Source organism: Squalius cephalus, assembly GCF_949319135.1.
Source record: "Squalius cephalus genome assembly, chromosome: 14".
NCBI lineage: Eukaryota > Metazoa > Chordata > Actinopteri > Cypriniformes > Leuciscidae > Squalius > Squalius cephalus.
Genome location: NC_137135.1, coordinates 25,740,386 through 25,884,564, shown reverse-complemented (window position 1 = coordinate 25,884,564; position 144,179 = coordinate 25,740,386). Strand labels below are relative to the sequence as shown.

Below are 144,179 nucleotides of genomic sequence, written 5' to 3'. Positions count from 1 at the left end.
GAAGATAGACTTCTTATTCTACAATGCACCGTTTCCCATGAGACAGTCGTCCACACATTAAAAAAGGGTGAGACGAAGAGCAAACGAGAGTGAGAGCTTAAATGTTATTAAATGTGTGGGAGAGACCACTAGCGAGCCAGCGTAGGAGGTATGAAGCGGAAAATAAAAATAAAAGAATTCAAATGCTTGATAGAAATGTGTGGACAATTTCTTTTAAATGGAACTGCTGATATTATGGCACGTGTCAAAGGAATAGAGCCATGCATGAGGATGTACGAGATGCATTAGCAAGGCAAAAGAGGAACGCTCGTGCACACGTTAAGCGGAGCCGAGATTAGCAGGCGACCGTTTACCGCTTAATGCAAGGTTTAATTATAAAGCAGCTCTATTTGTTCCGTGTTTCCTGCTTCACGTTCCACTCATTAGCCAGGTAGATGAAGGTAAATTAACGAAACGATAAACAGGCACAAACATGCCAGTAAACATCCCTAGTCTGAGCATATTTTAATGGAGTCCCAAGAAGCGTAAAGCAAGCAGGAGAAGTGCCGTTGGAAGCCCTCCAAACAGAGTTTAGTCACCATGGAGATTCCGTAAAGTGCTCTGATCGAGGAGTGTGAATTTTTAAATGAGACAGCGGATGGTTGCAGTCAAAAGCTGGGTTTTGTGCGACTCATCACCATAGCACCCGGCTAAAATGGGTTTACCTGACACATTTCTTCTAAATAAACCTGGCAGGATTGTCACCCTGAAACAGATGCAATACTGCTACTCACTTCCAGACAGTGGCGTGCACAGGAGGGGGGCCGCGGGGCTCAAGCCCCTGCCCCTGCTCCTTTTGTCTCAAAATGTATTGTGCCCCTCTCTGATAATTGTAAATAATAATTATAAATATTATAATAGATAACAATACACTTATACCCTATTGCCACTAACAATAATACTACAAAAAAATATTATATAAAAGTTTTTTTTTTTTTTTTGGTAGGCGGAGTTTTCTTTGCAGCGCCTCATACGCAGCAGTTCGCCGCGAGTCTTCAAACTACACAAGCATCAGGTTGTGTAAAGCTAATATGGAAAAGTTACATTTATCCTACCATGCTACTGTAAAAGTTGCAGCAGCATGCGAGTTATGCTTAACTATAATAAATGTATAACTCGATTTCAGCCGCATTCTGAGTCTGACAATGTCATTCGTTTTTATCCAAGGCAAGTGTTATTAGCGTGGGGAAATACACTGAAATGAAATCTTAAGTCCATCTACTCTAAATTGTAAGTAATTTATATCTTTGATTTCATAGTATCCTTTACAATAATGTTAATTTGTTTATTATTCATTTATTATTCATATATTAATTAACATGAACTACCATGAGCAACACATTTGTTACTGTATTTGTTAATAATAATACACCTGTTTTTTACTTGTTCATGTTGTCTTAGTCAGTGCATTAACTAATGTTAACAAATACAACTTTTGATTTTAATAATATTTTAGTAAATGCTGAAATGAATAACTAAGATTAATAAATGCTATAGTAGTGCAGTTCATTATTAGTTCATGTTAACAAATTTAACTAATGAAACCTTATTGTAAAGTGTTACTGATTTCATGATAGCTAACACTTTAATGCATATAATAGTCAAGTCACCTTTATTTATAGGCTATAGCGCTTTTTACAATACAGATTGTTTCAAAGCAGCTTCACAGTGATAACATGAAAATAATACAATAAAGTTTGTTTCTAGAAGAAAATTGCGTCATCGTCCACCTGAAGTAAGGCAGATCAATAATATTGTTGAATATTAAATGTCCCCAACTAAGCAAGCCAGAAGCCAAGGCAACAGTGGCAAGGAACCAAAACTCCATCAATGACAGAATGGAGAAAAATTAAATACTACTACATACATAACATTTACAACATCAACAAAACTAAACATGAATTCCTCATAATTATCTTCTTGATTCTCACTGTTTTGTTTGGTAAATGAAATATCATTTAGTAATATTATCATCATTTCCCTATATTTTCGTTTGATGCGTTATGCATTCTAATTGCATCAACGTCTTTTCATAGAATGCCAAGGAAATAAAGGATAAAACAACAACAACAAGGAACTCTTCTCTTTTTTTTTTCTTTTTTTTTTTTGCCCTTTTTGGTCCTTCCACCCCTGCCCCTGAGGAGGTATGTGCACGCCACTGCTTCCAGAGCTAATTGTAGATAAAGAGGTTTGGGTGTAATGAAAACAGAAAAGGATATGAGCATTCTGAGAAAGCTGAGGTTAGGCTGTTAAATACTAATCATTTTATTATAAGAACAGCTTTACTAGCATGATGAGTGTTTTTTTGTGTGTTTTTTTTTTTTTTTTTGCATGCGCAACCTAGGCTCATTGTAAAATGAAAACCTACGTTTTTCAAAACTCCAAAAACGTACCTATACAATTCAATGCAGTTGCCATCTGAAATAAACACTAGTGGAGGTAAAACACACCTTTTATTTCTTTTGACAAATTATGATTAGAGGGCCAGATTGTCGATTAATGAAGAGTTATTTTAGCACGGTTCCTTGCACAATACTGTTATGCAGAAACATTTTGAGTTGTGCATGCACTAGCTGATGTGCCACACTCTGTGCTAGCAGTAATATGGATGTATTGAGAGCATCTAAAATGTATCAGTAGCCTATTTAAATATGAACTATCTATGCTAGAATTATATTATACATACATTTGGATAGTTTTATTTTACTGTTATATACATACAGGTATTTTAACCCCTAAACCCACCTGTATTCCAAACCTAATCATTTCTCAGTAATATAGAAAATATACAGTGACATTACACACTCTAAAAAAATGCTGAGTTGTTTCAACTCAACTTTGGGTCAAATATGGACAAACCCAGCCGTTGGGTTAAATATTTTTATTACGTTAAACGTTTGGGTGTGTCCATATTTGACCCAAAGTTGGGTTAAAACAACCCAGCATTTTTTAGATTGTAGTTACAATACACTATACTATAAATGGACATTAAGCACAAAAACACAACAAAAAACGAATTCCATTAATTCAATATTCTATGAACTTCAAAGGACTTATAAACATTTGTACATCTCTAAAGTTATTATTTCTTAAAAAGTTAGCATTTTAGATTGTCAATTTGTTACATTTTATACACTTGGCATGTGTGCTGAAATAAACTCGGATAAATGATCTGATAAGCGTAAATCTGGTAGGATTTTTAACTGTAATTTGACCATAAAATCAATATTGTCACGGTCACCAGCTCTGTCACAAGTCACCGTATCTGCACTACATTCCCCATAATCCTTCCTGGCACTCACCTGCACGTAATTACTAATCACACACCTGCACTGCATATATATATATATATATATATATATATATATATATATATATATTTTTTTATTATTATTATTATTATTATTATTTATTTTTATATCACTTGAGATCAATTTTTTAATGTGTATTTAAAAAAATAATTATATGATCAATAAATTATGAATGCATGTTTTTACATTGCTTTAACATCAAAATAAGTTGAAAGTTAAGTTTAAGTTTAAACTTAAGTCAGTTTAATGTAATTTAAGTTGAAATGACTTAAACCTCCATGTTGATTGTATTTAATTTAAATCAGTAACTTTTTTTTACAGTGTTTATGTTTTTGTTCCAAATATTCTTTTAGACAAACCAAGTCTCACTCTTCTTCTGAGTCAGTTTCTGGTTCAAACATATAGGCCTATGGCTGAATTAAACCAATATTTCCACTTGCCAATATGTAGCATTTACTGCAATTGAGCGAGTGAATCAGGTAGTCTGAGCTGGTGTGATTGAGTGGAGGCGGGGATAAATTTGCATATTTATGGATCCACGTATAGCCTACTAAATGAAGCAAGGGTGTAGAATAACATTCAAGCTATTTTAGGCATGAAGAAATTATTTTCACAGGCGAAAAATATAAATAAATAAATGTCTTAATTATAGCCATAATTAGCCATAAGCCATAAATATGGCTAAAATTATTGACTACCTTCCTTTCCATTAAGCAGTAAGAAAATCAGAGGATCCCACATAAATAAAGATTTTTTTTTGTTGGCATCGTTGGTTCCGTGAAGAACTTTTAACATCCATTAACCTATCCTTTCAACAAAAGGTTCTTTATAGTGGAAAAGGGTTTTTTAGGTCTTCATGCTAAGAGAAAAAAAAAAAAAAAACTTTTGAGAACTGATAACTGAAAGTTTTTGGGAGACCAAAAATGGTTCTTTATGACATTGCTGTAAAAAAAAAAAAAAAAAAAAAAAAAAAAAAAAATTAAAACCTTTTGGAACCTTTAATTTTAAGAGTGTACAGGATCTTTACACTGCCTCTCCATTGTGTCAATCAGTGTGCACCATGTTTTTGCTCCACTGTGAAAGTAAATCAATAATCAGCATTGAGCATGTGATACATTGTTTCCTGCTTGTGTGATTCCAGTGCAAATTAATTTATCTCAGCAGTAAACACCCTGTATATTTGCTGCTTTGATGCAGCTTCTATGTGTAGTAAAATAGCTCCAAGTTGGCAAACGTAACCATAATTAGATCAAAACACATTAGCCCCAACACACCACAGGGATCCTCTACATCAGTAGAGTGCGAGTTTTGAAGGGACTGGGGCCTGTCTAATTCACCAACTAGTGAAGTCTAGTGGAAGTTGGCAAAATGGCTAATACCTTTAATTGCTACATTATGTTAAAAAATAACTTTTATGTTGTAAAGTAAGCTATGATTTCAGACCTTGAAAATGTATACAGTGAGGGTTCCAATCTATTGTATCTCTCGGTCACTTTCTTTTAGCCCAGCTATCCAAGAGATTTCAAGAGCAGTGTTTTTTGTTGTTTTTTTCTCCACCTGCCTCTAGCTCCTTCATTATTAGCATGAAATAAGTAAAATGAGCATCTGCTCATGCTCGACCAAACACTTAAAAAAAAACCACACACAAAAAAACACAGCACACGTGTGAAGATTGATGTGCTCCTTACAGGTCTCTGTTTTCAAAATGTGGATGCTGACAGCACATTATGCAACTAATACATGCAAAGGAAAAAACATAATTAAAAAACAAACTCATATACTTGAGTGTGACGACTGTGTCCACCACAAAACATGCCATTGTTGAAGAGATGTCCTCTAGATGCATGTATATTACTACAACATATTATCAGTAGAGTGAAAAAAAAAAAAAGGGATTTGATTAAAAAAATTAATTTATATTTAAACGGACATCGGATGAAATTTTCACTTTTTTAGCTTTTTTTTAGGTTCCTGGCTTGTCTGCCAGCTCAGAAAAGCTGAAAATAAAACACGCAACTAGTTTGTTATGGGCTGTCTGAGTCTGAAACTGTAATCCAGCAAGTGGTTTCAATTTGCAGCTGGTTTCTAGGTAGGTAGGTAGCTATTTGAATAAGACTGATGACTGCTGAAGGACTCTGCTATATTAGCATAGACCATAGACTGTAAAACATATATGGACATATTGTCCGTGACGTCACCCGTAGGTTTCTGAAGAACATTTTTTAAGCCTAAAGTGGGCGGAGCCAGCTGCCACCATCTTGGCAGCGCGTCACTCCTGGATAACAGAAAATGGGTAAAGAGGCGGGTCGTGTGTGGAGCTGAGGTGCCTGGTAGCTGAAACCACGCCAGCCTAGCTCGACGTGATCGAGTTAGCTCAGGCTAAGGAGCTAATGCTATATGCTACTGGCAATATCATTGCAAGGGCTGTACCAAGTGTGCGACCGCACAGGTCCTCAAGCTAAAGTGACAGCTGACTTGATGATGTAAAGCCAATAGAGTTCATGTTTTTGCCCTTCGAAATACTATAGTTAAAAGACATAGCTAAAAGTGAGACAGTGTGTGTCGTGATGCTGTATTATTCTGCTAGTTAAAAATGTATTATGCACTAACTTACAATATTGCTCTGAGCGTGTGTGTGTGATGGTGATTCATGTGCATGCAGCACACGCGGTTTTTTTTTTTTTAACACTAAAAAGTTAAATAGCCTAAGCATATCTAGTCTATCTGTTTCGTGAGAGCAACGGTATCACAGAACGAGTGTAGCCTCTATATCTATAAACGTTTTTAAATCTGAAAACTCCATAAAGCAAAGAAATTGTAAAACATCCATTAGTGCATGTTCACAGAGGAAAACAACTAAAAACAGCGCTGGATGAATCCAACGGCGTGGCCGAAGGTATATTGCGTGTATTAAATTGAATGAAATAATCCCGAAAAAAGCACAAACACGGCAGAGATGGCAAGTTCAGTGGCTGGGATTAGCTGAGGTGACATGACGGCTAACAGACAGCAGACAAACGGCTAGTAGTGACAGCAGCGGCAATCCACCTGTCACTCAAGTGGCCACGCCCTTAATTATGCAGAATATTAAGGCTTAATATGATCTAAACGGATGAGTTATAAAAAAATTCACCCCCCTCACAGTTGTCGAGAAGGGCAAAATTAGCCATCTAGACAAAAACAATTTTTGTACACTGTAAAAAATTTACCGTAAAATTTACAGTAACTTACTGGCAACAATTAGCCAGTAAGTTACTGTGAATACTTTTTACAGTAAGGGTACTGTACTTCCATTTACAGTATTTTATGTATACACTGTGAAATCAAAAACAATTAAATACTGTGATTTTAGTTGTATTTACAGTAAGTTACTGGCTAATTGTTGCCAGTAAGTTACTGTGAATATGTTTTACAGTAAGGGTACTGTACTTCCATTTACAGTATTTTGTGTATTCACTGTAAAATAAAAAACAATTAAACACTGTGATTTTAGTTGTATTTACAGTAACTTTACTGGCTAATTGTTGCCAGAAAAAAATAAATACTGTGATTTCAATTGCATTTACATACAAAAAACAATTAAGCACTGTTTTTTATGTATTGTATGCAATACAGTACTATAAACAGTAGATAACAGTTAATCACTGTAAATTCAGTTTCTCACTGTACAATTTAAATACTGTATCACTGATTTAATATTAGCCATCATTAAAAGAATCACCCATATTCTAAAACATTGCAATCAGCTGCAGACAATAAGAAAATTGTTAATAGTTATTTATTTAAAAACATTTGGTGAACAGGAATGACAAAACAGGTACAACATAAAGGGATAATGGACATTGGACAACATGCCATTATACCATCCAAGTTAACGCACATTCTATGTTTATAATGCGGCCACAACGCCCAGCGGAGTGTGTTAACTTTGGATAGTCTAATGGCGTGAAGTCTATTATCCCGCTTATTACACTGTTGCTAAATTTAATTTACGACTGAAGAAGATTTTACAAAACGAGGCTGTTTCATTACAAGTTTTGTAAAGTTACAGAGCAAACTGTTACTAGTTCATTCACTAGTTCCGCATGACTGGTTGCTATGACGGAACAATAATGCAAATTGATACAATACGGTCAAAAAATTTAACTACTTTAAATCCGTGCAAATAACTGATTATTACCACATTCTAAAGAGCAATAAATAACACTATGGCAGTATTGAAATAAAATAAAACATTGAACATTAAAAAATAAAATATTTAACATTTGCATGAACATTTAAAACAGAAAGGAAAATAAACTTCCCCTGCCACTTGACAAAGGTCTATGACCTCTTGCATGCCCTGACCTTGGAGACCTAGAATCCTAGTTGGAGCCCTGAAATTAAAGAAGAAAACACATTAGATCAGCTGAATGGTTTTGAAAAACGGTAAAACTCAACTGTTTAACTCTTGAGGAGTTGTAAAATGAGCCTATTTCCAAAAAAAGTGGAGTGTTCTTTTAACAAATACAACTTTTTATTTAAATAATGTAGGCTACTAGTAAATGGTGAAATTAACATTTAGAAAGATTAATAAATGCTGTAGAAGTGCAGTTTATTAATAGTTAATGTTAACTAATGTAGTTAACTAGAGTTTAATAAATGGAACCATATTGTAAAGTGTTACCAATTTGTTATACACCGATTCAGACGTCTCGTGAGTTCAGTGTTGGACAGGTCAGTTGTTTTAACCATTCATTAAATGTAATCGGTTCAAAGGAGTCATTAGTTCGAGAATCGGATGTGTCATTAGCGGACTATGGCACACGTTTTATTATCCCGGGAGTTTAGGACATTGCACAAGATTTTTGTCAACACAGGAAACATTTCATCACTGGATAGTTTTGTTTGTTTATTGAAAGTGTTTTTATTTCAGCTGATGCGTAACAATTTTCAGAGTACATAAGGCAACGTTTTTTTACAAGGTTTCTGCAGGTTTCAGTAAGTCAAATTTAAGACCTTTTTAAGACATTTTAAGACCATAAAGATTGAAATTTAACACCTACACACGACGCATTATCCAAGTTAGATAGTTACCTCGGGATCATTAGAGTATCTATCTTTCTATCTATCTAGGACTATCTGATTGTGTGTGTGAGAGAGAGGGAGAGGTAGATATTTTTTTAATAGAAAATTGTACTTTTGCATATTAAACTGTAAAAACACAATTATTGTTGATTTTAGTTGATCATAGTTGATCATAACTAGAGAGGAAATGATGAGATGATTAAAGTGACCAAAATTATCACGGTTATCACAGAATCCTTTTCAAAAAGTACTAATACTACAGAATGAAGTCAATTCAACAAGTTGTATGTTGAAAAACAGCAAAGAACAAATTGTTTAGCATCAATTAGGGCTGCACAATATGAGGAAAAGCTGCGATGTGCGATAACATTGTTTAATATTGCGATGACGAGAGTGTGTGTGTGTGTGCGAGTGCGTGCATGTGTGTGTGTGCTAGGGCTGAACGATACATAGAATTTTCATCGTCATCGCGATATGAACTCGCGCGATGAACACATCGCAACAGACAGCCTGACACGATGAATAACACCTGGTACAGATTACAAGATTTTTGTGTCTGTTACGATAGTCACGGTGTCAGATTACACGATTTTGACTCCTAAAATCTTGTCGTGTCCTGGACAAGAAACATGTCAGACTACACGTTGCTTTCCGACCAGTCATCGCGTGCCGTCACACGCACACATTCACTCGCAAACATTCACTCGCACACACACACACACACACACACACACACACTCGCACACACACTATCACTGTCCCTCGCTCACTCACTCACTCGCGCGTGCACGCACACACACACACACACACACACACACACACACACACTCACTCACTGTCCCTCGCTCACTCACTCACGCTAAATCGCGTATCACTCACTCACTCGCGCGCGCACGCACACACACACACACACACACACTGTCCCTCGCTCACTCACTCGTGCTAAATCGCGTAATCTGAACCAGGAGGGTAATAAACGTTTGACCTATCACGCAAATAACCTATTAAAGCACTAAGACTGACATGGGAACAGTATATTCTATTTTACAATGTCTATTAAAAAAAAAAAAAAAAAAAAAAAATCAGGAATTGTTGTTAGCTATAGCTAACATTCACATTTGAATATCGCAAGTCATATCGTCATCGCAATATTAAACAATGTTATCGCACATCGCAGCTTTTCCTCATATCGTGCAGCCCTAGTGTGTGCGCGAGTGAGCATGTGTGCGCGAGTGAGTGAGTGAGTGAGCGAGGACAATGAGTGTGTGTGTGTGTGTGTGTGTGTGTGCGAGTGAGCGTGTGTGTGCGAGCGAGTGAGTGAGTGAGCGCAAGTGAGTGAGTGAGGGTCATATATCTATATATACTCAGTGAGTGTGTGTGTGTGTGTGTGCGCGAGTGAATGTGCGCGTGCGAGTGAATGTGTGCATGTGACGGCACGCGATGACTGGTCGGAAAGCAACGTGTAGTCTGACATGTTTCTTGTCCACGACACGACAAGATTTTAGGAGTCAAAATCGTGTAATCTGACACCGTGACTATCGTAACAGACACAAAAATCTTGTAATCTGAACCAGGTGTTATTCATCGTGTCAGGCTGTCTGTTGCGATGTGTTCATCGCGCGAGTTCATATCGCGATGACGATGAAAATTCGATGTATCGTTCAGCCCTAGCATCAATGTGCACTTTTTGTTTACGTAAACATTAAAATCATTTGCACATGAAACCGAAAATTTGCTCATCTCTTTGCGGTGTGTTTCGGAGCGCGCGCGCCACCTTGGGAACAGCATCTCATGAGCATATTTTTGTGCTATTAATAGCTCTTTTTATTATTAAACGTGTCCCGCAATTTAGCAACAGTAGCTAGCCTGCATTTTACAACAATCACTGAATGCTGAATCTGATTCTGTCGTTACGTTTGAGTTTTAGGGAAAAATGAGAGCGTAGCCTACTGCTGTGAAGGGAATGCAGCTATAGTTTTTAATGGTTTTACCTCAATATATTATTATTATAATCTTATATTATATTATAAAATATATTATTATTATAATCTTTGGAAGCCAAAATCTAAAATAAAATCAGACTAATCACAAATCTGAAGTGTAACCAAGCTACGTTTGAATGTTTAGTTCTTTCTCATCACTCATTTGAATGTTTTTACGAGTACATTTGAATGTTTAGTTCAGTCCTCCGTCATCACTCATTAGGGCTGTCATGTTGTGCGCGCTGTGGAGCTCTCTCTCTCTCTTGGACTGCGAATAGCAAAAATGCATCACAGACAAATGGTTTAATATTATGGTAGCCTATATAGAAATGGCTGGCGAGATAAAACGTCTTTATAGCAATAATAACATTACATGTATTTTTCCAAGTACTGACAGCAGAACCGATTTTCATGATCATTTAATACCGGCTTTCGGTACCCATCCCTACCCAGCCCTATATGTTAATGGAATATTTTTATGAATGAAGGCGTACCACTGATATTAGTAATATAGCTACTGATGTCTCTATGAAAATGTTTAAGAATCGATATCAGTTTTGTAAGAATGAGAATCGATTCAAATCAAAAAATCTATATTTTTTTACCCAGCCCTAATAAGTAACAGTTTATGTTTTACTTGCATATATGATTTAGTCAATCAAGAGCAATCAACAAGTCTCTCTCTCTCTCTCAGTTAACGTTGATAAGCTACATTATGTCTTGTTTGACTTTCTTTGCCAATTACATCTCACTGAACTACAAACTTTCCAATGACGTCTGGTTAAAGGGATGCGCTCGACCAGCTCACGCGTTAAACACAAACACTGTTTACATGCCTGGTATCGGTTGTTGGTATCGGAGTACAAAAATCATTTTTACGAGTACATTGAGCTCAGTATCGGCCCGATATCGATACCGGTATCTGTGCATCCCTATATTATTATTATCAAATTATTATTAATAATATTATACCCACATATACCTATATTATTAATTATATTATAATTATTATTAAAGCTATTATCAGAACCTCACCTGTATCTAGTCAGTTAGCAAATAGAACTCCGTGAAGTCCCTGATGAAGGATATTACATGGGGGTTCATGTATGAAGTCTTCCGCTTCACCACTCTCCCAGTCGTCTTGCTCATCTGCTCCTTGGCAGTGCACTTGTTGGAGTCAGGATTGATCCTGACTAAAAACCTATGAACATGAGTATAGGAGTTAGGGGATGGGACAATATGTACACATTAATGAATAACTGTAAGTGCAGTGAGCAATGTAGAATCATACATAAAGGCCAGCAGACAGAGGCATTTCACGTCCCAACAGGAGTTAGTCAAGGCTGTCTACTTTCTCGATTAACGTTACCATTCCTCTTCGAAGGCCGACTAGATCATGCGGCCGACTAAGTTAACGTTAGATCATGCGGCAAGCCACTGACAACAGACGCAATGGGATCCAATGGACCCCATTTACACAACTGGACGACCTAGACTTTGTAGATTATATACATATATAGTACGTCAGTGATGGTAAATTTACTTACTGATTTTCTGGAAGTCCCGATAAGCAGTTGGTGAAGGATCCGCGATTCCAAGATGGAAACTCCAGCAGAGGCCACGGGTGGGACAAATACATAACGTTAAAGGCTGTGAAAACGTCTCCGTCGGAGCTCTCACGGAAACGTTTTCGTTGAATTCGCAAAAAGTGAAAGATATCAACACAAAGACGAAAACAAAATAAATACAACCACAAGACAAAGCCGTGTATAAAGAAACGTAAATTTGAGTAGTAGTCTGTAACGGCTGTGAAAACGTCTCCGTCGGTCGGGGAGCTCTCACGGAAACGTTTTCGCTGAATTCCTCTCAGGCAAAAAGTGAAAGAAATCAACACAAAGACGAAAACAAAATAAATACAACCACAAGACAAAGCCGTGTGTAAATAAACGTACATTTGAGAATTAACGGAGCTTTTCTGTCACTGACGACGAGTCAGAAATTCAAGTGCTGCTTCTTTCGCGCTTTTTTCCCACAGATTCTAGAACTTTCTAGACTGGGTAAACCCCGCCCACTCTGCCGGCGCCTTATTTCGCCCTGCAGCTCAGAAACAGCTCTGGAAACTTGCATGTTTATCTCTCCTGCTTCCGAAGAAAAAAATATATAACACTGATTTTTGTAAAATAAAAATCCCATGGTACGTATTTATGAGTTAACCAGACAGCCCCCATTTTTGCCTACCCAAAATAAAAGTCATTCTGAGACACATAACCTTAGAAAGCTTGAGAGTTTTGGCTCAAGTTTAAAACTCAAAATTAATCAGATGTTATTAATATTGAGATATATAAGCTCAAAAATAAAAACAACAAATATTAAGAATATATTTATTAAATGTATAAAAAACATGAATATTTTAATATTAATAACATAATTATGTGAATATACTATTGCAACTTATAACCAATGGTCATGCTTCATTTCAAATCTGAGGATGATATCTCCAAAAATTATGCCTTTATGAAGCCTATATTGTTAGACCATGTCAAGGGAGACTTTGGGTATGACTTTGGGGAGACTAAGGCTTATCAAATATTTTATTTCCCTGTTAACACCCATTTACACCCAAACTCCCATTTACAGTCACAAAACAAACAAACAAAAAATATTCTTGGAATCTTATGTGAATTCTTTAAAAAAATATATTGTATGGAATAGAAAGCTCCTGCAGCAGGTGCATCAGAGTACAAGTTACATGACATATTTGAATTTATTAAAACACTTTTACTTAAAGCTCACCATCGAGTATTTATATCATATTCCGGTAATGAATTCTGAACAACAATAATCTGGGGCCGTCCATGTGAAAGGGGTACAAAGAAAGATATGATAAAAAAAGGAAAATACAGTAGCTTACTTTAATATTTACAGTACTATAGTGGCTAAATTGTGTTTTTTTTACAGTAATGATTTGACTACTGTGATTTCAACTGTAATGTTTGGACTACTGTGATTTTTACGGTCTTACTGTAAACTTTACAATATTCTACTGTAAAATAGTATACAGTAATGTTACTGTGAAATCTACAGTAAATAACTGTAGATTTCACAGCCATTTTTTACAGTGTACCAGGCTTTAAACATATTTTTTTCTGCTTTAAAGTTGGGCATTTTAACATGGGGGGCATATGGAATTTACTTCCTTTTGAAGCCTGTCTCTAGCAGTTGTATTTTACAATTAGTAGTTATTTCATCTGTTAACTCTTACTCATTCCTACTCACTCATTACATGGCATTTGTGGTTTTAAGGAATAGGAGTTGGTATACATATTCAAGGGCGTGCAAAGATCGGTTGTTTTATGATCATATGTAGTGGGCCAGTCTGGGCCAAAATGCCAGGGCCGATTTTTTGACTCAAGGATGGATCTGTACCAACTGTTTGTGATCCAGCTTATAGTCTCCGGAGCGATACTGGTCACGGCAGTAATGAAAGAGAGAGCTTGCATTTTATTACAGTTCATCTGAGTTGTTTTACAGATATAAAGTTTAGGCTACCAGTTTATTAAGCACCCCCCGAAAAAGCATAAGGTCTGTATTATATGTATTTGCTGTTAGTTGTAACAAGTGTTTTTGTGTACTTCGCTGTGCATGTTGATGGTTATGAAAGGAAGAGAGAGCTTATGGATACAACTTTAATGCGCACTTCTCATAGGCTATTGTGATTTACGGTGATTTTCTGGAGTGAAAACGGACGCTTCATCTTTTGCGTGATGTAAAATTAACTTCATAAAACTCATCAGTAAAGTTTTGGCCATCATTCTGACGAGGTCCTGTTGTAGAGCTTGTACTAATAATGGATTAAAGCAAGATGACAACATGAATAACCGTAATTAAACTAAACTATACCTGTTCTTTCTCCATGCAGCAAATATTCTCTGGCTCTGTATGCATTATTGTCTGACTCTGGTTCACAATAAACACCGATACTGAGAGTTTCTGACATTTTCAGTGCATCCTCCTGACCACAGAATGTAAAAAAAAAAAAAAAAAAGAAAGTGTCCTGACACAAAGCCTGAGCTCTTGAAGCTCCGCCCTCTTCTTGAAAGGGGGCCAGCTCATTTGCATTTAAAGAGACACACTCACCCCCCAAAAGTGGCCACTTATCATGCTATAAAATCTATGGGGTATTTTGAGCAAACGTAATGTCTGGGAACATCAGAGACTTATTTTACATCTTGTAAAAGGTGCATCCGATGTCCCCTTTAAAGACTGTTTTTTATTTTTTTATTTTTTTTATGTATATATAAAAACAGAATTATTCGACTTGTTTTGCTAGTTTTGGCTCATTTGGCATAAACAACAAAAGTGGCTCACTTGGCACAAACAAAACTTCATTTCTGTTGAAATTAAGCTATTCACAGCTGTGCTCAGACTCCCTGTTGTCACCCTACAGCGCTGCTGGAGGACATGCTAGTCATGCATCAATAAGACGATACTGATCATTTGGCCACAAATTATTCCTATATAAGAACACATATTCTTTTTTATACGTTTATCAAACATGTTTATGGTAATTCAGAGACATAGGCTACACTTTTATTTGAATTCTACAACATCAAAAACTAGACACCATTGATGGGATAGTTCACCCAAAACGAAAACTTCTGTCTGTGGTTCCAAACCCATATGAATCCTGGGGAACACATTTTTGAAGCATCGTTATGCAGATCACACAATGACAACAACACTGTTATACTGAAGCCACATAATAGGTGGAAATATACGTAATGTAATAGTAATCTTCCCCATCCAAAAGATTGCAATACGTTACTTCCAAAGATTCAAACATTTTCAATACATTGACATTTTGACAATGAAGAACTTTTAGAAGATAAAAAAGCTAACATCTATCCCAATATTAACGCACATTTGTCAAAAACATGTCTAATGTAGAACTGTCTTACATAAATATTACATGTAAAACTGAACAAAGAAAAATGTCCTCCTTTTTCCCTTTCAGACTATCGTTCAGTGAGAAAAAAATACCCTTTCTTGATCCGTGTAGGTGATCACTGGTGAGCACAGAGCAAACTTGAGAATTCTGACACACAGCTGCAGAAACAAACACAGGATGTACACAGTTCAGACTCAGAGGTGTTTTTTAAAGGAACACGCCGACTTTTTGGGACTTTAGCTTATTCAACGTATCCCCCAGAGTTAGATAAGTCCATACATGCCCTCCTCATCCCTGTGTGTGCCGTAGCCTAGCTTAGCACAAATACTGGAGGTAAACGGCTCCATCTAGCCTATAAAATAAACTCTGTCTGACGCACCCACTGCTAGCCTAACTTAGCACAAACACTGGAGGTAAACGGCTCCATCTAGCCTATAAATAGGAAAACATTGGAGTTATTTTGTCACTTATTGGGAGCAGTATAGGCTAGATGGAGCCGTTTACCTCCAGTATTTGTGCTTAGCTAGGCTAGTGGTGGGTGCGTCAGACAGAGTTACGGCATGCACAGAGATGAGAAGGGTATGTATGGACTTATCTAATCTCCCAAAAAGTTGGCGTTATCCTTTATGGTTTAGTCTAATGCTTGAATAAGAGAAAATGCAGATTTTTCTTTGAAGTTAGATAGTTGCTCTTACTGACACCTATGATGAGCAATGTGGCGAAAGAAAGAAAGAAAGAAAGAAAGAAAGAAAGAAAGAAAGAAAGAAAGAAAGAAAGAAAGAAAGAAAGAAGCATGTTTCTATAAAAAAAAAAAAGATTAAGAATTGCTGCGTAATTTTTAAATTTCAAATCAGTATCACCATTTCTGATGAAAGCAACAGTGTTTATTTTTAAAGGGAATTGTCACATTTCATGCCCTTAAATGGTTTCTTCCCATATATAACGTGAACTAAAACTAGGCTATTTTTTTATAGCAGCAAAAAAATTATTTATCTCTAAAAAGTTCTCAGCAAAACCATGGTTCAAGACTAACAATGACCTCTGAGTGTGTTTTGCTTGATTGCTCACATGTAATCATTTTTTGCTATTTTGAAATCAGAATCATGTTGAAAGAAAATCTGCTGTGCCACAATTTCTGTCCCTTTAGAGATGTGCAATATATTTCGTATACTCTTGGCAGGTCTACAAAGGCAACAAAGCCTAATCTTAAATATTCCAGCTTGCCGTAGCTCGCGCTTTGCTTAACCGTCAGCCTCCATAACAGTTTCCATACATCAAAAGTGCCCATTGGACATGTTTACTTACGCAGTTTATGCTAATTTAATCTTTCATTCCACAGAAAACCAAAACTATAGGCCTATCTATAACCTTTAAAAAAAAAAGTCACAATTTATGGCTTGAATCAGCTGGAAAAGATGCCCATGCTACAGAAAACAAATCATCAAATGCAACGGTAGTATAATGACCTTGTGTGCTTGTGCATAATTTTGCTTACAATAGCCTATAGCATTTTTAATGCTACATGTATAGGCCTTTTCTGCTTCTGTCATGATGGCGATCTGCTGTTTTAAATCAGACATTTTAATCTAAATTGGGTCAGTTCTTGTATTTCTTAAGTTAGCATTTGGAACAGGGATGTGATTGATCAAAAATAGAAGGTCAAGTGCATATCTGTCAGGGTTACTGTAGACAGATGGTGAGATGCATTGATTCAGATATTATTTATTCATTATTGTAACATGCCGACGGTGGCCTGAGGCGATAAAGTGACTTAGTTTGATGCAGAGTGTGTAGGCGTCAGAGTTAGCCGTGTGTGTTTGTTTGCATGCAGAAGCAGTCGGACGTTTGTTTGCTGTTTGTCTCTCACTTGGGATGTCTGCAATTCATCAGCCTCTCACATCTGCTCACTGTCACCTAGCCATTCATCACAAAAACACATACACGCACAGGCTTACAAAAGCCTTCTATCAAAACGCTCTTACACATGATTGTATTGCATACATACATCCATTGCATAGCCTACAAGTTTTCAGATAAATTCAAGGATGTTTAAATTCTCTAGCACTCCAACATAAAGCATGAGCCACAATAGGCTAGTAACTACAAAGCAAATATGGATGATTAAGTATGCAAGTCATGTAGCCTACTTGAATTGTATGTTAAAGGTACAATATGTAAAATCTTTGTAATAAAATATTCAAAAACCACTTTCACAGTGTAATATTTCATGCAGTTGTGTACTTACATTATCCCAAACATTCCCAAGGATTTGTAAATCCAAAGAAATTCCAGTTTTTAACAATGGCTTGTCCCTGGTCATTGTCACCTATCAATGACGTAATATCCACGCTATCCTCGGTTTCCGCTTGTAGAAACCATAGATTCAGTACATAGATTCCTCATTGCCGTTTCAATGGTCTATACGGTGGTATACGTCAATGGTAATACGTAGCTAAGCCGCTAATGAGACATTTATGTATGCATTCTATGATACAATATCTCGCACACCGCTGTTGTGTCGTTCAGTCATCATGGTTCACGATTATAGATTGGCGAGTACAGAAAAAAACGTAAACATAGATCAACTTAGGCAAGCAGGCTTTGGGAAAAACGGAGAAATAAAACAAGGTGGGTGGACAGGTTTTCAGGGTGGACAGAGCTTCGCGACAAACTTGGACTTAATCTGTCGACGGAGACTTTGCTCTCGCATGTGTTTTAATAGATAGGTAAGCAAATATATATGATGTATTGTACACTACAGTTATATTGCACTTTGTTTGTACTTCAGTAACGTAACATATTGTGATCAAATGTACAGGTAATACAAAAACTAATTTATTAGCTGATATATAATTTATATGATTCGTGAATTCTATACATCTCTGGATGGTGAAATCTCCCATAGTTCCACTCTCCTTCATAGCGTCATCAAGCTTAGTCTTTGTTATTGATTTGAAAATGCGAAAATTGTATATTGTAGCTTTAATGTATTACAATCCAGTAAAAGTGTATTTCACTAAAAACACCTGTCTTCTTCCTTCCTGACTCTTGAACCTCATCACACTTTTATTTCATTAAAATGAATTAACCGCAAGAAAAGTAAGGTTTAATACTATATTGGTTATCATAGATGTTACTGTATGTCGAATTCATTGTTGTGATAACGTGGCGCAGTTTTATGTGTTCTAAACAATTGTTGTAAAAGTACATTCGAACATACCCACATCATTTGCCAAAATACTGATTAATCTTTATGTATAACACATGCTATATTTATTTACATGGCCATAAACACCAGATGTGATAAACAATGTCAATAAACTAAACACAAACCTAAAGCAATAATACTTCCCTTACATAAACATAACTATTACCGAATGCTACATTTGGAAAATATAAAATTAAGCATGCTTTGTCGACAGAACCAACTGCAATTGGTAAAGAATAATTGTGTTCCATAACGACTGCAAGAAACAAGCTAACGTTTGTTGCTTGATAGACGCTACAACTACAACTTCCGCATTTGTCCAGGACTCCACGCAGTATGAGCGGAAACCGAGGGTAACGCGAATATGACGCAATTGACTGGCGACTCTGAGCTCCCCCCTGCTCTAATGCTCTGTTTCCTTGGTTAAAATCGCAATTTTCTCACGATTTAAAAATAGTTGGAAACATTTGGGATATTGTAAGTAATCAACTTAACAAAATATATAACACTGGCCTTGAGATTATGGGATATTTTAATGCAAAATTCTTACATATTGTACCTTTAATGAAAATTGCATTGATGCATATTTTTTTGGCTTTAATATTTGTATTGAGTGGTAACTGTTTTATAAAAGCAATAAGGTACTCAAGGCCAGTGCTGTATTGTGAATAAGTCACGCTGAAGGGGTTGCAGGCAATCCGCTTCGCGTCGGGCCTAACAACGTACAGCCTCGAGACGAGTAGCCTACATTATTGCTTACTTGAAGAATATTACCAAGTAGGCTAAAATAAAACGCCGTAAAAAACGCAGTAACCATCATTAAAGGGATAGTTCACCCACAAATTAAAATTAGCCCATGGTTTACTCACCCTGAAGCCATCCTAGGTGTATTTGACATTCTTCTTTCAGACGAATACAATCGGAGTTATAGCCTATTAAAAATTGTCCTGGCTCTTCCAAGCTTGATAATGGGAGTGAACGGCTGTCTGTCTTTGGAAGTCCATCAAAGCGCATCTATTCATGATTAAAGAGCTCCACGCAGGGCCGTTTCTAGCCTTTTTGGCACCCTAGGCAAGATTCCTATTGACCATGCTGATCACCATGCTGATCGCATGAGCAAAGTGCGCACTTTTCTCTAAATCACGCAGCACAAACAGAATGCCTATATGGGCTACTTAATTAAAGTCTTGTGCTGTTTTATAAAGGCACAAAGCCATATCACGATTTCGATTTTAGTTCGTTGACAAAATATAACATAACGCTAGAGACCTTTATGTTAGGCTATACATTTTACATGTCATGTGTTGGGAAAAGGGAGAAGAGCGAGTTCGGCAAAAGGCGGATTCGAACTCGGGTCGCCTATGCCTAGAAACGGCCCTGGCTCCACGGCTCTGCGGGGGTTATTAAAGGTCTTCTGAAGTGAAGCGATGCATTCGTGTAAGAAAAATATCCATATTTAAAACTTTATCGACTAAAATAGCTTCCGCCAGACGGCCGTATGCATCGATTTATGCCATAAGAGTAACCCTTGAACTTGACACAACGGAATGACGAACGCGGTTGACCAGCCCTGTTTGTTTGAACCGCGAGAGGCATCAATTGCCATCATTACGTTGTGCGTGAATGAGGCCCGAAGAGCGTAAAGCTCATTTACATATAGGCCTACATAAATACGCATTTAGTAAATTGTAGTAAAATTGTAGACCTACTCCGACCGGATTATTGAAGTAAGTTGTTTAACTCGAGTTGCTGATGGATCAGTTCAATTCTCGAATTGCTCAATACAATTTGCAAACCTATTCAACAGGTTCATAGAAGGAAAACAAATCAGTTCAAAAGAATGATTCGCTCATGAATCGGCGACATATTGTTTATAAATTAAAATACCAATCAAGGACAGATTCAGATCAAATATGTTCTGTATAAAATGGATGACCTTTTTTTTATTTTTTTTATGTATCTGTCCACCACAGCAAAGTACAGACACACACAATAGGTGTCGCATTAGGATGGATCATTCCATAGAGCTAACATGATTCAGCATTCAACTGAAGTACTTTTTGTCTACTGTCATTGATTCTTGTTATCTACTACCATGTTTTAATGAGATGGATGTGTTAAGACCCCCCACTCATTAGCCTTCTTTCTTTAATTGAATTAGCTAATAGATATACAGATGAATGACAATTCGGATGGGTCCCAAGCATCATGGGAAACTGGACTGGAAAACAAGTGAGGTCACATAAAGGTTACATGCATGCAGCAGTGCATGCAGTGCAACCCTCTGCCCAATATAAAATATGACTCACTGAATGTTGCTCCTCACACAAAGCAATTTGATGTTTATCTTGCCTGGCCTTCGGATGCAGTTGACATGGGGCACCTGTGCTCCGAATGTACAATGGCGGAATAGTTTGTCAGCTGAATGATAATAGATGGTCATCTTGGACTGCAAAAAAAAAAAGGTAATACTTGTTTTTATTAGTAATAGTTAATTTTTTATTAATAATATAGTTTTTTTTTTTTTTTTTTTTTTGGCAGATTTTTAAAGACACTGAGATTATTATGTTTCAGTGTTATCAGTGCTATTTTTTGTGAACCAAATATAATCCTAATCATAAAATTATTTGATGAAAAACTTATTTTAGTTAAGTTTAAGCTGAAATACTAAAATGAACTAAAACTGAAAACATGAAAATAAGTCAATTCAAATCATTAGTAAAAAAATATAATATTATAAATAATACAAAAATATAACATAATACTGTCTGTGTCTTTAATTCAGTATGCTTCACCTTCACTGAAAATCGATACAATGCTGGCATCAAGGATTGGAGCAAACAGAGATGCCCTTTAAAGCTGAAGTCTGGGAATGAGGAAGATGCTGTATGAGCTGCTAAGTTATTTATAAATGCTTTGAGAGCCTGCCATAATTATTATCAAACCACAGATCACTTTAAATTAAAGTGAGACTAATGATCACAAACCAGTTTTGTCTTTTCTCTCCAAAAGATTACGACCTGACTTGTACTAGACAAAGTTAATCTTTCAACAAATCATTATTGTACTTCAGAGAGAGAGAGAGAGAGAGAGAGATGTGTTGTTTTTTTTCACTTCTTTATCAAAGCCTTGCTCCACTGTACAACCCTATTAAGAGTGTTAAATCATCTATTAAGTTATAATGAGGTGTGAATTGAGCTTATTTTCTAAGGGGGTAACTCCCATTTGGACAACCTTATAGCTCAGCGATTGACAGGTGAGGTGAGTGACAGCTTGACTGTCTTAATTAGTGTGCAGGTGCGGGCAGGCACAGGTGCACCCGTCTCACCCAGAACATATCAAGACTTCAGATCTCAGTTGACATCTTTTAGGTGCTATGAAAATAAACAACTCTAGCATGCTCTGATGTAAAAAAAAGGGTTTTCCTTAGTAGGATTTTTTTTTATAAAGTGAGATAGCATAGGAAAGGGAAAATGATACATTTCTCTAATATCTCAATTTCTGATGAAAAGCAATGAGATAAATTTCCTCCTTAATACTTAAATGAATAGGCCTACTTAACTTTTACTCCATGTATCTAAGTATAGCCTAATATATGAGTTACATTTATACACTGCACATTGTGTTGTGAACTTCAGGCAAATCCACCTTTAAGTTTGTATGCTCAAAAAAATGGTCAAAAAGAGGAACACTTTATGTCAGGACGAACTGCAAAGCATGCTCGGCCATTTGGAAGTATAGATGAAAATGCAAGGCATGAAAAATAATCATGAATGTCATTTTTGCCTTGGAAATGAGTGCTTGTACTCATTGCATGTTCAGCGGTAAGTACACATTCCCTAAAATAAACTTTAGCTTAGTAATGATTAACAACTATTCAAGACTTGACACTCTTGCATTGTAGACTATCAGGACAGATTTCAACAGTGTCTCAAACTGTCCACAGATTTGCCAAGATACTGAAATCTACAATCAAAAATCTGAGATTTAAGATTTTTAAAGACCAAATTAATTTAGCGATGAGACCCACATTCATTAACTACATACATGTCAACAAACGTCTCATCTGAGACAAACATTTATAAGTGGATGAAATGAAACAACCAGACCTACATAAAGTCTCCCAGGCTACAAAATAGAAACAGTGGAACAACAACAATTTACTTGCATATCTGTGAAAAAGATTTAAGTGATGCCAAGAACTGCTTTGTGTATGACACATATTTTGAGATAGTTGCCTTGCTGGGGATGCTTGTTTACTTGAGTGCCTCATTCAAATTTGCTTAGATTTTTTTCCATCTGTATGTGATCATTCCTGCTTGTGTAGTTATGCTCCATATGGGATGCCCAATTGGTGCTCTCTTTGTTCAATCTCACAATTGAACAGCAGTTATCTGACTGCTGGCATCTGCTAAAGCCACCGCGTACTGTCCCTACTCACCTGCTGCTGATGTGTGCGTACAATTCTCTTTGTGCGCATGTGTGTGTCAGATGCATTTACATTTGAAAGAGCTTCGATGTTATCATCCATGCGGAGTCTCAAGGAAATTGGCCATCATCAGTGTCCCTTATTGCTCTCGCACAAGGATGGATCGTGCACGTGTACACAGACGGCCATTTCAGGGTGAGTGCTTCCAAATCAATGGGATATCAGTTCCTTTCATCAGGTGCTATCAATTAACATCTCTCCACAACAGGCCAAACACATCCACACAACTTATCCTGTCTCCAAATAACCATCTATCAACAATACATCTGCTTTTTGGGGGTATGCAAGGCCCCAGAAATAAATGTAGTTTGATTAGCAGTATAAGGATATATTTTGGCTCCTATTACTCTTAGGCAGTACCTTTTCAAATAATATTTTTTTTTATTTTTTTATTAGCGAATATGCTTCACAAGTTATAATTTAATTATTTAAAAAAAAAAGAGACACCAGACGCTCAGAAATATGTTTTAGCCAAGCTGTTACGTAATGTCAAAACAAAGAGCAGAATGTAAGTAAAAGGCTGAAGTTGCCCACTGAGGGGCTGACAATTAGTTTACATAAACATGTCAGCTTTTGATATTGTCATGATAATTTATGCAATTTTATCAAACAGGAATGAGTGAAACCAACTAATGCCACAAAATACAAACTAATATCACAGAAATAATAATTAAAAAAAAAACTATCCGCTAACAGGCTACATACTGATGCTTGTGTTGTTTTCCCTCCAAAATGATTGAGGACCTTTGGCTTTTGTTGGATAGGCCTGGGTTTACTAAATGTTTACAAAGTAGTATATTACTGTATATCACCTTTACTTTAAACCTTTAACATCATCCCAAACACAACTTGTATGTAACTATCTCGGTGACAGAGGATTGCACAGTGTTAGACCCTCATTTACTTCTGCCTCACTTTCAGATCATGGCTGACCACCCCACACCTTGTACTTTTAAAAGAGTGAAAAAAAAGAAGAAAATAAATATGGATGTACTATAGCAACATAGCCTATTTGTTTATGTGCACAATACATATTTTGAAATGTATAAAAAAAAAGTATATTAATTGGTTTTACCTAAAATTATTATTATAGCATTTTTTTATGTTGCATGGTGTAATGACTTATTTGGAAATACCTTTTATTTTCTTTCTTTTTTTTCTTTGTCTTTCGTGTATTTTACTGTTGGAGTTACAATCTAGACATGTCTTTTATTTTGAAGCTTTCTTTTCTCCCCTGTATTATTATATCCACTTTACCCATTACTGTTGTCTTTAGGCCTTGTAATGGTTTATAGTGAACATTTGGTGAGTTGCAAGTGGTGTTAGGGCCCGAGCACCGATGGTGAAAGGACCCTATTGGAATTGCTCTTCTCCTTCTCCTTCTCCTTCTCCTTCTCCTTCTCCTAAGTGAGTCAGTTTTTTGAGGGCCTAAAACTTTGCACACGCGTCAGAAGTGGTGAACATTTACGTGTGGTATGGGTTTCAGAAGTAGGTGTGATAAAATGGCTCGATAGCGCCACATACAATATTTTGACGAAGTGCCCCTGGCGCTACCAGGGCGAAATCTAAAAACCAAACAGGAAGTGAGATATTTTGACTTTTCTCTGCAACATTGGTGCAGTTTTTGCCATTTCCAGACATTGTACCTCAATAAACTTCTCCAAGAAATTTAATCAGATCCACATCATATTTTGTCAGTCTATTCTAAAGGCCTTTGCGACGTTAAATTGCGAAGATCTTGAGTTTTCGCTGAAGGGTGTGTCCGTGGCGGCTGACAAAATTTGATGTTTTGCCATGAAACAGGAAGTTATTGTAACTCGGACATGAAGTGTCCGATCTGCCCCAAACTTCACGTTTTCTTAAAGTCCTGGCCTGAAGACATCTGCATGCCAATATTCAGTTACAGTCATAGCGCCATCTGTGGGCAACAGGAAATGTCACGTTTTACACTATGATTGACTCCTTGCAAAGACTTAACCAGATCAACATCATATATGGTCAGTCTAATCTTAAGGCCTTAGCAGTGGTAAATTGTGAAGATCTTGAGTTTTCGCTGAAGGGTGTGTCCGTGGTGGCCTGACAAATTCGGATGTCTCGCCATGAAAGAGGAAGCTGTTGTTACTCAGGCATGCGATGTCTGACCTGCCCCAAACTTCACATGTTTGATAAGAGTCATACATGCATCTACATGACAATATTCAGTTAGTCATAGCGCCACCTGCTGGCAACAGGAAATGACATGCTTTACACTGTAATTCACTCCCAGAAACATATTAAAATATGCCATGAAGTACCAAACATGTTAGAAACATGTTAAATCATGCAACACTTGGCTAAGTGCTAATGTATGTGATTAACGCCACAAAACGGGAAGTTGTTGTAACTCAGGCATACGATGTCCAATCTGCCCCAAACTTCACATGTTTTATAAGAGTCATGTCCTGAACACATCTACATGACAATATTCAGTTATAGTAATAGCGCCACCTGCTGGTAGCAGGAAGTGTGGCAAATACAAATGACTTTTACATCCTCCTCCTATATTTACCTACTCAAATGCAGATTGCCCATCGTGTTCTGTCTTCCTAAAGCCACCGGGTGGCAGTGGCACGGGTGCGAGGGCCCTTTCATCGCTGCTTGCAGCTTTAATTTTATTTTTGGTTTTGGTTTTAGTTGTAATTCTGGTTTTTGTTTTTAATTTTGGTTGTGATTTGGGTTCTGGTTCAAGGTCCCTTTTCCCCATCAAATTATGTTATTGCAGTTATATTTTTCTAGCTTAATTATTGAATTAAAATTAATTTATTCATTTTTCTTGGTTCTTTTTGTTGTGTAACCTTGATACATTAGGCTTGCTCTTCATACTTCGCTAAATTTGTTGCTCAGGGCATCTTATAAAATAGGCATTCTGAGGAAATTTCACCTTTCCCACTGTTATTGGCCTCGTTTGATTATATAGAGAACATTGTGTGTGTGTGTGTGTGTGTGTGCACGTGTGTCTGTGTGTGTGGGATTTCTGAAGATTCTGAAGATTGTAATTGTTGTTTGTGGCATTACCAAACTGTTTAACACAGAGAAGAAAAAATAAATCACCTTTGATGCTGATCATAAATTTTATAATTTCATACTTGAGTGCGAAGCATATGTACTGTAGACACACAAACAGAGACATTAATTTGAGCCAAGAACCAAAGGAGCAAGACAGGTATTTTTCTGTAACGCTAGATTTTACAATATGTTGGAACATTTTTCACACAGTCAGTTAGACCAGCTAAAGAAAGTATGATGTGAAATAAGGTCAGTAACATTGTGTATAAGATGTTCAGCACACCTTAATGCATGAGGTGCTATTTTTTTCACCTCTCCTTATTCAGAACTGAGAGAGTGAATGCTTTCACTGTGCCTGTGTTTGTTTGTATGAGGCTGAGAATGAATGTGTTTAGAGACACATTTCCTGTAAAGCTGTTAAATTGGTTCACATTTAAGTAGACACATTCAGTATTTCTTAACCATGTCCAAGAGCTGGGAAGAGCATTCATGATGCAGAAAAACATTCACCACCCTCTCTCATTCCCCTTCGAAGTGTATGGCCAGGATGATAAATCACAACCTTTGATGAGAAGCATATTATGGATTAATTTATCCTAGCCATATTGATCAGTTGTAGAATTTCAAGATTTTCTCATAGCCAATATGTGTTGAATTAATTTCAGACTTTAGTTCAAAACAGACATTTTAGGCTAAAATGTTTTGTGACAGAGAAACTGAATATGTCTGAATGTATTAGTTTGCAATAAAAATAATAATTGCAATTATTATTATTATTATACTAATAATAGGTTTCCCCTGAACTTTTCAGTAGTAGCCTAATTCATGCATTGAGAAGGAAAAAAACAAAAAGCAAAATGTGATTACATTCTTTGAAAACCATTGCTTATCCTCACAGCTCTCTGTGTCTCTCCGTCTCTCTCTCTGTCTCTCCCACTCACACAAATTGTATTTATTTGCTCTGCAGCAAATATTAAGGACTAAACCGGGGCTGAACTATAGTAAACCACTCTCGTAATTCAATGACAACTTAAAGTTTGTAGAAAACAATATATGCCTCCCAAACATTTTCAATTTCTTCCTAATTAAAAATAGATTATCTTGGAGTCTGACATTTATTATAATCATCATCACTGACTTAAATAAACTAATGTAAAAATCCATAAACCTTTATGACACAACAGTGATTTGTTTATGGGTAAGAATATGAGCTGGAGGCTGGCTGATCAATAACAGTGAATCAGAGCAAGAAGGTTATTTAATGTGTGTCCCCCCTTTTTCCATCCTATAGTAAACTAGCAAAAATAATAATAATTACTAATCCACAAATCAAAAACAAATTCCTTCTTTGATCACAACTTTGGCTCTACAGTATTTGCTTAATCTTTCCATGTGCAAGTGTGTCTTTCACAACAACAACAAAAAGTCAGTTTGTTTTTCTCTTGCTCTTGTTTTGTGGAGCATTATTAAAGTGTGATTCTCATTTTTAGAGATGTAGCTACACAAATGGACTAAACATGATACATAAATATTATTTAGGAGAGGTGTTATTGATGGGCGTCACTTCAGAGACACATACAGTAATGCTGATTTTGATTTCCATTGTATGTGTGTGTTTGGACTCATGTAAAGCATCTCAGGCTTTGCCCGGAAAACCTCATTAAGCTTTAATTCATCTGCGTATCCTATTTCTAAAATAGAGGATTGATTTTTACTTAGTGCGGCAGACCATAAATAATTCTACTTCAAATTTTATTTTTTTGAGTGAGTGAGTGAGAGAGAGAGAGAAAGACTCTTTGTCTGTGTGTACAACTTTTGCTGAGCATAAAACGTGGAAACACTGTATTTTGAAATATATTTTCAAAGTCTTTGTCATTGTGTGCTGTGTCTCCACAGCAAGAGCCTGTAAGCTTGTCTTCTACTTGTGTGGCTGTGAACAGCTGTCAATCATATGTGCTTGGAAAAACAGGCAGATCTCAGAGATGGGACAGTAGGGTCAAGGTTAACTGTCTTACTGTAATGGTTTTGTTTAAAGCGAGGCTGAAGAGAATTTCCCCCATTTTACCGACATTCTGTAAATCTACCCTGGCTCCTTAGTTCTCTTCTCTTTGCTCTCATTAATTTCTTATGAGTTGAAGTTGGAATAGTGTGTGTGTGTGTGTGTGTGTGTGTGTGTGTGTGCGCGTGCGCATTTCTGCATTTCTGTATGTGTGAAGTGTAAATGAAAAACACGCTGAACACATCATTTCTTTTCATTTTTCAAGGTAGGCTAAATTCATAATTCAGTTGGCATAACTGCAGAAAGAATGTTTCAACAGGAAAACAGATTATCTTTATGAAATCATAGTTCAACAGTAAAATGACCCAGTTGATGTCATTTGCCTTTTCAGGCCAGTGCTAAATTGTCATGACATCTTACATTTGTTGCATTTATATTTGTGTTATTATGTTTTACAAATTTAAACAATTTGTTCTAGAATAAGGAGAGATTTGTGATAGTCTTGGAATTATTATTTAAATTGAGTCAAAAATTATAAACAGATCTACATATTATCGCTGTTTAAATTCTTCATAGCTCAATGCAGTAACCTAGAAAAAAGAAAAAAAGGTTTAAGGAAACATTGCAATGCTGTATAAATCATTAAAACCATTAATAATACTCACTCATTAATTCACTCACTCATTTCTACATTGAGAGTCAGAGCTGAGTAGATTTCTTACAAATTTGTAGTTTTATATTACTCATTTAACTTAATATAATCTCACTACTTTTTGATTAAGTGTTACCTAAGTTATCAATTTTAACCTAATTTATCACATTGATTTGAATAGTATATCTTGTACCATACTGATATAAAAAAATAAAAATAAAAAAAATAATATATATATATATATATATATATATATATATATATATCTCATTCTTTGTATTAACAGTGACGCTGATATCCACAGAAGATGAAGATACAGTAAATCCAAGGTTTATTAAACAAGTACTAACAAAAGAGCCAACAATGCGAGACAGTGTGCTATGCACAAACAATACCGGACAAAGAAGTGAACACAAGGAGGAACTTAAATACACAGTGATGATGACGATCAGGTGATGACTGATTGAGTGCAGGTGGGAATCATTAGGAATGCTGGAAAATGTAGTGCCATTAAGGTGTGTGACAGTACCTCCCCCTCCCGGAAGGCGCGACCTCGCACCGTAGATAGACCAACTACAGGCGGAGGGAGGGAGGGAGGGAGGGAGGGAGCTCTGGAGGAGGACGAAGAGCAGGTGAATGGCAGACAAGAAGGCAGGAGGGACCAGAGCGGAGCAGATGGAGGGAGGAGCCATGGTGGAGGCAGGGCTGGCGACTCCAGGAGACCGACTGATGGAGACGGATCAGGTGGAATACCCAGATGGAGCCGGAGAGCCGACGAGCCAAGGCAATGCTGAGGATCCCGAGGGACATGGCAATGCTGACGGCTCTGGCGACCGAGGTGCAGGCGGGGATCCAGAAGGCCACGGTGGAGCCGGAGCGACAGAGGACCAAGGTGGAGCTGGAGGGAGTGAGGAGCCCAACGGAACCAGAGGGGCGTGGCGAAGCCAGAGGAATGTAGTCCCGAGGCGAGGGCAGGCCGACAAACGACCAAGGAAGGATGAGGGACGAGGGAGCCCGGCGGAGCTGGTGGACTGATGGGTCACGGTGGAGATGAGGGAGGTAGGAGACAAGGTTGAGTTGATGGATCGACGGGCCGAGGTGGAGTCCTGGTCGCGGAGGTTGGAGGTGGAGACCGGGGATCCACCAACCATGCTGGAGCTGAACACTGGTAGAGCTCACCTCACTGAAGGTGGAATGTGAGTGAGCTGTGGGGCTAGCAGGAGGTGGCGACAGCGTGGTTGAGGAATGGATGATGGGAGGAGGTGGGAGAGGGAGGCTGGGTGGGAGTTCAGGAACAGTCTCAGGTTCTGGAACAGATTCAGGCTCGGGTTCTGGAACAGGCTCAGGCTCGGGAACTGGAACAGGCTCAGGAACTGGAACAGGCTCAGGCTTGGGAACAGGCTCGGGAACAGACTCAGGCTCGGGAACATGAACTGGAACAGGCTCAGGAACTGGAACAGGCACGGGAACAGACTCAGGCTCGGGAATAGGAACTGGAACAGGCTCAGGCTCGGGAACAGGCTCAGGCTCGGGAACAGGCTCAAGCTTGGGGACAGGCTCAGGCTCGGGGACAGACTCAGGTCTGGGAACAGGAACAGGCCTGGGAACAGGAACATAAAGAATTTTAAAATAAAAAACAATAAAAATAAAAATAAATAAAGAAATCTTTGTTTACTTGCATGTCATTTGACCATTAACTGACATTAGATAACATTGAACTTAATTTTAACTTAATTAACTGAACTTTATTATTATTATTATTATTATTATTATTATTATTATTATTATTGTCTTAATTTTATGATTAACTTCTTAACTTAAAATCTCAGGGAATACTTCAAATAAATATATTTGGTCAAAGACGTTCAGCTGACAAAAAAAAAAAAAAAAGTTGACCATCACCCTACATCTTTAACTAGCCCTGGTGTTTATTTTAATTATTGTCCATTTAAGCAGATAAACAATCAAAAATGAGCTCCATCTGCAACAAAACTGTGTGCTAAAGACACATGATATCAGACAATCAGTTAGGGGTGGTGTTCGATTGATTTTTACTCGCTCTGTCTGTTATCCAAAGTTCACTCATTTTTTCCATTGCCACTGAGATTCTGCCTTTTCTCTTTTATTAACGGTGAACTGCTCACCTCTTGTCTTACCAACCTCCTCGACCGCAGACCTCTCTGCCTTTATCGGCGCCAAATCCAACACTTCATCCTCGGGTGAACGCCAAGCAATAACGGCAGGGGGAAATAACAGCGTAATCAAATCCTGTGCGCGGAGCGATCTGCCTCCTGTAACCCCGATGATTCCTTAATTTATTAGAATGGAGCTAAAGTGAAGGCAAGCGAGAGCTAGAGAAGTCTCGAGAGACGTGCAAGGCGTTATAGTGTTTTATTGCTTTGAGTTACCTTTGAAAAGAACCTCATCCTTTTGCACTTAAAGTGTAAAAGGCAACTATTTCAAAAGACAACTATTCCTTTTTTTTGCGCTCCATAGTGCCACTATTGTGCTGTGGCTTGATTCATGGGTTTTGTACATTGTGAATCGATGAATAATAGCTCTGTATAGAATGTATAAAAAAGACAGTGACGTTCCAGATAGACACTTCTGTAGACAGACACAGGCCCACGTTTGCACGCTTATGGGATTACACATGTAATATATTATAGGACCCTGGGTATTGCGTTTAAGATATTGAGTTGTGCTTATGGGCAGCAGATTGCACAAAGTACATAAAAAATGCAATGATCTCAGCAATCTCTAATGGTCTTATCATGAACTTTAACATCTTCCCTGAGTCTTCTAGAGTTTGTGTCAATTTTAAGATGAAAGGAGTGACACATCTTCTCAAATTCACATAACGCTGTCTTGAATTCCTATACATGCTCGCAGCATCTCCAAACACACTTTAGTGTGTTCTGTGTTGGTTGCTGATCTTTAGTCGGGTGTAGGCTCTGAATACCCTGCTCCATACATCATGTAGACCCAAGAGGGAGAGTTATTGAGTGGGTGTAATGACCAAACTCTGGATAATATCACTGCTAATTATGTTTACTGTTAGTCTCTGGCCCAGAGCACCTTATGGGTCAGGGTCAGACTGGTCCTGAGAGAGGGGAGACACTTGAGTAATGAATTATTCAGCTGAGTCTGAGTAACTTCAGGTGTGCCATGCATGTGTGTAGCAAAACCACAACAATAAGTCTTAGCTGAGGTGTAAAAAAAAGAGTCTCCATTCGTCCTTACTCATCTGGTCCAGTCTAGTCTCAGTCTCCACGGACAGCCCATATTCACTGCTCTGATGAAGTCAGAAGTCTTACTGAATCTTTATCCATTGATGATCATTCAAAATTAGATATGTATTTATTTATTTGCAAACAACATTTTATTGCGCTAATATTCTTTATACAAAAGTAGATGTTTTACCAGATGTATTCATTTATTTATATGCATATTTTATTGTTTGTTTATTTTATAGTGCTAAAATTGCACTAAACTAGATGTAGATAATATATGTTTTCTTTAGCTATAGTGCTAGTTTGTTTATTATAGTTTATTTATTTACTATTTATTTGCAAACAACATTTTATAGCACTAATATTTCATTACAATAGTAAATGTTTTATCAGATTTATTTATGTATTTATTATTGTACGTGATTTACCAGATTAATTCAGGTTTGTGGCATCATCATGTCTTTTGAAGTTTTATTTAAGAGTCAAGACAAGCAAATTAGTCTACAGTACAGTCTCAGAAAAGAAACCAGAATATGTCGTTAAAATAATCTGTAAATATGTATTACTTTTGTAGTAAAGTCTGCAGCTCTATACTGCTGTCTGTGGCGACTCCTGCAAACATTAATTATATATATATATTTTTTTTTTTTTTTTTCTAATATTGTGGGATCTTCTATTTGAGATTATCAAGCCCCTAAATTGAAACAACATGAACTGTGGTTTGTCACTTGACTTGTCTCTTCCTGTCTAAGAGGGCATTATAAGGTGTATTGTGGACCTCATGCCATGAGTCAAAAGTCTGGTTATACTAGTTCCAGTTTGACCCTTGTCAAGGTTACAGGCAAATGGTTATGCAAACCTGTGTAAAAAATAAATAAATCCCATATATACGTATATACGACCGGTTTGACTGCACACTCCACATGAGATGTATATCAATGACAGTCAAAGGATTTTATATGACTCACAAAGCACAGATGGCATGATGATAGCATTTGTTTATTGGCCATATAAAAGCAGGTACCCAAGTCTGCTAATGTGGATTTAATACAGAGTGAACACTAGTGCATAAACCGTTTCATATATTTTTCCAGTCCAAAGTGTAATATTACCCGCTCTCACACTCTCTGCATTACTAACTGCATTTTACTCAGATTGCTTCCAATTAATTGTTTCAGAAGTTGCAGTAATATAAGCAATTAAAGGAGAGCACTCTCACTGAGACTGGAGGGGAGCTTAATTACTCTGACTCTTTTGATCAGATGCTCATAGAAAACATCTCTCTCGCTCTCTTTCTCTGAATTCCAGTCTTCTTATGCTCCACTGAAAAGCTGTTTTCTTAGTGTTGGAAGCAGCTAAATCGATGTGAAATGTTAATAATCGTCATTCATTTACAAACAAGTAGAAAATACTGTAAAATGAGTTGGTCAGTAAGCACTTCATTCTCTGGCTTCATTTTTCTCTTCAACAAACAAACACACATACAGAAGGCCTCAGATATTCCTCTTTTTTGTTTACCTGCCCATTTTCATTCAGCTGAGGGGTGTGTGTGTGTGTGTGTGTGTTTATGTCTGAATGTGGGTCACGGGTGTTGTCAGGATATCAGCCCTCCCCTTGTTTCACATTAGGTCACTGCATTTTTTCTTTTTACCCTCGATTAGTCTGAATGTGACAGACATTATAGAGCTGGAACAGTTCAATAATGGAGGGAACGGTCTCTGTTTTACTTCCTGACAGGAACAGAATGAATGTCTCAACATTTTGCTACAAGTGACGATATCTTTGTCCATCTTTTTTTCTTTTTTTTTTTTTTTAAAGAACAGGTGAGTCATTTTACAGTTTTTTGTCTAATCGTCAGTGATGATTAGAATACATACATGTTATGTTATGCAATACATACACAATACAAAATACATGCCAATACATACACAACACACTGTTATAATCAAGTAAGACTTACTGCTGTTGTACAAAAGCATACATAAATTGACCGTAGCAGATCTATACAGGTGGAGCTGGGGAAGGTGGAGGGTTTCTGAAAGCACGCTGCAAACTGAAAGTCAAACAGCAAGCTCATAAGCTCATTGGCTTGCAAGCAGATTGAGTTAAGGACCTGCCAGCCAGCAGCCTAGAGTTTCATGACATTATTTTGTATTTAGGTATGCACAGCTTTAGAAATCTATATACCTGTATTTTTTTAAGCAAAGTTTAAACTTTGAATGTTAGCTTGAAAAAAAAAAAGAAGTTTTAAAATCCTGATGAATTGCCACCTATCGAACTTTGTATTTAATTCATATATTTCATCTTATTTATTATGATGGGAGGTAAGGTTTAAGAGAAGAAAAATTAATAACAACTAACAACTATATGTGAAGTATTCCAATTATCTTCATAAAAATGTCATACTCTTGTAAGTCAAGCATTTATAAATGTCCTTCACGTGCCTTGAATAGCAAATTTTGAGGGTCATTTGGCACTAATATTCCCCTATACAGTATTGTGTCTTCTATATGAGTGGTGCTCTTTACCAAGTCTGTGTGTAGTGTGGTTCACTTAAAAAGAACCATTTGAAAACAAAGACGACAGGTTGTTTTGCACTTTGGATTTGCAGCTCACTCAGTTTATTTCTTTCAAAGAGCACTTGATTGTGAAAAGCACATACATAGATATGGTTTCTGTTGCCACTTTTGATTACTTGTTTTAAAATGTTTATAGTTATTTTAGTGTATCTGAAATTGTTTGATTATCTTCCTTGTTTAGTTTTCTATAATGAGTGTTGATATCTGTTTATGCCTAATTGACAATTTAACTTTAAAGTTCATCAGAGTAAACAACTTCTCAGCTCACCACAATAGCTGCAATTGCAAACACCCACATCCCCTGAATTGTTTTAAAAATATGATATTATTCTTGTACTTTAAATACATCATTGCCACATACAGTGTTAGAATCATTGCAGTGTTTTGCAGTGTACACAGCAGGTGCTGAAAAAAAAGCAACGCTAACACAAATGCTACTTTGATCTGATCTAAGAGAGGTGTCGAGAATAGACAATGAGAGATACTGATGCTTGATCACAACATTTAAAGTTTTTTTTTTTTTACAGATGCATAAAGAAACTCTAAAAGGGAGGTGAATACAGCATGTATTTTTTTGTATTTTGAATTATTATTATTATTATTTTCAAAACATGGATTGCCTTTAGTGTTGGCCTTCCAAAACATAGTGCTACTCAACTGAATTGAGAATTCCTGAATTTGAATTAAGGTATCAAATGAATGCAATGTAAACATTTAAGGAGAGATTCAAAGAAATATATGTGTCTGTATTTTTTAACCAGAAAAGCAAAGCTTATGAAACCAAACTTTGAACATCAATTAGCTTAAAAAGTTTTACAATTCTGAACTTTTAAGGTTTATAAGACTGGATAAGGGTGGATGGATGGATGATGGATGGATGGGTCGATGAGTGGATAATAGATGTATGATGGACAGACGGATGGATAGATAGATTGTGATAGAAGATGCATAGAGATGCATTTAGTGTGACCGGGTTGGAAGATGACAATATGACGGGGGGTAGGGTTTGAAAGGAGAAGAAGAAAAAACAACAACATCTATGTTAAGTATTCCAAACATCTTCATAAAAAAGACCTCATAAAAAGGTCATAATCGTCTTGCAAGTCAGGTATTTATAAATGTCTTTCACGTGACTTGAGAAGCAAATGTTGAAGGTCATTTGGCACTAATGACTCCCTTATTAGAGTATGATGATGTTTCATAATTAACCTTTGTACAGCTTTTATCATTTCCTCCCCCCCGCAATGAACCCTGAAAGCTGCCTCCCGGGTACTTTTATCAAGATATTGATATCTGCATAAGTACTTTTATCACAATATCGATTTAGATACAATTGAAGTGCTTATCGACCCTTTTTAAGTGAGACATTTGTATCAAACTAATTTTCCTGGGTTCTCAGAACCCAATATATAAGTGCTGTGACACACAGCTTCAGAATCTTGGGTGCACTTAAACCCACTGTTTTGTGGATCAGGGGCCGTGAAGCACTTTGTCTATGGTAAAGGAATTAGTCTGCAAATTGCCATCTTTGGCAGCATCCACAGGTATGTCATGGACAGTCAGGAATAATGCCTGTCGTTCCTGTTCCCTTCTCCTCTTCTCTGGAAGGTTTAAGAATATTATGGACAGAACAACCACTATAACCTTTTCATTTGAGTCAACTTTGAAATACCAAATCAGTAAGGTTCAAAAAGTGACATTTTTGAAATTCATAAAACTTAGTTTATTTCCAGATTATTTTGAATCCAAGCTGGTGGTCTCAGATGTTATAAGAGTACATGTGAAAATATACATTTTCTCATTTCTGCATTTCAGTTCAAATTTCACTGTTTCAACTCGTTTCCCTCTTTCACAGATAGATAAATGAATGGCCGATATTCGTTATACACTTGATCCGTTTCCTTGCCTTTTGCTTTATTAACGATTTTTTATAATAAAACAATCTCTCTCACGCCCAGAAATAAAATGCACAGATAACTCAATTTAATTAGCACTGTCATGCCGCACCATCCGTCATAGACATCTCTTAACGGGGGTCTAATTTTAAACTTTATCGCCACAGAAACCAACGGGAGTGATGAATATGCGGGTAAAATAATTTTATGTTTCGTCTCTATTACTTTTGTCCCTGTTGAAAGTGAAACATGTATTAATCTGGCAATTATGATTTCATTAAAATCTATAAATGGCCAAGCATTAACAGTAGATAAATTAGCTCATTCGTTTCAGCCCTGGAGCTTAGGGAACATTAGGGCACGCCCTTTCAGTTCCACAGACTTTTCATGTGGGCATATATATGCACGATCATGCACTTTACCAACCCCAAGACCGTACAATAAAGATTTAAATGCTGTTTAGTGTTCGAGAAGGTAGAACTACTGATGGCTGGGGCAAAAGGGCCATTTTTTATAGGGAATTTTATATTTAGATGAATTGTTCTGTCCAGAGTCACTGATCGCATTTGTTATTGCAGCCTAAAGTTATATTTATAATCTATGTGCATATATCTATTAAGTATAATATAAATGATATTAGCTGTGTGTTTATGTCCCCCCCCCCCCCATACACACACACACACACACACACCTGCCCCTAGACGTTATCAGTTTACTCCATCATATTGAACCAAATCCATCTTGGCGCCACTTACTTCTCGGAATCACCAATACATCAGCAAAAAGGAGCATGCATACACCGCAAACAGACACACACGATATACACACAAATAGAAAAGGAACACACACACACAGAAAAGGAACACACACACACACACACACATTCTCTCACCCACACACACACACACACTGGAGACATCCAGCTGCCACCACAGACCACAAAACAAACCTCAGGATTAATATTTAACTATCCTTTCCCTCTTTTCTGACCACTACATACCAGAAATACACACACACACACACACACACACACACACACACACACACACACACACACACACACACACACACACACACACACACACACACACACTTTAGCTTCTGAGATGCATATTTATAGAGATGTACAGAAAAGTACATATCTTGATGCATGAAAGATCAAAGTAGAAGAAAAGACAGCAAATCAGAGAAATACTACTGTGATTTGACATCACTTTGTTGTTTTTTTTTTTTTTGACATTCAAAATGTGCATGGCCAGGACAGACGATGAAGTCTATATTCTAAGTAAGCCTTAAAAAGACAACTTAAATTCATACATGTGCCCATACTTGTACATAAAGAAATGTTGACAGATTATCTGTCCAATAAGCTGTCAGTTTAAGAAAGTAACTATCACCATGTCTCATATAATTGGCTTCTGTGCAACATTTAAATGTGTCAGTGTGTGTTTGCGCGTACATGTGAGTGTAAATACACTGACAAGGCTGAGGGAGTGTGTTTCACATCTTCAGTAGCTCTGTCAGATCCATCTGCTCAAAGAACAGCTTATCATGTTGTTGACATTTACTACGCACACACACACACACACACACACACTGATTTGTAATATCATCTTTCTTAGACCAATTCAGTCCCTCGACCATAAGCCTGTATCTTGTCTCACATTCTGTCAGCATGAGTTCCATTGTGTCGCCTGGACATCGTCTAATTGCATCGTGTTCTGGTAATGCTATGTTTTCTGACTACGCTCTTTAACAACCTACTGTAAATACCACCCAAATGCCATTTTCAGTATTAGTGAAGGTCAAGGGTTTGCTTCTTTGACTTAGAAAATAAACCACAATTATAAAGGAACTTAATGGTTAACCTAAAGATGAAAACTATAATTATTTGCTTACCTTTATGTCATTCCAAGTCTGTATGCTATATTCATTTATATATGGAACACAAAATGGAATAATAGTATTATTATTACAATTATTTAATGTATTGGTAACACTTAACAATAAGGTTCGTTAGTTAACATTAGTTAATGTATTAACTAACACGAACTAACAGTGAGCAATACATTTGTTACAATATTTATTAATCTTTGTTAATATTAGTTTATAAAAATACTCCCTCGCTCTTTCTCCAAGCCTGCTTTTTCACAGTCGATAGTGATGCTACTCAAAATCTCTCTGACAAGTTTCAACCACAACTTCCTTCTTTCCATCAAGCCCCTTCAGGGTCTGAAGTGGACTACATCTTTCTGATTTTGTCTGACAATTGTTACTGTGGCACATCAGCGAAGCCGCTCGGGATCAAAATGAATCACAAGTCAGAACCCGTCTGGATTCCAAAGCTGTGTTAGATCATTCATGGGTGAAGCCTAAAGAACAAAATGACAAAAATTAATCCGAACCTCTTCTAGTAATACATCAAGAGTTAATCAAATGCTTAAATGTCACATAAACATTATCCATTGCTCTCTGCAAGAGCATCAGAATGACTGATATAACAGGGTATTATAGTAAAATATCTTGATATGTGATTGTGATTATATATAAACTGCTCTATGGAGCATCATCTGACTGTGGTGTATGGAAGCTTGTTTCCGCCACAGAATAAAACATTTTAAAAGATAATTGCTTCTTTTTGTCTCAATTGCGAGTTTACATCTTGCAATTCTGACTTTATTTTTCAGAATTGCGAGATCTAAATTCAGAATTGCATGATATAAAGTCGCAATTGCATGTTAGAAAGTCAGAATTGCGAGATATATACTCACAATTGCGAGAAAAAAAAGTCAGAATTTAACCTTTGAGGCCTCTAGGAGAAAATCCAACGCAACTTTGAGGGGACCAAGCTAAACATGATTATGTATTTCTGCTCAGCTAGCAACACTGGACATCAACCACACGGCATACGCTACTAACTTTTCATTACTGTCTACTTTCTATGTATAACAGTTATATCTAATAACATATTAGACAGGACTGTTAGACAGATCGTAAACTAATGAATACGGAGAATGCAAGCATTGTTTGTTTGCTCAGGCTCTGGTGTTTCTCAGCACCGTCAAAATAAAAGTCACAACAACAAGCGCGGTTTATGTCACTTCAGGGTTCCTACAGGTTCCTACAAAACGTTCCTAGGGGAACCATTAGTTCTCAGGCAACCATCCTGGTGGTTAGTTCCTAGAACTATCCGGTGCGAAAGCCCCTTTTGTAACACGCAATTGCGACTTTGTATCATACAATTGCAAGATGTAAACTCACATTTGTGAGAAAAAAAGTCAGAATTGTGAACAGTATTTATTTATATTTATTTTTCATTCTATGGTGGAAACAAGCTTCTGAAGTGGTAAGACTACACACTTTGTTAACTACATTTATTCTAGTGACTCGTGCACACAATTTGACTATACAGAGGCCTTTATTTGAAAGGTAAACTTTGAATCAGGGTAATACCATAATTTGATGTATAGCATTGATATATAGCATGGTGTGAATGATTACACTATTTATAACTGTATGCAGTACCATGTGGCACTCAAAGAAGTACGGTGGAATTATTTTTCGTTAATGACAGTTTAATGCAGTGTTTTTTAAACTGCAAACAAGATTAGATCTTGGGGTGTATCTTGAATTTCAGTAGACACAATGTAACAGGTAATTTTTTTTTTTCACCTACAAATTTAATTAATCCTCAACATTCTTCCAGCTCATTTTTCCTCATTTTGGCTCTTTTGGCAGTGTTTCCTGGCTCTTTTAAGGTCCAGAAATTCTTAAAAATGCCTTCTGCCTGACTTGATGTTTCAACCTCTTTTTAATCAAAACATAAATAAATAAATAAATAATAATAATAATTATTAAATCACTTTACATATTCTTTTTTCTGTTTCTCTATTTAATATTCAGCAAAAATAAAAAAGTTTGGGCTCAGTAAGACAAATGTTTTTGATAGGATACAGTAAAACAGTAATTTTTCTAAATATCATCGCAATAAAAAAAAAATTGTTTGCTATTTTTATATTTTAAAAGATATATTCCTGTGATGGCAAAGCTGAATTTTCAGCATCAATAATTTGCTAATTTGGTGTTCAAGAAACATGCTTATTAATGTTTAACCAAGCATTAATTTGAAATATATATATTTTTGTATTTATATATTATATGTTTTATATATAACAATGTAAAAGTCTTGTCACTTTCAATAATTTTAAGTATTCATTTATTTAAAAAAAGACTGACCCCAGACTTTTGAATGGTACGTTATGAATTTTGTACATTTATAAAAGTATTGTACAAACAATTTCTCATATATTTCTACAAATATTTCAAGTGCATATGAAGTCATCACATTTCACTTCATTGTTTAACATCTTTGCCAATATCAATATAGCCTATATATGTGTGTTTTCCAGTAAACACAAGAATAAGCAATTATCTGCGGCAACTCAATCCAGCTATTCAAATCAAATCTGCATGTGTGATTGAAGAACCAAATTAGCCAGAGAGGAATTAGTACGATTAGTGGAATCTGGCGCATTATCTCGGATGTATTAAACGACGCACAAAGAACAGGGCCCAGGATTCGTAGAGGCAGGGACAGGGTAATAACAGAGAGACGCAGCAGTTTTTACATAATCTGTTGTGTTTAGAGCAGTCTGTCAGATCTGGCACACTCAAAATGTCCAAGTCGGCTTTCTTTGAACAGCTTTCTGTTCGTACAACTTTATCAACACTGAATTAAATGCAAATAGCTCCCTCCCTCCCTCCTTCTTTCTCGCTCTCTCGCTCGTGCGCTTTCTCTCTCTGACTCACAATAACAAACAAACAAAGCAGAATGGAAGAGAACAAAGCTGAGGTATTGTCTCAAAGGACAGAGAGGAATACAACATTTATAAGCATTCTGTGGATGTACGCCCAATCCTCTCAGCAGTCAAGGCTTTTAACTCCGACTGTATGACCGCGCTGATGGACCGCCGATGGGTAGCCTGCGCCCCCGGATGAAAAATGTTTAAAAAAAGAAAAGCGGTTCACGTTTTCATCTCAAACTCACACAATTTTCCTCAAGGTGCATGTATATGACTGCAAAAATGCCACACATTCTCCCTCTCTCTCTCTCTCTCTCTGTGTGTGTGTGTGTATGAATGTACAGCTTTTTGAAGCAGACTGAGATCTGACAGAATGTTTCCAGTTCCGCTGTATCTGATCTCCCTCTGTGTGTGTATTGATTCGGTTCTGTGGTATATTCCGTCAGCCCTTCGAGCTAACTGACCCTTTGATCCTGTCAGACAACGCGGCACAAACATTTTGTTACATCACATTTGAAAGTTTTTGGGTGTATTTGAAGTTGGTCTCACAAACACGGACGCCTCCTTGAAGGTCCGCTTCCATTTCAATCTACTCTCTGATTATATGAAGATAATAAACTGGCTGAAATTGAATTGATGTGCCTGTTAGCTGGCTGATTTCTCTTATCCATCTTTAGGTGGTCAGCTACATCTTATAGACAGACTTGTTATGCGGTGTGAACTCTTATCATGCGATGCCGAGGCAGCCTCAGACCGCGTGCTTCTTTCTCCTTGCCAGTCACTGGAATATTTTAGTTGAAATGCAATTCTGCAAGACAATTCCATTATTTCGAATGAATTATGAATTTGGGACTGTTTACAATGGATCCCTCTAGTGAGATTTGGAATGACAGAGAAAGATAGAAAGAGTTAGAGATAGTTTACCCTGGAGATGTTCTCTTGGTTGAAAGGGCCTCCCACATATTGTAGACAGCCAGTCTGTCTGTTTGATTCATTTCCTATGTGTGTGTGTGTGTGTGTGTGAGAGAGAGAGAGAGAGATATTGGGCGAGAGTGAAAGTAAGGGAATTGGAAAATGAATAAGGGAGAGTGGAAAATATTTCATCTCATACAGCAAATGGGTGCAGTGCCCTCTTGTGGAGTGACAGATCTCTCAAATCAGTTTCTTACCTAAATTATCTGTTCCTGGACCTGTTGACAGATTGTGGTTCAGATAAAATAACAATGTTGGTCATTATTTACTCGCATTCATATTGTTCAAAACCAGTGGGTAACAAAACACAGTAAACACGAAAGGTGAATTTTTGAGGAAAATCCTGGTCTCGCTTTTTAATATGAATGAGGACTTTTCTGAAGTTGTAAAATGTGTTTGATGAAGGATAACTGCTGATCTTCATGAGCTGTTCGGATCATTGAGTCAGTGAAATCGAGAACTGATCAGGCTGATTTGTGATTCAGTCATTCAGACTGGTTTGGTGAACCAGATCAACTGATTGTTCATTGAAAATATTTGATTAAAAAAAATAAAACAATTCAGGAATCTGATGAGATTCGGTTTACAAAGAGATAATGAGGAGATATGACTTACGTTTTGGTCTGTCATCACACAAAACTTACTTGGCTTCATTTGAATAACTTTGGTTATTTTATGGTGTGTTTTGTCATTCTGGAGCTTGACAGCCCTGTATCAATTAAATCTGTCAGTAGGACATCACAAAAGGTGATTTTGTTGTTTGTTTGATCCTAGTCACTTTCAATAGGAAAGTGAATGATGATTTGGGGCTGTCAAGCTTCAAAAAGCACCAAAACCCACCATAAACCTATTTTAAGTCTTCTGAAGCTGGAAAATATAGATTTGTCTGATGAAAAGACCAATAATCACTAATGATTTTCCCTCCAGCGAGCTGTTAACAGTTGTTACTGGATCACTGAGAACCGAATCAGCCTGATTTAATTCCAACTGGTTTGGTCAACTGGATCAACAGATTCATTGAAAAGATTTGACTCAAAAGTATAGCTCGTTCAGTAATCTGACTATACTTCACTCATGAACAAACAAAGAAGAGCTAGAGAAAATAATGACTTACATTTCGGTCTGTTGGATTCAGAAGACGTAATAGTGCACAAGTCATATGAATCACTTTAATGGTGCCATTTTGTCATTAAGGAGCTTTACAGCCCTAGTCCTTGATTACTTTTAAAATATTAAATGGTAACAGCAGCCAGGATAATTTTCCAAAATTCATATTTTGTGGTCCACAGAAGAAATCAAATCAACACATGCAGGTTTGGACCGAAATAAGGGTGAGTAAATGACACCAGCATTTTCATTTTTGGCTGAGCTATTCCTTTCCCGACAGTTTAATGAACCAGTGATCAAAGATCAGCCTCTCTTCACTAAGAAACACCGGTGTGCTTGTACTTGGCACAGTTCTCCCAACGGTGTCATCTGTTCAAATGATGTGAAAGCAGTTTCAGAAAACATGTCTATATGTCACTGATATCACGTTAGGAGGACAAGCACACATTTCACAGTAACTTCAGAGGGGGCTGGGAATGAGTTTTCTTTTGCCAATGTCAGAATGAAAGGGAAAGGGAAAACATAATTCCTCTCATTCATCTGTTATTACTTTTTTATCTACCTCCCGTCTTACCTTTCTGTTCACACAAGATGAGCTGGAAAGGTAACAGAGGATGTCAAGGTTGTGCTAAAACAGTATTCCAGCAAACTTCACCTTTTCTCTCTTTCACACTCACATGCACACTATCTCCTCTGAAAGAGTGTATGTGTAAGAGAGAGCAGTCGTGCCCCCTAGTCTCTAGATGTCGGATCTTTCTGCTGAGAAACTTTGACATGTAAGATAGGCTTATTAAACAACTAAACTGTCCTGCAGTCAGAAGAAATCTACTCATTGTTTTTGGGTCACTGACCGTGTGTAACTGCTTGTTGCTTTTCTTTGTTCCTGTCAGAACCCTGATGTTTTCGACAGCAAAACAACGAGGTGTGTACTGTACAGCTCTTCACTTTACTGGTCTCTCAACATTCAAGGTTCACAGTGTCTGTGCTTTAGTTTAGCAGTGGAAAGCCATTCAGATTATTTTTCCTGTTAACTGTCTCTCTTTCTGTCTGTTAGCAGTGAGGGTCTCACACTATAAGAGAGGATCTCTGATGATGGCTGCTTTGGATGAAATCTAAGTGTGTCATGCACCTTTTTGTATTGGAATTTATTTATCTTAGGAATGCATGCCATGTAACTTTTTTTTTTTTTTTTTTAAATCAGATTTACTATTTACTGTCATCTATCACTCAAAGTTAGTATCTATAATTTGGTACTGTTAAATGTATTAGGAAAATACTTATTTTTATATTTTCAGTTACAATGCTGTGATGTCTTGATTTGTGTAACATTGATGACATTGATAATAATGATAACAAAATAATATTTATTTATGCAAAATCATCCATTTATTGTTTGTCAGTATTGGCTAATTGGTGCATCACTAATTAAATAAATGCACTGATGCCCAAATGTTAAGTTAAAATAAAATAAATACATTGTTTTATTAAAGAACTAAAAAAAAAAAAAAAAATAGTGATGCAGTTTTTATTTAGCATGAAAGGGTTTTTTTTTTTTTTTTTTTTTAATGTATGGATATATGTCTGTTTGTTTGTTTGTTTGTCTGTAGTTTTGATATTTTGTTCCAGTAATTTGAGTTTCAAGAGACATTAGGGGTCGATTGGATGCACCGAATTTAGAAAGTGAATATGTAATGCCTGCTACAGCTTTTTACATTCAATAAACTTGTACAATAATTTTCATTTTGGTTAGGAAGTTTCATGTAAAATCCACTTGGCTCAAAAACAAGGGCATTACTTTTCAGGCTGTGTCGGTAATTGTGTCTATAGCAACATGCTGACTGTAAAAACAATAAAATTCACCAATAACAACACGTCTGTTTGTTTTTACCAAATGTTTAATGTCATTTATTATTTTCTTTGGAGATTAAAGTGGGTCAAACAAATAGGATGCTGAAAACACTTTGCATGCCTTATCTTGATTGAATGAGCCAGCGTCGCCCTCTGCCTCTGACCTTTGGCTGGTTGGATTACCATAATCCATAATCTAGTGCTTGAATTGAGTTGGGCTGTGGGCTGTGAGCCGCGTCCATTCGGGGGGACTATATGAGGTGTGTGTCTCTGAGCGTAGGGGCACTCTGATGATTAAAGGCCCAGATCTGACATGAATCTGTGTGTCTGAAACAGTGTGTCGGGCCTGTGGGCATGGAGATTTGTGCTCAACCGTCACCTGTTTCTCTATAACTCTTTAACAACAAAGCAGATCAGATTGAGGCAAGGGATAGACGACACATTAACGTTATTACTTCAACATTAAGGGAGCCAGAGGCAGGAGGCACTTTGCGGCATTGCATACGTGAGCAGTGTGGGGCTTTTCTTATTTCATTTGTCAGCTTGTAAGCTTCTCTATCACCAAAAGTATCTATGCAGAGAGACTGGAACAACTGCTCCTTGAACAGTCTGGGGTAAGATAGAGGTTATGACACATTGGCATATAGTTCATTAGCTTAACGGTAGGCCATTTATGGTTTCCAAGCAACGTACCAACTTGCCGCATTAATATAGAATTCCAGAGTTTGTGTTTTAACAGTGATTGATTTGAAAATGTCCCTATACTATACAGATGCACTGTGTTTTTGCCTACATTGTGAAATTGCATGTTACTGCTCATGTTTAGAGTGTTTATGTTTTGTTCATCCATTACCTTTTCTACATAGAATAAAAATGACCAAACAATTCAAGGATGATTTTATTAAAAAATCCAGGTTCTTTTACAGCTCTTGCTTATTTTATGCAGTGTAAAATGGAATGTGCATTTAACAGGTGATTTAAATATACGTGATTTTATCAAATTAATTAAAAATCTAAATTTTCAGTATATACAGTACTATCTGTATCAAAATCTGTGGTCTCTTAACATAAAAATATCATGAGAGTTCATGATGAATTTTCTTTTCTTTTTTTTTTTGGTGAACTGTCCCTTTAAGAGTTTCTTAATTCCTTCAATGTCTCTGAAAGGACAACCAGAAAGTATCCAACAATGTTTAGCGAACAATTTAATTATCATGTTGTTATCCCTCCTGCTGAACATGCTACATGTTACATGTTCAGCATTCCGTTCAGAATAATTGAAGTGGTAGCATGTATAAACATTCATTTTACAACAGTTAAAGCTGTTTAATTTAGCCCCAATTCCATGTTACCGGTGTTCCTCATGATGATCAGCATTGGCTACAGTGTAATCTCTACCGTGACCCAACAGCTGACAGATAATCTCATTGTTATATCGATATTCATCTGAGCTGCAGAGACAAAAATATTACAATACTCACAAACATTAAATCCACCCAGATTCTAATCCACCATTACTGAAATGAAATCTAGACTCTAATCATCTTCATCGCAATGCAAATTTAATGCGACAATACAAGGACATTGCTAAAATAGATTTATTCCATTTATTTATTTATTTCAAATAATGTGGGTCACTTGTACATTGAGTGATTACATTTACAGTCAAATGGCGGCTATCTTATTTGGGTGATTGTGTTGTTAAGTGCTTTTACCTTCATTGGTAACAATAAATCCAATGTCTGTCTGTCTGTCTGTCTACCTGTGTATATCTGGCCAGATTCTCAATTACAGTGTTCATTTGTTACAATATGTATTAATCTTTATCAACATTAGTTAAAAAAGTACAATCCGTCCGTCCGTCCATCCATTCATATATATGTCTGTCTGTCTGTCTGTCTGTCTATCTATCTATCTATCTATCTATCTGATTCTCTATTACAGTGTTAATTTGTTATAAGATGTATTAATCTTTATCAACATTAGTTAATAAAAGTGCAATCTCTCTGTCTGATTTTACAATAAAAAAAAAAAAAAAACATGACTATCTGGATGGCCCTTAAAAATGTTGGCATTTGGCAATCCTATGTTTTGGCTGCTACACACAAAATGAGATATTCTTTCAAGAGACAATGGCTTATTATCCCCAGTAATGGCACCGTAAAACCCTTGAATATTATCAAATTAATCCCTAATTATTGGCCTACATGCTGTTTAACATGCAGGCTGCAGTAACACACAGACATGTGCAGTTGTGGAGAGGTGATCTAATTAGCAGAAGTCCAGATGCTGGAGGGATAATCCCGCTACTAGAGTTATGCTGGACCGAACCCTCTGCACGCACACCATCTAATTGCCCTGAATGCACAGAGTCATGTGTTGGAAACATCTGACCATTATTGGTCACGTTGACCTTGCGAAATGCTACTCTGCAGTGACTTTTCCTTGTTTGTTACATTGCTTTGAGCCTCTGGCTGATTAGAGAATGTATAAACAGGTCTTTTTTTCTCTCTCTCTGAAAGTGATGACTTAATTCTGCAGGGGACAGGATAGATAGCAGAGCGCACTGATGTGTCCACGTGCCATTTCTCAGGTGTTGATGCAGTTCTCTCCCAGAGATCTATAGCACCTGCTAGCAGAGGCTATGGTTCAATAACTCCCGTCCGATAACAGCAAAAGACCAGCGTTTGACATTTGAAGAATAAGCTCAATAGTCCAGCCAGTCAAACATGGATAGAGCTTCTATTGATCTCTGTACGCTGGAGTGAAGATGGTCCTTCCTGGGTTTCCCCATTAGAACTGTGTCTTGTAATAACCAACTCTCAGTCTACAGTATGTTGCGTGCTTATTTTTCGCCCTGGCATGGTCCAGATATTCCATGGTACATAAAATATGCAACAAAAGCCTAATCGCTTTGAGTAAATGAGGTTAACACTGGGTATCATGGGATTTTAAGTTAATTATGTTGTCACTAGGTGCATTAGCTCAAAAACAGAACATTCATTCATATAGTAGGGACCTCTAACCTATACCCTTAGTTCAAGCTGGTTTATGCAGATTTTTACTGGTTCAGAAAAGTCTTTTGATTGATATGATTGATTGATTAATTGGTTGAGGGGCATCAGTGACCGTTTTACTTTGGGTAAGGTGATTCATTTTTTTGGTTGCACTTTATTTTACAGTATGTGCACTTATGTGTACTTACAGTGTACTTGCCTAAGAAAGTACTGGGTAATATAAGGTAACTACATGGGTTAAGGTTTAGGTGTAGGTTAAGAGTTATTAAATTATTATTACCCAGTTACCCATTGTAATTGCTAAGCACTTGGTTACTTTTTTACACATCACTTTTAAAAGTGACTTTCCCCAACACTGTTGTTTATCATAAAAGCTTAACCAGACAGCCTACCCTTAGTTAACCAGCATGGTCTGTCTGATTAAGCGGTTGACCAAGGAAGGCTTTCTGTTTGAGAAACCTTGGTAGGGGAACCAGTATCCAGAACACACCGAATGTTGGTCTTTTCAAAGGGATACATGTTTCTAAAACAGGAAAGTGGGAGAAAGAGAGAGGAATAGTAACATATAGTGAAAGAAGGAGAGAGCAAAAGAGAGCTTAACCTTTGAAGAACACAGCTGACCTGAGGGAGAGATGGTGCTAAAGTGGGGTTTCCGCTGCCTCAAGGGAGCCGAGAAAGAAGAAATCAATCACACACACTTGTATGCTCACACGCCTTAGGAGCAAACACAAGCTTACATGCAGACACACACTCACAGGTTGTGCTCCTCTCTCCATCTGAGAAAATATAAGCTCTATAATCCTTTATCTCACCCCCAAAAGAGAAGAAATATACAATAAATGGGAAAAGAAGAAAATGAGAGTGAGAGAAGGAAGGAAAAAGTAAGAGACAAAGAATAATGGCAGGCTGAGAGAAAACAAAAGAGAGAAAAAGAATATAGAGAGTAATATCAGTCTCATATTATTAGAAGTGTCCAGCTTTGCCTCATGGGAACAAGACTTTCCTATTTTCCTGCCATTTCCTTTCAATGCACAGAAATCTGAATACAGCTGAATAACAGAATTGTATAAGATCAGAAAGTTGGTCCTCTTATTACCATTTCTACTAACACAATCAAAATGTTTGAGCCTAGCAGAATAGTCCATCATTGTTTTATTTATTTATTTGATTTCAGCAACTTTTTTCTGTATGTAGAGGTCATCTCTCTCTCTCTCTCTAAAAAACAAAGCGGTAAAAAAACAGTTTAAGCAACCAACTTTACAAATTTTTGGTCACTTGAGATGGACTGACCTGTTTCTATTTTATTAAAGGATTAGTTCACCCAAAAATTTCTGTCATTAATTACTCACCCTCATGTCGTTCCAAACTCGTCAGACCATTCATCTTTGGAACACAAATTAGGATATTTTTGATGAAAACAGAGAGGCCCAGAAAAGTAGTACATACATTGTTAAAATAATGTGACTCCAGTGGTTCAACCTTAATGTTGTGAAGCAATGAGAATAAATTTTGTGTGCAAAAAACAAAAAAAATATGACAATTTCTTCTCCTCTGTGTCAGTCTCCACTGATCACATAGTAAACACAGTGCAGCGTTTCTGGGTTCTACGTCAGAACGCCGGCTCATTATTGGCCGACGCTATTAATGTGAGCACCACGAAGCATGCGTGTGATGCTGACGCAGAAGCTGGACGATAATGAGTCGGTGTTCTGACATTTCTTGGTGTTCGTTCGTCAACTTAGCTTTATTTTTCGTGAAGCATTATTTTGCTTTACTTCAGATATGATCAAGAGACAAGCTCTCTTGCATTGCGTGTTCATGCATTTTGGGGGCAGAACAATAAAGGATGTTAAGTAGGTTTCTGGGCTGTATTGACTAGTTCTGATTTAATTGGGATCATCACGGGGTATCTGTAAGAATGCACAATAAGTCCAATAGTCCAGTCACTGTTGTTTTAATAGAAGGTTCAAGCCATCTGACATACTCAGTGCGGTGCATTAACAGGTGTATGCATATCTGTGATCGTGTGTGTGGTTTCTATAGTAAAAACAGAAATAATTAGTTTACAGTAATAAATGATAAACATTTAAATCAAATGAATAAACATGTGAGGACACGTGACTATATGAAATGTATACGTATAATCAGATATTTAGTCTTTCCCTGCCAGCATTTTTGAAAAATGTTTTTGATCATATTCACAAAATGTTTATGGCCCCCAGAATATTTTGTTGTATGAATATTTGAACTTGCAATGTATCAAAAGAACAGACCCTCTGCTTTTAAACAAAATAAGTTGCTTTATTCTAGCTACATGCATTCTTGTTTTATCAACATTTGAATGTGGGTAAGTTTCATAAAAAAGCAACATTTTGAGCAAAAAAAAACTTTTAAATTCTGTACTCTTTCAGAACGTGTCATAGCGCTCCCTACCATATAACAGTGATAACACGGAAAGCCGGAAAATTCCATCAATAGCGGGGAAGCATTGTCTCATAAATTACGTAAAATTCCATCTATGGCGGTGAAAAAACTTCATTTACATGTGACCATTGTCCTATATCTTCTTCTCAATCCAATGTAATCTTCACAATCCACATAAATATGGCTTAATGGCATTTGTACAGTGTAAATGCTAGAGTAAAAATATAGAAAATATGATTCATTATCATCATTTCACTTATGCAGCGCGTATTGTAATACATGTGCAAAGATAGCGAACACTATTATACCGCTAGCATTAGCTTCGCGGAAATACGGACACATTCAACATCAGAATGTTTAAACACAGAATACAACACATGTCAATATAAACAAGGTTAAAGACTGTATATGTGAAAAATTTAACTTACTTTCAAAAGTTATGCACACTCATCTATGGCTTAAATAGACGTGAGCCCTTCACAGCGTTAACACGGAACATGAGATGTTGCGTCAAACTCCTGATCCTAATTCCCAACCCACCAATAAAAATAAACTTACTGAGCGTGTTTGGGTTGATTTAAAATATCAACAGTGTTTCTCAGAAATCGCTTACTGCACCTTTAAGTGTGTTACTTGGTTAAAGCTAGATAAACATTGTTTTGTTGAGATTTTAGAGGTCACTCATTTTGTTGTAGAACACCTCTGTGTCTGGCTGCTTGAGCCTAATTGCTTGTTTGCAATACACTATGTCTGATTATGGAGTTAAGTAGATGGTAGTTAATGTCAGATGACCCGTGGTTAAGTCGTTAAGGCAATGGGGTAATGTGGTTGAACAGTGGTGGAATCAATATGCCATTAGCGGCAAGGTTTTAATTGTGGTTTGATGTTTTGTGAGGGGTAAACAATCAATAAATAACCAGGGGGTAGTTATGATTAAGAGCATAAAAAGGCATTGTTAGTCAAAAGGGAACACTGATGGAGACGTTGAGTTTAATTAACTTTCCATTGCATTTCATTTGTTGGATCTGTTGTAGGAGAGAGCCATGGCCTGACGCAGACGAGAGAGAGAGGAAGCTAGAGAACAGGCGTTACCCTCGGGGTGAAAGACAGTTCAGTTATAGTGATTGATTGATTGCACAAAGCTTCCAAGAGCAGGAGGGTACCGGACACCAGGAAAGCGAGGAAAAATGGCTAGAGTTGTGAGCGAGGAGAAAAAAGGGACAACTTCTCTTCATTTCAATAGAGAGAACTACTTATGTTGTCTAAGAAAATCGATTTGGAGAGGAATCGGCCCTTGTGAGGAAAACGGCAAGCCTTTTTTCCTCCCATTTTTTTCTCGAGTTGTCAATCTTGATGAAAGGTCTGCACCATCTTTGCTGAAACTCTGAGACAAGTGAGTTATTATACAACAATGGTATTAAAAACCACCCAACACACCCAACACACCAGTTTTTTTTTGCTATTCTTTCTGCCTATGTGTATGTGGGTTATTTTGCCAACACAAAGGTTCACAGATATGTCATTATACTGAATGACAGCTGTCAGAACTCGGCTGTTTGTCGAACTGGTGCCCGAGAGGGACAGAGCACAGCACAGGAGGAGAGAGAGGCTCTCTGAAGCCTTCTGGTCTGATACCAACGTCATCTCTTGATGCCACGTTCTCTCGGCACTTCTCTTCACGTCTCCCCTCTAGAAAATAAAAAAGAGCGGTTCAGATACTCTGGAGATGTCTATAAAAGTCACCTAGCATGAATGTGAGAATTACTGTGCACTTTGTAAGAACCTTGTTGACATTGATTTATTTTTTCACTGAGGCTACCTTGCATATTGTGATGTTTTCTAGTCATCTTAAAGGGTAAGTTCGGTATTTTACACTTAAAGCCCTGTTTACAGATCGTTTCTGATGAAATAGAATGGTTAAGATTAAAATTTGGACACATGCTGCTGTCCCGAGAATTTTAGGTTTCTTTCGCTTTCCCCAAAACCTCTAGAATGGGTGTATAGGTGCACTGGAACACTCCTTCCTAAAACGCATTAAACTTTCGTTTGCAAAGACGTGAAACTCACCAAGTGGTCAGGGGTGTTCACTGATATGCTCACACAAAAATCACTGCAAAAGATGCTTTCCAACAGGTGTTTTACCATTCGTTGTAAAACTGTGGATCTATTTTTCCAAACGTCTCACACCCGTAGATTCTTCTAGATTATTATTCAAGAGAGCTTGAATAATAGACACTCCAGCCCAGTTGGTGGCGATAATGCACCTTTGCCGAAATAAACCTAAAATTCTCGGGACAGCAGCATGTGTCCAAATTTTAATCTTAACCGTTCTATTTCATCAGAAACGATCTGTAAACAGGGCTTTAAGTGTAAAATACCGAACTTGTCCTTTAAAGGGACAGTTGATACATTCTTACATTCTTCAAAATAGGTTTCATACACAACATGAGGGTGAGGAAATGATTATAAAAATATTTACTTATCTGTGAACTGTCCCTTTCAAGCTGAAGTGTATGTATGTATGTATGCATGCATTTTTTTATGCATTGATAGATTTGATTGATTGATTGAGCCACTAGTATCACTAAACATAATTTTGAAAAAGATTAATGTTTCAAACAGGCTTCCCAAGCTAAATGGCCATTAGGCTGACAGGTCCAGTTATGGCATTTTGATTAAACATTAAATGGCCTCTTTTTTAATGAAACATATGCATAGATGAATTGTTCACAATGATATCTATACCATGCATTTCATGCTGACTTCAACTTTTTGTTGTTGCTTGTTCTGAATCTAGATAAAAAGAAAAAAAAAATGGTTCATTAAATTATACACTATACACATGCTCTCTGCGCTCATTCAGCACTCCGGGCTCCACCTATGGCACATCGTTTTCTTCCCTATTTCTGTTTCTGTCAGTGTTTCTCTTTCTCTCGCTCCCTCATTCACTCCCCTGTTAGAGGTAATTCTTACGTAATGGCCTAGGGTCGCCGTCTGAACGGTTATGTCTTTACACCTCATTCACTTTCATTGCCTCTGTTTCCCACTCGCACACTACCTCTTCATTTCTTGCCTGCTAACTCTCCACCACCAAATGAAGCAGTGGAAAGGAATGAATATATATATATATATATATATATATATATATATATATATATATATATATATATATATATATAAACACAACAACTCTGAAATGAAAATGAAAATGCTTTCATTCTATTCATTTGGTCTCAGGAGCCAGTCAATCGGAAAAGTGAACATACACTCATGGTGTATAGAAAGGTGTGATGATATAGTGGCCTGCCACTGAAGAGAAAGGCTCAGTGCACAGAATTATAAAGTGCAGCCTGCTGGAAAGGCTAACCATACAGCTATTTGAAAACCCCTTACAGCAATCTGTTTAAGAGCCATCTCCTTAATTGCCACTGAGCTTCAAGTGGACCAACGACTCAAAAACCCAACAAAATATGTCTGCCATTTTTTTGATTCCTCTGTGGTCTGCTGCAGTGGTGATGAGGGCATTGCTCAATATCACTTGTGATAATCTCATACGTACATCACTCAGACTCTTTGAGAGCAAGTTTGCTGGAAAGCATTGCATTATAATTTAGCACATTTATATACAAATATCTGAAGCACTTATCACAATTGACATTGTACAATATTTTATCAATAATCCCATGACAAAAAAAATCAATGTCTTTAGATTTTTTTGCATGCATTTTTTTCATTCAGATCGTTTTTTTGTGAATGCAAAATATCTCAATATGCCACAGTTCTGAATAACTACACATTAAGTAAAAATGTACAATATTTCATGTTGTGACTACGAAATTGATAGAATATATCACCTCACCCTGATTCCCATTTTTAATGTACATACATCCTATATCAAAATAATCATATAAAAAAACATCCATTTTATGTTGTTCTAGTAGCTAACAGGGACTATTGAGCAAACAATGAGCAAACAAAATGACATTTTCCAGTTTGGATACTGGCTTTTGGCATTTGTTGGATACACCTCTCTGTAAGTGTGGATTATGTAGCTATATATGGCATGTTGATCTTTAAAATGTGTATTGTTACGGCATCTCTAGATTTGAGAATATTGATCGCATTGCCAAAGTTATTTTAACAGCGTTTCTAACATCTAAACATATATTTAATATTTTTCATGCTATTTAAACATATGTATACCTTATAATGAACAGCTTAAACCAGCCTTAGTTGGTTAACTGGACTGCTAGCTTAGCCAAGATGATTATGCTGGGGTGCGTTTCCCGAAAGCATCGTTAGCCATCTACAGTGAGGAAAATAAGTATTTGAACACCCTGCTATTTTCTCCCACTTAGAAATCATGGAGGGATCTGAAATTGTCATCGTAGGTGCATGTCGACTGTGAGAGACATAATCTAAAAAAAAAAAAAATCCAGAAATCACAATGTATGATTTTTTAACTATTTATTTGTATGATACAGCTGCAAATAAGTATTTGAACACCTGAGAAAATCAATGTTAATATTTGGTACAGTAGCCTTTGTTTGCAATTACAGAGGTCAAACGTTTCCTGTAGTTTTTCACCAGGTTTGCACACACTGCAGGAGGGATTTTGGCCCACTCCTCCACACAGATCTTCTCTAGATCAGTCAGGTTTCTGGGCTGTCGCTGAGAAACACTGAGTTTGAGCTCCCTCCAAAGATTCTCTATTGGGTTTAGGTCTGGAGACTGGCTAGGCCACGCCAGAACCTTGATATGCTTCTTACAGAGCCACTCCTTGGTTATCCTGGCTGTGCTTCGGGTCATTGTCATGTTGGAAGACCCAGCCTCGACCCATCTTCAATGCTCTAACTGAGGGAAGGAGGTTGTTCCCCAAAATCTCGCAATACATGGCCCCGGTCATCCTCTCCTGAATACAGTGCAGTCGCCCTGTCCCATGTGCAGAAAAACACCCCCAAAGCATGATGCTACCACCCCCATGCTTCACAGTAGGGATGGTGTTCTTGGGATGGTACTCATCATTCTTCTTCCTCCAAACACATTTAGTGGAATTATGACCAAAAAGTTCTATTTTGGTCTCATCTGACCACATGACTTTCTCCCATGACTCCTCTGGATCATCCAAATGGTCATTGGCAAACTTAAGACAGGCCTTGACATGTGCTGGTTTAAGCAGGGGAACCTTCCGTGCCATGCATGATTTCAAACCATGACGTCTTAGTGTATTACCAACAGTAACCTTGGAAACGGTGGTCCCAGCTCCTCTCGTGTAGTTCTGGGCAGATTTCTCACCTTTCTTAGGATCATTGAGACCCCACGAGGTGAGATCTTGCATGGAGCCCCAGTCCGAGGGAGATTGACAGTCATGTTTAGCTTCTTCCATTTTCTAATGACTGCTCCAAAAGTGGACCTTTTTTCACCAAGCTGCTTGGCAATTTCCCCGTAGCCCTTTCCAGCCTTGTGGAGGTGTACAATTTTGTCTCTAGTGTCTTTGGACAGCTCTTGTCTTGGCCATGTTAGTAGTTGGATTCTTACTGATTGTATGGGGTGGGCAGGTGTCTTTATGCAGCTAACGACCTCAAACAGGTGCATCTAATTTAGGATAATAAATGGAGTGGAGGTGGACATTTTAAAGGCAGACTAACAGGTCTATGAGGGTCAGAATTCTATCTGATAGACAGGTGTTCAAATACTTATTTGCAGCTGTATCATACAAATAAATAGTTAAAAAATCATATATTGTGATTTCTGGATTTTTTTTTTTTAGATTATGTCTCTCACAGTGGACATGCACCTACGATGACAATTTCAGACCCCTCCATGATTTCCAAGTGGGAGAACTTGCAAAATAGCAGGGTGTTCAAATACTTATTTTCCTCACTGTATGTTCACAAGTTCTGTCGTTATCTCCATAGTTCAACGAGTCGGTGTTTCCCGAAACCATCGTTCCAACGCACATTCGCAAACAGCATTGCAAAGTTGTGTAGTTGGAACGACAGCTCTCGACCTGTGGTTAGAAGCATAGTTTCTAGATTGCATGACATGTGGACTTAATACATCCTTATCTTGAGCAAAATAAGCAAGAAGACATTCAGTACAACCTGTGTCTTTTATTTAGAATACATACAAATGTAATTTACGTCTTTGAGTTTGTCAAGAGATTTAAAGCACCGTTTTTGAAGAGTGCGCATGTGCGAACGTGCTCTACTAAGTAAGAACGAGCCAATGATTGAATCTTGAAATAAAGCGAAATAACTGAGAAAAATGAGAAATAGTCCTCAGATGCCATGTCTGTAATTTATAGCAAAACATCTAGTGTTACTTCGATCTCAAACAGATTCATTAAAATAAGTTATTACTCCACCATGTGCGTGACGTCATGAACCAACGTGGTTGAACTACCACTTTGCGACAATACGGTTTCGGGAAACAGTCGTGACTAGCTAGTTGATTTCTTCAACGATGCATCGTACTATGGTAGTTAAGCAGCGAGTTACATCGTTGTTCGGGAAACGCACCCCTGGTTGGTTTTTGAGGGTTTCGGCGTACTTTTCCGCTTGGCCAGGCTGCAAGACCAACTAGAAAAACAAATCACCCTAGACTAATTTAAGCTTTTTAAGCAGGATGTCTTTCTTTACTTCGAAATTAAACCTAGTACGCTACTACGAAGTGCTGAGCATTGGTTCAATCTACTGGAGAGCAATGCCTAACAAGGCTAGTCTTTAAAAATCAAAAGCTAATGAAACCTAAAAATTAAACTTAAAACAAGAGTGTTTCAAAGGAGACAAGCTGGATCTTGGAACAAAATGATTCCTCAACGGGAGTGTGTGTTTTTTTTTTTTCTTTTTTTCTGTGTGTGCAGTAATTTCTGAATATCAGAAGTAATATTTCACTCAGATCACAGATGGAGAAGGGCCATTGAGTCGTCTACATCACCACACAGAGCATTGTTAAGTTTAATCTTTTACAAATGTACACTTGTGATATAGCAAGCACAGCAGCGTTTGTTTTAAGTGGTGTTTCGGTGCGGTCATGCCGGCAACAGGTCATGCGTGGGTGATGCACAAGAGATTCATACTGCTGCTTTTATTCTATATCAGAAGAGCTCACTTATGCAACCTACTTATTGTCTGATAACGCACACACCTTCTACCTTACTGGGAAATGTACAAATGCAATCTGTCATATGAAACGAGCTGAAACCCCTTCACATCATATGCAAGTTTGGCTTTACTTCAAGCTTGAATTAAACCATAGAAATTTAATCTTGAAGGCAGACTAGCTTGTTTCCAATCATTCCCCATGTCTAAATGCTTTTCTTGTTAATCCATCTTTAGGTCATTCTGTGAAACACGTGCCCTTTCCAGTTTGATATAGAGATTTTTTTAAGTCCTTTTTTTGTGAGAGCTGTAATATTTCAACAGAACAATAATGTGCTGTAATGTCACTCAATTGCATTGTCTTGTCTCAAGCTAAATTAATGTTTTCATTATATGCTAGGATATAATTTTCAAGGTTGACTCTTTTATTTTAATTTCACATTTCATGCATTGTGCCCAAACTAGAGAAACAACTTTGCTACCGTGATTTTTAGAAAATGCTGCTTTTTATACAAATATCCGCTTTTAATTTGTCAGTTGTTTGTATCATAGTAGCAAGGTCGACAATTTAAGTAAATACTAGTTAAAGAGTTCTCATCTTGAAATAATGAAATATCACACAATGTCAAAATAAAAAGAAGCAAGCCGATAAAAACATCTTCATACATTTATTTTTCCCCAAAGCATGTGCTAAAATGGTGTCCAGTCAGAGTTTTGGGGGGGTCTAAATTAGTGTGGCATTTAGAACATGGCTAAGATGTGGTTTGCCTATACCTCACCAGTCCGTTCTCGTTGACCGCACCTATCAGAAATGTTTTTTTTTTTTTTTTTTTTGTACTCTGAACTGTAAGACTTCTGCTGTTTTTCTGCTGTTGTTGTTTCTAAATTACAGTTGAGAATTGATAATATAGCTGATTGTTAAGTTGTATATTATAGTAAACAACATTCTCAAGGTGCAGTGTGAAAACAGATGTGCTGGTTTTCTTTCTTTTCCTTATGTTTTCTTCCCCCTCATTTTCAAACAGGAAATTAGGACAAAAATGTACAGTGCAAGATGGACAGTCAATGTTTTTGGTCCACTTTTCCGGAGAAAATATGGTAATGAAATTAAAAAAAGTTAACCTGTTAAGCTTCACCAGTGCGTCGGCGCACTGAAGCGTTTTTTATTTATTTAATTCAAAATTACTATCAGATTTAATGTTATACCTTGACAAACTATACATCATTAAAAAGATATAAGACTCAAGTTTCAGTATTTGACCACTATTGTATTCTGAGAAACTCATAGTGACAGTTATGTCTTAATTTGTGTCAGGAGTTATGAAATGAAAAAATGAGTCGATACCTTTAATATGAATTATGCGCGTCAGCCGCTCCCATTCATAAAAAACTCCCGTGCTGTCGTCATGACAGCGATACACAAAACAACGTCCCTCAGGGCTTTAGCTCAAAAATGTGCAGATTTGGAGAAATATTGATAGATTCTTTTAGATTTACATCATATTTCTATAGACAGGAATAATATTTATTGAATTTATACCCAAATGCGTCAATGTAATCTTTATGAGCGTTTGGTATTCTAATTCACAGTGTTTTCAATTCATACCAATAGCCTGAGGGCGCTATATGCACAGTAATATAGTCCATATATGAAACATGAAGAAGAGCCATGATCATGTGACATTCCAGGAAGCCTCGAACACACACAAAGCTACAGAGTTCGCGCTGTAAAATGCAGATACAGATGTTTTGAAGACAATAAACATGATTGCAATGATATCTGATTTGCCTGTGTTCTTCAAGCCATGCCAGGTATTTTCATAATAAAAGATTATATTTATAATGTAATGCTAATCTATATAGACTTCATCATTGTGCATAATACTATCAAATAATATATTTTCTGTCTGATTTTTTTTATCTGAAGCTAAATTAGATCACAGAAGATTATTTAAAACATTCGGCTTGAGTTATAAAGTACGTTTTGAGCATAAACATGGTTTTAATCTCATATATTGTCGTGTATTGATGGTGTGCTAAGCTAACATGCTAGCTAGCCCTCACATGACATGGTCTTGAAAAACATTTAACTAAATACAGAGTTTTGGGCTTATTATCTTCAGATTTTAAACATAAAATGTTTAGACATGTGGCTTTAGCTGTAGTGCATTTCTAGATTGCTCCAGTGCCAACTTCAATTTTATTTTCATGAGGATGTTTCATAAAAAATAATTTCTAATAACTTTACAAAACTTTGAAGCTATTTATAACAATTTTTGTCATTACGACAATAATTAATTCTACATTTACAATAAACTGCCAGGTGTCAGCTTTCAAACGAGATCATACTTGTGCTTTTAGTACAAAGGGTTCATGAACTGTATCTGTTTAAGTTTGGGTATGTCATTTCTGGGGATTTTTCAAAAGTGGCGTTGCAGCTTAACAGGTTAAACTAATAATCTGCTAAATTATAGTTTTGTCTGCTTTTAGGAGTACACTAGAAGGACACGGACTAAGTCAAAAAGCTCAAATTTTGATGTCCTGGGTTCTTCATGTTTTATTTTTAAATTACTGTTGTTCAGTATGTTTTGGTCCTTGTTTCCTATCATAAGTGCTTAATTGCCTGTGTACATGCTTTGACACACAATAATCCAAGCTTGATTAGAGCTCTGTTGGCACAGGATCTGTGGCATGGCATGGTGAACTTCCACCCAGTAGTGTGTTATCTGTGCCAAGCAGGGCACTGCCATGCCAATCTAGGACAGTGTCAGGCATGGAGCGAAGCCAAAGGAAGCCGTGAAAGGCAGGCATGCTTGTCCGCTGCCCACTGCTTTGCCAAGGTCAAGCATGTTTGGCAGTAGTTCTGATCTCCAGTCTCCGGAGATAAAATGCCCAGACTGGAAGAAAAAAAAATGTGCCAGATAAGGTCAGATATGAAACATGATCAAATGGGTGAGTTAGCGCAGTGACCCAGTTGGATGTGGACAGGAAGTACATATTTTGCCCCTAAAAAGTGTAATATCAAACTGTTGGCTAGTTCGCACTGCCCCAATAAACCAAAGTCTAACGGTGGTTGGGTTTTGTTGGATCAGTGGTTCTGTAATTCAAAGATACCTGTGCATATGTTGTTAAAAAAGAAGTATGCCATGTGTGGTTTATTGGTTAGGGGTAAATCTGAGTAATCCAAGTCGGCCACCTGTGGATTTTCCACTGCGACAGCGGCAGAAGCAAATCAACCGACACATTTATCCTAACAAGGTTGCTACGCTACTTGTGCTTAAACCTGCCTCAAAACAGGTCATTATTCAGCACTGTATCAGCACTGCTGACAAGGTGCATGTGTAGTTAGGAAGAGGACTTGACTATGATTGCCCATTGCTTTGTCTGATAATTTGTCTCACATGGTTATTTGATCATTTAAAAGTGACTTTCTTAATATTTTCAAGCTTTCGTCTACGAGCTCGCACGCACTCGAGTAGACATGAAAAGAGTTACCAAATTAGCTCATCTCCTGGTACAAGTGAACGTCTCCCTGTTGTAGTTTTTGTTTCATGTCTAGGATCAAAGAGACTTGACGTTTCAGAGGAGGTTTGCATGTGAATGACACGGCCTGTTATCTCGAGCCAAAAACAAACTGATTTTCATCTCGTTTCATTAGGCAGCAACAGACACTGAGAGAATCATCAGCATGCTGCTCGCAGACTAAGGCACTGCCCCCACATGTTACATGAAACGATTGGATTAATTTATGGTTGTCAGATGTCAAAGCAAATCTCACTTACAGGCGAACTTCTGATTTTCTATTGTTTTTTGTTAATGATTGTTAGTATAGATCTAAACTAGGAGTCTGATTTTGGTCTTATGGAAGCCCGAGTAAATAAATTGATTATTGGATTATTGAAGAAACGTGTCTATGATGACATTTCTGTAAAATTATTTTACATTTCAGATCAATTTCACGAAACATTCGAAGTGAAATGTCCAGTGAGTGAAGCTAAAAGTGTGTTCAGTTTTATATGAAACAGATGAATGAATCTGGCAATGTTTTATTACATTGGTTGTTGTAATTACATTGGTTATCTATCGTGGCAGTTCGGAAATGAAATGTCCAGTTGTGACACTAAATGTTTAACTGAATTTTAATAGCATAGCATACCAACAACACTAAACTATAACCTAAACCTTACAGATAGTGTAAGAAAAAACAAATGTGAGATAAAAATGCATTTTGCTGTATCAACAATACACTCTCAGAAAAACAAAATAAGGTACAAAAGCTGTCACTGGGGTACCCTTTTCAAAAGGTACACTTTTGTTCCTTTTAGGTACTATATGTACACTTTCGGTACTAATATGTACCTTTAAGGTACCAAAATACACCCTTTAGATACAAATTGTACCACCCCAGTGACAGCTGTGTAGGTACGTTTTTGGAGTTTTGCAAAAATGTAGGTAGAGGCACATTGCTTTTCTTTTTTCCCCCAATGAGCATGTTGGGGGGAAAAGTAATTATAATTGTAAGAAAAAATAAAATATAAATAAATAAATATAATTGCAATTTGGAACATTCAAAAACACATTGTGAGATTTAAAGTTGCAATTGTAAACAATTAAATTGAAATGAGGAAACAAAAGTCATTTTTAGATATGAAGTCAGAATTGAATTCAGGTAAATTGGGACACTTTTTGCCATTGAGATGACTGAGGAAAAATGTCCCAATTGCTCTGAATTCAATTTAGTTTCTGACTAGTTTCCAGTTAAACAGGGACCAAGAATGCTAAATAGAAATAGAAAAAAATGCAAGTAACCATGTAATTGTTATAATTGCATAGGATAGCAAAATATGCTTTTTAAACTTTTTCCCATATCCTTTGTTGTTGACATTAAAGATTGTTTATAACTCAAACTGTATACTATGTTGTCGTAAATTCATGTCTCTTAATAGAATTGAGCCAAATCAGACAGATGCCAGCATGGCATGCTCTCATTCTTGAAAATCATGGACAAGGGTAAACATGATTTGTGCCAACTACAAGTGTTTTGTGCAGTGAATTATTGACTGCTGAGAGTGTGAAACCTGAAATTGGAGAGATATTGTTGAGCCAATGCAGTTCATGGTGATATTAATGCATTTCATTGTTTGGTTTTTGAACATGTTGGTGCTATGTTGGGTCGCCACTAGATGTCCAATGTAAAATTTATTTCCAGAAAAACAACCAGTGTCTCAATGTTAAATTGACAGCAGATACATCTATTATGAAACCAATAAATAAGTTAGTTTAGGAAAAGGCTAAATAGGCATTTTTTGGGGCTTTCCATTTGGGGTTTACAGGAAAGGAAATGTATTTATGTAGCTCAAGGAAATATTGACATTCAGTCATATCATCTATTTAAAATGCTTCAAAAGGTAGATTGAGTAATTATTAATCAAAAAGGAACATAACGTAATATAGTAAAATCAGAAGAAGACTCTTCCAGGTGTTTCTCTCAGGGCTGACGTGAGGAGACATTTAAAGATGGATGAGAGGCATTCATGTCTGTCAAAGAGGCTGTGAGTTATTAGAGCATGCCCGCCCGGTGGCCATCTCAGTTCATGCACACCTGAGTTTGAGTGCCAAGGGCCACCTGGGGAACAGGTGCAACTAAACTTGCATCTCGCACCTGAATAAGCACGCCCTATGCGTACGTGTGTGTATACACAATCATTAACGTATAAAGCAAATTGTCCCAATTGTGTAACAGTGCATGTTAAAGCATTGATATTATTTTGTGAAGAATATTTCCTGCAGTTTCATTTGAAGTATTCAAAAGTGCTTCATTAGCATTAAAAGGCTTCATTAGCATCCAACCTGATTGACTTTTTCTTTTGTAAGATATAAAAAAAAAAGTCAATAGAGTTCAGTGTTGTTTTGGACCCCATTGAATTTTAAAATATACAAGTAACTAACTGGCAGATTTTAAATTACCCCTAACATTTCTGTTTAACTCTGTTGCTGTAGTTCAGCTGGTAGCTGACATGGTGCTAGCAAGACTAAGGTCACAATTTCCAGGCTCGATTCCCATACATAGAACACAAAAACGTGCCAGATGAATGAATACAATTACAATTGTCTATTTTCTACAAACACAGAGCTCTGAAAAAGCCCAATTGTTGAGATATTTCTGTCTGTGTGTGTCTGGATCAAGCTGCATGTTCAAGAGAGTGTGTGCTTCCTTGAAGCCTTTCTAATGACCCTCTTGTCCTCTGAATGTGGGTCCTCATTACTGGCGAGGCATCCATGAATATGCTTGTAATGGCCTGGCAGCTCTCATCAGGCTAGAATAATGACTGAAGAGTCTCTCGTTTCTTCTTTTGTGCTTTTCTTTCTCTAATGTCCTAAGAGATCAGTGGTCCTCTCCAAGCCTAAATATATCAGGCAGATCAAGGACAAAAACATCTATACTAATGGAGGAGGTAATTGGCACTCAGGCACACAACAGAGGAGGACTCAATTCAAAGAGCTGCTGAACATTGTTAAGTTTTGTCAGCTTAACACGTAAATTGATAATTGATTCATTAAGTACATAAAAACCACCGACAAAGCCATAATTGATATCTGTAGAGATGTTTCTAAATGCATACAATTGAGCACAAGCAATGATTTAGCAGGTACTTTGTGTTCACATACAGTACAGTGAGATTTGATATTTTCCTCCCATATAAACCTGAAGACAAAGTTTAAAGTTTGATTTTTTGATTATTATATGTGATAATGATTATGTGACATAATTATATAGCAAATAAAATTATTACAATATTAACCTAAAATAATTGTAGAATCTGAAATACAACATTGTAATGGAAAAACATACCTGTGGCAACATTTTTGCAAAATGCTAAATATGTTGCTTTCACGCACGTTTCGCAACAGTTTCAAAGTGAAATGTCCTGTGAGTGGCACTAAAAGCAGGTTTAGTTTTTTTTTCGGAACAGATGAACGTGAATATGCCAACATTTTATTATTGGAGTTTGTACATATCACCACAGTTCTGAATTGAAATGTCCTAAATGCTTTATCCCGTTTTAAAATAATGCACACCTTTACTAAACCTACCCGATAGTGTTGACAAAAGCAAATGTGACTTAAAAACACAATTGTAACCATGCCAATATTAACTTGTTTTTGTGCTCTTTTATCGTGACTTGTCTTTCATGGAATTCGAACCTGAGCTCTCCGCATCAAGTACAATTCTGTACCAGCTGAGCTACCGAGCAAGCTAGGTAGTATAACCGAACATATGGAGCTGGTGATGAAAAATCCAAAATTTATTCATTTACAAATCATGCACTATGGTAAAAAGTGTTTTGAGGTCATAACATAATTGTGCAAAGAGCCACGTGAAAATAAGTCTTTATTAATCCATGATCTGCCCCTGTACTCATAATTGTTAGTGAAAACTAATAAAAGTGTGTGCTGTTTTACTGCCTCTAGTGTTCATTTCTGTTGGAAACTGAAGTGATATGTACACATTGGCAGGCTACGCATTTTGCGTTTTGAAAAAATTTTGCCACACGTAAGTTTTTTTCATTGAGCCTGTGTTGAATAATGATTCAGAATGCTGCAGCTCGTCTTGTCTTCAACGAGCCCAAAAGGGCCCACGTCACTCCTCTGTTCGCTGCTCGCATCAAGTTCAAGGCATTGACGCTTGCTTACAGATCTATCACAGGCTCAGCTCCCTCCTACTTTCACTCACTCCTACGAGTCTACATCCCTACCAGAAGCCTACGATCGGTCAACGAGCGACATCCCGTGGTTCCATCACAGAGACCCCCAAAATCACTTTCCAGAACATTCTCATTCACAGTTCCAAGCTGGTGGAATGTTCTCCTCACCCTCATCCGGAATGCAGAATCCCTGGCAACATTCAAAAGACAACTGAAAACCCTTCTCTTCTGTCAGCACTTAACATAATAATAATTTTAAAAAAGTAAATAAAATAAAAAAAAATTAAAAACTTTCCTTTTCCTTTATATCCTCGCTTATCGGGCTTATGCTACTCTGAACAATGCCTGAATTTCGTATTTTGAGCACTTCTTGCGTTGTTTTTTGCCTCTTCACGATGACTCGCTTAATTTAGTCCTAATTTGTAAGTCGCTTTGGACAAAAGCGTCTGCTAAATGACTAAATGTAAATGTAATTTATGATGCAAAATAAAGAAGAAACCATTCAGACTCAGCACAGATTTTTTTTTTTTTTTCATTTGTGATAAATTATTCAATTACAAAATGGCAAAACTAAAGCATTTTCACTAATGATCTTTTGGACCCCTGCATATACTGTATGCATACTGTACATAATCACAATTGATAATGGTTTTGCTACTGTATCACTGTACTGTATGTAGGGAATTATGGGACACTGACCTGCTTATAAAAGTTGTAAGATTGGGGTGCTGAAAATCATATTAAGTGATATGACAGTAAGACGGATGCTGTCAGGGTGGGAGATGACTGAACTGTCAGTGTCACCCACTGATTTACTTACAATCCATATAGGCTTTCACTATTTCTTATGCTGTGTTGTCTCTCTTTCACTCCATTTCACCTTTCTTTTTTATTCTACCTGTACAGAATGTAAGTTGGGTTCAAAAGACAAGCAGTGACAGCCAAATAATCTATTCTTGCTGAATAAAGGTTCGCTGTTCAGTGGTGAACATATGAAACACACAATCAAAAAGTGATAACAGGAATTGTGTGGTAAGAAGGACCCTTACAAAAATATTTCTAAATATGGACCCTACAGAGACTTCTTCTCTATTGATTATTGTGCTCAGAGAAGTGTAGTCCTCTTGAAGTGGATGAAAAGAAAACTGATGGACAATATGCAAGAGTTTGGTTATGGGAAATGAGATCATGGATATTTCCAACCATCGCACTGCATCTCGCTTTTTAGCGGGCTTGTGCATAAGCGCCTCACTTTTTAGTCGTGGTCGTGTCAAGTTGAAACAGTGTGTTTATTTTGGTCCCACTTTATATTAAGTGGCTTTAAGTACTATGTACTTACATCAAAAAATAAGTACAATGTACTTATTGTGTTCATGTTGTATTGTAAAACACTTTTGCTGCTATTGAGGTGTGATACGGGTAAGGTTAGGGACAGGTGTGGTGGATTGGGTAGGTTTAAGGTGTAAGGGAAGGGTCAACTGTGTAATTACAAATGTAATTACATAAATTAATTACAGCTGTAATTACATGCAGGAATTTTTAAAATGTAAGTACAATGTAAAAACATGTAGTTACACAATAAGTACATTGTATCAAATTATTAATTTCAATGTAAGTACATAGTACTTAAAGCCACTTAATATAAAGTGGGACCTTTATTTTTATTTGAGCTTTTTTTTATTGTTATAAATGTGCTAAATGGACATCTTTGGTCATTGTGTCTCGTGAGCAAGCAGTTTCAACTTAAAAATTGAGTAAAAAATATGTTAAGTGCAATAATGCCTTTTTTTTTGTAAATGCCAATTTTAGGGGTCGTTCACACAGAACAGATTTTTGCATTTCTCGGGACTTCATTTAACATGCACTATATGGATGTCTTTGACCATTGCACATGCATCTTGCATCTTTTGCACCATCTCGCTCATGACTAGACATTCTAAATTTAAGTCTTAAGACTTTTTTTTTTCAATTCCACTGCTCACGTCTCACGATTTTCAATGCAAAAACGTTCTGTGTGAATGGTCCCTTTCAGTGTAAATCCTTGCCATCATTGGGTCAACGTCTTAACAACGTTCATGCTTAAATTCCATTTGACAGGTGTCCAGTTACGATTTATTGATGCAATTCTGATGTGAAGGAGTCTATTTAAAGTAATATTCTTTGTTTTCAGTTCAGCAGTTTGTCACTGAATACACAATAGCTTTGTGGGAACCTAGACATAAAATCATTTGAGTAGATGTTACAGAAATGTCAGTTCCGACGCACTGTATTCGTGATGCATCGGTAAGTCAGCTGTGCGGCTACTGGCTAGAGACTGAATCACGAACGTCCCTAATGAATCACTCTATTCAAACAGCACATACAGTGAAATAACTGTTTAAATGAATCAGCTCAGTTGAGTCAGGTCATTAAGTGAATCAGAGTGAGTCTCTTTTGATGTCTCAGTTTATTGAGTTCAGGAAAATCATGAACAGTCTGGTTAGAAATGGCATTTTAATTTATTTCTTTTTGTAATCATATCTATCTATCTATCTATCTATCTATCTATCTATCTATCTGGATGATCTCCAATTAAATCAAGAAAAAGAAAGCAATTTACATTAGATAAATTACATATTTGTTGAAAACCCTGTTTGTGTATTTGAGTGCAGTGTTACCAACTAGTACTAGTATAAATAAAGAAATGGAGATAAAAGAAGCAATTTTAGGAAGAAAAAAGGACAGGAAGAAGAGGAAGAGAGCAAAATATATTTAGAAGCTGTGTGCTCTGAATGGTGAGTGCTGGCATGTCTCAGAATGTGATTTATTGTCTGAAAGATAATTCAGCAACATTCAACACTCACTCAAGGCCATAATACCCTGCATCCCAGAGGGGGCCCGGTTCTGGACACACACAAACACACATAAGCACACACACCATTGATGTCCAGGTGGCTCAGGCTTGATTACTGGCTAATTTATGGTCAGGCCCCTGTCAGCCCCTGGCTCCCAGCACACAACTGGTACTGACACTTGTATGGAATAAAACCCTACAGCTGCCTTAGTCTATTCTCTCTCATTCTCTCTCTCTCTCTCTCTCTCTCTCTCTCTCTCTCTCTCTCTCTCTCTCTCTCTCTCTCTCTCTCTCTCTCTCTCTCGCTCTCTCTCTCGCTCTCTCTCTCGCTCTCTCTCTCGCTCTCTCTGAGCAGAATTAGTGCAAAAGCAGGAAAGCCGAGGCCTTGGAGCCACACATCAACTCCAATTAAACTTCAGAACAACACGGGGAAAGTCAGAGAGAGACGTTGCTGCAGTTTACACCATATTTACAGCAAAAACGAATAACACAGTTATTTAAAGACACTTCCATGTGGGATCCAGCTGTGAATGTTGGATAGATTACGGTTTGGTGAACACTTGCCAGACCCTTTCAGAGTGAATTGGTTTTATGAGCATATAAGAAGATTGTCCTTTAATAACCCCATCTATAACTTTTTCTATTCTCATTCTGTCCAACTTTTTTTCCTCTTTTATCTTCCACTCCTCTATCCTCTGCAGTGTGCTAACCAATCCCGTTAGTCAGGTCACATTGGCATAAAGCGATTTGAAATGTTTCATATTAGAATGCATTGACTGAGCCGTAGAGTTCTGAGTGCTTCCAGTAGACAGTATTCATCTCATCGATATTGATGTGAACAAGATTTCCCTCAGTGCCGAGGTCCCCACTCGCACCTTTTCACATTAAAGAATATTTACAGTTTTTTCAGACTTTAAATGCTTTCTCAAATACCTCACGCCCAGATGAAATAGCATATTGAATCGCATTTCTGGCCATTTCTGGCACTTGATGGCTTCACCACTCTGAATGTGTCACTGACACCTGCCTATGTACCCAGACTAACATAATTAGTGCTCTTTCTCTGCCTCTGTGAAATTTTATCATGGCACAAAGCATGCAAATTACATTCTAGGACTCTTTCAGTGACTCTAGTTACTGCACTAATGACATAACCGGCTGTAAAAAAAGCAGCTTTAAAAAGCAGGTGAATCAAATGATCCAGACATTTCACAAGATTAGAAGAAAGGTAATCACGAGAGGGTTATTTAGAAGAAAAGTGGAGCCGAGTAACAGCTATGAGCACCTTTTACCTCCAGTCCAATAACTCAGTGCGTCTTTGGCCAAAAGACTGAAACACCCTGAAGAAAGAGTACAGGAAAAGAGACGAAAAAAGCTCCTGTAAGGGCAGCTCGACTATGACTTAGTAGACATGTCTTGACCTTGACCGTGTGGACAAAACTCGAGCTGAGTGCTGCTAATGAAGTGTCAGGACTCATAAGACCTTATGAAAAACTAGGCCATGGTGTGAGAAAAGGGGGGAAACAGGAATGTTCTCTTGTTTCAAGCGCACTTCAAGGTGAATCAATGTACTCTCATTGTGAGGATGGTTTTAAAACATTTTGTGTGACCTCTCCTTTTCCTGTTTCAATCTCTTTTTCTAATTATATGTCTTTAACACACATACATACAGAAGGGCACATGCAGTGCATTGTTTAATAAAAAAAGTAATGTTAATAGACAAAAGAAAAAACCACATATACTGTTCCTTTTGGTGTAAATTTACGATAGGCCTATACAGCGGAAAGGAATATATTAAATTTAACAGGAAAATACAAGCAATTTTACTGAAAAGTACAGCAGAAATTGTTTTTGTAAAGGTAAAAATTATGAATTATCTTCTACTTGTTTCCAACTGTTTTATTTCATAAGATGCAAACAAATGATTGTAATGCTTTATTTTAGTCTGTTTAAAAGTTTATGGTCTGTAAGCTTCTTTTTGCCCGTTTATTGGTCCAAATGGGGGTTTCCGCAAAGACGGGTGAAAGTTACTTACTGTCTTTCCTTTTATGCAACACAACAAGATTAAATGAAAAAAATGAAATCATATGCATTACCTCATCATTTCATCTGACTCCTCTTTCCCATGAAAGGTTTTAATGATATCTGAGCATTATTAAAAGTGAGCGAATGTTTGATTATTCTTTTTAACTCTTCAAGTATATTTTACCCATTCCAGATTAGGAAACTATGTCACTCAGAGGTCCTCACGTCTTCTGTTGCAATGTGATCTCATGAGAATACGTTTGTATTTTTATGTAAAGTGTAGTTCTACCATACGTACATTTATTTACGTTTTATACACACAGAAACGTATAATACTGACGTATTTACAGCACTAAAACGTATAATATTTACGTATTGACAGCACAAAAATGTAATTTATTTACGTATAAACAACTTTACCTACGTACAAATTAGTACGTATTCCTTAACTTATGCATATTAAAATCGTGGCATTAATGTTTTGACTCTATTGCATTCAATTGTCTTATCAATTAAATTTTCAGTCGCATTTATTTATACAGTTTAACGTTAACATTAACGTTACTCATATAATAACGTTACTCATAAATAATAACATTTCGCTCTGTTCGTGCCTTCTGCTGCAAACTCGTTTCGGAGGATTTAGCCTACATGGTGTTAAACAAGAATACACTTTAAAACCTTAAAAATACCTTCTTTAGGCTATTTACCGTGAGACACAAAAGGCGTTTTCTCCTATAGACCCATAATACACTAAAACACAACATAAATTCACAAAAGACATCAATTTTATTAGCTTGATGTAATCCAAATCTTTAGAATCCATACGTTTGCAAGAAACAGATCCAAATCCAGTGATCTTCATCTCCATTCTCAGCAGAGACCGTAAACATCAAATCCCGCGCTCGTAGTGAATTCAAATTCAAAAATTGAGCCCGAAGCGTTACGACATGTTTTACGGCAGTGATATCAAACGCTCATTGGCTCTCGCATATTTCGTCACAGATTGCGACATGCCGTGTTTAAGTTGGTGTGCTACATTTGAAATGGAGAAGCGCGCGCGCCTTCACAGAGCGACCAGCGAACCGAAAGCGGATTAACATTTTCATGGATTAATAATTTAAATTCTGCTCTGTAACGTTACCTCATACAAAACTATTATATACTGCCAGAGAGGACTGCGACACATCATCATGTGAACGACTTTTGGTACCGGTTTTGACATTTTCTCAAAAATAAATTATTGTGATTATACGTGTCTGTCTGTTGTTTTTCTTTATAATTGTAACATTAGCCTAACGTTATAGTTTTAAGAAATTGTTAGGTTTAGGGGTAGGATTAGTGGCTCAAACTATATTTTAATGCTATATTGTTAATAAAACTGCCATTTCCCTACATAGGTCCATTACGTTTTAGCCTATCCTTTTAATAATATTGTCTATAAAATGGGTATGTTTAGGTTTGGGAGTAGGGTTAAGGGATCACCTTACATTTATAATCTATAAAATGGTAAAAGGGAAATTACACAGATATCTTTATGATATGAAATATTCGTAAATGGTTTAAGTTTTTTAGCTGAAAAAACATAATAATGGTACGTTTAAACGTTGCAGATACGTCCATATTATACGTTTCAGCATAATAAAAACGTACAAATAAGTACGTTTTCTATCTTTAAAAATTACGTATTAATACCTACGTATTAACAATGAGACCAGGCTGTCTGTTTAATGCGGGTCTCACGTTCACAAGATCATCAGTTTTGGTCACCAAACAGAGGTAATTGCTATATACCTAAGATTGGTCACATTCACGTTTACACAATCAAAGACACTTTGGTATAGCCCCCATGGAATTGCATACACTTGAATTTAACTTAACGTTTACTTCAGGCAGAGGTATGGCCACTACTACAGATAAGTCAACCAACTTTACTTCTCTTATAATAGCTTTGGATTGGCCATGCCGTGATTTCCCACGTACACTGATCTAAAGTAACATTACATTAAAAAAAGGTAAGACACACCCAGATTTAGGTTGGTCAAGCAGCATTTTTGCTGTCCTAAACGGAAATTCACTTCTTGTCTTGCAAACCAAGTACACTTGAATCAGTGCCAAATATTAGTCGTCACTAATCTGACGCAAAACTTGCGGTAGCATACAAATCCATTTAATCTACTTGGGAAAACAATTTCAGAGTCAGTCAGAATAAAATCAAATGTAACAATTTATTATGTCAGGTAAATGTATCGTGCCAATTTCATAATCAGTTCAAAGATAATAAATACAAAACATCAAATGCTCTGGAATATAGAGAGAAGATGCAAACCTGACATTATAAAATACATGATGCTGAGAGTCTTTACCACTCAGCATCACAGGCTAATTTGAGCTACAAATCGCCCTGAGTCTCTTTTTGCATTTCTTTATATAGAAACTTCTTTCACATGGAAACATTTGCTAACAATGGGTTAGCAATACCTCTGTTGTTGTAGTGAATTTTTAGTACAAAAGTAAAAAACAATGACAACTAGGGCTGGGCGGTATGACGGTATATATCGTTAGCACGGTAGAAAATGTCAACCGTAACAGATTTTTTTATTCCGTGATACCGCGACATGTAAATAAGTGGGCGTGGTTAACTCGCATGCATGAGCCACTGAGATTTGTCAAAGAAACATGGAGAAAGCAGATCGAGAGGATCCACAAAGGAATTATGTTTTCTAAAGGGTTGTTGTTAACGTGATATTTTCGAGTAGAATGGCGCAGCAGTGAACTAGAGCAGTGCAGCACCCATATGCTACAGTTTAGAGGAGTGCACGATCGTAACGGGGAAAGCATAAAGCTTACTTGACAACAACAGTTCATATGTCAATATCGTAACGAATAGAAAGAACCTTAAATAATGTATAGTTATCTGCATCTTTCTGTCTCTTTATGTATAGTTACTTTTTAAACACGAAACTCGCATTCAGTACGCGAGCGGTTGCCGTGGTAATGAACAACCTGCTTGTTAAAGCAAATGTATAATCCTGTATCTGAGGCAAAATTACTAAATATGCAACGCAAGTTATATATTTCTAACTCCAAACAATTGGCCACTGAAACAGCTGATAAAATCTTGCTTCGATTCAATGCGTGATTACAACTTGTCACTCAAATTAACCGATCGCATTTTACTGATGCAAAAGGCGCGCGTGCACACGCACTGAGGGAGCAGGGTGTGTAGGGTTGCCAGATATCGCAAACATAACAAAACAAGCTCATTTATTATGAATAGAATAGTTCAATATAAAATATTCAGATATTATAAACTGACTGATGAAGTAAAGCAATAACATGAGATTGAAAAATTATTCAGAAACACTTTATTTAAAGTTGAATTGCTATGAGTTGTATTTATCAACCAGTTGGGGGCAGTTCATCTAAAAGTTGATGAGAGTGTTTTGTTTAATATATATTTAGCTATAAAAAATAGTTTACTAAAGAAATAATTTACCACATAAAAGAAAAAGAAAATTCAAACAAAGTGAAGTACTTTTCATTTCTAAAGTATTTGGGTTTATTTATTATACAAAGCCCTTTTTGTCGATTTTTTGAGAATAACTACACATATAAATAACTATATCGTGAAATATATCATTACCGTGAAATAAAATTTGTCATACCGTGAAACAGAATTTTGGTCATACCGCCCACCCCTAACGACAACAAAGTCGTGAATGATTTGTTTGTGAAAAAAAATATTTTTTTGATTTCATGCACAAATGTCTGCGTCTCACTTGGTAAATAAGAACCAGAGATTTTTTTACTGAAATTTTGCTTTGAAAACATTAATAATTTTACAGACCCTTTACCAAAACATTTAAGTGGCAGTATGTATTAGATTTAAGTCATATTTCATGTCATATAGTTATATAGTGTTACCCTGGTGGTGTTAGTAAACAGTCAAAAAACTACATCCCATAATGCCTCACATGCCATCACTGTATTTTAACCACAGATACTGGGTTTTTACTATACATTAAATTCAAATTAAATTAAATTCATGCCTCAGTGTATGTGGAATTCAAGCTAGGTATGCTGTTTCATTGGCATTCTAAAACAGCAGTCAGTCTCTAAAATTGAGGGAAATTATAAAGATAAAGATAGAGAGAGGGGGGGGGGGGGGGGAAGTAAACTCATTTGCATGCAAGTACACATAAAATAAAATTTTCAGCTAAAAGCCTTGTTTGTCATGCATTCTCATTTGCATTGCTTTTAAATATTCATGAATGTATTTGCATGAACTAGGACAGTGTCTGTGCACGAAACGTCACCCTGCGTTCCAAAGATGTTTTAGTTTGACATTCTACTCAGTGCTATAAGGGACACTAATGTGCTCTCCCAGCATCACACACACTTAGATTTACAAATGCAAGCATGTAGCAGTGCATACTTTCCTTTCAAGCGACGAATGTCCTACTAATATAATAGTACACCGAAAGCTTTCAAGGACGAAAATTAAATGCCAAGATGAAAGCAAAATAAACGGTCCCATTAATTTAGTGCATCTTATGTTGTTGTTGTTTTCTTTAAACTTTTTCAATTGTTTTTTCATAACATCCACAAGGCCACATTAGTGTGTGTATCTAAAATCAGGGTAGACCAGGTCGATCGTGTGACAGCGAAACTAGCCAACATTAGCCTTGGTGTCGTGATTCGGCCTCATAGCACGTCTAAGTGTCTCGATGTGTTTTCTAAATGCACGCTCTCATTCCATTACTGTCAGATGCTGGTGCCTGTCACAGCCGGAGTGGGCCGGTCCTCAGAGATGGAGGAATTCTGTGAATATTTAACTGCGAGCTATAGGGGGAGGTAGAGAGAGCCGAGAGCTACAGATGCATAAATAAGTAAATACAAAAAGAGGCTAGTTGGGAGTTAAAAGGGTAAAAGTGCCTCACTGTATGTGTTACATAAATAAATAAATAAATAAAAAAAACATACACATGGAGATACGGGATCGTAGGGAGGTGCTGGTGGAAGCCAATTGAGATATCAAACCACTGTGGCTCTTTTACACACACGCTTAAATAAAACACACTCAGGGCTTGGCCCTGTTTCCGCACATCACACTGCATGTTTATGGCAGGACTAACGGGGCTTGAATTTTAATTGCCTTCCTCCCTCTCGTTCATCTAGCGCACACGCATCTCTCAGCAAACTTTCTACATCCTCATGTGGGTAAACTGAGGGGCCGAACTGTAACAATACATTACACTCGAAGAGAAAGACGGCTTTTCAAATTTTAACTCAAGCTAAAGAGCAGGTTTGGCTCTGGCTGCTTCAGTTAGTGTTGAGTGCTGCTGATGTTAGCTATCTCCCTTTCTCTCTCTCTCTTCCTTTGTCTCCTCCTTCTCTCTCGTCTTGCTGTCAGACTGATGGTGCGTAGGTTTGACACAAGCAGACGGTTGGTCTCTGAGGCGGATTAGAACTTGGAGGTGAAGGAGTGCACAGACCGAGGTCAGCCTCTGACAGCCCGCAGCTTCAAAAGACCCTCTCTAATTTCACTCCTTGCAAATCAATAGTGAAAACTTGCTGATTACAAGCGCACATCTTTTGAATGTGATACTATATACACGCAGCAGATGCCACAGCCCATGCCACATGAATTAGTTTCCCGTGACACTACATGATTCCCTTTAGGCGAAACATGTTGTATTCATTTTTAGGAGAAAGAAAAACATCTATCTATCTATCTATCTATCTATCTATCTATCTATCTATCTATCTATCTATCTATCTATCTATCTACAGTATCTATCTATCTATCTATCTATCTATCTATCTATCTATCTATCTATCTATCTATCTCTCTATCTACAGTATCTATCTATCTATCTATCTATCTATCTATCTATCTATCTATCTATCTATCTACAGTATCTATCTATCTATCTATCTATCTATCTATCTATCTATGTATCTATCTATCCGTCTGTCTGTCTGTCTAGAAATATGATGCAAAATTGACTAAAATAGTAAAAAAAATAAATAAAAAATAAAAATAAAATGTCAATGAATTTTATTGCCCAACTGACAATTTTGTTTTAAAACAAAGTCTTGTTTTATTTATTGTTTTCAAATGTCAATTTATTTTATTGAAATCACTAAATAGCCCACAAAAGCCATTAAAAAAAAAGAAAAATGTACTTCCATTTTTAAGACTTAATATCTTATGCAATTTTGCTTCTCAGACACATTTATATTGTTTTAATTGGAAAAACAAAACAAAATTAGTGATTTCTTTTTTTTTTTTTTTTTTTTTTTTTTTTTTTTTCAGTGTGGCCCACCAATTTTGATCCTGTTTCTTAGTTCCCTTCTCCCATGCAAACTGTATTTAGTGTGCCTGTCCGTGCCTAGGCTTGTGTATCTGTATGCGACTGTGCGGATATCCGTCCGTGCGTGCGTGTGTGTGTGCACGGGTATGTGTGTGTCAAGGGCTGGCAGCAGCCAGACCCGCTCATCCTCAAACGGGCAGTGGTCCAAACCTCGCCGGGGTTGGTGCTATTTGAGTCGACAGGGCTCTTACATCCTTCTCTTCCTCCATCTACCTCTTCTCGTCTTTCCCTCCGCCCTCTCCCTCTAGCCCACCCCTCACCAAATCACAGCTGACATGTCAAGCGCCTCCTGGGGCCTCCGCCAGGCTTAGCTCATTTGGCCACTTGTCTTTATTTGTCTGACTCCAGGGGAACATTTATACATCCATTCATTCATCCTTCCCTTTCTTTCAGTCTCTGAATGCATTTTCTTTCCACGCTAGTTATACACATAGAAGAAAAAAATCATAGTCTTAGTTTCTTTTAGTCCTGATCTGTGTTGCTGAGGAAACCAGGGCTAGTAGTCACAAAGAATGGATTTCAGTAATTATAAATGGTGTTTAATGATTTTTTTGTTGTTGTTGTTGATTCATAATTGTTTAACATGTTCAATCTCTTCTCTGATTACGTGTTTACTGGCACGAGGGCAGAACAACCTGTCACTCACATGTGATCGCAGTAATAGCAAACAACAAGGATCCAACAAATCCAATCAATTTAAAAGCAAAGTAACATAACATGTTGTGTAACCAAGTATGGTGTCCCATACTCTGAATTAGTGCTCTGCATTTCACCCATCCAAGTGCACACACACAGCAGTGAGTATTGAACACCTGCACACGGAGCAGTGGGCAGCCATTTTTGCTGCGTTGCCCGAGGAGCAATTGGAGTTGGTTAGGTGCCTTGCTCAAGGGCACATCAGTAGTGGGTAATGAGAGTGGAAGAAAGCACTGTTCATTCACTCACCCCATCTACATTCGGTACTGAGACTCGAACCCCGCAACATTGGGGTTAGTCCCGAGTCTCTAACCACTAGGCCACAACTGCCAATGGACAAAATCAAGTCCCACCCTATTATTATTATAATTTTTTTGTCTTGTTTCACTTAAATATACATCACAATAGATAAGAAAAGACTATCGCAACTTCCGTTTCATATCGCTTTTAAGGAAATTGTTTAGTCTAGTTATAAGGGAACGTTCTCAGAACATTGGCTAACGTTCTGGCAAGTTATGAGCAATTATTCATCCAGAAACATAGAATGGTCATTCTGAGTTATCTGGGCCCGGTTCCCCAAAACGTTCTTATCACCAAGTAGTTCTTAACCTATTCCTTAACCTCTCTCTTAACGTTATGGCACGATTCCCGACACGTTCGTACGCTAAGTATATCTTCTGTAAGTCACACTTTCGTAAGGTTGGTCTGGACCACTCTTAGCTTTACCTTATCACTGTTGCAGGTCTATACGAATATAATTCTGAAGTTTTAATACACCCAGACAGTGTTGAATTAGGCTAATTCAAGTGTTTTCATGCAAAGAATAAAATTGTCATTACACTGATTGTTGTTAGATTTTTAATTATATTATTATACAATATTATTAATTTAATTAAAAAGCGCTTTTAAAGGCCAGTGAAAGCATAGACTACTGTCAGTTAAGTCCTATTTGGATGCTAATATTGTTTCTCATGGGCTTGTATGGTATTTTAAACATTTATAGGGGTAAGTCGGTGATTTTAGTGCCGTCCGAATCCATAATATCAGTGTTTTTCTCACCCAACCCGCGTAAAAATCCCTGTCTAAATTAGGACCTACTGTTTTTTGACAAACAGGTCGTGTGGTAATTTAATTGCCGTCTGAATCCACATTTCTGAGTTTACAAGAAGAGATTCAAAATTCACGGTTTAAATCCTTTTTGATCACTGCCGAGCAACTTTTATTACTGAAATGCTGGAAAGTATTTACAAGAACAATATTTCATCGCAGCTCCACCTCAGCGAACAAAACTGGGAAAGAGAAGAAAGCACGTAAAATTTTTGAAAAGGTTATTGTGGCAGCAATATATGTTACAATTTTAAAATATGTAGGCTAGGCTATTATAGACTATTATAGTTTGGATTATTTTTTATAATATCCAATAGTCCTAATAAATGTAATTTCAACTATTTCTGAAGTGCTTCTTTAATAAAGAACACCGCTTTCTCACATAAACAGCCCCTGCACGAGAGAATAATTGATTCTCGAGCCATCGATATCAACCAATTCAGCACCATCGCCACGGACAGCACCCGGTAACGTCGCACGTAAGAAGGTATATCTTAAGCAGCTTTCTAAGGTATAGTTCAGGGAACACACTTAGGAACATAAACAACTTTGGTAAGATATATCTTTCGAGTCTTCTTAGCGCGCTAAGAGTGAGCATTATCGGGGAACCGGGCCCTGGTCTTTAAAAATGTTCTCAAAATGTTAGCACAAACCCCCCCCCCCCCCCCCCCCCCCCCCCCCAAAAAAAAAACAGTATTTATACATCGTTCATGGATGTTTTTGTTTTTGTTTTTTTTTGTTATGTTTTGGTTGGACGATTGTCAATTTCTTTAAAAATGTTACTACTTGTTTTAGAACATTCAACATTCAAAAGTAACGTTCCCATAATGTTTGCAAAACTATCAATTGGAATGTTCCATTAATGTTCGCATAACCAAATGTTTAAAAACTGGAAGTTTTGACCATTCAGAAATAAAGTTTCCATAACCAACTGGGAACGTTATCAAAACGTTCTTAGAACATATTTGTGTTAGCTGGGAATATACTAATGGCAGTTTCAATTTCGACAACCTATCCCAGTAACATGCTTTTGGTCATTTTGTCATATACATTCCACTTGTAAACTAGTATCTTTTTCCTGAATACCAAAAATAGAATATTCCAAATCTCTATGCATTTCTTTTCTTGGGATGAACTACCCTTTAACACAAGCAACATTTTGACAAGAATTTGTGTGATAATATCTCTTTTATGTGGCATTATTACACATTACAATCCATGACAAAATTGTTTTGTTGTTGAGTGTCATTTTACTAAGATCAGTTTTGTTTTTCCCACAAGACATGGCTTGTTTGTCCTTGCATTTCTCTCGGCAAGAGCTTGTATAGATTTGTAATTTTCTCTTTGGCATTGATCTTAACTGTATTTTCCCCTACTCTATAAACAGAAAGAGAGGGAAGGGGAGTGAGTAGTGCACAATCGCCCATACTTCAGATAATTTTATCTTAATTACCGCAGGGAGCAAGCAAAGGCAGTTTAAAAATGAAATGGGAAAATAAATACTAGCTGAAGACTGATAGCTTGCGGCTCTGAATCATAACAGGTCAGAGAAAAACAATCGAAACACGTCCTTTCCCACATCTGTTTGGCCCCGGGGCCTCATATGCGCTGTAACCTCTGTGACACGGCGCTTTGCCGGCTACAACTGGAACAAACCATAAGGGATTTTGGCTTTTTGAAGCTTCAAATTAATTCAGAGATTGTCTTTTCTCTCTCTCTTTTTTTTTTGTTTAAATTCCTTTCTTCACACCCATTGATCTTGATTTTAATTATTCATAAATATGGGAAAAGATATTATGATGAACCTTGACCTTTTCTTGACAAGATGGTGACATTAAAGGGCTCGACCCAGGGGTCTAAGTCAAGATCAGGGGAAAGGCGACCAATGACAAGATGTATCAAAACACTCTCATGTCAGGCTTAATCACACCTCAGTACTGTATAAACTAACCTGAGGAGGGTAGGACAGTAGGCTATTTCTTAATAAATGCAAGGGATCAGGTTCAGAAATATTTTTTAAATGTTACAACATTTACAGTACATATTACTAAATGTTTTTTTTTATTTTTTTTTATAATGTTCATCCAGTGATAAAAATGATGTATAATTTTGTCTAAATAGATAAACTCAATAATTGTAAATGCTGAATTTAGACATCATAATGTACAGAATAAAAGATGGATATTAATTTTGAGATTTGCTAAAAATTACATTCAACAATGTTTTTAAATTATGCATATTTTTTGATTTTTAATGATCATATTTTAACTTTAAGTGAGTGTTAGATGACAGTAATAAATAAAAAAATAAAAGACATCTAAATAGACATCTAAATAAAAAAATAGCTAGTTCTGGCATGAAACTCCAGATGGTGCAGGCTTCACCTTCCCCAAAACCCTCCACCTTCCCCAGCTCCATCTGTATAGATCTGGGGGTTAAATCATGTGTGTTACATGTGCAGCAGCAGCAGCAGCATGAAAGAATTTCACAATGTCTGTGAATGTATTGGCGGTAGCAAGTCTCTGTACTTGCTCTGCAGCAGCAGCAGCAGCAGCAGTGTAGCAGATCTATTTCGCCAAGAACAAATACATTAACATTGCCATATCCATTGCCATGCCAATCTCCCGAGAGTTGTCATGACAGAACTAGGGTAATATGAACATGCAAATCAAAATATCCAGTATTGAACGAAGCAAAAAAAAAAAAAAAAAAGGCTGCATTTTATCTGATAATTGTTATGACATCGATAAATTGTGGATTTCTAACTGAGATGAAAGGTAATACTCAAAAATATATTTCTCCAAGTATTATCCAACTCATAATACACAACTGTGGAGATTCTGCATTTCAGTATATGGTAACATTTCTGGCTGTCATTTACGACATGGATCTTTAGTTTACAACATCTCTAAGCAAAATACACAATGAAAACTGTGAAAATACACAAAAGTTATTCTGTACGTTTGACTGTTGCAGGAAGGGGCAACTAATCTCTGCTAATGCAATCCAAACATGCACTGCATTTCTTTACAGTGCAGCCCACGTATCTAGATTTCCATGTCACTACTTTCTAGCTTTCATCTAAAGATAAGACAGCCACAAATCCATATATTCAGTAAGGCTCTATTTCTTTGTTCCATTTTTTTTCTTTCCCTTTTGTCTTTGAGAGCATAAATGTGATTCGTGGAGTGAAAGTTGTACTTTCAGGAGAGTGTTAAAGTTAGACAGTAATGCTGTCAGCAGAGAAATTGCTTTTTTCATAAACAAACTTCTCAGCCTCATAAGACTTCCAACGAGTCAAACGCACGCACACACACACACACACACACACACACACACACACACACACACACACACACACACACACACACACACACACACACACTGCCCACACTGAGTGACTCTCCAGATGGTGCTGTGAAGAGTGCTTCAGACTTCAAAACGCTTGTCACATTGCTCATCAAACCCATCATATGGATTCTCCAATTAAAACAAATTAGCTACATTTCCTCCCTATTCAGTGCCTGTAAACACCATTAGCATTTGTTTAACTGGCCTTGGCGATCCGTCGATTGCTTTATGTGCCCTGATGTCACTTCATGGTGTCAAAATGTTAACAGCGACAGAAATTGCAATAAACACTCTTCAACTAGCGCAATGCTAATGCCAATCATTCCCGTCTTCGCAGTCAGCTGATGAACTGTGCAATTTGCAGAACATCTGTTCTATTACAAATCAGAAACCCACAAGCTCTGTCTTTTTCCGGTTGAAATACCACTTTCAGTTCTTGAAAACTTTACATATACTCCCATGCAAATAGGATTTATTCCTGTATTTCATAAGCAACACATCTATCTTTCTGTCTGATTCCGGTTCTTGCGTTGCAGCATATGAAGTATAAAAGTGATGAGTCTTTCTACGGAATAATACAGCGAGAGGCCCTTGGAATTATTGATAATGTTTTGACTTTCCCAAGGTTCATGATCTTTGGTTAAGACTGTTGCCGTTGGCGTTCCGGTGATAATTAAGATATTATTCAGGCAAGAAAAAAAAGCCCACGTCTTCTGATGGTGTCAAGCAAAATAGCTGCAGCCATTGGCAAGTTCCAATGATGCTTTTAGTTGTGTGATATTACAATAATGTCACTGAAAGAGGTTTAGTCAGGCAGAGAAATAGATAATGTTGTTATTTCTCTAAAATACAGAGTGTTCAGAAGAAACTTTGTGGTCCTGTTAGGAGCAGATGTGGTAATGTTGGAGCCACATCTGAGAATCCATTTATCTGTTGGTGGAATCAGCAGTGCTAACTTAGATGTGGTGTTCCTCTGTTGTTTCCACACACGTTCATTCATCAAACAAGGATGGGTTTGACATATTACAGTCATTTTTTGGCTATATATTCCTTCTCCAAAAGAACAGTTTGATATATGAACAAGATAGCAGCTGTTGTACTCTGTGCATGTAGTATGTTGGTATCAAACTAATATGCATTTGATCTCTGGAGATGCATGAGGAATATCTAGAGCGCTGCAATTCAAGGTCTGTTCACACTCATTAAGCAAACAATTTAATTAATTCTACAAAATAAAGAAGGGTCTGCATAGAGTCTGCATATATATGTGTGTGTGTGTGTGTGTGTGTGTGTGTGTGTGTGTGTGTGTGTGTGTGTGTTTGTGTGTGTTTTCAAGTTTTTTATTTGTTAAAAAATACAGTAAAAAATAAGTTCACATATTGTGAAATATTATTAGAATATAAAATAATTATTTTCTATTTTAAAATATTTTAAAATGTAATTTATTCCTGTGATGGCAAAGCTAAATTTCCAGCAGTCTTCAGTTTCATGATTCTTCAGAAACCATTCTAAAATACTGATTTGGTGCTCAAGATACATTTCATATTATTATCAGTGTTGAAAATAGCTGTGCTTATTGTTATTAGATACTGGGTCTTTCAAGTTCCTAAATGATGACAAAACAACAGCAAAAACATAGAACTGGCCCATATAACTTATGTTCCGTTCCAGGAGATGTTTTCTCCTTTTTTTTTGCTCCATGAAAGAAAGAACGTGAAAAGGTTTGAAACAACATGAGGGTGAGTAAAAGAACAGTGGGTGAACAGTTCCTTGAAGTGAAGTGTTTGCTCTGCAATTGGGAGGAACATGTGTGATGTCCTCTTGAGTTCAATAAGTTATCATAGCACCAAAATGAACTTATTCATACGTAGACTAAAGAGAGCTGGGCTGTCTGAAGCAGTGGCAATTTTGCAACTGAAGTGTTGTCATAAACCAAATCCATCCATTTATAAAATAAAAATGAGACTGTGTGAGACAGAGAAGACAAAAAAATAGACCTATCGGGCTATAGAGCATTCCTGGTGTGCTGTGATCGATAGAGAATCAAAATGCTGATCACATCATTGCACCTTTACACTCAGGCATCTCAGGGCATGGACAGCAAAAACAAAATGAATAATGAATAAACAGACATACAAACACTCTCACCAACGCACAAGACATTTGCTCATTATGGAAGAGGTGGCTTGACAGTGGTCACAGAGGCTAGGCAGACAGACATGTGTAACATCTGGACAATCTGTTCCTATAAACACATCACTTTCGGTGTCTCTCTGTCTCTTTCCCTGACAGCTGGGCTGTTTTACCTAGCCTGACCTGCCGCTAATGGGGTCTATAGCTGCCAAATGCCATACACACACCCTAACACATGCCAACACTTTGCTTCTATACTTATTCATCCTCATTCTCGTTCCTTATTCTGTTTTTTTTTTGTTTGTTTTTTTTTTTTGTCGGATCAAATACTTGACATCTGCTGCATCCAGATTACTGAGGATGTTTCTGGATTTGTACCGGAGCAAAATATTCTTTGCAGAATCTCATATAGGTAGTAACGTGGTTGCATGGCTGTTCAGAGGTGCTCAGAGTCAGTGTGAGATTTCAAAACATGTCAAAATGTGTTGCATTAATTGTATTTTAGCTTGTTTTGCTACAGTTTTTCATTCTCAGTGTGTATGTGCATGTGCAGAACCATGTGATGTATTTTTCCCTGTGAATTGACATGTTTTCAGTTAAAACAGGAAAATTGGGTCCCTGTCCCTCTTTAATAGGCAATCTTATTTAAAAAAAAAAAAAAAAGTATATATATATATATTCTAAGATTTGATTTTACATTTGCATGTGGAATTAGTCAAAGTGAGTCATCAGTATTTCTTATTATTATTTTATTGATTTTTTCAAAAAAAAAATGTTTTTTTTTAAAGAAATCAATAATTGTATTCAGCAAGGATGCATTAAATTGATCAAAAGTGACAGTAAAGACATTTATAATGTCACAACACATTTCTATTTTTAAAAAAATGCCGTTCTTTTGAACTTTCTATTCATCAAAGGATCCAGGAAAAAATAATTTATCATGGTTTTCACAAAAATAATAAGCAATTGGGCTCCAAATCAGCATATTCAAATGATTTTTGAAGGATCATGCATGTGACACTGAAGACTGGGGTAATTCAGCTTTGTCATCACAGGAATATGTTACACTATAAAATATATTCAGTTATTTAAAATTGTATTATATTGATATTTTTTCACAATATTACTGTTTTTACTTTTTACTATTTTATTTTGATGAACACAGCCTTTATGAGCATAAGAGGCTTTTCCCCCCAAAACAAAGTTGTCTCTTTAAAAAAAAACAAAAAGTATTAACCACAAACTCTTGAAAGGTAGTATATATCTGCTTTAAAGTGAATGTTGTTAATTGTTTAGGTGAACATAGCCCATGCAGGGCATAGATTTGGTTTGAACATTGGGGGGGTTGAAGTTTGAGTATGCCTCCTGATGCCTCCTTTTCATGTGATCATGGTATAAATATTGGGGGGGTTGTAATGCATAGATTTAAATATTGGGGGGGTTATCTCCCCCCCCCAACCCCACCACAAACTATGCCCCTGCATAGCCGTATAGGATAGCATCAAAGCTCCGGTTTTGATTTTATGGGGTCATTAAAAGAAGCAAGATCTTGACAGGACACATAATTTGATGTACTATTATTGTGATCGTGGCTGCTGTCCCTGATTTGGTCAGCTAATATGCAGGAACATTGGTTCACTTCGTACCTTGTGAAAAAGGCAATGTATTGTACATGCGTTCTATTACATTACGATATTCTATCACATTAAGGTGTCCATAAAATATGGCGTCCTACTTTATCTGAGTAAATTAGCTTAACCAAAACAGGCAAGGCTGTTATTACCGCTTTCACACATAAAGTATTAGTCACAAGTAAATGTCACCTTAGCGTAGTGTTCCGTTCCTGAGCTGTAAGTGCAGTTGTCAGGTGCAAAGACTGAGGCGCACTTGCCTTTGACTTTTGCCATTATGTAGCATTAGGTGCTGCATCCATTTGTCATAAACACAATTATCTAATTTAGTCTTTATCTTTATTCGCCAGCGTGCAACAATGTCGACCTGTAGTCTGTCATTTGCCTGAAATAAAATAGATATGTGCGACTGAGAAATATGAATACTAATGTAGCTCTGCCAGAAACAATTAATAGCTAGTAAGCATACGGCGACCTAGCCCTCTTTAAATATGAGTGTTTAATTAGGTTGAATTATTAATTGGGGCTTTATCATATCTCAGAGCAGAGAGGGGGAGAGGAAAGTAAATGGGTTTTAAACTAATGACTGCTATAGCAGATATTTAACTCCACTCATTTTGACAAGACAAAGCAGATAATAATGTTATAGTGGCTCGTGAATTATGGACTCAGTCTATATAAAGAGATGCATTAGTCTCATCTTTGGAGGATGAGGTTGAGCCTTGCATTTGTTTAAAAGGCCATCACCTAATGACCCTGACTGACGCCTGCAGAGAGATTATAGTCTGTTTATGGGAGACTTTGTGGTCGTCGGTTCTATTTTTTGCTCAACCTGTTCATTTATATTGAGCACCTTCATTGTTGTTATAGCTCTTAATATTATGACCCATTCACTCTGATTTCAGCGCTGGATGTCACAAGGATGGTGTAATGTTGGTCTCTAGGAAGCTCTTTACTTGCTGGATTCTGAAACCCCATTTGATGGATGCGCAGATGGCCATAGATTTTGACAATTTGATCAAATGGGTGTATTACAGGTAAAAAATAAGATATCTGTTTTGACAAGGAATCTGTTTGTTATTTAATATTCTGCAGAGGAAGGCATTTGGATATAAATTATAGCAGTGCATAATACATCATATCATAAATGTGATGAACAGTTATCAATGCATGAATCAAACCCATTCAGAATGCTGACAATTTCTTACCCTGTTTTTCATGCATTCATAATTTTTTATGTAATACTGTATGTGGGTTGAGATATATCATACAGAGCGCTAAAAAAGCTCATTAACTTCTCTTCCATCATCACTCAATCTTGTGAGTTTCAGTGTCTTCGCTCTTCTTGGTAGTTTGTGCATCGTTCTGCATTTGCATTGTTACATTTTGTCACATCGCTTGACGCACATCCTGTCACCACAAATCGCAAACTCTCATTCAAAAAGAAATGACTTCACATTCCTTTAGTGACGTGGTCCTTCAAAATTATACTTCTAGAGGGCACCAGACTTCATTATGTATGCTTTTAGAGTAAAATATCTTTGATGTGCCATAATATTGCACTTTTTAAAAATTATTAATCATAATTAATCATCATAAACTAGAAGTCATGACTTCAAGGTATTATGAGTAAAATGTGTCTTGCATATCAATATCCAACATGAAAGAAAAACATATCATTAATAATATCATGCTGTTAAATCAATATTCTGTCAGTTCATGTCAGAATAAAATGAGGATGGATATAAAAGGGTATTTTGCTAGTTTTTTTTTTTTTTTTTTTTTTTTTTTTGTGCTGTTTGAACAACTATGACATCTATTTAAGCAACATATGACAGCTAAAACAAAGAAATATAAAAGGAAAATGTCTCCCTTGTAACAAACATGTTTAATCTCACCACAGTCATTAATAGTACAAAGACTGACTTTCAAATTGCCCTAAGGCAGAAAGATGACATCTATATCTCAGGATTTATATTTTTGACCCCTCAAGTAGCTGTTATATCCTTCCGGTGACTGTATGCCCCTGTGTGTGTTCCCGTGAGTGTATGTGTGTGAAAGTGACAAGCAGAGGTGCTAATGGTCGAAGCACAGTGATCGTTTCACACCTACGCGACTTGCCAAGGGACATTTTAGCAGTCTCTCACTTCTCTCACGCACACAGTGGTTGAACCACAGCTAGTTTTATATAATGTATTAACTTGTATCTTTTCCGTATTTGTAAATTTTGTTTGTTATATGTCTGTTTCATGCTTGACTCTCAAATATTTTGAATAACACGCCTTGCCTCGCCTCATCACCGCACCAGTTACCCTTTTATTCTAGAGACAGAACACCGTAAGGCGTAATATGCACACACACAGAGACACACACGTCCTACTTGTTCACGTCTCAGTGACGACCCATTTACATGGGAATCATAATGAGGGAAAATTGAATCTGTGCCTCGGATGACCTCATAATGGCCGAGTCGGGTAGTAAGGGACAGCTTCGTGTGTGTGTGTGGAGAGAGAGAGGGAGAGAGAGGGAGAGAGAGGGAGAGAGAGAGAGAGGGAGGGGGGTGGGAGGGGTTTCTCTTTTGTGTGATCATTGTATTAACTATCAAAGATTGAAAAAAACACAGCTCCAGGTTTTTTTTTTTTTTTTTTTTTTTTTTTCAGTGCAATATCACCATCATATTAAATTTAGACTGTCCCTTAGAATGACTTCACTTAAAATACAAGATAGATAGATGTTTCGTTTTACCAGTGACATTTCTGAAAAGTGCAAGAATGCTTTGTGGTAAAATGGAGAAAAGCTTCTAACACCTTCCTATTTGACTAGGTCAGTGGAACCATTAAATGGTTTTGCAGGGAAAATAAGAGGTTTATTTTCTAAATTAGTATTATTTTTGTTTTCATAGCACATCATCGGGGTGTCTGGGACCACAAACATAAAAATAATAAGATCAATCTCACCAGAAGATGATGGTTATTCCATCTGCGTTAGAACTACATTATAATTTTCCATCTGCACTGAATGGATGTACATCAATTGAAATGACCTTGTGGATGCAGATGGAGATTTGATTGTTATTTTTAACCCAACATCATCTGTTTATTTAATTATGTAGTTTATTTAATTTAATGCCCAGGTTATTTTAGAATATGTCTAGCATTGCTGAAGCTGCAAGGGATTTCTAGATTCCAGAAAGCTTTGCATGGGACAGGGGCAGAATGGATAGAGTACATGTTGAAGTTAAGCACTATTTTGTGTGAGATGACAAAAGAGGTGTGCTTTGTCTCAGTTTGCCTACTCATACTATGCCCTAAAAGTTTTGTAAAGAAAAAAATACATGCATTTGAGTATGCAAGGAGTATTTTGGAACATTCTACCATGTATAATTGTGTCTTCAATGCACAGTGCTGTCACACAGTAGATACATGCATCCTGTCACTGTAAACTGACCTGTCAATCATCTTGTCACAGTTAACGTCCTCATACACACACTCCACATGTCAGTTCATTTAATGTATGCTATAATTCTTCCTACCGTATTGGATAAGTAACATATTGATCTGCCACTTGTGGGTCTTTAATAGAAATAGGTTATTGTGGTGATGTTTAAACTAGGGCTCATCCTTACAAAAAGAAAAAGTAGCCTATACTTTGTTTATTTTATTAAGCATACTTAAGTAAACTTCAAGTATATTTTAAGTATACTAAGTATACTTATGTAGCAATACACAAGTAGTATACTTGTAAGTGTACTTTTTCACTAATACTTGGGACTAAATTGGCAGACTTTTTAGTGGCATAGTATACAAATGATTACCTTAATAGAAATATAGTACTTAAAGTGCAAAAATAATATATAAATTGTAAACTATAAGTATGATGTTAAGTTCACTTAAAGAAAGCTTGCAAGTATACTTTAAGAATAAAACTACTAAACTAGTAGTACACTGAGAGTATAAATCAAAGTGTACTTTCATAAACGTCTCGGTTACGTATGGTAACCCTCGTTCCCCGAGGAGGGAACAGAGACGTACGTCAGAAGTGATTCTTACGAATGGGGATCTCGCTCGAGATCCTATCTACTTCGAGTGTAACTAAACGGCATGCGATAATTGCACCAGCTGCTGTGCATCGTGGCACGAGCATACAATGAGCGGAAGGTGCATCGCATCCTTGTTTTTCCGCTAAGGAGCCGGACTTGTGACTTGGCCGTACAGCGGAAGCTCAGCAACTGTGGCAAGGGGACGTACATCTCCGTTCCCTCCTCAGGGAACGAGGGTTGCCATACGTAACCGAGACGTTACCCTTCGTCAGCCTACTATGACGTACATCAGAAGTGATTCTGACAAATGGGGATATCTACCAAAACTACATATGGACATCCAGCCTAGCACAGGTTGACGTCTGACTCCCTCAGGGGTGACAGAGGAACTGAACACTACTGGAGCAAATAGACACACGTGTCCGGCCCAGCGGGGCGTGAGTGGTGTTGCAAGCTGACACTAAGAACGGGTCCTTCGCGCTACTGGCCACTGGGGGCGAGTATACGGGAAGATACCGGCTCTACACGGAGGCTATAGAATCTAGCGAACGCGTTAGGTGTCGCCCAGCCCGCAGCTCTACAAATATCTGTCAGTGAGGCGCGTTGAGCCAGCGCCCGGGAGTAAGCTACACTTCTAGTTAAGCATGCTCGAAACCCGAACGGGCATGGCACGCTTTGGGCTTCGTAAGCCAAGGCGTTGGCATCCACTATCCAGTGGGCCATCCTCTGTTTGGAGACAGCCTTTTCCTTCTGCCTGCCTCCGTAACAGACGAAGAGCTGATCTGAGGTTCTAAAGCTTTGTAATGCATAACCGCAAGGAGCGGAAGGGACAGAGAAAAGCCAGGGCTGGGTCTACCTCCTCCGAAGGCAGCGCTTTCAGGTTCACTACCTGTGCCCTGAAGTGAGTGGTAGGAATCTTGGGCATGTATCCAAGCCGGGGTCTCAGGACAACGTGAGAGTTGGCCGGCCCGAATTCTAGGCACAATTCGTCATGGAAGCGTCCAAAGGATCTGGCATCCTCTTGATGGAAGCCAGATCAGCCAGGAGCACTGTCTTTAGTGACAGGATCTTTGACTCAGCTGACTGCAGTGGTACAAATGGAGGTCTCTGCAGTATGCTGAGCACCAGAGGTGGATTCAGTCTCCTCGCTCCCCTCAGGAACCTGACGATCAGGTAATGCTTTCCCAATGACTTACCTTCAACTGCATCGTGATGTGCGGCGATAGCGGTAACATACACTTTGAGGGTGGAGGGAGACAGCCTCCGCTCCAACCCATCTTGCAGGAAAGAAAGCACGACTCTGATCGGACATCTTCGGGGGTCTTCCTGGTGGGAAAAACACCATTAAACGAACAGGTTCCACTTCAGTGCATAGAGGTGGCTTGTTGGGGGGGGGTTCTAGCAGAAGTGATGGTGTCTACCACCGCCTGGGGTAGGTCACCTAGAACCTCCGCGTCCCGTCCATGGACCAGACATGGAGTTTCCAGAGGTCTGGACAGGGGTGCCATAGAGTGCCCCGTCTCTGAGAAAGCAGGTCCTTCCTCAGAGGAATGGGCTGAGGAGTGGCTGTCGCAAGGAGCATAAGTTCTGGGAACCAGGTCCGGTTGGGCCAATAAGGCACAACTAACAAGACCTGCTCCTCGTCCTCCCTGACTTTGCACAGTGTCTGTGCGAGAAGGCTCACTGGGGGAAACGCATACTTGCGTAGGAAGGCAGCGTAGGATGTCGTGAGAGCTCGTCGGCTGCATGATTGAGCACGCCAGGGATATGAATGTCACGAAGCGACCTCAGATGCTTCTGGCTCCATAGGAGGAGATGATGGGTGAGTTGCGACATGCGGCAGGAGCGTAGACCACCTTGATGGTTGATGTACGCAGCAGTCGCAGTGCTGTCTGCACAGACCAGTACGTGCTTGCCATGTAGTGGCCCCTTGAGGCGGCCCAGCGCAAGGTATACTGTGAGCAACTCGAGGCAATTGATATGCCAATGCAGCTTAGGCCCCGTCCACAGACCTGAAACTGCATGCCTGTTGTACGTGGCCCCCTATCCGGTGGCAGAGGCATCCGTGAAGACCTAAATATGCCTGGACACTTGTTCTAGGGGAACACCTGCCAGTAGAAACGAAGGGTCTGACCACGGGCTGAAGGTTTGGAGGCAGTGCGGGGTGATGTGCACCCGGTACATGCCGCTCTGCCACACCCATCTCGGGACTCGGCCGTGAAGCCAGTGCTGAAGCGGTCTCATATGAAGCAATCCAAGCGGCGTTACTGTGACTGCGGATGCCATATGCCCCAGGAGCCTCTGAAAAAGTTTCAGTGGGACCACTGTCCTGCTCTTGATTGTACTCAAGCAGTTCAACAGTGACCGGACGCGCTCCTCTGTGAGCCGTGACAACCCACGCTGTCAGCCGGCAGCTCGACGGCACACGGCACGCTGAGCGGCTCAAGCCTTTACGAGAAAGGGGAGACGAACAATGTGCCGACGTGGTCATGCTCTCATGAGAGAACATGAACCACCCACGAACCCAGTCTCAACACGCTTAAGCCCAGGCATGTGAAACAGTGATCGTGGCCGTCATATGAGGATAGGAAACGACCGCATCCAGAAACACACAGTTTGAATGACGTCTTGAAAAAGATGCAGTGTAAAACCGTGTATGCTCTTTCAGGAAACTGCTCTCTCTGGTGCTGAAGCACCCAGGGATGACCCCGGCTACACAAGGGATGATCTACGCATTCACTGTCTGGCTCCGAAGCGAAAGACAAGGATGCGATGCACATTATATCATTATATGCTCGCGCCGCGATGCACAGCAGCTGGTGCGATTATCGCATGCCAATGTGCATTGGCTCGTTTAGTTACACTCAAAGTAGATAGGCTCTCGAGCGAGATCCCCGTACGCCATAGTGAGCTGACGAAGGGGAACTAAAATAATCACTACAAATATTTGACTAGTAAACTATCAGTATACCTATAAGTTAACTTGTAGTATAGTTGCAGTACAAACAATAAACGTAGTTGTAAACTAGTTGTGTACTCCTGTTACACTTATACTTAATAGTATACTTAATATTATACTTTTAAACAGTTAAAAGTGGGCTAATTTAGCCCCAAGTAGTATTGAAATATTACACTTACAAGCATACTTCTAGTACATTGATATTAGTATACTTACTACATAAAGTCAACTTAAAATATACTTGAACTTTTAAGTATCCTAAATAAAATTAACTTGATGTATACTTATTTACTGTAAGGGAGCACTGTCCACAGCTCAGTTGAAAGAATTTTCTTTAAGTGAATACACTAGACAATAAACCCATCAGGAACGTTGTGTGTAGCGATTTTCTTGATGACTTAAATGATTTGTTTTGCATGTCAAACTAGCACCATTGTTGCTCCATAGATGCAGCAGAACTGAAAACCTTCAATAGAGTTCAAATTATTATAGAATTATTAACAAAAAAAATGGTTTATTTTCAAATTGGTGGTCAGTATCCTGAAGCTATGGCACCTTTATGCAATTTTTTCCTGTTGCTGTATAGATATTTCTTAGTTCTACAAAGTTCAATGTGAACTTGAAAGACAGCAAAGGACGCTCCACAGTAATGGAGGTGGTTTGTGTCTTATCACCCACTCTCACCTACCCCACATGTGTGTAAGAGAAAGATTTATCACACAAATGAGCCTGTGAAAATAACTTTCTGCATGACTACCATCTCTGATCACATCCACTGTCTCCCTCTCCTGAAAAATGGTGTATGTGAGCTACTAGAAGTAAATACACTTCGCTTTTGGCTTTTTCTAAATTCTTTGCACAGTTCATAAGGACCATATTTATTTATTTTTTCCCATGATTCGAGCTTTGAGCCTTTTAAAGAAATATTTTTATGTAAAATAAAATGTGGATCTGTCAGTCACGACGCCCACTTGCGCGCTCACAGTCTTAACCTTACCCTCCACACCGACCAATGAAAGCAATACAGCTATATCCATTTCTTGAAAAGCACCTAAGGCTAAACACAACATTTGCTCTCTTTCACACACACAAATATCACCAAACACACCCCAATTAACTAGTGTACACTATACCCACACATTTATATGCCCGAATCAACCTCCTACAGAACTTTCCTTCATCAGTTCAAGCAAAGCCAGAGGCAAAGATCCCCTCAAAAGCTTCAGGCTATTCAGCCATGACGTTCTGGTGCGCTAGTGGTCAGTTATATACGAGGGCTGTGGATGTTTGTGCTGGCCAGTGGGACTGAGGATCAGAGGGTACTGGCCTACCCAACCAGCCGGAAAACTAGCAGCATGTCTGCTATTGTATGGGGCCGCTGGGTGCTGGAACCAGGTGTGAGAAAGAGATGTCATGCTCCAGAGGGCAAGCCAACTATCTACAACACCCCATTAACCTACTACTGAGAAGAGAGGGACAACTCCGATTCCAGTTGAAAGAAAGAAAGAAAGAAAGAAAGAAAGAAAGAAAGAAAGAAAGAAAGAAAGAAAGAAAGAAAGAAAGAAAGAAAGAAAGAAAGAAAGAAAGAAAGAAAGAAAGAAAGAAATGAAAAGAAAGAAATGGAAAGAGAGAGACGTAGTTGCTGGTTGTTGACTTGAGACTATTTGAGGTGAGGGGTTGAGGGACATAAGAAACCAAAGTGAAAAAAGGACAGCTGGAGAAAAGAGCTACAATACAAAACATTGGGGAGAGAATGGAGTAAAAGTAAAGAGTAAAATTCAGAGAAAATGAATTGAATACTAAAGGATATGATTAAAGATATGCCACAAAGTAGGATTTATTTTTTGTAAACATGATACTATGGTAATACCATGAATTATTTTTTGCATTATTTCCGTTGTACATATAGTAATTACCATTACAACTTTTTTAAAGACCCAATGTGGTAAAAATTAAGTTTTTAATGTTGTTTATAAGTCTATGTGGTGTTTTTAATATGCTTTAAGACAAACCATGAGCAAATTCATGTCAACACCATTGCTGAGTATTTTCTATTTAAAACTGCAGTGAACTAAAACAGTCTCAAAAACGTGTTTTTTTTTTTAAATCACCGGTGTTTCTTACATCACAAACTACCTTGTAACCAATCATGTCAACGTGAGGGCGGGCTTTAGCATATCATCATTACTATGCTGCGAAGCAGGGGAGTCTCAAGAGAAGCCAGGTTATCGCGTTATATATTTCTGTTGATATGAAAAATCAAGTACATTTAGCAATATAGTAAGTGAATTGTGTATATGATGTATGTTACCATGTTATAATGAAGTAAATGCCTTTCTCCACTGATGTTCTAAGTTGTTCAAAGCATTTCTAAGGATACTGATTTTTGAAGGCAGTTGTCTGACTCTGAGATGGCGAACGGGAGCATGGCTTGTGTAACATTAGTAAAGAGCGATACCATTGTGCAGCGTTTACTACAGTAAAGTTGGTCTAGTGAATCTCCGAACTGGTGTGATTGAGTGGAGGCAGGGCTAATTTGCATAATCATGTTTCTGCATATACTAAATGAAGCAAGGGCTGTAGAGTTACATTCAAGCTAAAGATGGGGGAAAAGGGCAAGAGAGGAATTGCAAAGGTAGGCAAAGGAATTGAAGGTAGAAAGATTTTAAATTATTTGAAAAATTCAGTTTTGAAGGAGCAGTCTGCTTAAAAAACACAAAGAGACAGTGATGATTCATGATAGACTTTGTTAGAAGTGTAGCACCAATTTCTGTTAAATGACAAGAGAGATAAAGAGCCATTCAGCGTGTCTATTTGGAAACGACGAAATGAGAGGCTATGTTTGGGAGGAAAAAATGAATGAGGTATGGAGAGAGGATATAAAGGAGACGTGTGTGTGTGTGTGTGTGTATGTGTGTGTGTGTGGGTGGCTGTTTGGTTGTGGGTGGGAGCCTGTTTATAGGGCTGTCAGTGAAAGTGGTCTTCGAATGAAAACCAACCACAGAAGGAGTCAGAGAAAAAGACAAGAAATGCCAAAATCGAGCACACACACAAAAACACCATGTTCTTTCCGTAGCCGTGGCTCATCTGTGTGGGTGTGGGTTTGAGTTACAGTCACGGGGGTCCGATTTGACAAGTCTTAGTTACATATGGTTAGCAGCGCAGTGTACAGTAACCGTTGTGTGACAACATTGGAAAAGCATGACAGAAAAGCAGCATGGAGAATCTGCCTGCTAAATGGAGTGACAACAGAACAGCCTCGCTCATTGTCATGCCACTTTGTGTACGTGTGTATGTGTTTTTTTTTTTTTTTTTTTCAGAGTGTGCAAACATTGGATCTGAATCAAATATGAGTATGCATGTCAGAAAGAAAGGGCTATAGTGATCATTTCTGGTGCCCTGCAACCCTGTCTAAACTCAGATCCTGTCTATTGTTGCAAACGCCCCCGACACTCTTTTCATATCCAGATGTCATCATTACTTCTAGATGCATGATTTTTCTGACACGTGTCTGCAATTCTGCAACTTGCATTCAGCACAAAATATCTCTTATGGAACAACACAGGGCTGCGGTAGTTCTTTACTGAGACACTCTGGCTCTGTTTTTTCCCCCTCTGTCGCTCTTTTCTTATTTTTCACCTCCATGTTTTGGTGTCTCTGGGGTCTTTCCTTTCCTGTTTGGAGTTAAGAGGTGCTGTTTATAGAACAGAATAAGGTTAAAGTGAGGATGACAACCTAGCAGAATTATGTGAGTCAAAAGGTGTGTGTCAGAGTTTTGTTATGTTCTCTGGTACTCAGAATGTGAAATCTACCAAATTGGGACTTCAAAGTTATTTTTAAGGTTATGTTTTGTAGATAAGACATTGTACTTGTGTTTTAGAAATGTGTTTTATACGCAATATTTGTTTGTGTTATCTTTCTCGGTTATCTTCTATAATCAATTTTGTAGTTTATTGTTCTTACTGACTAATTTTGTGCATTTTGGTGGCTTTAAGTTTTTTTTTTTTATGTTTCAGGTTTTTTTATATGTATTTTTTTATTTATTTTTTATTTAATAAATTAAATTAGAATAAAATGTATTTTATAAAATTATATTTTGGAAACAACATTTTTTATAATATCATATATCAACTTTTTTACATACAGCATTATTTGCTTTGTTGTTTATCTGCTTATTTTTTTTTAGCAGATAGGTCACATTATATTTGGGGGTTCATAAAAAAGTTTGAATAACTTAAAATATTCGGACCAACTTTACCACTAGGCAATTGCATTGTGCTGGTGTTCATGTGTGTTCATTTTGATATGTGAGCTCCAACATAATATGAAGGCAGTAAAAGCAGGTGCAAGGGTTTCCTCGCCTACACCATGTCACATATGCAAACTGATATGTCTTTATACTTTTCATAACATCATCTCTTTGTGGCAAGTCTGAACAAGTGTATTTTATCCATCTATATGCATTTCAAATGAATTCCTGTATCAGCTTTACCCATTTTACCCGCAGCTTTCCGTATTTGTGTTTGTTGCGGTCTTGCTATACAAGTCTGAGAACGAAGTGCTGTTGGTATTTTAGCATTTGATTCGTTATACTGGTTTAGCTGCGAGTGGAGCGCGTAGTTCAGCTTGCTCTGTGTGGGTGTGCATTAACAGCTGATGGGATTCTGGGCAGAGTTTGTAATTTCACACCTGACCACTCATCCACGCCACCACTGGGCACTTAACCGAGCTGGCAGCCAGAGAGCGAGCACACACACACACACACACACACACACACAGACACACACACACACACACATAGGTACACACACCCATAGCAGGTTTCCATGGACATGATGCTCCTTGAATGCTAGGCGCCCTGTTAAGTGACTGTTTAAATATGAGAGAAGAGGTACAAATGGGGGCTGGTGTCACCAACATGAGAACAGCTGGTGTAATCGATGACAGTAATGTCCGTATAATTCATGACCCGTCTCTCCTACATCTTGCACTAGCATGCATGTCAGCCCCAAACATGTCACAGATCTCTTATCTGAACCTAACTGGAGATATGAAATGATCTAATTTCAACGTTCAGAAGCGGTACTAGAAGGTGAGCAATTCATAAAATTTTGACAATTATTTTCATAATTTACGCAACCTATTGGAACATGTACGACTTTCTTCTGTGGAACACAAAAGATGATATTAGGCATTCAATACATACAATGAAAGTGAATGGCGACCATAGCTGACAAGCAAGATTTTCAAGCCATCATTTTAAAAAAAAATCACATGTTAGCAAACTATCCCCTGATTGGCCAGAATGTTTGTGCACTGTTTATGAGTTCTGAGGTTTAGCTTATAGCAGAATTTCTAAATTTCAACTGATATGGACTTGTCTTTGCTTTCTATCTGTTAACTAGCGATGAACCAATTTTTCCAAAACAGAAATTAAAGTTTGACTGAAAACTAAAACTGAAAATAAAGTTTATGTAATTCAGTTTTGGGAATTTATTTATGTTTATTTATGTTCTTCAGCATGTTCTCAGGTGATAAATTAAACCAGTCACAGGTTTTGGCAAATTTCAACTGTATAGCTTAATTGTTGGCCACAGTAAAGTGCGACCGTACTGCTGACATATCTACCCGCTGTAGCCTATCTATGTTGCTTGCACGAAAAAGATAAAGAGGCGCTAATTAAACATCATTGTCTCTGTCAATAATTTTGGCCCTCCAAATCTATTTAGTTTGAAACTTTTTTCTGTTTCAACCAAATATGTTTGGTGCATCACTACTCTAAACTGTTATTTATGCTTATCAGTTTGAGTAGCTGAGTCTGGAAAACACTATTTCCATGAATCTGTTTCACAGAATAATCATTTAAAGGTCCTCATTCACTTTTATTGAATGCAAAAGAGTAGCTCAGACATTTGGCTAAACTTCTGCTTTGGTGTTTCACAGAAGAGAGTAAAAACTAGAATGACCTGCAAGTGACCGAGTTAGAATGTCCTGGAAGTGACTAAATGATTACAGAAGTTTCATTTTTAGAGTGAATTATCCTTTTAAGGCATTAGGTTTCAAAATTGTGCCATTCTTAGTTACATCCTGTCCTTTGATTTGATTCCATAACCTCTATCAAACAACCAAATTGTCTCTCCCATTCACACAGGAACTGCAGATGGACGGTCTCTAGGTGAATGAAATGGTGGGATTCATTATAACTTTCCATTCCCAGTGTAGTTTTTGTCTATTGTGTAATTATTAATTACCCTGACTCTCATTGGCTCAACACACAGCATCACTGGGGGACAATGAGAGCCAGAACAGAGAGGACAGAGATAATGGAGATGGTAATAATGAGGAAAATAGTGTTAGCAATGGGGACATACATTTCAGAAAGGACGAGACCCAAAGAAAGAGTCCGATATGAAGCATTACAGAGAGAAGCAGATGGGGGACATTAAAAAGAAAAGCAAAAGAGGATTGGGGATTGAACAAGGACATGGTGGAAAGAAAAAGACGACTGTAGAGAGAGGGAAAGGGAACTGGGTGGAGGAGTGACTCTCTCTTCTCTTGATTAGAAGGAAGAGGCTGTCAAGCACTACGCTGTGCATTGATTCTTTGGCATGATCAAAAGTGACATAAAAGTTGCAAGAGTGTATGTCATTTGTAATCTTCTACCATCTTCAGGAGTCTGTGCCTCATTGTAGTGTGGGTGGTCTCTTGGTTGAGCCCCCATGAGCTCAGCACAGATATCAAAGAGCTTCAACCTGGTCTGAGACGGGCTACGATGTCTCTGCTGTTGATCAGAAGTCTAAAAAAAGACAAAAGACAAAAAGATCTGAATTCTGTTCAACATGCATCTGAACTAAACACAGGCCCCTGGGGAAAGAAGTTTCTTCGCTATCAGAACCACAAATATTTTGTATAAACTGTTTTGTACTGGCCTTGGCATCTGGATTAGTATCAATTTCCATGAAGCAAACATTATTGTGTAGAAATGGCCAGCTATTATATGTCAAGTCAAAAGAGTCTTGATAACTGACTCTGGTGTTATTTAGGTTTGAATATTGAATATTTCTAACAGAAAAGATAGGCAGTTTAGAAAGGCAGCTGACAGCTTTTATAAGACACACCTACGCAAACACCCTTAAGCACTGGAATTTGCATTGGTAAACACATCCCTTGGTCTGATTTTATAAGCATATTTTTGGCACGTGATTCTATGTATGCTATTAACATTTGCTGGTTAGACAAGATGTACAACCAACTTGTACATGGTGGAACCTTGAACCACTGTGGTGTAATTATGTTTGTGAAATCTGAATATCACATTTAAAGATTCGCCCTGGCGAAGTAACCAAGACTCGGAAGGCCAGTTAGTCTATGCCATGATCTTCAAATGGCTTTGTAACAGCAATGGATATTCTCTCGGCACAACATCCCACATTCAGCTCAAGCTGTTCATTGGGCCAGGATGGAATTGGGGCAGATTCAAAAGGAAACACACATTTCAATTGAGTGTAAATTGGCCCTGCATTATCTTTCCACAAGTCCTTTCATACGCTGAAATTGACTTGCACCACATTAAAATCCAATGTCATTTTCAAACAGTGCTGTCACCATTGGAGGATAATGACTTTGCTTTTTAGCTGAATGCATTGCCTTTCACGGTGTGTGTGTGTGTGTGTGTGTGTGTGCGTGTGTGTGTGTGTGTGTGTGTGTGTGTGTGAAGGGTGTCAGAGCTTAACAATGGAATAAAACACTCTTTTACTGAAGATAAAAGGCCACATAAAGATGACAGGGTGGAAGCATGGAAGCATATAGCTGTTTTCACAAGTAATATACTATCGCCTCTCAAATACAATTTGGCGGCAATGTTATAGCTTTGCTTTCCGAGGTCACAATGGTCATTAACTTTGAATCTGCGTCACCGTAGATTTCGAAATTGATATTGTTGTGCATTGCAAATGACTCACCATAGATTTATTTTCCATGGCTTTTTTTTTTTTTTTTTTCTCCAGTGGAGCGACTGAAGTTTATTAAACTCCAGGAAGACTGATTGATTTTGGAACTTTAAAAAATGGATCAAAGTTCAGATTGACTTTAGATTTTGACAGTATAAGCTCAGAAGGGTGCATATTGCTACTGCTTGGGCTGTTTATGGTGAATGCAGAGAAAAGTCATTATTATTACTGCAGTCAGCATTATGGCGGTAACACATTTGTGGGAACTGTGACAGAGACCTCCTCCTGTCTTTAATTGTGTTTCTACCTTTAAACGGAACAATCCAAGCTGTGTGTCATGTACACCTGAATTCTATTGTACCTTGTCACTGCTACTATGTTCCTTTATTACCCTATAGTTAACCTGATTCTAGTGCATGGACAAGGTGTCCAGGAATGATGACAGACCTGACAGACCTGTCCATCACTACTCAAATGATATGTACACACAGCATATTTTGCTAGTACACCCTTTTTTATTATTATTATATAGAAAATCAAAATCCTAAAAAAAGTATCATGGTTTACACAAAAATATTAAGCAGCACAACTGTTTTAAACTGTGATAATAATAAGAAATGTTTCTTGCTCTAAATGAGCATATTAGGATGATTTCCGAAGGATCAAGTTACACTGAAGACTGGTGTAATGTTGCTGAATAAATTACATTTTAATATATTAAAATAGAAAACAGTTATTTTAAATTGTAATAATATTCTACAGTATTATTGTATTTACTGTATTGTTGACTAAATGAAAGCAGCATTGGTGAGGATTAGAGTCTTTTTGGTCTTTTTAAAAACATACAGCAATCTAAACATATGAACATAACATATGGGCAAATATTTGTATCAAATTATTTTGAGCAATGCTGCTGTCCATCTATGTTTTATTTATTGTGTAATATGCAAGTCTAATGCAGTCACTTATTAAAAAGGTTTTAAAGAGTGAACTTAAAACCTGTTATGAAAAATGCACAAAAATACTATTTTCAAATTTTTAATGAAATATATATATATATATATATATATATATATATATATATATATATATATATATATATATATTCAAAAACCCGTTTTACTCTAAAACTGCAAGAAAATCAATACTATAAATCTAAAAAAGTTGTGTTCCAAATTTGATATCTCTGAGTAAGATTTTGTTTGGCCGCAGCACCAAAAGTTTTCACTAGATGAAATTTGTCTCCCATTAATTTTTTTAAGGACCATTTAACCTTTAGTGCCAGAACCTTTTTATATCATTCCGATGAAGAAAAAAATAAAATAAAAAGTTTGACTGTATTTTAGCTGCCTTGGGATGCAAAGTATACTTTATATCCTCCAAGACTGCAAAGTACTGTATAATTGCATCCGATAGTGTCATGGTGCCACTATCATCTTTATTTTATCTTATTTTTTGCAAGGAAAGTTGTAATCACACTTTCAGTCTGTCCTCTCTTCACAGTACACTCATACTGTATAAGCAGCACACACATACAGGTAACAAGAACTTATATAAATCTCCAATACACAATTCTTAGTCATTTTCAGCATGTGTGCCGGAGAGTTAAAACAGCACTGACATTTGATTTGAGCTTTCTTATTGCCATCTTGCCGCATTCATTTTCTTAATCATCATTTTGGTTTCCCTTATCCTCTCTTATGGCTGGCATTAGCAGTTTCCTCGGAAGAGCAACAAGACCTTTCTCCATCCACCCTGGACGCACACTACGGATACAAGCTACCAGTTATTTCCCACCTCGCAGACAGGATGACAATAAAGTACTCGACAAACACACTGCCGACCAACTCGCACATGAACACACGCTACCTCACGGTCCACACGCTTAAAACAGATTAACTTTCAAGCTGTCCAACATGGTCTGTTGCCATTTCTAATGTGAAATAAAACTAGGTAAATGTCACCATCGCTCAGTCAATAATTCCCCACATGTGCTGGCTATTCCCATTGAGTGTGTCCTTTAGCAAGGCTATGAACACAGAGAGCGATAATTCTGCTAAACACAGCTGTGAGCCGTTTAATTTCAGTGTACCATCAGCCGCTGATGTGGCATTTGACTTTTTGACTGCGCTGAAATTTTAGCTTGTTAGAGCATTATTACAGAGTTAAGTTTTCATGTTGAACATTTGGTCAGATTCCTATTCGAATCAGTGCGAATGCTAATAGCTAAGTTAGATGTTTATTGGCCAGTTGTGCATTGGTGAAGTCTTATATCAGCAACTCTTATTATTTGTTCCAAAGCAAACAAAATCCCTCAGGTCTAACCTGAAGTGGCCCTGCTAACCGCCTTCTTTTCTGACTAGGGCCACTGATTGACTCCTCTGCCAAATAAAGGGAAAAACACATCTTTTCCTCCCAGGAGGGTCAGGTCAGCATGCCGCTTATCTGGGCTCTTGCCCTCTAATTACTGCAGAGGAGCAATATATTTGCTCTGTATGTCATTCATTTATGAGTTATTGGCTGTTAAAATTGAGTTTACGGCTACCGCCAAGGGAAAAAATCGAGTGTGAAAAAAAAAGGTGTATATGCATTTCACATGTCTTTGTGCGTAGGATTCTCTTAAAGGAATGGCAAATTACTAACCCTCTCTATGAAATATAATATTTCCAAATACACTCGACAGCGATAAGTCACGAAAGACGTTTGCTAATGAGATAGGAACAAAACAAAAAAAAATAGGCAAAAAGACAGACATTTTAATCTTTTAAAACCCAGGCAGTAGGCACATTGTTAGACAAACTAGGTGTCAGAGTGTTGAATTTTTATTTTTTTCTCATAAAAAGGTTATTTATTTATTTCCGACTCCTGTGGTGAGCTCTAACGAGATGCAGGCTCTTTGAAGAGTTAGCCTGTCACACTTAATAGTTGGCCTTTCTGAACTTGCTAAGCTGCCTCTCCCCACGACATGCATGCCAGTCAAGGAAGGGTTCGAACGTTGTGCATTAAGACCTGCTCGGAGAAAGCTATGATTAAAACAGAGCGCACGCCGTTTGTGTTGGATAAATGACAGCGCTGTGTCTCTGCGCCACTGAGGAGACCAGAGAATATTGTAACACATATTTTATCACAGGCGGATATGTAAGGAAGAAATTCCCTCTTTGTTGGAGATTTTCTTTACATGAACGTTGCTGGTAATGAAAGCCGCGATGGCATCCTTAAAGTGCTTCCAAGCTGTGCGTCTGAATTTTAAACTTTAAAATGCGTATGCTTGTTTCAGGCCTGCTCACACTCTGAGCATATGTATGGCAGCACAGTAATCTGACGCAAAAAAAAATAAAAAAATTTGTGATCTTCACTAATCTCTCATTAAATGTGATGAGATGTTTCAATAGCAAAATTTGGTAGAGGCCATTTTTCTTTTAATGTCAATGAGAATGCATTGTCTTAAATTGAGAAACACACTGTAAGAAACAAATCTGTAGAAAAATAGAAAAAGTACAGGTAATTTTCACCCTGGAAATTTTACGTTAACTGACATTTCCTTACACTCAAGTACATACAAAAAAAACCTTTCCAAACCGTACATTGTGCCCTGTTTTTAGAAACTCTTCATAGAGTGTACATGAAATTTATATTATAAATTTAACGTGAAACGACTAGGGGTGTAACGATACCCTCATGTCACGATTCAGTACATATCACGATACTGAACTCACATTATGATATTATTGCGATACTCCAAAACATATGATAAAAGGTTAACCAAAGATGTACTGCTAATTAAAATGCTAAATTTGGCATTACATTGTGGGTGTAAATGAATAGGCTTGGACCTGGTGCTGGTAACCCGATGCACAGGATAATGGTGACACCAGAATAAAAATAGTCATGATTCTGAAGCTGAAAATACAGAATTATTATAGACGAATATGCTTGCACTCTGTCACTCACTAGATATATTTAAAATAATGTAAGCCAATTTCTACTGCTAACATAAGACATTTGGAATTATCAGGACCCACAAATATCCCCCCATTGCATTATTATACATTATAATAATAAATAGGTTAAGATTCAAGATTATAAATAGTAGTTTAATGTAGTACTGACACTAAAACTCTGAAAATTAGATTTTTTCTCTCAGAGAGTAAATTTCACAGTAATTTTTATTTTGGGTGAACTATACACAATAAATAGTCACCATCCACAATACATACTGTTGCATTTTTGTATTGCAATATATTTTGACACAATGTATTGTTACACGCCTAGAAACGACTCTTGTTCATTTTCTTGAAGTCTTAACACATGTAGATTCACAGAAAGCAGTGCCCAAAGGAGGAATCACAGTCAATTGTTATTGCGTATATATTGCATCTAATTGATTCTGGGACTGTAAAAATTGATATGTCTGAAATTGGCCTTGATGAGATATTGCATCCTGTTAAAACTGCTTATGTTTAAGTTTAAAGCAAAAAATTATGTATATAACTCATTTAAAGTATGCATTCAAAGAGACAGTCTGACACATATTGCATTTATTTGCATGCAAAATAACAAGTTGACTTATTTTGCCTTTCCCTAATCAAGTAGACTGAGCCAGGTTGAAAAACGTCAGAATTTAGTCATATATTAAAATGCTTTAATCATAATGACCTCAAATGCTAATTTGGGCTTTAACGAACTCCCTCCTGTTTCAAGAGGGCTCAATTTATTGGAAAAAAAAGCACTGTGGCTTTGAGTGGCACACGGATGGCAATTAGGGGTCTCGGCAGGTGGGTAATCCTAATTTTCATATCTTGTGTCCTCCATACCTGCTTACACCTCTTCTTGGCGCTGTGTAGTTCTTGGGTAGTTGATTGCATGAGCTTAGTACGGATAACTCTCTCAAACTTCTCACTAGAGTTGTATTGGAAGTGAAAACTTTAAGGATATAACTCTGTGTTTTACACACGCACCAGATCCATAAGGCTGAAAAAATTGCCGACGTGTGCGCCACGAAAAAAAAAAGATCATGTCTTATGGTCAGCACTTTCTATCGACTCTATTTCTGTCAACACCATTTTCTGTTCTCAGCTTTATTGTGCGCTCTCTTTCTTTTCTCTCTCCATCTTGCTCTTTCATTTACCTCCTCTTTTACACCCTTTTTTGGTCGCCAAGGTCGACATTTTATGGTGCTTGACACATAGGTATCATTGTATAGATTATATGGCCACAGAACTCAGAAGCAAAGAATTTCCACACCTGAAGATTTTTTTCTTTAGAAAATAGATTTTTCTGTAGAATACGTGGACAATTGTACTTCAGAGGGTCCATGTGCAGTAGAGATTTACAACAAAGACACTGAACTTTTATTTGCATTGAGGCCACATATGCTAGTAAGCTGTAGCATACATTAAAATTAAATTGAACATAAAATATTAAAGACTCATCTTGCACTTGTTTACAAAAACACATTTGTTAATTTGTTTGCTTGTTTTTTCGTACCTTTGTTCGTTCACTCACTCATTCATTGTCTGTTTTATGAAGATATAGATTTTTATTTTAGATGTTACGTTATTATTATACTACAGGGCCGTTGAATGCTTGAATCTAATTGGTTGACTAATGTTCTCAGGTGTGCAGTTATTTTCAGGGAAACACACGGCTAAAGTAGTTCCAGGCATGTCTTGACCGCATTACAGTTCCATATCACTGTGCGTAGTTGACTGTAATAACGGAAAATAGGATACAATTCATAACAAGAAAAAACATGCAGCACCATGCGCTTGATCTGCAATTTGCGATGTCTAACTTGATAATCAATGGAAATATGCAGTTTAATTTTAATAAATAAAGTATATAGTCATATCTATAATCAATAGAAAATTAAACTAATAAATAATTATTAATAGGCCGGTTATGAATGTAATTTGATACTTATGACTGATCATGCCCAAACGCATGTTCAGCGTGTTCAGTCTGTGTTCACAGTCGGTGTTTAACAGTCGATGGAAACCGTCTGCAGTCGATGGAAACAGTCAGAATGTTTAAGTTAGTCGTTAAGTGTGTCCCCAGCATTAGTCTGCTATCAGTGGCTCAAACCTCCGTTACTAACTCTAAAATTACGTTTTGGAATTAGCAATGGAGGCATGGGATTGCGTAAGAAATTAGTCCTACATACAAGAGCGTTTTAATGACAAAAACTTGACAAACGTCTTAAAATACATCATCTGAACAATGTTTTGAGGTCTGTGTGTAGTGTAAACGGAATAATTGACTCCGGGCCGTTGAATTATTAGAAAAATAATGCACACCCCGCTTCGCGTCATGACCGCATTACCACCTCGGGTGTGCATTATTTTTCTAATAATTCAACAGTGTGTCATCAATTATTCCTTACTTAACTTCATGGCTGTGATGTAATGGGCTTTAAATTGGCTAAACAGAATAAATACTTGAATATACTGTATGGGAATAAAATGCATATGTCTGTATATAATTACTGTACATAAACACAGGAAAAAAAACATCTCATGTGGTATTTAATACTAATAATTAAACTACATTAATTATGAATACCAAAATTTGGGATTGGCATCATGAACTGTAATTTAAAAGTATGACAGTATAGAGACAGTAATAGGCAGTTAGACCAAAAATGGAAAATCCTATCATAGATAATGAAGACTTTGAGTGAATTCTTGGAAGGAGTCGGTGGTAATCCAAATGATGACCACCATTTCAAATTTACAATAAAATATTTTCTTTTAAAAGTGACCTGCAGTATTGTCAATTTCTCTTGCTATTGAAGTCAATGAAATATCTGTGCTCTCTGCATAAATTCACAAAATCATTTAAAATACCGCAGGCAGGGTGAGGCAGTGTGGTGTATTATATATTTATTATACAGAGAAGAAGGATTTTAATAACTAGTTGATTCTTCCCTTGGCAACAGTTTTTATCCCAGACATGCAGTGGTTAAGCGCTGGACAGTCTGGCTGCATAGCAGGTCCTCCAAATGTCTTCCCCAATGGCAAGCACTGCTCATTAGTTAAATAAGTTGTGAGCATATTGATTAGAGGCGTCTAAATTAGCCCCTTGCCAAGGAGCAAGAAAAGTCCCTTGAGGGGAACACACTTAGAACGAAGGACAAGGAAAGAGGGAAAAGAGTGGAAAACCGGAAACCTTCAGACTGTATCCTCTGCCCTTCATACACACTGTTATTATTTTCTAAAGGCCACACTTTTACTGATTTACTGATGATGTGGCTTATTTTAGTAACGAGATACACTTTCCCCCGGTTTCACAGACAAAGCTTAAGCATAGTCCCAGACTAAAATGCATGTTTAAACTGTTTTAACTGAAAGCAACTTGCATCGGCATATCTTAAAATATGTCAGTGCCATTGTTTTGTCTCAAGATGCACACCAGTAATGTTTTTTATTATTATTATTATTATTATTATTATTATGATTATTTTTGAAGGCACATTTATAAAAGCTTCTTAAATATCCTAATTGAAATAAGGCCTAATCCTGGCTTAATCTAAGCCCTGTCTGTGAAACCAGGCCTTTAAGTTGTAGTGGTGAGGTAGTTTTTGGTGTGCTTTGGGATTTTGGGAATGTCTGTGATTTAAATTGATGCTTTTCTGATGCATTCTTTAAATTTGTTGTATCGTGTTTGGATTGGGCAGCCCAATTGATAAAATGATTTTTTTTTGTTTTTGTATCAAAGTAGATACAGTAGGATGCTAGGAGCCTTGTATACCAAGAAAATAGCTCCCAAAGACATTACCAAGATGGACTCCAAGTGAACCGCTAAGTTTTAATGTGTAAACGAATAGATGATTGACTCTTTTAACTTAAAGACTGGGCTTCCATTCCTACAACCACCATACTGAGCGTTTTGTTACAATAAGCTTTTTTTTCTTTTTTTAACTGTAAGCGACACAGTTGATTTTTATGATTTCTCCCAGTCATTCATGTATGTACTTTCTCTGTCTTAATCAATGATAGCTCTTTTTAGGCTGCGTCTGTACTAATCCGGATACATTGTTTTAACACTATTTTTTTTTTTCTGTACGTTTTTGCCTTTCTTCCACATGATTGTTATGAAGCTCTCCCAAATGTATAACTGCGTTTTCGCGTTGGAGTGTGAAAATGGAGGTATTTGAAAACAATGACTCATGTTTTGTCGTGACTTACATATATCTATGTTTATACTGATATATGGCTGCTATATACTTTCACAGTGTTGTTAAATATAAATGTTACTTTGTACAATCTTCATATTACATTCCTGCAGAGATGACAGAAAATTTACTCACAATTGCTGTACTACGGCAAAACATAAGGACAATTGCATTTTATACCATGTATGTAGTGGCGATTGAGTGCGAACTGGATGCACCAGTAAGTGGTGAGATATTTTGGTAAAAAATTATTGTGAAAAAAATGTGTGTGAAAACTTTATTATGTCTGGTCTCTCATTATCATCTCAATGAGCTTGTATCACCTTATATGCACGGTAAGATTATTTTTGTGTTTTCTGACATTTCAGTGTGGACAAGAAACTTTTGACATTTATGCTGTAAAACCTTTAACATCCATGGAACCTTTTCAATAGACAAAAGGTTCGGCAGGAAAATGTTTTTTTAGCTTATTAAAAGGTTCTTCTTCACTCTAAGAAAAAAATGGTTCTTTTGAGAACTGTTTACTGAAAGGTTTGTGGGGGAACCAAAAATTGTTCTTCTATTGCATTGCTACAAAACCCCCTTTTAGAACCTTTATTTCCAAGAGTGTAGTGTGGACAGAGAGCATTTTGAATTTTATTCAATTGCATCCAGGTTATTATAGACGTAGCCATAGTCTCTCCACCATGATAGAAAACAAAGTGTTTGTGTGTGTGTGATGTGGTTCTGTGGTCTTGAGTGTGATTTGGCCATGTGGAAGAGATGTTGGCCTACATTCACCCTCTTAGACATCCCCTATCATAAATTAGGCATAGACACCACCGGCATTTACATAAGACCTCCCTCATCTCAAAATAACTCCCTCTCACTCTCTCAAGTGCCCATTTCAAATCTCTCTTAATCTCTTTTCTTTTCCACTACTCCACTCACACACACTCGAATACAAACCACTGACACTTTTAGCATCAAAACATAAGTATAAAATGTACCAATTTGTATATAAATAGTCTTTCCTCATGCAGAGAAAAATAAGGGTAGACCAACTCGGACACATGCCTTTAAAAATAATCTGTTTCATCCTCTCTCCTTTTCGCCCCCAACCCTCCACCTCTAGTCTCTCATCGCCCCTCCTCTCATTTGTTCCATTTGTTTTATTCTCCCCCTCTTTTTATCCTCTTTCTTTCTCTTCCCGTATCCCCCTCTCTCTAACTTTCTTAAGATGCCACAAATCAAGGCTGTGCTCCAGAGGCTAGTGCTCAGGGGAGGCCTAAAGCTATTCTCCAATTAGTGTCAACACACAGACAAATACCACATTTACACGGCCCAGAGAGAGAGAGAGAGAGAGAGAGAGAGAAAGATATATAGAGAGAGAGAATAAACGGGTGTGACAGCAATTCCAACAAACAATCTGTGCCGAGCAGACAGACAGAAAGATACAGCGGAGTGCGATCTGCCACTCAGTATCCTCATTTATTTAGCTTGCTGCTACATGCACACACTCAAACTCAGACAATTAGCCAGCGGTCATTCGGGATATGACTTTGTGGTACTGTGATGGTTAGGGTTCATCTTGTCTGCGCTTCATTTTGACTTGAGCTGCTCATAAGCTCAATCTGTCTGTTTAGGAGGATGGAAGAATTTCTCAAGGCAAAGTCAACTCAAGGAGCCAGACGGCCCACACTGTGAGATCATGTTAGCAATGATTCTGTAACCTCGGGACCCTGTTTAACATTACATGTACAATACATGCTAAAAATACATTGCCAACACTCCAGGAGTCACTTATGGAGTGCTGTATGGTCACATCGCGTCACTCCACACACTATAGGAACAAAACTGTTAAATCTATGGGTTTTTTTATAATCATGTTTGTGGTCTTTCACATTTTGAAAATCTGATACGATTTTTCAAATCTTGTAGTGTGGGCCAACCTTAAGACATGTGTATATGTCAATATGTGACCCGTGCTGGCAAAAGGAGTTGGAATTACCACAATTTTGTCACATTCTCTATGAAAAAAACTTTCAAAATGATTTGTTGTATGATTTTTTGCAAAGTCTGTCAATTTTGAGAAAAAACAAGTTAAAATTGCCTGAAGGTTCTAAAACAAAATCACCTTGAATCAACTTAAAATCACTGATAATACCACCAAATTTGGCACACACCAAGTCAAAACCAAATATCTATAGGGAACTTTTTTCCCATGATACCACAATTGTTTTCCAAACGTAACATAACAGATAATGTTTGCGTGAATACTCGCCAAGACATATTTTTAAATACTGTATGTGTATACAGTATGTGTATATCGGGATTGCGCTCTGTCTGATGCGTCTTTGTGCGCACGCTTCGGCTCTATCAGTCAGCGTGATTAAGGTTGTTTTGTTTACATCAGCATGAGTTTGAAAATCACATTTCATTGGTTCAGACTCGTGCCATCGAGAATTTGCTATGAATATTCACAAAGTTGGAATACTGCGCTTTACAACGATACCAAACTTGTGCAGAGAGGAAGCGCCAGTCAAGAAGAGAGCAGAGAAAAACAGGATTTTCCATGGACAAAGGAAAGGTACTACTCTCAGAAAACGCACACATAAAGATACTTTTAGATTTTTAATTGTTATTTGGAGCATTGGGATCACTAGATAAGTGCTTAATTAACTAATTTTTGTGAAAACCTCAAAATCAACCAAAATTGATATTTTTCACTTGTTTTGCCTAGCTTGAAATTAGCCAGTGCGCATTCGACTCATTTTGCCAGCACGGGTCACATATTTTGTTGATCCTGCAACAACATTCCTGTCAGAAAATTTAGTCCTAACCCTATCCCTTACCCCTAAACCTAATCCTACCCATAATGTATTTCTAAAATCAGAGGGAAATGATAGGTAAATAACACTGATGTAGAAGCATCTATTCCTGGTTGTAAGCCTAAACTTGACAGAAACTGTACATTTTTCCCTCAAATCTGATTGGTTGATTGGAATGTTGTTCCAGAGCCAACAAAGATGAAATCATGTTCAACACACACACACATATATTTTATAAATTCATTTTGGTGCAATACTACAGACTATATATTTTTAAACCTTTATTAAACCAGCCTGGATTCTCTTTTATAACATTAATTTCAACGTTGTCAAGACACTGAAAATGGAAATGAAGCAGAAATCTGTCTCTTGCACTCTCTCTCTCGCTATAACGCATCTGCCCACAGTACAAGTACGTCTGAAACCTCTCCGCTTTCCCTCGGCTCCCTGCATTAGCTGTGGCCTGTGGCATTCCTGCATGTTCTGAGAGCTTGTGAGGGGCACCATATCCATCAGCCTTAATGCTACTGGTGTATGCCCCAGGGCGGCCATCTTCACTCCTTCCCATCAGCCACAGTGGCTCTTCATCAGAGCCCCGTCACAGCAACCTGAACGAGCAGGTCCCGCTGAGCCGCACATTAACGCACAAATCTCAGCCTTGATCATCACGCAGCCATGAATCTTCCATCCCACATACTTAATCTGACACGACAGAGTTGTCATTGTGGATCCTTAGAAATGCTATTCTCTACCTAACCTATTTATTTACGTCTCACACTTTCCGGTCTAATTCTCTACAGTCTTTTCTTCGCTACATTCCTGCTATCGCCTCTCTGACTCCATTTTCTCTCTCGCTAACTCTATTGCAGCTGTTGTGTTTTCTGTTGGCGGAGTTTCTGGGTTTAGCGCATCAATTAAAGATAAGCCTCAGCTCGTGCTTTCCCCAGTGTCAAACATGCTGTGCTGAGCTCCAGGACCGAGCCGATCTGGCTTCTGATCCCTTAAAACACTACTTCATTACTCTTTCATTCAATTCCACTATGGGCTCCCTCATTCTGTGACTGTAATCAAACATGACCTCTACATTTATCCATTAGCATCCTAAACCGAGAACAAGAGCTGCTTAAAAACTTAATTTATGAGGGAGTAGACACTAACTGGTTCATTACCTTTTGGAAGCGACTGAATAGCTTGAGTTGTAGAGAGGAACAAACTACCGAGGAAACGAAGCATGTGTGACAGAGGCAGTAAGATTAGGACTCAAACAACTCTGTTTCAGATACGTGTAGACTGCTTGTGATGATGTGGTTTAAAAAAAAAAAAAGCGCTTTGAAAGATTTCAAGTCACTGTAATGTTTCCAGCAGTCGACACTAAACTCAGGAGACCAAATCCACCCCTTTCCATCACAATAACGCCACACTGTCAGCCGTGAAAATCCCAATTTGGTAATGCGAAAGTTTCGGTTTGAAAACCATTGGTGTGTTCAACCCTGTCTGAAAAGTTGCAGAAGTGTATGAGGAATAACCATGACACCCAAGGAGCTTTGGGAACATGATTTTGTTTATTTGTTTCTACCACTACCGAGTTGTGCTTGGCATTGATATCAATAATCTATTGTCTTAAATACATGTATTAAAGGGTTAGTTCACCCAAAAAAGAAAATTCTGTCATTAATTACTCACCCTCATGTCGTTCCAAACCCGTAAGACCTTCGTTCTTCTTCAAAACACAAATTAAGATATTTCTGATGAAATCCGATGGCTCAGGAAGGGCTCCATTGACAGCTATTTAATTAACACTTTGAAAGCCCAAAAAGGTAGGAAAGACATTGTTAAAATAGTCCATGTGACTACAGTGGTTCAACCTTGATTTTATGAAGCGACGAGAATACTTTTTGCGCGCCAAAAAAAAACAAAATATCAACTTTATTTAGTCATTTCTTTTCTTCTGTATCAGTCTCCGACACACGTTCACGAGAGCACCATGATGCATGCGTGACTTTAACTATGTTTTCCCTAACATACCTTTCTGGGCATTCAAAGTGTTAATTAAATAGCTGTCAATGAAGTCCCATGAAAAAAGGCCTTACGGGTTTGGAACGACATGAGGGTGAGTAATTAATGACATAATTCTTGGGTGAACTAACCCTTTAAGTCTTATAATATGCACTAAAATTCAAAAACACTTCAATTCAGCAAGGATGCATTAAATTGATCAGAAATGAAAGCTTTAGCGCAAGTTCTGGCGGGAAGACTCAATTGTTACGTCACTTATTACCTTCTCATCTATCCAATCATTTTCTAATACTTGTAGTATAAAAGATCGATTGATGTCTGAGTTTGCAGATGCTGACGCTTTCATTCAGTTCACAGAAACCAACGCCGGTGTTCACTCACACGCGTCTCAATTCTAATAATATAACACAAAATCATATCACTGATTTTGTTCTCACCAACTCTAACGGTGCGCGAATGCGAGACGCGTGTGTAGGAAACCAGCACGTGGCGGCTTTATAAAACTAATCTCATGAGAGACGATCTCCTCACACAGTGTTCAAGTTCAAGTTCCACTTTCAAGGCTTTCAAGTTGGTTTTCAAGTTTTTGGTAGGCGCTTCCAGCAGCCACTGTTAACATGTTCCCTCTACTATGATCAAACTTCATTCAGGTAAGTATATCAACAACAGCTACTCTACTGCTCCCTTCATCAGCGGTAGAATTCAAATTGGTGTGGTGACATGGCAGTTTTCATAAAAACTGCTGATACACACTGCAGTCTGCACGCAACATACTTTAAGGCTTTAAACAGCAGGGCCGGATAGCTTGCTGAATGGTTGTAGCAAATATTCATGTAACTGATATTAAATGTAATTAAATTAAATTAAATTAAATGATAATAAATGTATAATTGTTATGGTATTTATTCTCCCGAGTCTTTCTGGTAGAAGTGGCAGTTATATTGTCACAAAATTTCAAATAAATGCTGTTCTTTTGAACTTTCCTTTCATCAAAGAATTCTGAAAAACCACTGCTTCCACAAAAATATTAAGCAGCACAGTTTGACAATAATAAGAAAGTTCTTGCATCTAATCAGCATATTGGAATGATTTCTGAAGGATCACTGACACTGAATACAGTAGTAATGACTGCTGAAAATTCAGCTTGGCCATCACAGGAATAAATTACATATTAAAATCTATCTATAAATGACAGAAACGTCTGTCTGTCTGTGTGTCTGTTATTCGCATATCTCTCGAACCGTTAGTCCGATGGATTTCAAACTTGACAGGTGTCTTGCTACGGGCACGAGTAAGTGCAGTGCCAAGTTTGACGCTGTTTGAATTACAAATGCAAAAGATATCGTTAAATATATCCGTAAAAGAAGCACATATTGGCTTTTGCCGCTCTAGCCACTGGCCATTTCCCCTCTCACACTGCACACTGAGTGAGCACAGCGCAGGACCAGAGACAGAGAGGGTTGAAGAAAGCAGCGGAGCTTAAGTAGCGTTTTCTCGGAGTTCACTGTGTAGCCTGCTCCCTGAATCATGTAGTTCAATTTTCCATATTTATTTTATGTCATTATGTCAGTATCAGTATTTGCTTTCTACCATGCACAAATAAAAATGTCACTGAACTTTTGCTGTGTAATTGTAACAATGAGCACTCAAACACACCAAACCAACATTTACTAAAAACACACACAAAAACTGATTTTGCACGGGCACTTTGCACTAGTATATTAAAATTGAAAATGACTGTTCTATATCCCAAGGAGCTGTGCTAACATGATTGTGTTTGTGCCTTTCAAACCATTAATGAGTTGTGCTTTTCACTAATAATCTGTTGTCTTAAATGCATATTGCATATTTCACATCTTAAAATAGATTTTGCAAACAAATTGACTAACTCTATTCAGTCTAAGCATAAATTACTTTACAATTCAAATACTGATTTTTTTCCCCACTGAAAGGCAAACCCGAGGGGAAATTTGGACCTTGTATCTAGATCAATTAAATATAAAGAGAACAATTACTAGGCACAATAGCGAAACAGAAATGCACAATGCCGAGCTCTTTTGTTCCCATGAGATTGGTTTTCTTCAATGAGAGTTATTATTCTACACCTTTGGAGATTTACAGTGCTTTATGTCGTAAGTACTTATGATGTTGCTCTTCTTTTTTCCCCCTAACATAATTCATTTAATTCCTTCACTATCTTCTATTCTATCCCTTTCAATTCATTTTGCTCCCTCTCTCTTCTTCTCTCCTGGCAGGGCAGGTAACGGCACAGATCAGTGTGGTGTAGTGACAGAGACAGCGGGTGGGTTTTGGCATGAGTGTGGATTACAGATCCAATCCATACCATAGCTGCTTAATACTCCGTCACATTATGAAAATCCCCTTGCTTTCAACACACGGCTGGTGCGTGGCTCTGCTGGTTATATGCTCTATTACAATGCAACAAAAAAGAACTTTTACTTTAGCTTCAGTCTTTTTCACAGGCCCTCTGCTGTGAGTAAGATGCTAATAATAAATCTCGTGCTGTTCAATAAATAACGGTCTATTGGTCTAAACGCCATTTGCTGTCGATCTGTAATTGTTTTAATCAGTGAAGTGTCACTGTTCCCTGTAAACCATGGACAAATGGGATGTGATCCAGAAATCTGGATTAAAAAGTCCTGGATTTTATTTTAATATATGTCTAAATCCTGTGCAACCCGCAATACTGTCACTCAGGGCATCAATAGTCCGATTGTTGCATCTATTGCCAGCAAACATGGTCGTTCTGTCTACTAATTGTGAGGTTGCTGTAAAGCAATAGCGGTGTGTGTGTGTGTGTGTGTGTGTGGACAAGCTTGCAGGAGATAATAGTCACGGTCTATGCCACAGAAGGTGGGACGGTTCCTGTTGCGGAAGCTGATGACAAAGCACAGGCAAAAAGTCAATATCAATTACCTCTCGTCTCTCAATACCGAACCACTGAGTCACTCAGCAACGTCAAACCAAACAACAGCTCAATTATTTCAAGCGTGTTCAATCACAGAGACACTCTGGCTCTTTTTAAAAGCTGTGTGCTGCTTGCTTAGTTGAGGAAATAAAAGTGAATCAATTAGCTCACAGTGAGGCTGACCTCATCTTTACAGAGGGGAAAATCCTCCGCTCCTTTTACAAGCTCCAGGGTTAACAGACCTGAATGGATCGTGTAGTAGCCACTATGGACAAGAGCTATAACAGTATTTATTGTGGAATGGTAGGAATATGTGAAGCAGCAGGGTTTTTAGTTGTCAAGCAACTTTGCAACTTGTGCAGTCACAGGTGTGACACCTCTGAATGAGGCTCATTCAATCAGATTTATAAATTATGTTTTACTGTTAAGTGTTTTGTTTTTATCTCAAGTGTTTATGATGAGAAGCAGCTGTTTTTGCTCTGATGCCAGACTAATCTCTCATTTTTCTTGAATAAATATATACACTGGTTTGTGTCAATCAAGATTCAAATAAAAAGAAAAAAGAAAAGAGTTGAAGTACCCTTCATTTGTTAAGTAGGCTATTACATTTAATGGATTATCAAAAATATGCATTACTACTATATGCAAGGAAATATGTCTGGCAGGGGCAATTCTAGACTTTTAGTCTTTAAGGGTTAGTTCACCCAAAAATGCAAATCCTGTTATAATTTACTCACCCTCACGTTGTTCCAATGCTGTATGACAGTTTTGATTACCATTGACTTTATAATTGTATGGACAAAATAAAAACAATCACAGAGACATTTCTCAAAATATATGTTATGTTGTCATACAGGTTTAAAATGATATGTGGGTGAGTAAATGATGAGCAAATTTTCATTTTTATTGGTAACACTTTATTTCAGTAGTCCACTTCAGACATTCTACACATGTAGTTACTTTGCAACTGCATGTCAACTATCAGTTATTAGAGTAAGACTGTAATTTATGCTAACACTTTAATATTGTGATTGTCCCCGCACAGACATTCTACTGACTAGCAAACCTGAAGTATATCAGTTGTTTGTTTTTACTGTCTTCTTGTGGTAGAGAACATTGCTACAATTCTAGGGGTGAATGTGTTCCATATGCCAGGATCCAGAAGTAAAATAAGGGAAGAATAATATTTAATGGTAGGAGGAGGATTCAGAATGAACTGTCCTAAAATGTGTTTACTGCAGCTGCTTTTTCTGTCAGTATGAAAATACATAACCATAGATTTGTAGGGTATCGAATACCCCCCCCCCCCCCCAAAAAAAAAACTTTTTTTGCTTAATCCTATAAAATTACTCATACTGTGATATAAGATATGTCACACTCCTTCTCACTGGGATACTGTACAAAATAACTGTAAAATCACTGTAAAAGTCAAGCATTGCAATTTCAATAAAAGTGCAAAATTCCAATTAAATCTCCAATGTTATATCTCATTGTTCTTAAAATCTTTTTTTGGATGGTTTTAGTTTGGGCAAAATGCATGCCTCTCTCTTTCTCTGTCTCTTTTTTTTCTCTGTTCAGAACTTGTTTCTGTTCTATGTGTGTTCTATCTAATTGACAGACCGACCGGTCTGGATATGTTTCATACTTCTCTCTCTCTTCCTTCTCCCTCCATTTCTCATCCCATCACTCTCTGAGACACTTGTGAAGGCTGCGGTTGAAAAGCGAGTGAGAGAGACAGAGGAGAAACAGAGGAGCACAAAAGAGGGGAAAGGAAAATCTCTTTTCCTCTGACAAAGAACTCAGCTGGGCAGTGGACAAAAGAAGTGGGCTGTGGAGACGGGAACTCTAAGACCTTCTGAAATGTTCTGTTAATTTTTTTTCCCTCTAACAATGTGAATGGCGGTGGAAATATTCTCTCTCTCTTTGTGGTGTACTCCTCGATTTCAGTGCTGACTCTTACTGCACTTAACAAATTTCTGACTGTCTGCTTGTCTCCTCTCCCTGAAGTTGCTGTCGTACTGCTGTCTAAGGCCTAAAATGTTGCTTCCTTAGCAGAATATTTGCACTTCACATGAAATAAATGTAAGCTGGAAAAACCAGCAATGCAAGTTTGAGAGGTGTCGTCCCGACAAATCTCGCGAGAATCACGACTTGCTTTACGGCACGACGTCACATACATCAACAACATATGAAGCAGCCTCTATGGAAGACACTGGCACGCATTTCAGACGTGAATCATGGCCGAGTCGATGAAGAAAACACGGTCCGAAGAGTCAAGAATAAGAAAACGAGAAAGTGAGACACAAGACTAGGCTTTCACTAGTTGGCGAGAGCTAAAAAGCAGCAAAGGATGCAACAGTGATGCTGACCTGCCGTTCTTGTTGATGGACTAGTAAGTAAATCTCTTATTTGTAAACTTGCTTGCGTTCTATGTTGTATGTTGTTGCGCTTGCTTGTTGTATGTCATTTTTTACAAAGTTGTTCATTCATCCATTGTTGATAATAAGACCAGTCCACTAATTTCCACATATGTCTAGCTAGCTGTCGATTAGCTGAGCTATTAGCAGACTTGATAACAAACACTCGTTTCTCTTACGTCTTTTTGCATTATGTTTTATTGCCCAGCTTGCCTCACGAGCAAGTTTACCAGCTGAACTCAGGTGTTGTGATGTGTATTTATCACGTAGTCCTTTGTCTGGTTCAGGTTTCGTATGGCATGTGTACTGTGCTTATGCAAACTTTAGCTGGCATATTTGTATGAAATCGTGAAACATTACCTCATCAGTAGACATCTTCGGAGGCTATCTGTGCCTGTTCGATGTCCGACGCTTCCATCCTACTGAACAGGTACCGGTATACAGGGAGGAGGGGATTAGGTCGTGAGTGCAGAGACTGCTCTGCGTGAGTGATATTTACGACAGTAACGTTAAATACAAGTACTCCACAGCGACTCTAGGGGTCGCTGTTTGACAAAAACGGAAAACTGCATAGTGTGCCTTTGAATCTACACCTTGCTGAAAACTCCCACTCAGATCATCATGAACTTCTGTGCTAGTTAGTGCCAGTCTAACAGGTTTAATTTAGTTTAAATGAAAATACTGATGAAAATATTTCTCAAGAAAAATAACAAGGTGAGACAAAACATACATTATGATGATTAGAGATGCACAGATTTTTTCTGCTGATACACAGCCGACTAATCAGAAATATATATTTTATAACCGATAATTTGATTTTGTTAAGAAAAAAAAAACCTCTCCCAACTAATGCTGTAAACTACACAGGGAACCCTCTCATTTGGTACATTACCATAATATTGGAGGTAAAGTTAACAACAGAGCTCAAAATAGTATATTCAACTGCTATTTATTTTCAGATAACTCAAATAAAAACTGTAATGTTTGAATACAACTCACATAGTTTTCATAAACACCTGTCTTTATGGCAAATATATAATTAACAGTAAATAAGCTCATAACTATAACCAACTGAACACTGGATAACTTTCCTTAAGTAAATGCAACGTTAAGTGACATAAGCTGACAAGCTGTTTTATCGACATCTTTCCGCGGTTGAAACACTGATTGCATGAGACATGGTACATTTCGGTGTATCTTTCAAAATACTTTTTGATGTTCACATGTTTTTTTCATGCTATAACGTATTAAAGTGAGTCATTTAAGAGTGTCAAGATGCCGTTTATTGTTTTATTTTGTGATAAAAATGGACAGAATTTGAAAGCTGAGACTATGCTTCTGATCAGAAGTAACAAAGCTCTTTGCAATTATTGGACGAGATGTGCGCTAAAAAATGCACTCTTATACACACTCAGAATGTCAGCGGAAGTAGTCATCCAGGTACTTTTTGTCTTTTATTTTATGAGTTCTGAGAATTTGGACATACTTCTTTTGTCACATATTGTTACTATACTACTATATAGTTCGATACCGATTATTGGCAGATATCGTTGCAAAATGATGACCAATATTGTCAATTCACTATGAAGGTTTTTGGAAGAAGTAAAATCCAGATTATTGTGGATATTGATTGGTTTAAACTGAAAACCAATAAATGCTTTGCAAGTAAGTTAAATAGCTCACTTTTACTAAATAAATTGGATTAATCAGATTCATTTTTGTGCCATGTATTGCACTCCTTTGTAGTTTTTCTTGTTGATAAGTTCCTGATTGTTCCCATGTGTGGCTTGTTTGCCAATCACCCATTGTGTATAAATACCCCAGAGTTTCTCACATCTGTTGTTGTCCTTAGTGGATGTATTATCTGAGTTATTTTCAGTTCTGTTTTGTCCCTCGTTTGGATTTACTATGGGTTTTGCCTGCATGTGTTCCTGTTGCTTGGATGTTATTGGTTATTGAATGTCACTTGTTATTTTGTAAATAAACTGCTATACTACACATGGATCCTCCTCTTCCACATTTCTGAAACACTCCACCTTACAATTATATGCTATTATTTCAGAAGCTTTCAAACACTGTATTTTGTTTTTACTGATAATTTCTTATTTTTGAATAAGGTATATTTATAGTTATGGGTAAGTATGGTCTGTTGCAGTTAACTAGTCATTTAGAAAATGATTGTCATTCATTATTGTAATTCAGTAAAAGTAGATTCAAATTAACTAAGATGGCATGACAAAGTATTGACTGCGTTTAAGTTAAATTTTCATTTAAAGGTGTTGAAATTAGCACTGGAAGTGTCAAGGATGTACCAGCATTGAATACCTTTTTTTATTGAATTTTTATTATGCTATCTCAAATTGAAGCTAATCACCACTGACCTTCAAAATATGTAGGTTTGATTATTAAACCATTAAATATTTTACTCTGTAGTCAATGTTATGGTTAACGTATGCTATTATGTCAAGGATCTCTGATGTATTTGATAATACAGAGGTATTTTTGGACTTTCCACTGAAGGGGGAAAAAAGTAGAAATCCAGCAAACCATTGTCCCGCTGCCTGTCTGCACACAGAGCAATCACACTAATGTATTTCATTGTGTAGAGCCTGCTGTACTAATGGCTGTGGACTGCAACATTTCAACATTGCTGCCACTGGCTGTTGCGATGGGCAGATAGATAGATGAGGCTTGTGTCTGGATTTATGTGTGTATGTGAGCGCTGTGTTTGGCTGATCGTGTCTGTGTAGGACAGTCGATTCGTTGTGTTTGTGTAGCTGAGCTATGCTCTGACTGAACTGCTAGGCAAAGAGCCAGTCCAGGCCCAGCCAGAGAGCCACTCTCCTGGGTTAATCGTCATGGATATGCTCCCATTCCATTAGGCCACTTACGATGTGCCATAACCAGCGGGCGACTGGCATCAGCCATAGTAACTGAGAACAAGCCAAAACCTCAGCATGGGCACTGCCCCAAAACACACAAACACAAACATGACACAAACATGTTTAATGTGCCAGCAGATCTCCTTTCATATTAATACATATCAGACTAAATTTAAATATCGATATACACATTGTATTGTGTTGCATTTGAGTTGCCTTATTGCCTTTTTGTCCCTTATCAGAATGAATCCATATAAATTCCACCTATAAATATACTACTATTGCCATTATAGTAAAACTGTGTTAACTTGGTATTTGCCAACATTGCCACCAAAAATCAGAAAGCCTCTCACACATTTTGAATCAAGTATTAGGGATGTGCAATAGTTTCGTAACTGTCTATAGTCATAATTTTGCCAGAACAACTATTCGGTCTTAAGTTCACCCAAAAATGAATTTAGTCATGTACTCACCCTCATGTGGTTCCAAATCTTTGACTTTCTTTCTTCTATGAAACATAAAAGAAGATATTTTGAACAATGTTAGTAACCAAACTGTTTTTTTACTTTAATTCCATTTGTGTGGGCAAAAAAACACAAAAAAAACTCACATGATGATAGAATGATTCAGAGTCCACTAGATAGATCAATTACTGTAACAATTTTACTTTACAGTAACACTAACTTTATGTTATGTTATTTTGGCAAATGTACGGTCAACATTTTTTTATTTCTCTTAATCCATCTCGATTTGGTTATTGTCTAAATCTCTGTTCAGTTTTGGAGAACTAAACCGTTTTCTGAGCTATACCTTTTTTTTTTTTAGGGAGAATAGCATGGCAGCCATCTTGAACTGGCATGACTGCTGATTCAGGGGACTTTTGCCGTGGTTGTGTCAGAATGACAGCTTCTCATCCGCTGTGGTTCTGCTGTAGCACACACACAAACACACAGACATTTACACACACTCTTAGCTCACTGTTCTCAGCCGTCAGGAATGATGACCGTTTCATTTGAGTGGGTTCACGGTGTCAATTCACTTCATTCAGGGGATATACAAGGTGTGAAAGAGACAATCAATGCCAGTCTGCTTTCACACACTCAAACAAACAGCAACAACATCAGGTAACACTTTATTTTACAGTGTCTTTGTTACATGTAGTTACTATAGTAATAACTATAAATTATGCATAATTACATGCAACTAACCCTAAACCAAACCAAACCAAACCCTAATCCAAACCCTAAGTACATGTAGTTACTTAATATCACGCAGTACTTAAATGTATAATTACAGTGTAACAAAGACACCTTAAAATAAAGTGTAACCCAACATCATTTAAAAATCAACTAAATGAGACACAAGCATATATGCACAAAGCGAACATGTAAAACACATAGACCTAATGATTGCTCCTGTCTGACTCTCTCTGAATTGTGGCTGATGGGTAAATAATGTTTGTAAAGTCATGTTGCTGTAACCATCGGTGAGGATAATAGCAGTAGTTTGAGGTTGAATGAGTGTCAAAAGCATTCACCCTCATGTCACAGACCGCTCTGTCACACAGTGTACCCACTCAAACACACATTGCACCCAGTCAAACACACACTGCATGGACAAATTGCAGATGGCAAAGTTTTCTACACAGAAAGTAGACTGTGTGTATGAGAGCCAGAGCAGGGTAAATGTGTTGAGGGGGTAATGGGAAAAGCTACTGGACCGTTTCACTAGGCCTGTCTTGTCATGGTGGGTTTTTGCAGACACAGTCCAACGACTCCTGACTTCTCACTGTATATATATATAGAAGTAAAAAATCATTTTCATCGAGACATCAGTAGCTATATTAATATCAGTGATACTGGCCTTCATTCATCAAAATATGCCATTAAACAATTATTTAAAATATACTGTCTTTATGTTGTTTATACATTACAGTGGTTATGTACATTATGTTGTTTCTACAATTATTACAGTAATTAAAAAACATTAATGGTGAACATTTTTGACTTTATAAAATGATTATCACAAGTCTTGGCAATCGGCCCCTATTAAACAATAAAGAAAGTAAGACATTTTTCTTATACATAGTTTAGTAGCCTACTATATTCTTTTTGGCAGAATTTATCATTATAATCAACTTAATTATTTCCTGGATTTTGTATCACCATAGTCCTCCAAGATGCTTGAAGAAACCTTCCGGCAAAGCTACCTGAAAAACTATGTGAAAGTGTACCTGGACAAATGCCGTTTTAAACACAAAGGGTCGTTACACCATATATTGATTTGAAATAGTTAATAGAAGTTAAATCATAAATAAATTCAATTTATGATTTTATTTTGGAAAGCATTCTCACTTTACAGCATTTTAACACAAGTGCCAGTACTTTTCACAGTACTGTTGCTTTGCAGGAAGGTTTCTTCAAGCATCTTGGAGACGTTCCCGCAGTTCTTCTGGATTTAGTTTGTCTCAGTTTTTTCTGTTTCTTCATGTAATCACAGACGGACTCGATGATGGTGAGATCAGATCATCCTGGTTGTTGTCAGATTCCTTGTGCATACAGAAATCTCACTGGATTATTAAAATTAATGGCAAAAAGAATGTTCGGAAATGTAAACTGATATTTCCTACTGACACACTACAGCAAAAGTAGATATAAATATAAATAACTGACTTAAAACCATTTTTTGGGGATTTGGGATTTTGAGATTAACATGCCTAAGACTTTTGCACAGTACTGTATATATATATATATATATATATATATATATATAGGTGCAGGGCTCTACACTTACTTTTTGAACAAGGAGCACAGACAAATATTTGGGGGCACAGTCATTTTTGTTGTATAAGTTTATCATTATAGTTTTATTATTAGAATTATTCAACAATTAAATTTACAATGCTCATTGTAAGGTTAAGAACATCAGACCAAAACTTTCAAACAAAAGATTTTCATTTAATTCTATTGGGGGGGTGTAGGGACGTCACCACTTTTGAATAAGAAACAATCAAGACTATAAAACTCGTCAAAACTCCGCAAATCACAACAAGCATATCAGTGAGAAGAACACTCGTTCAAATAGCGCACACACTCAAACCTGACTGCACATCACATTTTTGACTTTATTGATTAGCTTTATTCGTAATGCAATGGACCGGTCAACGGGACATAAATTAATCCTTAAAGGATGGGAATTTATGGGACATTTGCACAAAAAGAATACATAACTTATCGTAGCCTATTTTATGTCGTTCCGGAGTCGCATATCTGTCAAAAAATGCGCCACAAAACATATATAGCCTAAGTCGCACTGGACTAAGTCGCATTTTTTTAGAAATTTATTTCACAAAAAAAAAAAAAAATTGTTACAGACAGTTCTCCGTTACGGACGTGAGCGCTCTAAAGCGACACTAAACGAATGTTTTAAAACTTTCACAGAGACCTCAAACTGAAAGCACAAAGCCTGTCTTTAAATTTAATTTCGTTTTGTATTAATTGTACCTTAATTTTAATCGATGTTTCATCAACCAATTGTCTGGATTTAATAAATAAGTAAATAGGCCTATAGGCTATTCGAAAATAGATAATCAGGACACGGAGGCGCTGGCGAACCTGGAGCTCGTCTCATAAATGAACCGAAACTCAGCGTAGGGCTATAAGGTAGCCTATTGCCTCACAGACCTGAGACATATAGATAGCTTGAAATGTCTACTTTTAAGCAGAACAATTCAAAACGAAAGAAAACAGACTGCGCTGCTTATGTAATTCGTATGAAATGTGCATTTCTCTCTGGCGCTGCGAAGATCGCGAGTCGTCAGCTTCATCTGTCTAGCCGACACTGACATAAAAAATAACTGTTTTATTAGTAAATAATTAAAATGTCTCCTGCTATATTTTACATATTTGCCTGTTCCTTACAAAACACTGACAGTGGGGTTTTTGACTGTTTTTTTTTTTTTTTTTGAGCAGCTGCGGACAAATTCTTTCGACACACACACAATATTACGTAACACTCTGCGCTTATGTTTTAAAAACAATTTAACATATAAATAACAATTTTTAAATAGCCCACTTAAAGTGGTTATTACAAATAAATGACTAAAAGATGAAAATTAATACATTTTAAGTCTAGGCCTACTTGTTTATATCAGAGGATGTTTTAAGAGCGAATGAATTCGCGCTGTTTTGAAATAGTTTGTGTGTGGGTACTGTAGTTTTTTTTTATGAGGCTACCTAACTACTGAAGATTTAGGCCTAAATAACTGATCTCCCGGTAATATAGTGTCCTACTCTCCCCCTCCTCATGATGATGTATTTGCAGCTGTTTCTATAGAAAAATGCTGTGTCACTCGCACGAGTGCGCCCAAATATTTTTTCACGTTCGCACGCCGAAATATTTACTCGCTTGTGCGAGTGAAATGGGCGCACTGTAGAGCCCTGAGGTGTGTGTGTATATTGCCCACATTCAAGTGTTGATAAAAAAAGCTATAATAAAACAGGTTTTTATTTTTGTTGTTGTTTGTTTAAAAGCAGAGGCTCTTTTCTTTCTTTCGATATATTGCATGTTCAGATTTTCATACAACAAAATATTCTGGGGGCCATGAAAATTTTGTCCAAATTGTGAACACTGACGGTGGCTGGCAACTTTTTTTAAAAACGCTGGCGGGGAAAGAGTTAAGCAATATCACACAAGCAAGAGTGCTGTATGTAGGCCTATTTATATTCAGAACAACAGCACAACCGCAAATGTGATACTGCTTTTGTATGACTCTATAAAAAGTTAAAATTGAGAAGCAGTATTGACATTTGTTTTGTGTATTTTTGCTTTGCCAATGAAAATAATTCCAAAAAACAGTTAAGATGTGGTCACATTAGCAAAAAAAAAAAAAAAACAAACAAAAAAAATTTCAAATATCTATTGTCAATAGTGTAGAAATGTATGATGCACAGCTGAGCTCACACAGGACCAAACAGGTTTCTGTTGGTCAATGCGGTGCATCCACAAGACCAACTTGACCTTGTTGTGAAATCTGAATGGGGAAATCTGTTGACCACATGTGAAATTCGCAATGAAATGACTGGATTTTGGCCACAAAAAAGTAAATGAACCTCAGTAAATGTGACCACACCTTAATGTTTTTCTAAATGCATAACAGGTGTACTGTTTAGTTCCTGAATGAATCAGAATGAACAATTTTTGAATGAATTGGTTGAATGAATGATTCAGTGACACATGAAGATGAATGCATATTTTGTAACCACCAATGTGCCTATATTTTTAGCTCTATGCTGCACTTAAACACACACTTAAAGAGAGACACACACACACACACACACACACACACACACAATTAAATTATATAAAACAATTATAAGAAAATGTATTTACTCACCTGTATAACATTCCAACCTATGCGTTTCATTGGGAAAGGTTGAGATCCGAACAAGTGGTCCCCACTTTTATTATATGGAAGAAAAAATAAATAAGTAATGAAATGACCACAGATTTTTTTCTCTCCAGTGTATTGTTTAGACAAGTGTGCAAAAAGGTAATAGAAAAAAACAACTTTCAACTTATAAATACCAGCCTAAGTGTAAACAAGAACAGCTTGTCACCTGTAAATGGCAGTTTTGATGTTGAGGTGGAGACATTGTGCATCTTTGATCGATTTTAAATGTCATTACCAATGTTAAAACCAAACCTACACATTTGCTGTGGACCAGCATGAAAACAGCCTTATGAGCGAGAACCAGCCAAGAAATGGAGCAATTCTGCCTCATTAGGCTATTTATTTTCTCACCCGAGGAACAAAAATGAAGAAAAGATGCAATTAGTCCAGCAAAATGACTGTTTGGTATGTTTTCTGCATATGCAGGTTCTGTAACACGACGCATGCTTAACCCTCTGGGGTCTGGGGTGTTTTTGGGGTCCTTGAGATGTTCTGACATGCCCTGACATTTGTGCTTTTTTCAGTTGCTTATAAACATATTAATGGCAAAAAAAAATTACACACTATTTAGCACAAACAGGGCTACCATAATATGTGAGCAACAAGAATGTACATGTCTGCATTTTTGAGAGAATAATGTTTATGCGTGGTTATTGAAAAAACTAAAAACTAAAGTTTCTGAAATAAGGCCACAAAACACATACTAAATATGTGGCAATAAGACTTTTGACTAATGGATGTCATCGCCTAGTGTTTTTTCTTCAAAATGATATGAAAATCATCCTGCCTAATCATCCACAAAAAAACGATACATTGATTTTAGTTTTGTGAAACACTTTTAGTTTGGAAAGCCAATATGCGGATGGGGCGTAAACGCTCCAACAGCATCATGCATATGTAGTAGTTCACACCTGGTGAGACTACGTCCCTGCATACTTAATGAGCCATTCATTCAGGTGACGTGTCACCTATAGCTAACTTAAATATACAAGCTTCATAAAAATGATCATTCTAGGAGAAAATTTCAGATGGCATTTAGAGGCTTTTGCATCTGAACTCTTCATATATACACACACACACATATATATATGCATGCACATACATACTTTATAATCTTTTCAAAACTAGTCAACGTCTTTCAAAACTAAAGTATACATTTTATCATACGTATTTCAAAGTAAAGGATTCATTAGTTAGTTGTTATTTTTGACAAAACACATACAGTATATATTCCTCATCTCAGTATAGCAATAGAGTTTGCTAAAAGCTGTTCATTCAATACAGCAGTATTTGAAAATCGATCATATTTTGTAAAATTACATTTATATTTGCATTTATGTCAAAACCTAGACACTTTTAAACATCAAAAGGACATTTATTAATATGTATTCGTGTCAAAATGACAAATAAACAGATTTTCCTATTCAATTTTGCATGGAAACGCTTCCAAGACGCTTGCGTGTCGCGTGAAAAATAGGCATCGGTTCTATTTCTAGAATGCACGCGTTTTCCACGCGGCTCGTGCCGCGCCTGAGACGCGCGTCTCACACAGGCAGTATGCAAACTCTAAACTGTTAACATGGATGGGAGCCGAAATAAAAACGGACACGCCACGCAGCTGAGACGCTTACGCCACGCATCCAGTGTTTCACCGGCCTTATCCAGCGGATGTGGGCGTTTCACAGGTTTGTATGGATCGCCTCACATTTGCGTTTGAATAGCGCGCGGTCTCCGTAGGCGGAGTCACATTAAAACTTAATTAGCTGAGATGAGAACGACTGACATCTCTCTCTTTACATACATATTATATAAACTGTGAATATTTGTTTTTTATAAAAATTACTTCATTTGAAAGAAGATAATTCAAGCTTCATGCCTGTGTGACTGTATGCCTGTTTGACTGAGTATTCGCTGAGTTACAGTTCATTTTCGGACGCGTTTCAGAATTGACTTCACTGACGGAGAGTAGGCAGAACTCGCATCATGTTTATTTTTCTTTATTTGGCGAAAAGCACAACACTTTGTTTTTATTATGAGCATACACAAAAAAAATACACACTAAACAGGATCGATTGATGTATAACACAAGCATATAAGATAAAAATTAATTTTTTTTTTTTTTTTTTTTTTTGCACTCATACGGAAAAAAACGAGCCTATCGCGCCGGCGCGATAGCCGACCTCAGGGGGTTAATGTGTGTGTTGATGTAGCATTTGGTCTATTAGGACATTTTTGAGAAGCCTAGTGTATAAGATAGTGCTAATTACATCATTAATCACAGGACAGAGGTTATATACTAACAACCTGTTATGTGTATGTGTGGGTTTATACTTGTCACACGTTTGTGCTGATTTTACATTGGCTATTTATATATTTGTTCTTTTGTATGTTTTTTTTCCCCCCTTAATTATTATACATGCTAATAACCTTCAAGTTTGAATAATAATAGGACAGAACTATTTATTTTTTTCTTTTCTTTCTTTCTTTTTTTTTTTTTTTGTGAAGAAAATGTGGGTGTTTGTTTGCCTATACCATGATGGTCATGATTTCCTTTGTTCTCTAGGATTTTCTTGTCCCTATATGTGGCTTGAACCTTCCAGAGATTTAGATGATATTCCATTACAGTCAACGTAAATTTCCATTTGCAGCTGATTTTATTTCTGTAATTTGCCCTATCTGAGTGACATATAACAAGACATATAAGGGAACAAATATGTACACTTGGAGTTATGACATTTTTTGTTTTTGACAGTTAGTCTGTTTTAATATATTTCAAAATGTAATTTATTCCAGTAGCCTAATGGCAACGCAAAATTTTCAGTATTATTACTCCAGTCTTCAGTATCACATGCTGATTTGGTGTTTAAGAACCATCTTTTTATTATTATTATACATTTTGAAAACAGTTATGCTGCTTAATCTTTTCATGGAAACAGTCTAATGGCTCTGCACAGTTGATTAAGTAAATGATTACATCATTTTCATTTTGGGTGAACCATAGTTTTATGTTTAGGATGTAAGAAGAATAATAGTGATGCTTACAAACCGAAAACTGAATTTCACGAATTGTAATCTGCACTCGATAACATGCTCCTCAAAAAGTCACCACAAACACAGCGGCGTCTATTCGTCGCACATTTCATATCACGCCGATAAAACGAACCTCAAAAATGACAATAAGCGCATCCGGCCCTCTTTTCCAAACTCTGTGAGACACGTTCGAGACACATTTCATTTATTGTGAAACACATCAAACGGTGCCATAGAAAAATAATCAAGCAGAGACAAAATTAGCAGTAAAGGCAGTAATAGACAATAGGAACAAACAAAACTGGTGACAGCGACAAAAAATCAGTATAAATAGCTGTTGAGCAGAAAGACACAAGGAGGAGATGGATCCGGTAATGAGATGTTCACATCTACACGTGTCTTTGATATCTGGCGATCTGTCACGTCTCCACAAAGCTGACAGTGCTTTGCGAGCTCGCTGTCCACTCGAATCGTCTCGCTTTCTTTACCTCTCTCTCTGCCTCACTCTTGCCTGTCGCTCCGCTCCCTTTACGTTTGTTTGTTGACGAGTAATGATAGCCCTCGCTATCATCCTGACGAGACCGACTCCAGCTATCGATGGATGCCGCATGTGTGTCTGTGTGTGTATGTGAGAGAGAGCGGGATGTGTGACTGTGTGTTGGAGAACTTCTGATGGTAATTCCACCTGATGTCCTGGCCCCCCCTCTGGCAGCATCCCAACCTCATTATGCCAATCATTAAGTTTAATGACTTATAAACCAAGCGTCAGAACTTTACGAATACACGTTGGGAGAAACATACAGTGGTATCTTTTGGCTCTGCTCCTCATTGAGCTACATGTGATTAGCAGATATTTATTTTGAATGGATTGCTGAAGTTAATCCTTGATAAAAAGTAAGAAACGGGGGCAGGTGGTTTGTTAAATCACGGAATAACATGTTGGAACTTCCTCTAAGCATCGCAAGAGTCGCTGTTAGCTAGATGACTCATAATTTTGACATATGCGTATTCGATCCCGAGGCCGCCAGCTACTAGTGCAGCCTGAAACCAACGTGCTGAGCATCAAACTTAGCGGAAAAACAGGAGCTATGGCCTTTTTTCGCTACTCTAGCTGTGCCAAATGATTCATCAAAATGGATAAACACACTACAAGCGCTCTCAGGAAGACAACATTATGCAGGGTTTATTCATTTCTAAACACACAGACCCGCGAGCGCTGAGAGGGGAAGAAATTGACTTACATGGGGTGTCCTCACATACATTTGCATGTCACATACTCTGTGCACTGCATTTTTTTTTTTTTTTCCTGTTGTTGTAAACATCCGCAGGAAAGGAATAACCTACTTGCTGTGGACCTTTTCATTACATGGTGTTTAAATAACAGTTAATAATTTTAATGTATAGTGTAATAATGTTTTTATAGTCCAAACATTGGCCATTGTGAGGGATTTTAGCTGAACCAGCATCTGACTAAAAATAAAATGAGTCCGTAGCTTCCTTAAGTCCACGGCCTTATCTCGGCGGCTGCTTACGCGAAGCTAGACTAGAGCATGACGGTGATAAATGGCCTGTATCACTAACTGGAAAATATTACAGAAATGCCCTGGTAGACTTGCAAGTGTTCCTACTACACTGATGCTGATATGTTGTCTGTGGTGACCGAAAACAGCTTTTGTTTGTGTAAGGAGATAGCAATTTGACCATGGCATTCCTGAAAAGTCATAGGCCTAAGTCATTATTTAAAGACACACACTGCTGTGACGTGACCAGTTTTCTGTCATGTAGGGCTAAATTCACTGGACACTGGACAGTAGGCTATAGCCTATGTATATGTGTGTGTATAAATACACGGCATCAGTGTGTGTCTTTAAATAATGACTTAGGCCTATATATATATAAATCAGAGGTATTGTTAGACCCGCATTGTCTGGACAGGATCATAATTACCCATCATTTTAATTTTCACATTTTAATGATAGGCTAATAAGCCATTTAATATACTCTATTTTTGTTCACATTTTCATTTTTTATTCACAAACGTACAGGACAAGCATATAGCTAGATTATGCATTTATTTATTTATGAAGAGAGAGTTGAACATAGACTACGCGTCACTTTTCAGGTTTCATCATGAATGTGTGTCCATTCACTTTGCTAATTTTGATATGAAAGAAAGACTCAGCTTTCAAATTCTGTCTATTTTATCACAAAATGCTAACGTTTTGGCGCTCTTTAATGTGGCGCTAGAGATCACCGTTTCAGTTCAAGACAAGCGAAGCGGAGCGCGAGTGAACGAGTAACTCCTTCCTCTTTATTACGTTACAAAACGAAATAAACATGAATGAACATCAAAAATATGTTAATACAGTCCAACTTACCGAAATCGTTATCATGTCTCTCATGGAATTGCTCAATCAGTGTTTCAACTGAAAGACGTCAATAAAACAGCTTGTAAACAATATAACTCAGAAAAGCCATTCGTTGACCATTAACTTGATAGTCAAAAAGAGCGCACTCGCCACCAAGTGGACAGGGGTGAGAATTACAGTTACAAGATGCAATACATCACACTCAGTGTAATTTGTCAAAATGACGGACTGCTTTAAGAATTTTCCATCACCGCTAAAGAAAAATTAGGACATTTTTTGGTTAACTCGACCTCTGATATATATTTCTGCCATGACAAGTCACAAGACTCAGTGTGTTGACTTGGTTATAGATATGACAATGTCAAAGGGATAGTTCACCCAAAAATGAAAGTTAGCCCAAGATTTACTCACCCTGAAGCCATCCTAGGTGAGGTGTATATGACATTCTCCTTTCAGATGAATACAATCAGAGTTATGTAAAAAAAAAAAAAAAAAAATTCCTGGCTCTTCCAAGCGTTAAACAGTTTTTACCAATTGCTTACACACGTTTTCAAAACTAAGTCTCCTTTTTTCAAAACTCTACACACAATTCTCAAAACTGCACACACAAAATGCAAAACGCCTCACATCTCCTTCAAAATGCAACACTGCATTCAAAATGCCATAAACACATGTCAGAATGAAGCATTTGCATCTAATGGCAAACACTTCTTTCATAATAATACATTTTTGGATATACCAGGTAAACACTGCTGTTCTAAATCTAAAGCTCTTTGGTCTTTCATAGGCTTATATCTACATTTCAATACAATGTTCTACAGTGAAAGTAATCTGATGTAACAAGTACACTGTAAACACCAATGCAATGTAGAAACAGAAAATATTTATTAGGCCTAACATTATTGTTGTATACAGTAGCATACAACAAAACCATAAACATGTACTGTAAACCAAAAGTATATTCTTTAGAATTCAGTAAATACAGTTTTTGCCCGTTGCTTGAATACATTTTGCAAAACTTCGCTCATTGTGCCAAAACTCTACACACAAGTAAACATGACACAACACTGGGAAATATACCATTCACATCTGTGTCAAATTGAAACTCTACTATCAAAACCTAAACTCTGCTGTCAAAACCTAACATTAATTTGTCAAAATGTAACTCTGATGACAAAATGACACATACTTGCATCATATGCATACACTTTCAGAGCAGGGGGAACACACTAGTCTACTTTATATAAAACACTGCAGTCTTTGATTTTCACTGTTTATTCAGAAGGCATATTTTCAGGAGGCACATTTTCAAAAAAAATAATTGTCCACATTTGCCCTTTGGCCAATTACATTACGACCCCTTCGTCTTGTTTTGCTCAGGTCGAATTCAGCTTCATCAATGAAAATGAATTCATGAGGCTGTGCAGCTCCATCCATGGCCAAGATTCTCTGTAACAAAAAAAAAACATATTACTGTACTACAGTGCTACACATACAGAACCCTCACCCCATCACACAGGTACCTGTGTAGCTCTCCGAATGGATCCATGTAGTACTGATATGGTACATATTCAGCTGCTACTGGATTTCACCAATACTGTATTGTAAATGTAAAGGACAGTTACACTTACCCGTACATATTCAGCTCGAAGTCCTTTGACCCTGACACGGTTCCTCTCAAATGGGACCCTGTAGAGCTGCTTCATGGTGATGTTGTGTTTTCCCAAGATGCGTCTGATGGTGGTGATGCTCACATGGTTTATGTTGTTGAACACTTGCCTGTCTGCAAGTATTTTCTGTAGTAGCTGGTGGAGACAACGGCAAGTTCCTGCTGTTGTGTGAACAGGCGTTGGCATCCTCCCCCAGAAGGTCTTTTAGTCATTCTAGAGAAATACAACCACAAATTGTCCTCGGTTTGCTTCTTTTTCTAACAGTACTTTACTGTATATACTGTATCATCCACTGTACTGAAACATCTCAATATAAGTAATCATGGTATGTTTCACAAAAACTACCACTTTGGCTGCAAAAGGAGCATTAGCACCCTGCAATACCCTGTTGTTTTACATGATGTGGTAATGTGATATACTGTAGTACAGTGCTGTAAATACCATCTGAGTAGAGTAGAAGGTAGAGAGGTGAAGACATACCTGTTTTCTAGTCAGAATGTTCTTACAGATGCCACTGTGAAGCGGCCTAGATGTGGGTGGACTCTCTGCCCAGCTTCCCTCATAGTCAGGCCATGGTTGATGACATGGTCCACCAAAGTTGCTCTTATATCATCAGAAATAGGTGGGTGCATGGCCTCTTTGACCTTGACCTTGTCCTCTTCGTCCTCCACGTTCTCCTCATCCTCCTCATCCTCCTCGCCCTCCTCATCCTCCTCATCCTCCTCGTCCTTCTCATCCTCCTCATCATCCTCGTCCTCCTCATCCTCCACATCTTCCTCTTCCTCTTGCTCTCCCTCCATCCATGCTTGCAAAGTTCTTGAAATGGCTAAACTGAGGGCTTTTTGTAGCTGGCTGATTGGTGTTCAGTTTTGCAAGTAAGTGTCTTCATGTGTGTATTTGAGTGGTTGCAATTACCCGATGTGTTTTGTATTTTGGATACATGTGTTTTCCAAATGGCACCCTGAGATTTCATTTTTGAACGAAGTGTCTTATGTATGAAATAGAGTGTAGTATGCAGGACCAAGTGTGTTGCATAAAGGAGTAAGTGTGTTGCAGAATTGCAACTAGAGTGCAAAGCAGCGCTTTTGTTTAAGGTATGGGTACATATGTTTGAGGTATGGTAACAAAAGCTTCAAGTTGTGTTACTTTAGTCTAAGCATGGGTCTATAGTGTTCAAGCAACGGGCAAAAACTGTAACACAATTGTGTGTGTGTGTGTGTGTGTGTGCGTGGGGTCCCGGGGGGTCCCAGGAATCCATTGTTCAAAACAGATCATCTGACCTTTGACCTATTTAGGCCTATACTACAGTAAAGCAGTGATTGGTTAGTGATCAGTTAAGCAATTAGTGTTTGCACATGTGAGGAGTGTGTCTGTGTGACCTGGTGAATAAGTGTAGCATTTTGATTGGTTGTGTTTGGAAAAGGAAAGCAAGTCACTTCCTGATAGATCTTTGTGTTTTAGGTAGAGAAATGTGTGTAGTGTTTTGCAAAAAGTGTTTTATGCAATTGAGTCAAGGGCTGAGAAATAGCTTATGGTTTTGAAGATTTGGCATGTAGTTTTGCACTTTGAGTGAGAGGTTTCAAAAATCGTGTGACATGAAAAGATTTTGTGTGTAAGCAGTTGGTCAAAACTGTAATGAGAGTCAATGGATATAGGCCTACTTTTTTGGAAGTCCATCAAAGCGCATCCATCCGTGATAGAAGTGCTCGAAACGGCTCTGGGGGGTCAATAAAGGTCTTCTGAAGTGAAGCGATGCGTAAGAAAAATGTCCATATTTAAAACTTTATCGACTAAAATAACTAGCTTCCGGCAGGCGGCCATACGCAAGTCGACTTACGCCAAGAGAGTAACACTTGACGATGACTATGATGTAGGAGTAGCGTAAGCTTTGATGCCTCTCGCGGTTCAAACAAACAGGGCTGGTCAACTGTGTTCGTCATTATGTTGTGCGTCAAGTTCAAGGGTTACTCTATTGGTGTAAGTCGACTTGCATACGGCTTTCTGCCGGAAGCTAGTTATTTAAGTCGATAAAGTTTTAAATGTGGATATTTTTATTACACGAACGCATCGCTTCACTTCAGAAGATCTTTATTAACCCCCGAGAGCCGTTTCGAGCAATTCTATAATGGATGGATTCGCTTTGATGGACTTAAAAAATATATACCCATTGACTCCCATTATAGAGCTTGGAAGAGCCAGGACATTTTAATATAACTCCGATTGTATTCGTCTGAAAGAAGAATGTCATATACACCTAGGATGGCTTCAGGGTGAGTAAATCATGGGCTAATTTTCATTTTTGGGTGAACTATCCCTTTAATGTGTTTGGTCTTGGTGGAATAGATCTGCTACGCTGCTACTGTTATCGCTGCTGCTACTGACAATACATACACAACACGGTGATGTGAGCACTTAAGACATGCTGCTGCTGTACATGAATCAGCCTATCCGTAGCAGATCTATACAGGTGGAGCTGTACTATGCAGACACTGAACAAGTATTTGAAAGTTGAGCAGCAAGAAGGAACCAATCAGCTGTGCCCTATAGAGAATGATGTGATTGCAAGTAGATTGAATTAATGACCTATGTGTGTGTAATTAAAACATATTTTAAAATTGTTCATTGTTAGTTAATGATGGATTAAAAAATTAAAGCTTTAAATGAACACTCAATTGTTACGTCACTTATTACGGTCTTTGGTGTTTTATGCCCCCAACGTCGCCTTCCAGGCAGCGAGGGGATGGGTAGGTTTAAGGTTGAGGGTAGGGTTAGCTGCCTCTAAGGAGCCATTGGGGGCATAAAACACCATCGAGCACTTATTACCTTCACATCTAACCAATCGTGTTCTAATCTTTGCAGTATAAAAGATAGTTACTTACACACGTCTGAGTTCGCAGATGCTGACGCTATCAGTTACCTCCATCCTCCCCACCACCACCAGGATGGTCCCTGTCCATACCTCCCATGGGGGTCGGCTACGCCCCTGCCCTCGTCTTCAGGCAGGAAATGCAGATTCCGTTACCCTCGAATTGCGAGCTACGGACGAAGCCTACGCCAAAGAATTTTATAAATAATTGCTTGCTGGGCTGTTAATAAATGTATGCTTTGTTACGCTATTTGCCTCCCGAGTCTGAACTGTTAACAAATTGATCGTCGCTATAAAGTACAACTATTTTAATGATTGCATGCTATTCTTTTCAGGACAAATATGCCTTATTTCTATATGTAAATTAGTCTCATTTATAGATGTGCTTTAATCAGAAAAAAACAGCACTTTTTTCTTGGTGCAATTAACTTGCTACAGATATAGATAAATTTGCCCTTTGACTATTTTTCCACGTGTATCTATCTGTACAGAGTTTCATTTTCTGTAACAAGAGCTTATGTGTGACTGATAGTGTGAAAAGGCTGTGTGTGTGTGTGTGTGTGTGTGTGTGTGTGTGTGTGTGTGTGTGTGTGTGTGTGTGTGTGTGTGTGTGTGTGTGTGTGTGTGTGTGTGTTGCTAGATCCTAGGCCTTTGGGATATTTTCAGAGATTTTGAGGGATAACGATAAGTTAGAAAAGCCCTCTCTAACATTTTAAGTCCTCTAACATTTGTAGTTATCTTGTAAAATGCCATTCCATCAAACTGCATCAAGAGCAGCCGGTAAAATGAATCCCCTTGAAATCAAACACCTTTAAGATCAGAACATTTTATTTTATTGTCAGAAATGAAATTCTGTGTGAGATTATGGTATTGGTGATAATGTCATACATTCTTCATTCATCATTGCAGTGCTAAATAATAACTGAGAACTGTCAATCAGGAGATATGTTGTTATTGATCACCATCATGATTTATGTAAGGTCACATGATTAACTGACATGCACATGATCATAATTCATCAAAAACTCATATTGATCTTGTATTATGACATCTGACAGTGTGTTGTAGGCTTGTCAACCTCTCTCCAACAAATTAAGTATTAAATCTTGGAATCTCATCTTAAAATCAGAATTAGAATTAGAATCTTATCTAAAATCAGGACACTTTTAATTTATATAGAAGATATTTGTTTATCTATATTTATATATCTATTTCTATTTGTTGCTATAGGCTGAACATCACTTTGGCAACTACTGTGTTTATGTTTGTTGCATGTGCATAAGGTTCTGTTTTTTTTTATTATTATTATTCAATTTGATGCTTTCTGATAGTATGTGTATTTCCTGTACACTCTGCTCTTCTAGAAGAACATAGGCTGTAACATTGTGTTTCTAATGTTAAGTCTGCACTGCTGAATGAAAAGTAGCTAAATACTTTCCACAAGCCTGATCTATCTGAACTCAGCCTAAACTGATCGTTGCCAGGAAACATACAAACGCGATGCACAGTGACCTTTCAGAGCATAAAGAACGCTCAGTAAAAACGGCTGATGTTCGGGGAGTTTTACGTCTGTAATAATGCACAGAAAAGATTATTTCTGGCTGTCTGTTGCATGGTGTGTTCACTCAGGTTCATTGATCAAATGTAACAGTTGTAAATAAGACTATGCTAATTTTTTATTAACGAAATCACTAACTTAAGACTTAGTGTCTGCCCTCATTTAACTGTCCCCTCAATCTTGACATCTGCTTCTGTTTTTTTGTTTTTTTTGGGAGGTTTTTGATCCTATCAACCTCCAGAACTGAAGGACGTGACTGTCAAGCTCAAACCTTCATTTTGTCCTAATGATATCATTCACCCGAGATTTTTTAAATGAATCATTGATTCGGTTGGGCCAGGTATCTCTTATCAACAAGTGTCTCAAAGCGGGCTCTGTTCCTGCCAATCTTAAAGAGTCTACGGTCACTCCTCTGCTCAAGAAGCCTTCACTAGATCCTTCTGTTTCGAAAAAAAATCGGCCTATCTCTGTCTTACCTTTAATTTCTAAGCTATTGGAGATAATTGTGCTGGATCAACACTTTTTGTCAAATAATTGTATGAGGTTTTTGTTAAATGATATTTATCTCTCCACTGATTCCGGAGATACTGTGGTTCTTGTTCTTTTAGATCTTTTGGCAGCTTTTGATACTTGACCACCCGACTCTTTTATCTAGACTAGAGTCTTGGGTGGGTATAAAAGCTTTTGTTCTGACATGGTTTCAGTCATACTTGTCTGACAGAAAGTTTTTCGTAAAGATGGGTAATTTCTCCAGCTCCATGGCACCTCTGACCTGTGGTCTTCCACAGGGCTCTATTTTGGCTCCTTATATATTTTCTCTCCTTCATGCTACCTCTGGACGCTATTCTAAGGAAACATGGTGTATCATTTCATTTTTACACAGACGACACCCAAATTTATATTCCAATCAAGAGAAACAACCCTGTAGCGATAAATTCTCTTCTGCTATGCTTAGAGGAGGTTAAAACATGGCTAGCCCAAAATGTCCTCTTTCTAAATGAAGACAAGACTGAGGTCATTAGTTTCAGCCCAAATGAAAATTCTCAGTGTATAAGCCCTGATTTAGAGAGTATATCGGCTTTTAAATCCCAGGAGTGTGGAATTTAGGTGTTCTTGTTTTGACCAGCCTTTAAAATTTGACAAACACATTTCATCCGTAATCAGTTCCAGTATACCCACTTCGTCTACTGCCTAAAATCAAAGGCTTTCTCACTCCGAAAACTCTGGAAATGGCTGTTCATGCATTTATAATGTCTCGACTAGATTACTGCAGTTCCTTAGCCTAGAAATCTAGATGCACCCTAGCGCCAGCGAAATTTATTTTGCAGCCAGGGTAGTCTAGCAACTCTCCGTTGACTTTCGAGCTGGAAAAAACAAACTTAGTCAGGCCAATCAAATCGTGTATAGAGTCGGTGGGCAGGCTTAACATAATGACGACAGAGTTGTGACGGTTCCGTATGAATTCCTTGCTACTTGGAAACAAAGAACGGCTGCTGCTGGCGAACAGCGGTCTTTCGAATCGGCTTTGTCCGTGAATCTGGGGGACTTGGAGTTAAGCTTTTCTTTGAGAAAAGAACAAAGAACGGCACTGAAGTCATTCTTAAAAAAGGAAGATGTGTTTGTAGTTTTGACGACCAGATACGGCAAAAGTTTAATCTATCAACTAGCTCCGCTGGTGGGAAAATGCTCTGGTTGGTTGTAGCGTTATCCTATTGCGTGCAGAGGGAATTTGAAAGACAACCGTTTATCCCGCCCCTCGGATTGAGCTGTGCCAATGGTGAGTTGCCAGACCTAACATCTTGATGGCTTGCCAGGCTAGCAATTCCTTACATTGCGGTATATCAAGTACTTAAATTGATCGTCTTCAGTTAGTAAAAAATGCTGCTGCCAGACTTATTCATAAGTGTCGCAAATATGACCAAAAGTGCCAACATCGTGGAAGTAGTCAATGATTTCTGGGAATGTATTTGTACTACACTGCAGCATACCCACAGAACGTATACTTGAAAAATTCAAGAGTCAAGAAATGCATTTTTCTATACTTTGAACATACTCAGAATTTAGACGGAAATAGTCCATGATGTCTGGCAATGTATTTATACTACACTCCAGCATACACACAGAACGTACTTGAAGAATTCTAGAGTCAAGGAGTGTTTTTTTTTTTTAAACTCTGTCCATACTTTGAACATACTCAGAATTTAGACACAGCATTTGTCTCTATATCGACCTGAGTCTGCCTTTTAGGAAAACCAAGTGCTTTAATGTGGCTTTCAAATGAAGGAATCACTTTTAGACGCTAGGGAAAGAGTTTTGGTTTTATTTTTGTTGGCCTTTTGTGAGTGTGTGTGCATTTGTGTGTGTGTTATTGATCTCCGGTGATGGTTGAGGGGGGGTGTGGGAATCGATGCAAAGTGGGTTTGAGTACCTAATGGAGATTACTGAAGGTGCATCGTGGAACTTTTCAGACCCTTTACTCTCCAGTGTGTATTGATCTAAAATCACACGCACGCACACACACACACACACACACACACACACACACACACACACACACACACACACACACACACACACACACACACACACACACACACACACATAATCTATTTGATGTCAGTGGAGAACTGACAATTTAATCCAGTTATTCAGCTCTGTCATTATATATATATATATATATACACTGCATATTCAGTGCTGGTCAGAATTATTTGCCCCCTTGGTATCAAAGATGGCTGTGAAAAAATAAATCTGCATTGTTTATCCTTTTGATATATTTTTTTTTTTTTAAATGCAAAAATCAAACCTTTTATGGTCGATTTTCCAAGATTCTTCAGTTCAGCCCACTCATTTTCTATAGGGTTCAGGTCTGGGGACTGGGATGGTCATTGCAGATGCTTGGTTTTGTGCTCAGTGACCCATTTTTGTTTTTGATGTTTGTTTTTGGATCACTGTACTGTTGGAAGATCCAAACATGGCCCGTTATAAGATTTCTAGCAGAGGTTGTCAGGTTTTGATTTTTTATCTGTTGGTATTTGATCGAATCCATGATGCCATGTATCTGAACAAGATGTCCATGACCTCTGAAAGAAAATTAGGTCCACAGCATTAAAGATACAGCAGAGTATTTCATTTTACACATGGGGTACTTTTTTATCCCTGTATGAACCAAACCCATAAGTGTTTGCTGCCAAAAAGCAAAAAAACATTTTTTTTTTTTTTTTTTGGAAACTGAAATGAAATTGGGACCCAGTTTTCAGAAAAAATAAGCCTCTTTTTGCGAAGAAAAATTATTTAGATGTTCCTTGTCAGATACCAAATCAGTGCAGGCATTGAAATCTGCCTTCTTGATCATAAATTGATAACGTTACACAATCAAATCATGAGTTACACATTTCATTCTGTCGCCTTTCATTATGAAGGAGCTGTGATCATGAGAACGTGTTTACAAATTAATCGACAAGTAAATATTTAGCAGTACTTAAGAAGAAAGGTGAATAATTTAGGGGCAATTTGTGATTCAGTGGCTGCCATTGGAAATGGAGAAACCCCAGAGCAGGAATGGGCGGCTTTCATGTCTTGATGGTGTTACATTGCTCTTGTCACCTACACCAGCTCTGTTTGTCAGCATGTTTATTATTTTGGCTTGCTCGTCTGGTGAAGCCTTGATGCTAAGTTGAGCTGGCAGTAGGGCTCTTAGTGGTACAACCAACACAATTCACTCGTTCTGTAACCACATACGCACACACACATCCAAAATCTGACAAACAGCTAGGTGATATAAAGATGTTAATAGTATCGGATAAGCCTGTCATGTAATGAAATGCATTTGCTCCGAAAGATATGAGAGGAGTTTAAACGTTCCTCCATGGACGTAAGGATAGACGTTTTGTTAGACAGATAGTTGTAATGATATTTTTAGTGTATGAATGAACAACGCTTTTGAATGATGGCCCAAGGGTTATAAATAGATAAGGATTCACTGCATATGCAGCAATAATTTAATGCACTTGGAATTGCTGTAACCGAGGTGGCATTTTATATCCCTGTCGTTTCGAAAATAATAACCAGATTATTCTTCCTCTCTCTTTTCTCACTCACTCACACACACTCCACACACCAATGGGTGTCTTGCACTCAATTTCTCATTTCCATCAGATTAAATTGGAATTATTTAAAGGATTAATCTTTGAAGATAACCAAAAGCTATACGTCTGTTCTTATTTTTATAATTCACATCGAGGTTATTACTGTTATAGGCATCAGGAGGATGTCCAAACAATGCTTGACCCGCCACTTTGTTGTTTTATGGTTTTAATGTTAGTACGCTCACACACCAAGGTTTTTTATTCAGATACACACACATTTTCATGATAGGCTCTGTGTCTCCATACCCAACTTTCTATCAGTAACCTTCAAAAGCATGTGCCAGTGTGTGTAGTTTGAAAAGTATGGTTTTATGACTGGCCTGTTTGACTCATTTCCATATTAGAGGAGTGAGAGAAAGAGGCCCTGTACTTGTGGAGCATGATAATATCCAACAGTCTCATGAGGGATGGAAACCATATCCCTTTTTACCAGTGTGCACTTTAATTTGAATTAAATTCCTGCCATTTTATTTTATTTTTAGCATACACACTCATAACTAAATCATTTCAATATGTGTTTATTCTGAATTAATGCACTTATGCATATTCAAGATATGCATTAATGTAATTTATTCATAGATAAGTGTATGTGAATGTAAGTAGCTGCATATTTTTGAGTGGTAAATCATTATTATAAACATGTGGCTGTATACACTCTGGTAATAGATGTTTGTACTTAAAACTGAGGCTATTATATGTGTGCTTTGCTTGTAATTGTTTTAATGCACAGATATCAATGAGACCTGTTAACCTAATTATTATAAGGATGAGGTGTTTTGCATGAGACTCCATATAATCTAAGGGTTGTATGAATAAATGCAGGTGCCAACAATTATTGTGAAAGGTTAGACTGAAACTAGAGCAGAAGTCAGTTCAGGACAGCGAGGCATAGCATGTTTTATTCACTGACAGCACACGACCCAGCACCGCACCATCCTCACCATCTTTACTGGCTCTCTTCCTTCTCACTCTCTTGGCTCAACTGTACAATGCTGTTTCTGTGGTTAAATAGATTTTCACAATCAGTTCAAGGCATTTGGTTCAAAGGCTTGTGCAGTATGACTGAAAAATTTGCTTTTGGGCGAACCTAAAATATGTTCTCTGTTGTATCATATAGAAAACAAATATATACCTGATTACATTAGTTTAGACAAGTGAAGGTTTTATATATATATTTCATTTAATATATATATATACTGTGCAGTGTACATGTTGAGTAGACTCGCTCCCTCTGTCAAAATCGAGGATCTGTCCAAATAAACTTCCCTTGTCCACTTGACGAAGTTGAATGCAGTTCAAAATGGCTTTGGGGATTCCCTCGAGGGGAAGT

At 37.4% G+C, this 144,179-nt stretch overlaps 1 protein-coding gene and 2 long non-coding RNA genes across 3 annotated transcripts; all 3 read right to left on the bottom strand.

The window, feature by feature from the left end:
* Positions 1–7,251: 7,251 nt before the first annotated feature.
* Positions 7,252–12,032, bottom strand: LOC307171726. Its single transcript, XR_013823589.1, has 3 exons — positions 11,947–12,032; positions 11,435–11,600; positions 7,252–7,726 (listed from the first exon to the last, which is right to left on the bottom strand). It is a non-coding gene; the product is annotated as an uncharacterized lncRNA (long non-coding RNA).
* Positions 12,033–52,080: 40,048 nt separating this feature from the next.
* LOC307171257 (uncharacterized protein) lies at positions 52,081–122,244 on the bottom strand. Its single transcript, XM_079892765.1, has 3 exons — positions 122,230–122,244; positions 99,244–99,376; positions 52,081–52,306 (listed from the first exon to the last, which is right to left on the bottom strand). Exons 1-3 carry the CDS (start codon positions 122,233–122,235, stop codon positions 52,140–52,142), a joined length of 306 nt encoding a protein of 101 aa, XP_079748891.1. The 5' UTR covers positions 122,236–122,244; the 3' UTR covers positions 52,081–52,139.
* Positions 122,245–122,574: 330 nt separating this feature from the next.
* Positions 122,575–132,694, bottom strand: LOC307171725. Its single transcript, XR_013823588.1, has 3 exons — positions 132,617–132,694; positions 127,152–127,215; positions 122,575–122,684 (listed from the first exon to the last, which is right to left on the bottom strand). It is a non-coding gene; the product is annotated as an uncharacterized lncRNA (long non-coding RNA).
* Between the last annotated feature and the right edge of the window lie 11,485 nt (positions 132,695–144,179).

Bases quoted from the DNA above. Each gene is read 5' to 3' on its own strand.
- LOC307171257 (XM_079892765.1), bottom strand. The intron at 52,307-99,243 runs GTAGAAGATTAC...TTTATTTTCTAG, and splicing joins GGCACAGACTCCTGAAGATG to AGGGGAGACGTGAAGAGAAG.